This window comes from Scomber scombrus, chromosome 22 (genome assembly GCF_963691925.1).
Source record: "Scomber scombrus chromosome 22, fScoSco1.1, whole genome shotgun sequence".
NCBI lineage: Eukaryota > Metazoa > Chordata > Actinopteri > Scombriformes > Scombridae > Scomber > Scomber scombrus.
In genome coordinates, this window is record NC_084991.1 from 17,756,214 (window position 1) to 17,900,392 (window position 144,179).

The following is a 144,179-nucleotide window of genomic DNA, read 5'->3' on the forward strand; positions in this document are numbered from 1 at the left end:
CTGTAAATGATCAGATTAGTGACATATTGTGTTATTTTATATCATGATTCTCCTTAATACTGCTATAATTTGTAGTTTTTATGTCAAAAATGAATTGTAAAATGACATGAGTCACTCGTAGTGACAAAATCACAGACAATTATCACCAAACTCTGCAGTTCCCCTCAGGTCTATGGAGTGATTCAGGGTCTTTTACTTCATTGTCTGTTGTGATTTAATGGCCTGCAACTTCACTGTTTTGATTCCCTCTCACAGCTCTCATCAGTGTTGTTGCCAGATGCAGCAGTTTCTGGTATAATAGTGCTGAACTGTATGCTACCTACAGCAAACAAACACAGCAAGTAAAGAGCCAGATATTTAGCCTCAGGACACTCTAGAGTTGTTCTGTGTCAGTGGAGAGTAAAAAGAGCAGATTAAAATGAGACTGAATTTTAAACTAACAATCATCAGGTGGCCAGAAACACAATTTCAATAAATGCTAATGTTACTCTGTATCTGCCTGTTTCAGACAGCCTATTTAACAAGTCTAAACTGAATAACTAAACGACTTATCTGGTTATAAACTGGCTACAAATGGACAATGATACTGACAAAAAGACACTTTTTTTATTGGGCATTTTTGATCCAGTGTTGCCTAAAGGTTGTGTTTTAACCTGTTGACCACAAAAGTACAGCAAACCGAAAAAAAAAAAAAATTGAGGTCATGTTTCCAGAAAAGAGCAGTACAAGAGGTAAAACTGAGAGTGCAAGTGTGAGTGTAAAAGGCAGTGACAAGGGGGTTGATGTAAAGGTTGTGTATCTGAGTGAATTAGGAATCTGCGAGTGCAAGTGTGTGTGTGTGTGTGTGTGTGTGTGTGTGTGTGTGTGTGTGTGTGTGTGTGTGTGTGTGTGTGTGTGTGTGTGTGTTTGTGTGTGTGTGTTTGTGTGTGTGTGTGTGTGTGTGTGTGTGTGTTTGTGTGTCTGGCAGGCAGCAGGTGTGGCCTCTATCACCAGCTCCCAACCCCACCCACCTGTCCAGGGAATTGCCCAGCTGCCGTTGCCTAGCAACCCCTTCACTGTCTCCACGCTGACTCCTCACAGTCGAGGCACAAGGCTGTTGTTTTCCTAACCAATTAAAAATAAAAAACTTTATTACTTTTCATTGATTTCCCTTTGAGATATTAACTCCATCTTTTCCAACATTGATGTCATCCATTAAGTTATTAATAATGAGTTCCAACCAGCTCTCCCAAACTCTCATCTTTAGCCTGAGAGCAGAGATGAAGTAGTGCCTATAATAAGGTTGAATTTTCTAAAAATGAAACAGCTCATTAAAACACATATGCAGGGCAAAAGCCTTTGCATTTTATTCAAATTACATTTAAATGCACCCTTGGCTTTTTTCTCACATCATATTACACTTTAAAGTCAAGTAAAGACATACAGTGTTTTCTGAACCTGCATCTGTGATAATCTTTGTTCTGTTTTATGGCTATTTCTTAATGCTGACATCAATGAAAAAAAATGTGGATTGTAAGCATTCGGAGAGCAGTCCAAGTCACATGACATGATACAATATGATGAAGCATCTGTCAAGTCTGACTCCTGCCTGAAAAGCTCAAATGTCACTGCCATATCTGCTCATATTTATTATTTATTTTAGTATCTTGCAAGACAAACAAATTGATGTGTATGCTGCTGAGACTTCACTAAAGTGGAATAATTTTAAGAAAGTACATTAATGCAAAAATCTTGCATTATATTCCCCCCGCAGGCTGCCAAGCACAATTCATTTATTAATTCTTCTGGGCGAGTGCGTTACCCTGGCAACAAATGATTTCCAAGTTTAAAGTTTAATCAGCATCTCTCTCGCACAGTGTCTTCTTGGCAGCGATGATGGGACATGTGTTTTATCTCCACGTACGCGGACACCAGTACATTTTTCAGTGTCGAATCCAACTGTTATGAGGCAAGATGGAACATGATGGAAGATGGAAAAACCATCTTACAAGGGGTTTAATGTGACATGGATACAGTTCAGCTGGATTTCAGTATCTATCAGGAAAATTATATTGCTTTTAAAACAGATTTAAGTGACATCATTCATATCTTTTAAATTGTCAGTCACTGACATCAACATATTTGTCTTTGATAGATTACCATCAGACTTGACACAAAGCTTTTGTGGGTCACCACAAAACAAAAACACGTCTGTTCTCTTGCGCCACGGTCTCCGCCTCGGTGACTGTTGGCATGGTTGTGCCTTGTTGACTCAGTGAAAGAGAAGTGATGGCGAGTGTGTGTGATATAATGTCTCACTCAAGACAGGGGCAGCCTCAGTCCTCTCTGTGCACTGACTGATCACGTTACTATAAGTGAAAGCTATTCTGTCAGGAGGAGAAGTTATGACCCAGCAAAGGAGGGCCTTCAGGCATCCAGTGACAGGAATTTGGCTCTGGGGGGATCCATGGTGATTGGACATGAAGGGTCCGTAGCTGTCCTGTTAGATTTTTTTAACTTACAAAATCTTGTTTCCTTCTGACAAAATTAGGTTTTCACGTTTGTCCTTATGGAGTGAAGGGTGACAAAATGCACAACATTGCCTTTTTTTTTTAAAAACTGCATGTACACTTGTAATCAGTCACATACAGTAACAGGTAAGTCTGATTGATGTCTTATCTAGCCAATAATGTTTCTGTTACAAATATACTTTCAACCTCGATTGCCTCAGCTGCTCCCAAACTTCATGGACTTTACTAAATGTCAAATTTAGCCCAACAGAAAAAGGCTGTGGTTTCAGATGGTGTTAGGATGTCAAATGGTTTTGTCCATGTAATTTATCACATAGTAGATAAAGTAACCTTACCATGATGTTTTTACAAACCAAAAGTTAAAGGTAACATACTGCTAACATAATGCTAACATTACTCACAATGACAATCCTAACATGCCGATGTTAGCCAGAATAGTATTTACAATGTTCACCATCTGAGTTTAGCATACTAGTATTTGATTTTAAGCACCAAACCTTAATACTGAGGATAATGGGCATGTTATTAATTTGACAGGTATTAAGTCATTAGTGTAAGTTGATGGTGCCGTGTAGATAAAACGTTAAAGGATTGTTTTAAAAATTCATGCTGGGAGGGACATGAATGTTTCTACCACATTTCATGGCTCACCATTCCATAGCTGTCAAGACACATTCATTCAAAATCACAAATGTGTGTATATAAACCCAGGGGATCACCAAAATTACATTTTTGACAGCAATTTATCTACTAGTTGATGAGGCATTCATTTCAGACATTCAGGCCTCAATTAGATCACATTTCCAAAACCAAAACACAAAGAACAAGTGACCCTTCACGTGAATGTTGACGACTCCTCTTTGGAGACCAAGCCGCGTTCAATGGGTGTGCGACCCCGCTCCGACCTTGGATAAGCGGATGTATCTGGCAATGTCGCCTGATGCGGCCTCGCCAAATCTCTGTCGTTTTGATTAGCCTCACCGCTCAGTGAATCACAGACATGGGTCGACAGCAGCTCGCTTCCAAGCTCCTGTCTGACGCAGGCCACATCTTTGAAGGCAAAAGAGGGGAACAAACACATCTTTAGATGTGAAGGATCTGAGAGATCTATCAGAAAGAGAGAGGGAGAGAACAGAGGGGGAGTTATTGAGAAGAGGGATGGAGAGAGTGAATATGAAAGACAACAGAGGGAACATAAAAAGAGAGGGGGAGACAGGCAGGGTATAATGTAGACAACAGAGCAGGATCTGGCAGAGAGAACCTGGCATCCTTTGATCAAATTGTGAGTGTTTTCAGCAAGAAGCACATAAGAAGTCAACCAAACAGTGTCCTTCAACGCATTACATCCTTTTCATTCTCTAAGGGCATAATCCACAGAAACAATACATCAAACTGTACGTAAGTTAAATGTTTTATCTCAAAAGTGGACACAGAATATGAAAAAAGTGACATTTTTGGATGGATGACAGTAATAAATTGACACACTATCTTACCCTTGTTCAGTAGTTCAGAGATTCAAGTGTGAATAATTCAGGCTCTCCAAACCTAATGCAATGTGGCTGTGACAACTTTCTGAATATAGCTTGTGGCATGACCTCAGTGCTCTTCTATATTTAAAATGTTTTCTCTATTTTAAAGTGCATTTGAGACCCATAGCTGCCCCCTGAGCTCCATGCAGCTATCACAGTCATGTATGGTGTCTGCAACAGGTGTCCATACAAAGATTATAATAACACCGGAGTATCAACTACGATGAAAAGTCCCAACATCATCATCAGATCTCACATAAGAGATTTGTGTTGATCATCATATTAAAGTAAACAGAGGATGCTAACCCTGTTCCCAAAGCAAAGCACCCAGAGGAACAGAGTTACATGATGCTGTTAACTTAATCTTAAAAGCAGGTCATCCTATTGTGTGATTGAATTGTATCACTTGTATTACTACAGATATGTTACTATGCTTTTTACAGTACAAGTCAAAAGTCTTGATAGTCTTAGAATATTTGCAATTCCTTCTAGGTCAGAAATTTGAACATAATTGGTGGCAGGAGGACTTGTAGAGCATGTGGATGTATAATGTGTGAGTGAGATTACACACAGTCTGCAGCTTTTTTTGGAGTCAATGACAGTGTGACAGTGCTCTACATGTCAATTAAGGTACAGATCCTATGGGAAACATATTTACATTTTGAGAGAGGAGAGAGGAGGCTTGTAGCAACATTTTAAGGTATGTGCTTGGATAATTAAAACTCAGAGAACAAGATATATTCATATATTTTTTCTAGTTTAAAAATAATTGCTATTACGACACACTAGTGAGGTCTGAAAACTGCTTTAAAAGCCCTCACACTGAACCTGAATAGCTCCAGAAGTTATCACAACACAAAATACATCTTTGAAAACTCTGAGAAATGTTAAAGTTAGAGTGGGGTCTCTAGGGTAAGGGATGTCTGAGCAGTTGAGTTTCAAAGTTACAGAGGTTCGAACTGAGTTTGAGTTTGTAAATTTGGATGTTTAAAAATTAATATAAAGTCACTGCAATATGCGAGGAAACAGAAAAGTAATAACACACATCTGCTGTATGAGTGGCACAGTTTGACATTTGAATGTTTTTTTGATGTGCACAAAATGAAGTCATGTACTGCATATCAATTTACAGTCAGTGCCTCCTGTTCCAGTGCAGCAGAGGATGTTATCCCCTCTCTGTGTTGCCATGTTAGTCATCACTTTGCACTCCAACATTATGCAGTAAAAGCAAAATGTTGTACTTAGTCTGGACATACGAAAGTCTTTTTGTGGTGCCACTTCCTTTAAATTAAAAGTTGATCTGATGGTTGGCTGTATGTACAGAAACTTACTCATTTAATATGTAGCCTATATAGTAAACAGTATAACAAGTGTGTACAACCACTATGGTATGTTAAAGTACATAAATCAATCAATGTGCATCAGTCACATACTAACATTTAGTCCACTATTAGCACAAGTAGAGTGAACTGAACAAATAATAGTTACAGAGCAATATCCATCTAAAGTATACAAACATTAGCCATCATAACAGATACTGGTCATACCAGACCAAATAAGGCTGTAACACCATAATCCCTGAGTGTCTTGAACTGAGCAAATCTGTGTTTTACTGCTAATTGAATTGAGCTTTCATTTGAAAAAAAGGGGGAAAAAAAGCTGCACAGTCTAATTTGAGACTCATTAGCATTTGGTTACAATGGTAAAATGGATTAAATAAAAATCTTTTGGATATTTGATGAAAAAGTCTTCTTTCCTTATAAAGTCTCTCCTTCCAAAGCAATTTAGCTTGTGGCAGAGTCAGCAAGCAGAAGCAGGTGGTTTGCAGTTGCAGCTGCAGATTCACCGCCCAGCAGGTGCTGACACACATAATCCATCTGCACAGACTGTCTGTAAACACACACACACCTTTGTCAATTTTCTCTCTGTTTCTCTTGCGCTCCTTCTGTTTCTGAAAAGAGATTTTAATTCAATCATCATTCTCTTTTCAACCCTGACCTCATGAATTTGACAGGAGGGAATACATGGAGTCAAATTAAAGAAAGAAATGCACAGCAAGAGACCATTGCATTGGGAAACTCTGCAAAAAGGGATTCTCACTCCCCCTGCAGGCAGAATTGTATACATGCTGGCAATCAAATTTATACTCAAACTTCAAAAACAGGTGCAGAGAATCTTGAAAATTGTCAATGAGTGGGCAGTACATTTTATGAGTGTGAAATAAGTATCTATCACTTTTCTTCTTGTTTTTTAGTTTGTATGTGTTCTTCTGGGGCATAGCTATGTGTTTGAGCAATTTAGTAAATGTGCTGTGATCATTATAGTGGCAAACAACAGCACACGTCCAGTCTTCATGGCCACCACCTGCAACTAAACAATGGCATAATAATTAGCTTTGTTGGATTCATTATTTTACTTCAAGTATGTCATCAATCTCTGGTACACTGTGGTTTAATCATATGGCAAAAGTCCAACATTCTGTAAGTCTTCATTATTTGACACATCTATAAACTGTAAGCTGGTCATGGATGGATATTTGATACATACCTGATGGCACTGAAAGCTAACACTCTGTGCAGCTCCTTTGTTGGACTTTCAAAGCCTTCACTCTCCTGTATGGAAGCGGACTATCAAAATAAATGTTGACTTAGTTTTGAACAGAGGAGAGGACACACAGCCAGTACACACCAACTGGTAAGCACAATTTGTAAAAAAAAAAAAAAAAATCCTGACCGTACCACCTATGGTAAATAAAATATGTGATACCAAAATGTTCTGACTGCTGACATGATCCTACTATTGTCTTATGAATTAAGCCCTATATTTGCATGCATTTAAGTGAATGTGTTTGGCCTCTCAAATGGCTTGAAATACCCCTCTCCATCCACTCACAATACAGTTAGCATTATAACAATGTGTCTCCTTCAGTAACACCAGCTCACAAATCAGTGCTGCTGTGTTAGGACTGCCAGTGTAGAGGACCAGTACCACGCAGATTTATGAGACCACTTAAAAACTCTGCATGAGGTGAATGTAAACTATTGCTTATTTTTTTTATGACTTGCCAAAGTGACAAAGAGGACATCTTTAATTCGTATTGGCTGAGAGGGCGCTTAAGCTTTCAGAAACAAGCAGTGAAGAATAGTGTTACTGTTGTCTTAGACGGGGTGTGACCGCACACAATTTGTAACTTTTCTTACAAATACAGGTTTATTTTATACCTACTGAAAAAATGAAGTAAATGTAGAAATATATGAGGGCAGATGTATGCAACATGAGCAGTATTTATGATGCATGAATGTGCCTTTACTTGGGATGTTATATGGTGTAGCAATAGCAAACAAACCCAACCAAAAGGCTGGTGGAGAGAGAGAAGCTAGCAGCAGGCAGGTGAGCTGAATCTCCCTGATGACTCAACTCAACCCTCCAGGCTCCAGCAAGGAGAGACTATGCAGGGGAGCTTGTTCACATTTTCATTAGGCCTTTTTTTATGACAGATACCATTGTAGAATATGTCATAGTGAAAGAAGATGTAAATAACAACATTAATGATGGCTGGATTGCATTTAGCTGTTTCAGATGGAGGGTGCTGATGTTGTGCAATGTGCATGCTGGCTCACTGTCATGATTTCCTGGGCTACTTGAAAATAACTGAATCATTGTTGTGTTATAAATAACACCTGAGCTTTAAAGTAAATGCAGTAAAAAAAAAAAACTAATAGGAACTAGGAACATGACAGGAGCTAAAAATGCAGCTTTGTTTTTATCTTAGAGAAATCCTATGGTATCTTTTGTATGTATGCCCAACATACAGTACTGTACATGAGCCTAAAAGCCTCCACACATATTATCAACACTTTATGAGGATGTTCTCATGCTATTGTGCAAAATTGGAGCACATGGCGCCATCTTCTGACTATATTCTGTTACCTCACATTATGGTTATTACATAATCTGCACACTAGCTATGAAACCTATCAGGGAGGTTTAGAAGGTTATGAAAATGCCTAAAACCATTCTATTGTTATGATTAACAATGCAATATGCTGTATACCTAAAAGGCAATAAACAACACCACATCATTTGTACTGATATTTAATATTTAGACATGGGGCAACAGCCATTTTTACAGCACAATTTGCATAATTTATCAATACCTCCTGTATACAATCACAAAACCATGACAGTAGATTTTTTTTCTGTTTACTTACAAGTGAAAAACCAGACAGGTTTTACAAGCATAATCTTTGTACAGTCAGCATACATCATTGATAATTTTAAATTTTCTTCATAATTTCCCCCTCTATAACATTTTGTTCTATATCTTCCTCTACCTCATTTGTTTTTTTTTCTATAATAATATCTGGACACAAAAATAGTATGAACCACCAATGAAACATGCAACATCCAGTGTGAGCACATTTAAATTCTCCTGCAACTACTTGAGTTGTAGATAGACTTCTGTGTAGTTAGACTCTGGTAAACCTTTAGTGTTTGGTGTAAAGGGTCGGGTAAATCTGGGTCCATATAGACAGACATAAGGTCGTTTCTCAGTCTATTCACTGTACATCGATCAAGAGAAAAACAACTTCTTGTTACTTCTATGATCGCACGCCTTTTTTTTGTCTGCTAAAAGACCTATTGCTCCCAAACCCCAGTATAAAAAGCTATTTATTTACAATGTTGGAAATAGAGAGATGGCATCTCTGTGTGTGAAAGACCATGTGTTATTCTTTGTGTGTTAAAGTGTTCAAGAGATTTTAAAGTTGACATTTTTAGACAGACAACACTTAAAAGAAGAGATATGCATTTGAGCTAATGACATGCATGGACTTGGTATGAGGATGCTACACACACACAAGCACATGGATATAAAAATAATGAGAAAAAAAACACACTGACCTTAAAACTACTATTGTTTCAGGAATAATGTCCATTGATTACAATGTTGTTTTTTTGGTAGTTTCTCAAACACATAAAGGAAAATGAGACTATCCAAAGGGAGTGCATAAAAAGATGTGAATCATTTGAATAGGAATGTTTTTTTTTTCTCATCTTGATTCATAACCGCATGGAAATTTGAATCGGTGTGTGTACGTTTCCGTATGTGAGTGTGTGTTCCTGCACAAGGGCAATAAAGTTGGTTCTCTGAGTTTCAGGCCCTCTAAACATTGTAAACAAGCACTACATTGTGTATAAAAAGAAAATTTTATGTACACCTGATATGTACCATAAACAAATATAATACAACATATGAAATTGTCTCACAGGCAATAAATAAAGATTTATATCGCAATACAAAATTAAAAAAAAACAAACATATTAAAGCAATAACCATATTGTGGAGGACGTAAAAACAAAGTGCAAGAAAAAAAAAAAAAAACTTTATAAAAGTTTTACTGATGCAATGTTTCTCTCCCACAAAGTGTCACATTTCAGTACGTCATTTCTGGCAAGTCAAGATGCAGTTATCACCTTTTATACAGAAGATGTTGCATAGAAATCACTCAGATATTAAATGTAGTTTCACTGCTAAGTTTGACGTAAGTGAAAATGTTAATAAATAAACCAGCTGCCTCTTGACTCCCATACAAGCACACAGGATGACCTTTGTCAAGACAGTATGGGCATGATAGATTTCTTAAGACACAACATGTATGTTACGGGAAATATCAAGACAACACGGATATGACAAAAACAGCTGGAACGTAACATCAACATGCTGCTTTAATAGCATTGTCGTATCTTATAATAATAATAGTGCTTTATCATGGATAGTATCCGGGCTTTTGTTCGCTACAATTTCTCCAGATGTTGCTATAGCCTTTCTTTACCTCTCTAGTTCCTTACCTTGGAAAAAATAAAATAAAATCTCTGGCTATCTCATTGGAGGATAAAGACGTCAGTTTTACATTCTAAGCAAAAAAGTGCAAAATACCACAAAAGCGTGCGTTGTTGACTGCCCTTATGAACGAAAGCAGACTGGTAATGTGCTTGGATTTCACAATGTATTAAGAAAAACAAAAAGGTGAAAATCTCATATCTCACATTCTAAGGGGCATCGTGGATAAATAAAACTTCTATGTCACAATCATCAAGACTCGATTGTCTGTGATAAAGATATCTATATATCTATCTATATATGATATAATTAATTTCCAGCTATAACATTTTACTTCACTATATACAAATTGAACCTTAGAGGTTTTTTTTGTGCAGAACATGTGGCACTGCATACCAAATAGATAGACTCATGCGCACAATATATAGTGTCCAATTTGATATATATTAACTCTTTGACAACAATCAAACAATGATCATCATTTGATAGAACGCACTTAGGGAGAGAGAAGATGGGGTCCAAAGTGAACACATAGATGTTTTTGTTAATAAATTCAAAAACATGCCTGCGGAGATTTTTTTTTCTCTCTTGAACTGGAATGCTAGGTAGTGTGTTATAAAATATACTATGCTTCCCAGGATAGGTTAAGACTTAAATAATTGAGGAGAAGACAAATGATAGAACTCTACGCTAATATCATAATACAAAAATAAATAAGAGGTCTCCGTAGCGGAGTCTTCAATATTTCATTCCCAAAATGCTTTGTAAATCAATAAAACTCTGCGGATCATAATAAAGCGATGAGGAGAGTCCATTAAAGAATCTTTCATGGATAAAACATCTAAATAAATAAATCTACATGTGTGTCCATTCCCTGTATCTATTAAAATGTTCTCTTCTGTGTGAATGAGTGTGTGCAAAATTGTTGTAAATAATCGTGTGTGTGTGTTGTGTGTGTGTGTGTGTGTGTGTGTGTGTGTGTGTGTTTCGTTAATGAAAGTGTGTAATACCTGGTTGATTCCGCACTTGACCTCTGATCTCCGCACTTGCGTTCTCCTCAGCCCTGGCTACACTACACTGTACATCCTGTAAACATGTGTTCATTTCCTGTAAACACACAACTACTTCCTCCACATGTGCCGCATGACAGAAATCACTTCAGATAATCATTATTCTTCTGCCTCTCTACCAAAACTCAAGCTTTTCGAGCCCTGAAACAAAGACTGAAGAAAGAGATATTTCGCTACCCCCAGTACCCAAACCACCCTTTATCCCCATCCCACAAGAGTGGATCAGAATCTCTCCTGTGCCCCTAAGGTTTAGTGTCTTTTTATGAGTGGATCTGAGCGGTGCTGGCGAGCAGCTTGTGCCAGCTCACCACTCGCTTGCGTAGGTCGACTTTGTCCAGCCACACATAGGCCTCACCGATCAACGTCTTCTTTACAAACTTTCCCCCGTTGGACACCAGGAACAACTGATGTGGGAAGAATGAAACAGTGTGTCATATAACTGAATCCACCATGTTTACAAGAGACTGGAGCATGAATGATCAAATATAAAACTGGATGAAGAATATGATCAGTCACTTTGTGAGATAAGATCACCAGACACACCAACTATTTTAACAATCAAATAATCACTTTAGTAGTTTTTTAAACAAAAATGCAGAACATATGCTAGTTTCAGCTTCTCAAATGTGAAGATTTCCTTCATCACACATGATAGTAAATGGAATATCTTTGGATTTTGACTGTTGTTTGAACAAAACCAGACATATGAATACATCGCCAAGAACTTATACAGACCTTTTTTACAATTTTAGTCATTTTATACACAAAACAATTATTAAATTAATTTAGATATAAATCAGCAGATTAATCAATAATCTAAATGATTGTGAGTTGCAGCCCTAATTGATTTAATTAACTGTCTCTCCTGCCATACTCCTAGCAGCTGGCAAATTTCATTGGACACCACATCACTAAATGTACCAATAAGACAAATAAAAACGTTAAGGCAGGCCTTCACTTATTATGGACCAACATAATGAGTGAAGGCCTGCAAAGGAAGGATGTAAACTTCTGTAAATTCCTTTATGGAACATCTTAAATGTTTCATTTCATCATTTAGGTCTTTTAATGGAGGGGTGGAGGTGGGAGGGAGAGTACCTGTAAAGAGTGTCCAGTTGGGTTCATGCAGAAGCGGAAGGTTTCATTGAAAGATGGTTCACGGTCATGACGACATACTCTGGTCTTTTTCTTGATAATCCTTTTCTGGGTTGCGATGTTCACCACATAAAGCTTCACATAAAGATCTGTGGGCAAGAACACACATCCATGAAATTGTTTTCATCCTATATCCCTGTTTTTTTATGCATAACTGATTGCTTCTGTTCCATACAATTTTTTGACTTTGTATGTTGTTGGTGTACATTTGTAACTCTACCCTGTAAAATCTGCCATGTTTTGTGTACAGTATACTGTTATCATCATGTTATGTTTTTAATGAAAGAATACAACCACAGTAATAAAAACCAAAACCACTTTGTGTGATAAAAAAATAATATGAAAGTACACTCTGTAGCCATATTATATGCAGACCTTGTTGTTCAATATATCTTTTTATAAAAACACACCAGAGAGGGAAACTTGTGATCTAATTTTCAGTTGTGCCTTTGAAGTGAAAATAACTGCAATGAAACAGTTAATCAACTGTATATTTTCATAAACTGTTGAAGATGGGTTTTGGTGATTATTGAAGGTGGGTGGAGTTTCAAAACTTCCTCTAGCCTACCACTAGAGGGCAACAAGAACGTAAGTAATAACCACATACAAGGCAGGAAGAAACACCAATCACCCAATACAACTGTATTATTACTATGTCTATGTGCATCTGTGTGTCTATGCTATGAGTCACTGTCTTTAGAGCAGCCATATACTGTCAGTGGAAATAAACCTTTATGTGCAGATCCCATCTGGTGGAAAATGCAATTTCAAACAAGCAGCAGACAGCTTGGGTATTAGGATGTAAATAACACAAGAGGAGGCAAGATGGGCACCCACAATCTGTGTTTTATCAATCTGATTTCATTGTGCACATCAGAGACATTTTTGTCCAGTGTTCCAAACATCAGGTTAACATGTAACCAATATAAATGTATGGCTGTTTGTAGGTAACATTAAAATGCTATTTATGATGTAACATCATTTTTTATTTGATGTAACATCCTTTAAATACTTAGCATTTAAAGATGCAATACATGATATTCAGCCACTAGGAGTCACACTATAGCACCAGCATCTCAGACCAAAACAAGTGAGATAGCAGTTTATTCAATAAAATTCGAGAAAAAAAAGAAAGAAAAGAAAACTCAAATCAAACTGTCAAATTAAGCTGACAGAAAATACTTAGTTGTCAGTTTGTATTTTTGTGTGGAATTATAATATTAGGTTGTTTCTCAAAAACATTTTCGATCATACTATCAAATTTCAAGCCCTTATGTGGAAATGTGCTAAGAATTAACAGCTACACAGCAGTTACTTTTACAAAATTATTGGGAACCCCTCCCCCCCCCAATAATATATTTTACCATACCAAACTACACACTGAATTTTAGCAAATTCAAAGTGATGTATGAACCTGAGTGGGAATTTCCCAACTAAACCAAATTTCTTTTTTTAAGTAAGTTTCTTCTTACAATTTGCACCACCCCCTCTGTAAAATGTGCTGGAGATTAACCATTAAATACCTGAAGATTTCCATAAAATTGGTATAAAATTAAGGCACCTGTAAAATAAAGTGTTACCTGATTTTTCAAGCATTCATGGAACTGTGCATGTGTGCTGTTACAGAAAAGATAAGTTACTTTCCATTACCAGGCAGGTGGTCTGGACTCTTGAACTTGTAGGTGATATTGCGACATTGAAGAATCTCGAGGACCAGGTGCTCACCCTCCGTCTTCATCTCCTTCTTCAGAGCGATCTTTATCTCCCCCATTACCTGGGACTTACCTAAATATAGACGCACATTTAGTCAGTCAGATATAGTTAAATATCCACTTACTATGGGTTTGAGGTTGCTATTCAATCCTTATTCTATCAATTTTCTCTGTTCTTCTCAGCCCCTGTTAAAAATGAGGTTTCTTCTCTGTCTATATGACTGCCCTCTACTGGACATGAGTGTATTTTTAGCGTGAGTCTCTAAAACATGGCTTGCGAGCAATCACATTTGTTTGTTTAACAAGGATGGGGAGAAGTTATGAAAAGCTCTGCCTGGCCTCTAGTTGCCTTGGCAACTGAATGGAGATGACAGTTGTGAAAGCTGGGTCAACATGAGGCTGGCAAACTGAAAGGGTGTGTGTATGTTACCAGGAGAGAGAAGAACAGTGAGCAGATACCAAAAAGATTTTTTTTGTGTGAAAAAGTGTGTTCATTTGTTCACCTCTGTGTGTGTATTAACCCTCAGCCTTACAGCTTGTTGTGAATGTGATTGGGAAATGACGAATCTTGAGTATGTTCTTTACTGTCAAGGTCTTCTTTCCACCTTCACATGAGTCATGTTAACTTGACTCACAACTTCACAAGTGGAAATGTGGAAAATCAACAAAGATAGACTGATGAAAATAACCTGTAAATTGTTAGTCGGTATATGTGATTTGAATGACGCAATGAAATCAGGCAAATACACAATATTTTACATCAATGCATTAACACAGTTATGAATAGTACAAATACAAAGAGATGTACAGTATGTCTAACCTTCAGCGTCACCGTGTCCCATTGATGATTTCATCACGTCTGTGCCATTTGGGATCTTTCCACTAAAGAGAGGGGAATCAAATTATACATAATAAAACTACAGATATTTGATGTATATCTTCTTCATTGGAGGCAGATGTTTCAGAGATGAGAACAATTAAAGTAATCGTTAAGCATCCAAAATGTGAAACTTGACAGGCTCTTTCAGTGGTGTCTCCTGAATTAGCTGACTCACAATCGGGGCACCTGGAAGATGGCACTGTCCACCTCGTTTGTCTCTCCTTCCTCATCCAATAGGCTGTAGGCGCTGCCACTCAGGCCGCTGTCCAGTGAGGCTGCTGTGACGGGGGCATCACCTGATCTGTAGCTTGACCGAGCTGTGCAGAGATAGGACCACACCCATCACAACAAAGAGACAGGAAGAAAAATTGCACCTCTGCCGAGTCCAAGAAGGAAACTAGAGTCAAGAAGCATTAGTTGATACCTGCAGCAAGCAAAATCTATCATCAACTTTAATACTCAATATATTTTATGTTACAGGAAGAAGGGAAGCTTATTTAAAGCACACAAGACTGGATTGTAATGAATAGCACACAAACACTAGCAAGGAGCATATGGACAAACAGTTTACTAATCTTCCTTTCAGACAAAGACAGGACTCACATATAAAGCATTAACATGAAACAGACAAATAAATCCAGAGAAATATTACATATATATGTTTATGCAAACATAAGACCAAACAAGAGGCACGTAGACATTGTTAGTCATCTATATGTTATATTTATAGAAATCTTAAATCTCAATCTCAGCATATTTAGTTTAAAAACATTATTATTTCAACACTAAAAAATGTTAAGGATTTTTATGAATGTACCTTCTTTTGTAAATGTTTAAATAAAACCTGTTTATATGTGACACATTTTAGATGTAATTCTTTAAGGAATGCATGTTTATGCTTAAATGTTTTTAAACTGATCAGGCGGTGTGATAGAGTATGAATGACGTGACAAGAGTGAATGTGGTGCGAACAGGATCCATGCCGACACATTTTTCTCCCAAGCCACTCAACACAATGTCACTGAGGGATAGAAAAAGCTCACTAATACCAGTTCAGTGAACCAATGGAGGGACTCATGACACAGCAGATGTGGCAGTGGTATAGTATTTACTCTCAGTGGATCATATCACAGTTGAAAAACATTCCTGGTATTAGTGAACTGTGTTGATGGCTGTAAAGGAAATGTGTCTCGCTGCATGGATCTCTGGTGATGAGTGCAACTTTCTCTCTGTCTTCCTGTCTCTTTTATTAGCTTGTAAGACTCCCCTCTCTCTTTCTGCAGGTGTGCGTTAGTAGTATTGCATCCTCTCTTTCTTTCACTCTCTCTTTCTCTCTCCTTGCTCCATCTGTGCTTCAGTCACACGAGAGAGGGGACTCTTGGGAAAACTCTCACCTCCGATGCTCTGTGGCCTCTCTTCTGACACGGCTTTCCTGAGGGTCAGGTGTCTGCCGTCTGCTCTGCTCCCTTTGGCCGACACAACCGATGGCAGGGCAGGCAGCCAGTCAGACTGGGCTCTCTGAATGGTGAGCACACCTACTACGCTGTGTCTCTGGTGCCTCAGTGAGAGGCGGCCTGGATGTGTTTGTTTACGCAGGCGCAGGTACAGATGTCAAAGGGGGTCAACGCCAGGAAACAAAGGTCATGGGTCGAAGTTCAAGATGGAAGGAGGGAGGAGCAAGATGGAGATTCAGAGAGCGGTATATCTTCACCATGGCAACCAGCTTGACTGTGAATCACATGCAGCCACAGTGTGCAGTGCACATTCGGCCCTCCCGCATGTCACTAAGGGGCAGGGTGTGCAGCATCTACTGAGGTGCATTGTGGGTCCGGTAGTTGTTCAAACAAAAAAGGGGGGTGGGAGGGGGGGTTAGCGGACTGCATGCACAGCCATCTCAGAGGAGGAGCTTCAGAAAAGCTGGTCTTTGTTTGTTAACAAAATAGAAATAAAAAAGAACTCCAAAAAAAGAAAAATATCAAAAGAAGTTAATGATATCTTGGGGAGGGGTTGGGAGTGCAACTTTCTTCTGCTTTACTGCTTGGATTAAACAATCCAAAATGTTGTTTGTGTCTTTTCTGGGTGAAATCTACTCAAAGTTATAATTTGACAGTCTTGTCATTTGAATAAGCTGGCGACGTCATAGAGCTCTCACTTTAATTGACAGATTTTGCTGATTTGTTCCATCAAAATATGTCCTGCAGCTCTGCTATTCGTCTTTTGGATTTATTTATTTTCTTTTTTAATACTTGTATTCATCCTAAGTAAAGTTAATGTGTTTAAATTACTATTAAACGCAGCAAAACATACATACAAACTTCAACTTACGTACAAATAATTATTTCTGTTATTTATTATTTGATGTTATTATAGTTAGAAAATCATTTTAATGGTTAAATGTTTTTAAGTCATTAGAAGTGGCCTTTAATAAGCATTATGCCCTATGCCTCTTTGGGTTAAAAAGTGGTCAAACTTAAAAAGGTCGACGACTGCAGTACAGTACAGGTGAGGTGCTGGTTCACACACTTGTGAGTACATACAGAAGAGAAGCGGTGAGGATTGACACACTGTGATTACAGGGGGGGGGGACCAGGGAGTGGAAAGGGTGAGAGAAACTGAGAATAGAAAAAGAAACTAAAGGAACAAAAAGAAAAAAACTCAACAGAAGGTTGAACAGATGAGTGCGAGGAGGCCATGCTGCGTGGGCTTTATTTGCGTCTTGGTTTACTTGGTTGGAGGCGTTGCGGCGGCTGCTGCTGTGACTGCTGTGGGGCATCGCCCGTTGCTATGACAGCGCCTCCGCCGCTTCCAGTGCTGCTGTCCTGATGGTGTTGCCGTGCAGCGCTTTTGCTGGTGCGTGAAGCGCCGTGCGAGCGAGAGTGTTGGCTGTGTCCGTGGCTGTGGCTTTGGCTCTGGCCCTCGGACGGGGAAGGCTTCGATGTGCCAGGGCTACTGTGAGATTTCTCGATAGTGGGCACCTGCATGTCTAAAACAACCAGATTTACCAAATTAACAAAAAAGCTATCTTTTACTTTAGTGAACTTAACGGCTCTTACCGCAGTCTATACCTTTGTTAGTGGCTGGTTAGTGAGTTACTCCATAAAGTTAGCAGCATGGTAACTGCCTTATACATCTATGATATTGTAGCATCTTTATAAATTTTGACGGATGTTTTTCTCTAAATTAGGGGAGCATTCAAAGCCTTCCACGGCCATATTGCCCTCTGTGTTAGAAGAAAGATAGAGGGAAGCTAAGGCTAGGCCTCTGAGCTGGGTGACATCATGGCAACCAAGAAAACAGACCATGAGGATGCAAAAAGCATGAAGCTGAAGCTACAATGGGTGAGCAAAAATGGGAAGAAGGAGAAGCTGATGAGAGAGGAATGCAGAGAGAGAGAAAAATAGGTGGACAGAAGTCGAGACAAAGATAGAGGCAAAAAAAAGAAGAGAGAAGCTGTGACAGGAAGAGAGCAAAAAGCTAGAGAAGTCGGAATGAAAGAAAACAGAGGAGAGGAGAGGAAAACAGAAAAAGCAGAAAAGCAGTAGCGTACAGAAGGTTTGTCAGGGGGATGAAGGTGATAAAGTCGAGCAGGCGAGGGGAATTTATTGTGTCCTACCCTTTCCCGGATCTGGAAAGATCCCGTGGCTTCGGCTCTTTATCACAGATGATTTGGGGGAATCTTGGTTATCATGAGAGGAGCCAGTGGTTTTAGGGGAGGAGTGCTGTGAGGAAGGTTTAGAGGAACTGTGTCGGCTCTGGCGCCGATGGTGGTCCCCCTCACTCTGCTCCTTCAGTGGGAGCCACCGTGGGACATTGTCCAGTTGAGCGGTGTTAGACAGGTCAATAAGAACCTGGGAACAAACACAGTCAGTTTAATGAATGTATATATGCCTTAAATGTATCGATATACCCATGAGGTCAAATTATACTGTCAAATAAGTTTACCTCTCCTAAGAAATCATTTGAGGAGCACTTGTCATAGTCCCACACGCTCACCTCCAGGGTCTTCTTCCTCAGCTGAAACACACACACATACAAAGAAAGAGTTCATATATTGTTGTAGCACTTTATCTTGGCTAAGTTCACAACAAAATGGTAAAATAAACCTTAGGGGGAAGAAATATGATCTAGGCTTGAAGTTAGGGGAGACATTTAGAGGCTACATGTCTAGGCTACTAAAACCCCAAACAGAAAAGACAACAAAGTCCATAAATTTGCTGTGACTGATATAAGCCCAAAGCATATAAAATGGGATCTAAAATGATATAATTAAATCCCAATGGCCCATCTGTTCTACTGAAAATAATGGCTTCATAGCTAGTCAGCATGCCAAGCAGAGGAAAGGCAATATGTTGTGTTGTGTATTCATTCATTTTAACATGAACATGAACATTTGCCACAGTTGGGGTTTCTCTTGTTTTTGCCTCATATATTGAATATTTGCTGTAATGCTATAGAATGTATGTATCAGGTTTTTAAAAGGAGACTGTCAAACTTTTTAAATATGACACTGCTAAATGAAAAGTTAAGGGATCCCCAAGTAAAAATTCATCCAGAGGGGAACATTAATGTCTATACTAAAATGTTGTACCAATCCATTCATTTGATGTTCAGATATTTTACTTTATATACTTTATATTTATATTTTATTTTAGATGAATAAAGAGTTTGAACTCCTGGCAGCGCTAGAGGAAAGGTCAGAGTCTCACCAAAGTTGTTCAGAGATATCTGTACCCAATTTAATGGCAAACCATCCAAATAGTTGTGGAGATATTTAACAACAAAAAAAGTCAGTCAGAATTCATTCTCTTGAAACCATAATTGTCAATACAAAATGTCACAATAGTCCACCTCATAATTTCAGTCTGGATCGTAAGTGGTGAGCCAGACCGACAGACCAACACCGCTATCCCTAGAGCCATGCAATACCAGCATGTCTGTGAGTACGTTGGCTGAGTATTCAGACCACATACAATACCTGTTCCAAGTGGATATTCTTATAGATGACAGTCTGGTTCCACTCAGGGTTGAGACTCTTGCCCGCGTGTTTGGATCTCCTCTTGTTTTCAGCACTGGGGGAACACATTACAACAGGATATACTGTGTCACCTACAGCACATGTAAAAGCCTGACATTTCCGCATATCGCCACAATGCACTGAGCAAAATATATCGGAACAGGCCACAATGTGACAGTAGAGGGAAAAGAATGAATGTAATACACATTGTTTTGAAGCTAGCACAATGTGACGATATTGATGTATGGGCCTACGTGCATGGACGGTAGGGGACAATGTCAGGGTGCGCTGCAAAAAAGTCCATTTTGATGTCCATCATTTAGTCTGATAAAAATTCAATGTCCTAAAACATGTGAAAAGTTATGCCAGTGAGCAGAGAGTTTGACTTATTTGTGGCAATATCTTGATTGGGATACAGTCAGGTAAGTAATTCTGTCAATGAATGAATTAAAAAACAAACTTAATTTGAATTATCAATTTACAAAAGAAAAGATGTGAACTATTTCAACTCTACTTACTGACTGGTTTTCACCTGTCTTGAGGAAAAGAATATTTTACATCACAGCAGACTCAAAAGACTGAATGACTTGTTAAGATGGATGTTTTTTGCAGTGTGTAGGGTTTGAGTCAGTGTGTAGGAGTTAGTTTGCTAAAGACGAGGTGGATCTATATTAGAAAATAATGAAATGAATAAAGGGACTGCAGAGCAAAATAATAGAAGTGTGTATTGAATGCGGTAGGGTATCGGGGGTACAGCACGATGTCGGGGCACAATGTAAGCGATACTTAGGGATTTTAATCACAAAACAGGAACAAACTAAAGGGTATCAGGTGCAACGTTAAGGTTCAAATTACAATGGTTAGGAACAAAAAAGGGCCATCTACCAGAATAACACAACAGTTAGCTGGGAAAATATTAATTGTCAGCACAAGGGATTATAGGTATGTATTTGTTATGTTTAATAGATGGGCAGATTAGTATTAATATTTAGTGATTTTATTCCTAAAAATGCAATGCAATGACACTAAGCCTAAAGGAGAAGTGTATCAATATGATTCCGATCATTTAGAAAACAAGCTGGAATTTTTGTTACTATGACCAAACTGACAACCAAATTTCAACCAAAAATAGAACCAAAGGACCAAAGTGTCATAATCAGAGTGGGCAAGTCACATACCTGGCGTTCTGGACAACCATGACCTGACTGAGGGGGTCCAGCATGCATTAAATATAGAGAACAACATACAGAAACAATAGTCAGAGGGATGGTGGGGGGGGTCAAAGAGTGTGTGTGGACTGTGATTGTGCATGTAGGAAGGGGAGATTACTGTACAGTAGGTACCAATTCAGGTTTAGCGTGGAGTATTAAGTGTGTACTTAAGGAAGGGGCAGGAATTGGGGGTTGTGGTGTATTGCAGCGGTGGATTGAATTTGTGCTTAAGTGTGTCATGAACTGAATTTATGTGTGCAGAGAGAGCTTCAGGTGAAAGCATCATTTGGCAACCGTAGTGGAGATTTGCCACGCATGGGCAGGAGTGAACAGCTAATTGCATTTATAAATCATTTTCACCTCAATGTTGTTGTTAGTAAGACTGGAAACTCATCCTTGAGTCATTGATAAACTGAAAATATTTTGTTTTTATGTAGGTTGAAAATCATCAATACTTTACTGCTAGTAGATAGTTGTATTTTTGAAATGTGAAACTCATAAGGATTATAACTTCCCTCAGCTAATTGAGGTAAATATTCCAAAGCAAAGAAGAAGCAATGCTAGACATACAATTTTGCACTTTCTACTTCTACATATTTACATGTAAATATAAAATACCTGCACCATATTCAAACAATCTTGTCTCCTTTACTGGTTGCTGTGTATTATTCAAGTATTTGCAACAACTTGTTTCACTGCAGGATCTCCATGTGGTTGCCAGGAGATCATTGATGCAACTGAAAAGCCTCTGCATGGATTGCAGTTGGTGCTCTCATAGCTGTGAGAGTGCCCATGTATATGCACGTGTGGCATATACACGAATATGTGCACACATGCGCTTAAGTGTGCATGTTTCTGTAACCACCGTTGGCTGCAGGGTTTGTGGGTGCAACTCTCATTCTTCCTTTAGCATAAACCTAACCGTGTCTACAGTGGTGTTTGCATCTGCATGTGTCAAACTGTCTGTGAGAGTGACATCTGCAAGCCCAGAGCCATATTTTATTGCTTATATCTGCACACACACAAAAAAAAACTCTCTCAAGGGACCTCATCCAGTAGAGGAGGTGGGAGAGTCAATTACATTACAGCGCAGTCACAGTGAGAATGGAGCTCTGGACTTATGAGGGAGTGTGGATCGTATTGCAAGTAAACACGAGAGCTATTGATTTTGACTGCGCGCACACCTACAGTAGAACACCCATCAACAGGGGCAACATCAACACAAGTACGCTATCAACCTCATATCATTTACATTATATTTGTGTCGCTTGGCAGTGATAAGGGGCTGATGAGGCCTGTAACAGGGTGTTCATTTCACATGAAGCCACTGGAGCTACATTATAAAACAACATTTGATAGACTTGATGTGCAGTGTGTAGGTGCTATGGAACTGATACCAAAGAAAGGGCATGTGCTGCACATTGAAAGATGTCATGGTAAGCCAAAATCAATTGTAAATCGATTTTAAAATGAATGAAAATTAGGTTTGAGCTTGACAAAGTGGCTGCCTTTATAGCCTGGATGCCAATGGGAATATCTAAGCATGTTTATCACTCAAATCCCTTCTCCGAAACAAGCTGAAAGAGACAGTATATGATGAAAACAGTCTTATACACTTCTATCTTACAGTATTAAATCAACAAAATCAACGTTACATTTGACTAATTTTTATATAATTTCTCCTACACTGACCTTTTTCCTGTTCTGAACTACTTGGGGTGTGTGTGCAATTTCCACACCCTTAACTCACCCTCTCCCTGGTAGGAGATACACTTTAACAAATGGGTCAGAGTAGCCATTGTTGTCCCGCGGGGCAAGGTTTCTGGCCTGCAGGACATGAACGATCAAGTTGCCCAGCTGCTTGTCGTAGTGGATTTGAAGCTGCAAAAAGATGCACATTGAATGACAGTGGATTCAAATGCATTTGGGGAGAGAAACAATATAAGAAAATTGATTGTTGTGCGAAAATTGACAGTTTTAGGAACATATGCTAGATGATTCAATTTGTATTTTATTGCTTTTCAGTTGATTTAATGTCAAAATGCAAAAAGAAACAGTAATACTAGTGAAAACATTTCATACCCATGCAACTAACATAACCACATTTATGCTAAAAGATTGCAGAGTTCATGCCTTCTTTTAACAGACCTGTATCTCTCCAGAGATAGGATGGGAGAGGGTCTTTATTCCCTCTGCAGTCTGTAAGAGATGAAAACAATGTGTTTACTGCATGCTAGCCAATATATGCAGGCGGAAAATGTGTGTTTGCTGGTGGGTGTTCACACTGTACACAATGTACTGAACTGTACCGTACAGTACAAATGTGTACTTTATGCAAAAATACTGTACAAGAATATTTGGTAAATATTATGTTGATAGAAGAAAGAAATGCTATCTGGTGTGTTTTGATCATCTTTGTAATCACTACTGTAAATTAATATGATCTACAAATTCTGTTCAAGTTTTGTAAATAGAGTGTGATCTTCATTAGTCCTCCGGAGATATAGGATTTACCAGAGAGCACCTGTTGCATTTACAATCATGGATTCATTGTAATTTGCCCTGTACTCGCCTTGCTGCTGTGGCGTTTCCTGCCAACAGACGGTGACCCAGGCTGCCCAGGGCTGGAGGTCGCTGAGGTTGTGGCAGGCAGGGTGGAGGAAGAGGTGGATGAAGGAGCCTGCTGTTGTGACACCTTCTGCAGCTCAGCCGCCAGCTGCTTGGGGTCAACACCTGGAGACCTGGGAGGTCTGTCACCTACAGGGGTCACACCAGAGCATTGTTACGCAAAGGCACCCACACACGATTCATACATTAAGAGATAACACTAGTTAATCTCCTGTTATTGTCCAAAAGAACAATCTATCCAGGGATTCAAACCAACAACCTTCTGGTCACCAGTTTGCTTCTTTAACTTCTGAGCTACAATAAAGCAACAGAAATCATGAACAGAACATTTCTAGTTGGGTATCCACTCTCTTTGGTGTGGTAGCTCTTTTGAGAGCAAGGTAATGTTCATAGTGCAATGCATGGAGAGAAGACACAGGCCATAAATATTGAATGGCTGAACCTGAGAAAAGATAGAATTGTAGATGAGGGCAATTTGAAAAGAGAGTCTAAAAATTGCAAGAGACGAAAGATAATTAGAGAAATACTCAGATGGAGAAGAAGAATTAAGTAGTAGCGGAGGCATGTTAGAGTTATAGGAATATTGTAGCTCACCTTTGCTGTGCTCCTGGAAATCCAGATGCTGGGAACCTTCAGATTCAGCCAGCATGTTGAGATCACTGAGAGACAAGAAGAAGTAATGTAATATCATTCTAACAATTAAAACAGGAAAAAAGAGAGAAGCAGGAACTAGAAAACTAGAAAATTATAGATGATGATAGAATAGAATTGATTACTAAATTAAATTAAATTATTAAAGCATAAACCCAATCAGACTTTGGTGTGTATGTAAGCGTAGAACAGGAAAGCTAACAATCTTGACTGAATTTTTAAATATTTGAAATGTGAAATCAGGCTCTATATTTTGTTTTATAGTTTTATAGAAATTAATTTATGATTTAGGGGGAAATAATAGCTTTTGGAAGTCATGATAATTACTGAATAAAATGAGAGAAGTGTGAGTGGGGGCATTAACGACACAGAGAAGCAGGAAATATGAAAAGAGCAATGACTGCACTGACAAATGAAGTGATGGATGAGCAAGGAATGTAAAAAAAAGTGTAGGAGAGAAAGATTGAAAGTGACAAAGGCTGTACTCACAGTCTGACACACACTTCTGCCTCACTACATGAATGTCCGACGAGCCCTTGCACTTCCTCGTAGGTTTTCCCCGTCAGAAGAACACCATTCCACTCCAGAACTTGCATTCCTATAAAAAAAAGAGAGACAAGCACATCCAGGAAAACAGTAAAAAATGAAGGATGTCTGTGGATCCATGAATTCCCATGTAGAGTACAAACAATTTTATCTCTAACCAAACACAAACAAAGCCTTGAAGTATGAAATTCTCCAAATGATCAAAAGGATCAATGAATTAAAAACATAAAAGAATTGATGTTGACTGGCACCAGGTCAGAGTCTTAAATCCATACTTTGAATTCAGTGACTAATCTTTTGAGAGAAAACAAGCTCTGATTCTCTGACTGAAATAAAATGTCCATCAGACTTCAAGTCTATAAATGCTGGTGACAGCCCAAACAGCAGCTGTGTGAGAAAGCTGCTCATGTAGCACTCAGTCTCAAAAGGGATAAAAATTAACTTGAAAATGGCTTTGTGTTATTTTAGCTATAAAACTATAATTTGCAAGACAACATTTCAAAATGACGCATTATGGTCTGGCAAGAATATAAAATCCAATCAGCTTCTATTTTCTACAGCGTGATGAATGACCCATAGAAAGAAATGACCATTTATTTATATTCAATTCAGCAGTGAAAGTTATATGAATCCACACAGCACAGCACAGCAAACCCACTGCATCCTCCACAGCAAACCCTGCACACTAGCAGGACTTACACCGTTTGAAACAGCTCATCAGGAGGGTCTTCTGTTTGCGGCGATACTCTCGTGCTGCATGTATGAGTGACAGGGAAGCTGCTGTAGTTTCACCCTGATATTATTCAGTAAATTGGTCACAGTGTATGGCTTGTGAAACTTGAATTTCAGCGATCAGACAAACAAGGATGTACTCATAGACGCTCTGTCTCTGTCCCTCTGTGACACTACGCCTCTGTGCATGTTGAATCTGATAACATTTCACCGATTCACACCACTGAGAGTGAGACGCTGTGTTCCCGCCGGCAGAACCAACGTACTTTGCAGCCATTCTGCTCAGTGTTGATGATAGGGTTATGGGTGTTATCATGGTTGAGTTGTCCTCGCAGCTAACAACACCACAGATGCATCTTGACTCTTGAAGAGAAGCAATCATCAGCAACTTTAACCTATACTATACACTTATTTTTGAGGTTGGAGAAAAAACATGAGACTGGAGCAGAAGGACTGGAAAAAGATGGATGAGAGTGCAGTATGATGAGTACGATAAAGCTAATAAGAAGTGAAGAGTACAGCTTAAAGGGTAATTTACCAATTTACACATTGAAAACTTCTAGATATGTGGGGAAAAAAGCTGCTTCCAGAGGGAGCTGTGTGAAATCTCATAATTGCCTCAAGTGACTGTTGGAGATGAAGACTAAATGTTTGAAAATGAACCAAACCAACCAATGTTCTTTGAGAAATGTACAATGTGGTACAAAGCCAAGAGGTTGTGATATGTAGCAAAACAAAAAGCTCTGTAAATGAAACTGTGTTCCTGTATATGTGCAGTGGCCTCTAACTTACACAGAACTACTTTCCGGAGACTGAAAACATGGTCGCTGTTATTGGTTTTAGGAACTGTTATCATAATCTTCCTGGAAAAGGAACATGTCATCCCCGTGTAGTGTTGATAGGCCATGTCAGAGAAACACTACTGTGAATATTCAACCAGCTGCACAACTAGAGTATACTTTTTGGGCTAATGTGCCAGGCAAGCAATTTTACTCAAGTGAATAGGCACCATGTTTGAGTCCCATACCCAGTTTCTTTAATGCATTCATAATGCTGACTTAGCTCAATGCACTGCTATGCCTGCCTCACAGATCCTTGAACATGACTGTGTAACTTTTAGTTTTACATTTATATTCCCATAATATCGTTATTATGTTGTCATCAAATTGCATTGAAGGTTTATTAACTCTCACTATGTTGTGAAATAAATTAAATTCAATAATATCTACAAGCCACATTAAGTCCCATTCTCCCACTATTTTTTCCTACATCAGAACTTTCTATATTAGTATTTTATAAGCAGTTTTTACTGTAACCCTTTTAAAGTGTCCTGATATAGAAATGGAGAGAGAAATACAGACGAAAAACAGCAATGTGAAAGGATTAAAAAAAGAAACGGAAGGAGACACAAACAAGAACAGAAAGTGCGAAAATAATAGCCCACGCTCAAACACATACACATACACACACACACACTCACACACATCCACGGAGCACAGACAGATGGATTACGCACGACACAGGCCCAAACTAGGCTGTATTTCTCTCTCCCTATCTCACCATCCATAGATCAACAGTGTGGCAGCTTTAAAAAGGCCGAGGCCACAGCTTTACCAGTTTTCCGACACCCTCAATGTGGCTCAACACAGAGATGAAAGGGGACTATGAGTAGACGGATGGACTGGGAGGGTTACAGGGTTAACCGTTCCCAGACTCCCCCATGTGGAATCAATAACACCTCATGAAATGGTGTTCCTGTTAATATACCCCATAGCAATTTATCCAGAGGTGGTGTCAGTGAGAGGTGTGTAGGGTGAAATCACAGGTCATATACTGTATTCGTGAGGTACTGCACAATGGTTACTTGATGAAATAGCTAGCTGTAGCTGTTTGCATCTATATGAAATAGTAGGGGAGTGACCAACTGCATTTTAAAAGAATAATTATCAAACTGTAAATTTTAAATATAAAAGTCTTGAAGGTTTTTTTAAAATCCAGTATTACTAAAGTCCTGCCTATTAGACTCTCCACCTTTAAGCTTTCCTTGTTTGTTCTAATCTTTTATGGCCAAATGTGAGTCATGGCTCGGAGGTGATATAACTAAATATGAATCAAGACATATTTGTTTTGCTGTTTTTCCTACTCAAATTGCATGTTCAGTCCTGACAGCCTGTAAGCTTTGAGGGACCTTTGATGTAGTTACTGAATAAATGTGAATCACAAGTCCAAAAATCTTAAAATATAGAATAAGCATGGAATATATAATTTGTGAAATATAAATCTTCAGAATATATTTTCTAATTTATTTTTTTTAATACTTCCAATTAAATTTGGTAAAAGACCTTACCCTCAAGAATCTTTCCTGTTTGTTCTGCAGCTCCACCAGGTAGGACTTTGGCAACGTAGGCTCCAATGTCTCCATTACTGCCAGGGACCTCTTTCCCTCCAACTACACGGATACCCAGACCATTTCCTGCTTAGAACCAACAGAAAAGTCAGATAAATGGTATTTTTTGTATGGCAATTTACATATAAATGAATTGTTCTTTCCCTAACATTGACTCCCCCCCCCCTTTTTTCACCTACTTTGTGCCTGTCTCACAAAAAGAGACATACAATTGATACTGTTAACACATATACAGACACTAATATACATGCTAAGCAAAATAAAATTACCACACATTTATCTGTTATATTATATTGTCCCTCCACAGGTTCCACATAAAAGGACTTCACCTACACATAACCAAAACCTCCCTCCCTTTACAGTGCAAAACAACAAGCAAGAGCAAAATGACTAAGGCAAAATGACTCAGTTCATACACTCATAAACAAAACGCTTCCTTTGTGGGCCGTTGGTTAATTGTGCAAGATAATCCTGAGTGTGAGGGATACGCCATTTTGAGCATGGCAATGACTGATGAGCATGGAGAGGAGCCAAATCAAAAGGGAAGCCAGGAAATGAAATGTCTGCTTGCTTTGAGCCTGGAGGAATGGTGTGATGGAACGTAATAGCAAGTGACTTGTCAGTTTGTTGAGATTTGGCATGAATATCAAATAAATAAAATGCATGAAGCATACTAGTCATGCTCTGTAAACCTAATGAGACATTATGATCCAGATTAATGTGTACATTTTACTGAATGTTTAAAAAAAAAACATTTTTATTCTATTTTATGATTAAATGAAAACAATGCCTATGCTGTACACATGGCATATTTGATACAGTCAGTAAGCAAGGGGGTCAATACAATCTAATGCATGCATTACAGTCAATAACACATTAGCTTGTAATAAACCTCTTGCCTCTGCGCACATATTTTATTCCTATTATTAGCACGCTGCTGTTGTTGATGTTATTGAATGAAATTCAGTAAATTGTTATACTTTACCTGAGACACTGCGGTCTTTGGGATCCCTCTGCAGTTTGACCCTGAGGTGAGGGAAGGGGTAGTACGGGCCTTTACCCTGTGACCCATACACAATAGTGAGATGTTATGTATGTACACGGTAAATAGGAAAGAGAATGAAAGAATGAATACGTTGCAACATGGAAATTTGTGGTCTAAGTGCTTTTTGTTAACACCTCTCGTTAACTTACCACATAGATTGACTGATATACAGGTGTTTGAGTGTTGGTGCATGCATTTATTTACTGCTTGTTTTTGGTATATATGCAAGAACTCCAGGGTCTGCATGAATAGTACTGCTGTGTTTGTGTGTGTGTGTGTGTGCTCGTGTGAATGTATATTCTTTCCCGCTTCACCTGTCTTTTTTCTTGTCCGTTCTCTGATCGTCCATCTCTGGGTTTATCAAACCAGTCTGTCTCTTCTCGTCTCAGGTGGTAGGCTTCAGGAATAAGAAGCAGAACCAATTTGAGAACATGGACTTTTTCATACCATTACAGAGGATGGATTTCCTCAGGTAAATAAAAGGTCATTATATGCCATTAAGCAAAATTATATTAGTGAAAAGGCCATATTAATTCGTGATTGGTATAGCAAAATACAAGGGCCAGAAAAAAATTTCCCACATCAATCAGCAATTTGTTATTTAAAGTTCCTGTTGAAGGTTAAAAGTATGCCAAGCAACACAAAATGTTCACTGGCATTGCAAAATAATAAGAAACACATGTAGGTTTAATTGAGTGTGAATAAAAACAGTGTTAGTACAATATGTACAGTGTAGTGTAATCTAAACCTATAGCGTGGCAATTTTATATGAATGTAAATGTTGGGTATGCATGTTTTTTATTATTATTATCTAACACCATTTTCTTTTCAAAAACATGCATATATGTCTTACCATGTGACATTTTGCCATGTAAAATGATCAAAATACATTTAGAGAATTGCAAATGGGATGTATGTAAGTGTCTTAAACCTCCCCAACATTTAGTCATCATTTCATGAAGATGTGCATTTGAGTTGTGGTGCAGGTTAATATGTTAGCTAGATAACTAGATAACTGAACTAATACTCTACCATTTGTTGCATCGTCTCTGTTCAAAGCCATCAAGGAATCACTTAGGGCTGGAATCAAGGCAAATTAGTTTACATTGCAAAATGTTGGGATCCATATGAATCTATTAGCAAGTCGTTATGCTGTGCTCAAGATAACTCAGACCAGGGATTCTTAAACGAAACCAAGAACATCAACAATGCTATCTTAATTAAGAGTCTACACTTAGGCACTAAAACTGGCACATTTTGTGTCTTCTTACATAAAATATACTGTCCTCAGCTTGGAAAGTGGCCAGCCCCTTGCTGCTACTAAGTACTTAAAAAATCATGAATTGTTGTGTATGTACAACAGCATAAAGATACCATGGTTTTAGTAATTACTGGAATGATAGGAAATGTATTGTTTATATATATAGTTGATGGTTTTTGGCTTTCACCAAACAACATAACTGAGATTTACCAGACTTAATGTTCCTTCCAAACAATCATTTCCTTTCCTCTTGCAAGGGGACACTGTTCAGACACATTTTACAAAACTGGGTCCTCTGAGTGATGACAACAGAGAATATGCTTTTAATAATAGAAAGTGTAGAGAAAAATGAGGAGAGCTGCAGGAAATAATGCCAGATTTTCAGTAGTATTCTTGCATTATTGATTTTTTCCTCATATGATTTTCATTATTTTCATAATTTAAAAAATATATAGAAATAAAATGGGCCACACTAATTGAGTATGTACTTTTTGATTACTGGGAGGGAGAAATATCATAAGGAGATACGGTAGAGAAAGATAAACAGGCTTAAATGTATTCCATGCAACATTAAATGTGACATATAACAATACATACAAGCAAGTATTCACAACAAGACATGCAAGTTAAAGTTGTATATTTATTACACACAGTGTTGCAACCAAACATCATGCAATTCAAACAAAAACATTCAAGAACCCTCTACTGATACATGCATGCGCTGCATGGATGTACTGTAAATGTAAACTATTTTTGTATGAATGTCGCTATAATGTGGTAACATGTTCTGGCCTACAATTTGATTATCATAATGAACACATTTAACCTACAAATATATTTTTGAAACTTAAATATGATCATTAAATATACCATTAATAACCACTATCCACATCACAGATCAACTTTTGTGGATTCCAAACTATAATTAATGTACTACAGGCTATACACTGTCATTTTGAGGAATAATTGTAAAACTGGCTCATGTGACATAATTTTGTACCAATCATGGAAATTGTACAAGAGGGGGAGGCACTTTTTCAGTGTATCATTAGTGAGTAAAAAACGTTTTCTCAATCGGACCTGAGTTTTGAAGTATTATTCTGCTATTGTGGTTCAAGCCTTGTGTTGTTAATAAGTAGGATTTGAAGGACTTATATTCTTCATGGCTTAAAGTATATATCTTCTTTTCTGATGTGGAAGTGTTGTTGAAATAAAGTATTGACTGCCACAAATGAGCATTGCTATTTGAGGAGGAAAACCTCCCACACAATGTAGCTGTAAGTTATACCGTACGGTGTCATGCAGTGAACAAATATGGAAAATGTTACACAATATCTGAAATACTGACAGAAACACAGTGCATGCATAAAGATACATTCAAGCACACCCTATACAACATAGAGCAATATGTACTAAGGCATGCATGTACACAAAATAGAAAAGACTGACCAAATATACTGACACCAGAAAAGAAAAGATACATTCATCAAAGTTGAAATTAAACGTGAAGAAAATCACTATAGACACATGCAGATTTTCAATAAATACCCAAACAGCTAAATGCATGCAAGACCAATCATAACCAGACATTCTCAAGGATGAAACATTAAATAGGGAAAGAGCAACAATTTGACAAGTCTGTTTTTTACCTTCACTATCTGACATGGTGCCCTGAAGGTCATCCAGCAGCACATAACCCCTACCCCTGGTTGGCTCATCCCTGATATGCTGCTGCTGGGATTCCTGTAAGGATAGACAGGAACCAAACTGGTCCCTTGAATCAGCTGAGATGGGTGGCAGAGGTCCTGCTGATGCACGGGCCATGCCCATTGGCTGCCCAACAGGGCTCAACGGACTCTCTTCCTCTGAGTTCTGAGCTACTATTGGTATTCGGCCACGGCCACTTTGTACAATAGGGAGGCTGGTAGGTTTGGTGCGACCAGAAGGGGTTTGATAACTTGGTCCATCTCCAGACGTTTCACCGTCCCCTTTGAGCCTCAGGGAAGAGCTGGAAGGGTCTCTCTTGATAGACAGGTCCAGGCCATAGCAAGATGTAGGCCTGGATGAGGGTCTTGAGCGACTACCACTAGGATAGGCAGAGTCCAAACCCAAGCTCTGGCCCAAGTTTAGCGAACCAGCCAAGTTGGCACCCAAGGTGGATCCTAAGTATTTTTGCTGCTCTGCAATATTCTTTCGAAGACCAAATGTAATCTCATCCTGCATGAGTCGGCTGGATCTTGCGGATCCACTGGTAGACCCCAGATAATTGGTATAGTCTGTCTCCAAACCCCTGCTGTCGGTAACAGAGGAATACTTAGAGGAGATTTTAGGATCTATTAGTGGAGTCTTGTGTTTTTGGTACAACATGGATGCTGGGAGTTGTTTAGCTGCCTGCTTCTCTAGAGTAAGTCGACTGATGCTATACTTGTCTGACTTTGGATACTGTCTTTGGGAGTAACTAGAGATGCCAGAGCTTGGGGTATAATAGTGCTGGGAGAGACCTGTCAGTTGTTCTAGGTTTTCTGTCCCACCTGTACTTCTCCTAAACTCTTGCTTGAGTTGCTGCTTCAGGAGTTTCAGTTCATAGGGCTCCTCCATTGTATCCTCTTCATCAGGGGTCTTTCCAAAAGTATGGAGTCTGGAGGTAGATCCCAGATAGTCAGTAGAACCCAGATCTGCAGCACTCCTGCGCAGCAGCTTCTCTGCCTTGGCCAGTTCTCGCTCAGCCAGACTATAAGATGAAGACAGACCTGTGGAGCTCTTCGCCAATTCTGCTGCCTCTTCCAGCAGCATATAACTCCGAGGTGTATGGTGATCAACATCTGTGTAAAAGGAATCAGAGACAGCTGAAATAGGACTGCTTGCTATACTTCCTACCTCCAAAGCTCTGAGATCAAGGTGGTTGCCATATTTGTCATATTTGACTCCTAGGTAAGCTGATGATGTGGGATCAGGCTGGCGGCTAATGACTTCATATTTAGTTGCATCCAGCTCTGAAAGGAGGGCTGCTTGTCTGGCAGCTTTCTGCTGCAACAGGAGCATCTGGTGGTAACTCTGCTGCTGGGAGCTAGTGAGTGAGGGGACAGAGGAGTAGATAGAATGAGACTGGTAGGACTGGGGAGTCTGATAGAGAGACTGGTACTGGCTTTGAGGGTATTGGTACTGGGAGTATTTTCCATACTCATGCTTGGTCTGAGGTGGGACAAAGTCATCCAATTCAGTCTGAGGAGCTGTCCTGGGACGTTCAAGACCATGACTTTCAATCTCCTCATCTTCACCACCTCCACGCCCACCTCTAGTCTCTCTGATATTACTAACCTCACTGTCTGACATGTAGTCTCTGTCCTCAGCAACACTCTGTAAATAGGCCCTTTCTCTCTTCTCTCTCTCCTTCAGTAGGACATCTTTTCTACGATTAATGCCCATCTCCAAGTATCTAAGCTTGGCATCAATCTCTTTCTCCTCCTCATCAAGCTCTGCTTGTCTTTTGCGAAGTTTCGAGGACTCACGTTCCACCAGATCCAACTCACGATCAATGTCTTGGAGGATCTTAGCACGTGCCATGTTAGAATTGCGGCACATTCTGCGGCGGGCAGAACTGGTGCTATATGATGTCTGGCCACTAGTTGTTGACTCATCCTCTGAGGGTGGATTGGGGAGAGTCCTCTTCACCTTCTTTTGAGTGCCTGTTGGTGTGCCACCCGAGCCCTTCCCCTGTAGGAAAAAGTAAAAATGTTAAGGACTGTAGGAATTCAAATGGTCTTCTTAATCCCCCAAATAACTGTGTCAACTGGTCATGTAGTCCTCAGAATTTGGGAGACAAATTAACTTTAGATAATTGCACATTTTTTATTTCAATTATGATATCAAATTTAAAAATAGGGATGAGTCTCTCTATGACATGAATATAAAATCAGCACTATAGATTAGGACAGGAGCATGGTGAATGGGTGTATGAAAAATAATTGGAAAACACAGTTTATTGATCATTTGTGTATCCCAGTAAGATACATGCATTTCTGTCCATAAATGTTACCTACCACTCACTAAACCGTACACTCTTAAGTGTAGTCTCAAAAGAGGTAATTTATTCACATTAAGCCTCTATGGATATCTGACAGCTCAATATTTTCCTGCAAGCTCAGCTTATTTTCCAGCCTTTTATGTATGTATGAGATTCTCAACAGTGAATTGCCCAAGCAGAAATCTGACTTCCATACTGCATAAAGGCAAGGAGCAACATAGGATGCCTTAGTGGGTATGCATAACCTATTCAGTTGATTCTTTCATTTCCTTGTCCTTGTCCATGTCTTCAAACTGAAATGAACTTGGAGCTTTACACATTACTTAAAATGTTGTCCACAATAACTAATATGACATTATGGCACAAATGCTTAAATTCTTTAAGTGAAAAACTACAGAATTTAAACATTTATTTAAAGTCTGTATTTGTTTTTATAACTTTGCTAATGTTTCTACACTCAGAATTAAAGGTTTGGTACATCCCTTAGTCAGAGGTTACAGTTACACACATGTGTATTGGATTGCATAACAAAGTTCAGTGAACAGGTGCATCTGCTATCTTAAGCATAATATTGATTTAACTGTAACTACATTTTTTTGTGTACTTTGCTCAGGCAAACATTATATGACTTCACAAATTAATCTTTTTAAAAATTCATCCTCTGCATTTGAGCCATCAAAACTGTTTAGAAGCAGCAAACAGCTATAGTTCAGCGCTGTGGGTGAATCTCCACTCTTAAGGGCAACTCTGTGGTGATGAAAAAGGCAGTAGTACTCTAATACCTAACATGCATGTCATATTGTATGCAAGCTTCCTCATGCAAACATAAAGAGAACATACAAACTCTTGCTGTAGGGCAGCAGTGCCAACAACTGAGCCATCATGCCACTTGTGCTACATGAATACGACATGACAAATAATGGTTTTGTTGGTGCTACGAGATGCTTGACTTACAGTGGTTCATTTTACAGTTTAAATGGCAAGCTGACTTTAAATTGTGTAAAACCTAGTGCCCTAATAATCAAAGGCACAGAAAAACTGCCATCATTTAAGCTGTTAGTATTTTATCAAGAGATGAGCTCAACTTGGAAAAACATCCCCTGAAGGATTTAATTTAGTTTTGCAGAGTATTGATCAAAAATGGAGTCTAAGTAATGTATTGATATTCTTAAAGTTAGAATAAACCAACTTTTGTGTTTTTGTTAGCCAGTGCCTATGTTCTTTCTTATATTTATGTCAAAAGTTATAGTGATAGTACTCACAGTATAGCTATCACCATGCTGTGTGCCAGATGTTGCCTTTTCTTCTCCTGTTGGACTCATGGGCTTAGGGTCAGACATGGATCTCTGCATGGCTTTTGGTCCCCTGGGACTAGCTGGAGAGGCTTTCGATGAATCCGCACTTCCTCTTAGCTTTTGTGGGCTTGTATCACCCAGGGATTTCTCATAGGATACAAACTCAAGGGATTTGCTAGGGGATATACAGGGGGATATGGGGGAATAGAGCACATTGGGAGATTTAGGAGGGGCTTGAAGCGTAGAGGACTCAGCTTTAAGGTTAGGAGACTGGCCTATTTCTAAGGGGGTGGGTCGTTTCTTTGGTGAAGTCCTTTCAGAGTCAGACAGCTCCATTCTAGTGTCCATTCTAATGTTCCCATCTGTATCAGTTTGTATAGAAATTTCAGTGTGGGCTTGAAGAGACACTTCTGATTGCCCTCCCCTATCTCCCCTGGCAGTGCGTGGCCGGCTTTGCCTGCTTCTAGTTTGAGCCTCCCATTCATCTTGATCTTCATCATCAGTCTGCACACAACTGTCAACACTCTTTTTAGCACTTCTCTTTTTTCTCCCTGCTGTATAAGCTTTGCTGACTGTCTCATCCTCTTCATCTGTCTGGCACCCACTATCTGTGATCTTTCGAGACAGGACTGTGCCATCAGGTCCTAAAACAACTGCCTCCTGCAAGCCATGCCCTGGCATGTCTCCACCTGGGTACATCTGACGAAGCTTTTGCTCTTCCAGTTGCAGACGGAGTTGCTCTTGGAGTCTCTGAATCTGCTCAAGCTGTTGCTGTTGCTGAGCATATGTTTCTTTCTGCATCATAAGGTGAGCCTGTCTTTCTTCTTCTTGTTGGGTCAGGATATGCTGCTTCATGGCTTGCAGCTCCTCAAGTTCCTTCTGTACCAGGAGCTGTTCTTGCTCACGGAACCGCTGAATCTCATGACGCTCCCACTCTAATTCCTCAGCAAGTCGTTGTTGCTTGAGTTTTTCCATCTCTAGCCTTTCACGCTCTACCTGATACTGGCCATCCCCAGGAACCATGGGTGAGGAAAGAGCCTCCAGTGAAGCAGCTATGGCCTCCAGTGAGGCATCAGTGTAGCTGTCAAGAGATAAAGAGGGTGTTGCTGTGTTGACAGCTTCAGCAGAAGTAACTGCTCTAGATATCTCCAGATTGAGCGGGGCATCTCCTTGTTCTTCTACTGCAGTAATGGAGATGGTAGACAGGAAACTATGGGACCGTGTCAGTGGCAAGTTCTGGAGGTTGGACAGTGAAGGCATGGTGTCGCTGGTATGCATACCTGACAGTGTGTTGTATGTTGTACTAAAGATGGAACCAGGTTGGGTGGTAATGGCATATGTAGATGGAATTGGTGCTGCAACAGAGGAATAGACCACCCCATTTGATGACCTTAAGACACTGCTTGTACCAAAGAGTGTACCAACAGCACTTGTGACTCTGGCTTGGGAATAGGGTGGAATTGTCATTCCTGCGTATGTCCCTTTCTTGGAGTAGTCAACTGCTTCACCTGTCAAAAGTCAAAAACATCAGTTGAGTCCATATAATGCAGACTAATTCAATGTTGAAGCAAGTAATGCCTTATCCAAATCATGGAAAAAGGTGGAAAAGGGATTTAAAAAAACCCTCCAATGTCCACAAGCATTAACAAAATGCACAGTAACAGCATGCAGGCACATGCAAAAATCTCACGATGAAAGAACAAAAAAACAAAGAAAAATGAATTGTCCATGCAAAACAAAACAAAAAGTAAAAACAAACCAAAAAATACCATGTTAGCCATGAATGAGTGGAGGCAGTTCAAAATGACATTTAAGTGACAGGTCTGCAATGTCACTGCACTGACCTGCATCAGAAATCTTTGCTGAGGTAAGATCTACTGCACCCTCTGTGGTGCCACTGAAGTTATAGCTGTTCTTACTCTTGTAAAAGAACAGGCCAGCTTCTGCTAGATTAGTGTCAGACATTGACGGTTTAATTCCACCAAACCCTCTCATGCCATAAGGGGAGCGGTCATACTGGTAATGGTCATCACGATATCCAAAGCGATCTTCAGGCAGGGGCGTGGTGGGTTGCTGAGTAGTGCAGCTTCCTGCAAATGGTAGCTTGTACACAACATCACAGCATACAGCTCTTTTTCCTGCAGTCAGATCGACTGGTTTGCCATCATCATCTGTGATTACAGCTGTGACCACTTCCGCAGAAGCAGCATCCATAGACACTAGAGTGTTGAATGGTTTTGTTGTGCTTAGGTCAACAGCTCCTGCCACTAAGGTTGTTCCTGTAGTTAATCCATTGGCGACGCAACCTGCAACAGAAGTGGGTGCAATAGTGACAGGGACGGACTGGAAAACTCCACCACCCGTGCTTGACCCAACTGAGAGGTTAATGGGGATCTCTGTACCAGCATTAGTGGAGGGTTGAGAATCAATAGGGCGATATATAATTTGAGAAACAGGTTCAAATGCTTTGTTTTTTGTAAGCTGAAGGGGCACTGAAGATGCTTGGTAGGTGTCTACATTATCAGATTGCTGGATTGTGGCAGCACAGGTCACGATGGTGATGCTATCAGTTACAATAGAGACAGTGGATGATTCAGTACTAAGGTTGACCACAGATGACTGCACTGCACTGTTCTGACGACTGACATCAGTTGCAAAGGACTGATGTCTTGAGTCTGGACCAGATGACAGATCCACACCATTCATGCCTGATTCTGGGTCCACCTTCAAAGTCCTAAGATCTACCACCTCACAAGGTTGGACGGCCTGTCCATTCTGTACTGGCAATTGGGGTTTAGTTTTCTCCAATGAGATTGGGACACCATTTGCCCTTGGAGCTGGCACTGGTGGTGGTGTCCTTTCATGTACAACAGAGACAGTGGTTCTTTGGACTTCTGTAGTGACCACTTGAGAGATGAGGTTAGGCATAACCACAGATGGCTGTGCTGAGGCAGATATAGCCTCAATTATGTGACAAGAACTAGATACGTGTTTTTCTGGGCCACAAATCTCTTGACTCTCAATGGATTCTGTCACTCGCGTGAATGCCAGAGGCACCCTGGTTGTTTGAGGAGGAGTAGGTTGTGGATGCTGCTGTAGAAGTGATTGAGGCTGAGGCTGTGGTTGGTGATAACTTTTGGGCTGAGCTTGACGTGAGGGAGATGCCGGGCCAGGGCTAGTAGGAGCTTGAGTTGAGATACCATCTACTGGAGAGCTGGGCTGTGATGGGAGTGTAATGACCACATATGTATCACGAAGATTGCTGGCATATCTTGGAGAAGAGGGAGACTTTGGTGAGGGTTGAAATGGCTTGCTCTCAGAAGAGGGGCTCAGATTCAGGGCTATGTCAGTAGAACCAGTGGGAAGTGCAGTGGGTCTCGGTGGATGTGGGACATGGGCAGGTGAAGACGGCTGGGAACCAGGCTTAGGTGCAATTGGAGGTTTGACACCATGTCCTGGTCTGTGGCTATCCCCAATACCAGCAGGAATTGATGGCTTTGGGGGAACAGGAGGGGGGACATGAGGTTTGTATGTTGGTGTAACTGCTTGTCTTGTAGGTGATCCTTGGGATATAGTCATAGCCATTGTCTCTGGTCTGATTGGAGTTGCTGCAGCCTGAGACGGAAGTGGAACTGGAGCCTTCCTGGGGAAAACAGTAGGTTTTGGTGGGGTGGGAGGAGGCAGTGGTGGTGCAACAGGTACTTCTGCTGTTTCCTGAGAATTAGCCATACGCAGGACGCTTGGCTTAGGGGGCACGGGTGGGGCAGTTGACACAATGCTAGGTATACTGGGAGTGTACTGCGGAACTGTGGGTAAGGGCGACACACTGACAATCACAGGGGCTGATGTTTTTGGGAATGCACTTGATAAGTCAACAACATCAGCCTCGGATGCTGCAATGGTGGTGTGAGTTTGCTGATCTGAAAATGCTGTCACAGCTTTGCTTTCCATAGTTGACGTCGTGTCTGATACTGCGGATATCTCCTCTTCCTTTTTAAACATACTCTCGTCATCAGAGGACAACTCTCCTGAAGAGCATTGCGTCACCCTTAAATCTGGAATCGGGTGGAGCGCCCTTCTAGATGCAGTTGCCTCTATTTCTGGGTCCTGCTGAGTAGGACTTGTTCCAGGAGTCAGCACTCTTTTCATTAGCTCTTCATAGGCAGTTTCAGCATCCAACAATGGCTTCCCATCTTTGCCTAATGTTATTGTACAAACTTTGGAGAAGGTAATCTCAGCAGGTTGCAAGACAATTTCTGGGTTAGTGCTTTCTATCTTTGGCTGGATTTGTTGATATTCTTGCTCTAGCTGCATGAATTCCTTCCTCTTCTTTATCATGTCTTCATACACTTCATCTGGTGATCTCAGGATTTTGGGCTGACCAGGAACACCAATCTTCTCTGGCTCCCCTATATCAGCTGTTGAATTGTCAATAAGAGATGCATAGGCATAATCTTCAATAAGCATGCCTCCATAAAGGGACTCTTTTCCCAGTTGAATCTCGCCTTTGTCAGCTGTTGGAGACTTAGCCTTCAGCAATATTTCCTCATAAGCCTCATCAGCAGATTTGAGAGCTTTTGTGTGTGCTTTATCAGTATTTTGATTATCTGTTGGGGAGTGAAGAGATACTGATGTAGGCAGTTTATATGTTTTCTGGACTTCTGCAATCTTTGCGGCATAGATTTCAAAACCTTCAGGATCTGATTCAATACTGGGGGAGAAATCAGAGCAAGATGATCGTCTGATCTCCTCCATTTCAGCTTCCTGCCTCAGTTCTTCAGTTGGTGAGGCATCTTCAATAGGGGAAAGATTGCTTGGTGGTGTCTTTGGACGTTCTCGCCTTCTCTGGGCTCTAATCTCTTCTTTATCTTTCTTTGATTTTTTCCCTGAGCCCTTCTGCTTTTCTTGCTCCCTGAGCAGTTCCTCTTCTTCCCGTAACTCTTCTTCCTCAGATGAGTCTTCAATAGTTGGCAGCATTTGGCCAGGTTGTCTGTGTTTGGCTTTCCTGTGTTGTTTACCCTCACCAGAGCGAATGTGGCTGGGACTACTGTCACTGTCTTCATCCAGAGATGAGAGGGATGTTGGGGATGTCCCAGGTGTAAAGCTGGATGCATGTAGACTGGATGACCCCTCACCTCTAGACCGATCATCTGGCGAGTCTGTAAGGCTTTCCATCTCAGGCTCTCCATCATCATTGGGTACATGCATAGGGCTGCTGGTTGCATTCAGCTCCATAGTTTGGAATTTGCGAACTCCAGTACCACTCTGACGTTCCTCCTCTCTTGGTTCTGGTACCCCCTCTTTGTCTTTTGCAGATCTATCCAATGAACTGTAAAGTTGTTTATCTTCTTCATCATCTGGACTTATAGTGCTTTTCTTGGTAAGTCGTCTGGCTTTTCCTGATGTTGTCCTCTCTACAACCTCTGTTTTCTCCTGTTCCATTTTTTTCTTCTCATCCTCTCTGATCTTTCGCCGGATTAGGTTTTCCTCATCAGATGGAGAAGCATCCTCATTCTCACTCATTTCAATTATTTGTTTCCGGATAAATTCCTCATCATCCCCTGACATAGGGCTTTCTTTTCCAAAGCTTTCACTGCTATCATCCAGTGAATCTGCCCTTATATCCATGGGCACAAGGAGCTTTTTCTTTGTGATACCTTTGGCATTCTTCTCACAAAGTTCTCTGTCATCTTCTGAACTTGGTGAGTCAGGTGAAAGAGGAAGCACCTCTAATTTACGTCTGGTCTTTAATGTATCTGTTAGTTTCTCCTCATCATCCTTTGGTTGTGTGCTTGGCTGGGCCTCAAGAATGGGAAGTACTGTGCTTTCCAGCTTTGCCAGGTCTGAGGGGCTGGTGGGACTGCCCTCCCTAGCAGCCATTTCTTTCTCTCCAGGCTCTTTCAGAGTCTCAACCGTTTTGACCTGTTGAATGAAAATAAGATATAATTATGTTTTTTTCTCAATATATTGCAATGCATCAAAGAAAAATATTTAAACTGGATTGGTTATTCAAAATATAGCAGTAGTAGAGTAAATGATGAAAATAAGCTTTGTGGATTTGATTTATTTACAGCAGTAGAGGGCTCAGTAAATCATGTCACACCAAAAACTGGTTGGTGTAATCTGTGGTAAAGGCACAGTATTACTTTGTTTGTAGTACTGGGCTTTTAGAGCAGCATGGAAAATAAAAATTTTAGGCATTTTTCAAATTATTTTTAGATAATCAGTGAAGTTGACAAAGCGCATTGAATTACAATATACATTTTGGACAAGCTACTACAAAAGTTCTAATCTTTAAGCATGTGATACAGTCTGTAATTAAAACATTTTATATTGCATATATATATTTATATTGTTACATTAATTTTCAATACAATACCTAGTTAAGCCATTTCCCATATAACTGACCACATATACCATATTTGTTAATTACATCAGAGACTAAGCAATTGATGTACGAAGATAATCATGTAATCTACCACTACTTGTGTGAAATACTACGGTCACCTCAGTGACTGCATCTTCATCATTGGGCTTTTCCAGAGGCTGAGCTTTAGCCTCCTTTTTCTCCTCCATGTTAGTGTTATCCTCATTTGGACCTTTGTCCTGCTTACTAACTACAGAGACTGGGATTTCAGGTTCTACTACAGGGACTGAAACTACTGATACAGACACATCTCCATTTTCAAAAGCTTTCTCTGATATTTCATCCTTTTTTGATTTTGTGTTCTCTCCTACATCAAACTCTGGAGTGCCATCTTTGTCAAAGACTGCACTTTCCTCGGATACCAAAATAGATTCCTGGATGTTGCCAGCAACAGGTTTTGACTCAACCTCCTCTTCGTCAAGTTTTGCTTCTTTCTCAATGATTGACACTTTTCCCTCAGTGAATTTCTCAGGCTGTTTTTCATCATTGCCTGTTTGATCTAACTTTACTTCATGTTGATTTTCACCAGTGCTGTTTAATTTTTGTGAACCAGACTCTGCCTCATCCTGGCTGAGTTTGTCCTCACAGGATTTATCTCTGACTTTTGTTTCACTAATGACAGCTGAGGATGACACCATCTCTATGCTTTGCATTGGCTCTGTGGTATTGACCTTTCCTTCCTCTTTAACATCAGGTGGTGGGAGAACAGATGTAACTGCTTTCTTAGATTTGTCATCTTCTTTTAACAGCGTCTCTATAGGTGTCTGATTTTCCTCTTTCAGTGCTTCACTCTCTGCTTTGACTAAAGATTTTTCTATCTCCACTGATTTCTCTGGCAATGAGGCTGTCTCAACAATGCTTTTCTCAGCAGGTGATGGCTCACACTTTGTTTCTGAATCAACCTCTTTCCGTATCTGTATCTCTTCTTTTGGGATTTCTTCAGCAACAGTCAGGATTGTCTCACCTGCTCTTTCTGATTCCCTTTTCTCTACACAACACACATTCTCTGTTTCAGTAGATGAGTGTTCTGCTTCATTAACCTTCCCTTTAAGTGGTGTCTGGTCATTTTCCTTCTTAAGTGTAATCGGTTCATTTGCATCTTCTTCCAAAGTTTTCCTCTCATCAGGTTTATCCTCAATAATACTTTCCTTAGCTGCATTTTTCTGAACTCCCTTCTCTTCTAAGGCTTTGCTATCATCTGATTTTCCCTCAACTGTTGTCTTCTCAATATCCTTCTCCTCAATAGTTTCCTTGTCAACACATTTTTCCTCAACAACGCTCTCTTCAACAGTGTCCTTTACTGTTTTACTCTCAACTGATTTTTCCTCAACAGCTTTCTCAGCTGTTTCCTGCTTAGCAGTTTCCTGTTCAATGATAACATTCTCAACAGTGATCTCATTTTCTTTCTCCAGAGCTTTGGTTTCTCCTTCAACTGGAGCAATGGGAATTGACTTATTTGCAGGATCAAGTGTAGTAGGCCCCTTCTCTTTTTCTATGGGTTTGTTTTCCACTTCATTAGCCTGACATTTCTCCTCTGAAGCTGAGGCAGGGGGTTTGCTGTCTGAAATCACTAAAGCACTTTCAGATACTACACATTTTGCTTGCTCAGGTTCTAATTCTTCCACGGGCTTGTCAGGTTTATGTTCCTCAACTTTGTCAACAGGGGCTACTACATCTAAATGTTCTGCAGCCTCAACTGAAGCTTGAGGAGTGTCTTCTGTGAATGTTGGCTTCTCGACTACTGGTTCTGGTTCTGGTTCTGGTTTTATTTCTGCAGTAATTTCATTCTTGATGTCAGGTGCTACAGTCTCTGCCTCAGGTTTTGGGGGGATGATTGTATGGTCCACATTACAAGCTGTATCCACTGTATCAGATATAGTCTGACCTACTGTAGTGGCGTGGGTTTCATCTATATGAGGCTGACCAAGTTCAACCTCTATTACTTTCTCCTCTTTTTCATTTTTAGCTGTGGAATCTGGCTTTGGCTCAGACTGATCAGGAATTTCCTGTGTGACTGCTGCAATGACTGAGGCAGATTTTGGTTCAACTGAATTAGTTGTCACATCTAGAGGCTTTTCTGGAGTGGGCACCACTTTGTCATTATCTGTCAGGGGAGCTGCAGCCTCATCCTGAGAAACCTTGGAATTTGGCTCTGTTTCTACCTCAGGAGGGACTGTTGTTTTGTCTAAGTCTGTATTAGTCAATAGATTTTGCATCTCACTTTTCACAGAGAAAGAAAGGTTCTCTGTGGCTTCTTCAGAGCTACTCTGCTGTTGCGGAACTGCTGGGATTTCACTGACAGTTGCACTCTGGGCTTGCTGCTCAACCTTAGATGGCTCTGTTTCAAGGTGACTATGGTCCTCTGCCGCTTTCTCACAGCTACTCTGTTGTTGTTCAATTGCTGGGATTTCACTGACAGTTGCACTCTGTGCTTGTGGCACAGCATTAGATGGCTCTGTTTCAAGGTGACTATGGTCCTCTGCCACTTTCTCACAGCTACTCTGTTGTTGCTCAACTGCTGGGATTTCACCAACAGTTGCAGTCTGTCCTGGCTGCTCAACGTTAGATGGCTCTGTCTCAGGGTGAGTATGGTCTTCTGCTACTTTCTCAGAGCTTATCTGTTGTTGCTCAACTGCCGGGATTTCACTAACAGTTGCACTCTGTGTTTGTTGCTCAGCATTAGATGGTGATATGTCAGGATGAGGAGGGTCCTCTGCTATTTTCTCAGAGCTACTCTGCTCTTGTTCAACTGCTGGAATTGCAGGGTTACTCTCGGCTTCACTCTCTGAAACTGAAACTTTTTGTTCAGGATGAATTACAGGCTCAGGTACTGGTTCAGCTGCTAATGGTTGTTTTTGTTCTTCTGACTTTGGTGTTTCCTGAGGGGTGTTATCAGCAAGAGGGGCACTATCAGAGGGAGGGGCATCATGATCAGGTGAAATTGCAGCAGGTGTGGGAATGGTTGTGGGCTCTACCTTGGTCTCAGGAGCAGGTGAGGGTAGGTTTGCTGCTTCTACTACAGGTTTGCTATCTACAGCAGCAGGGGCAGGGGTGGAGGAGGGGGCAGGAGCAGGTCCAGGCGGTGGCTTCTTTGGGGAAGCCATGGCTGGAGGCGGCATGTCTCCGAGCTGACCCGACATGGCTCGTTGGGTCTGACAGTTGAGGCAAAGCCATTCTTTCTGTGAGACAAAGACAGTAAAATATTGTTAGTGATTAATATCAGTTCTTTAAAAAAATGTCCAGTGTTAAGTGTTTATACAACTAAATCAGTAAAAGTAAATGGCATAGATTTGTTAAAAAGACTATGTAATTAGATAGTCACTGTGACAATGCACCAATATAACTTCTTCTATTTCTAGGGGAGCTTTTACATCTGTGGGACTTCAGAGATGGGCCTATGCATAATGCATGGTAATGGGACAGGAGTTTACCAAGGCATGTCAGAAGTTGGGTGGCTTTTGCAGACATTTCATGTAGCAGACTAACCAGAGAGACTGTGTTTGAGTTTGTTTTTATGATTGTATCATTTGGTGTTCAAACACGACAGTACAACGTGCACATATCCTAAACATTACCTTGTTAAATAAACCATTTACAAACATTTAAAACAAAAAAAACATAAGTCTCCTGGCATCACAAATGTGTAAATTAGTGAACCACAACTGTTTCTCTTTTCAGAAATCCACTCCCTGTACATTTTATTTAGTTCCAGTTGCTCCCCCCAACTCAAGCCAAGTTAAGTAATGTCTATAGTGCTGTTTATTCTTCAAGTGCAATAATATTTCTCATTATTTCCTCCCTAAAGTCACCTGGGATGTAGTCTTTACACACAGCTAAACATTGTTACCACTTACGAAAAAGAAACACTGACACAGATGTTCTAATCCGTCTGCTTTGGCTGTATCTGCCCTGTCATGGCTAGCTTATTATTGTTGTTTATTCCCAGGGACCCACACGTGGCTCTAAATGTACATATTAAGGCTGAAGGCTGTGGTGTGTGGTAAAATAACTATGGTACTTATAATTCATTAGCGGTTATTATTGGAGGTTAATATCTAGTACTGATCCTCTTTGAATTGAAATTAAAGTGATTATAAACAATCAACAGTGGGATGTTGATGAGATTTTAGAAAATACAAATAAATAAACACTGAAGCTATAGACAGTACACACAGACACACACACACACACACACACACACACACACACACACACACACACACACACACACACACACTCTCTCTCTCTCTCTCTCTCTCTCTCTCTCTCATCTGCCTAACACACCAATTGCACACACACACATACACTGACTCCCAGAAGAGCTAACAGTCAGCATGTTTTCATTGCACCTTCACTCTGATGTAAACACCTCATTTCACATTTCGCCACAGCTTTCCGGTGCTGCAACATTCCTCTGTGACCCCCCTCTTACAAATGCTTTTGCATGGTTTACCAGCAGGGTTTATGCTAAATTCTGCCTGCATGTAAGCCATGCAGCAGAAAATCCATCTCTATCCAAGCACAAAGAGACAGAAAGAAAGACTGAGACAGAATGAGTGCAAAAAAGCAGGAGACTGAGATAATATAGCAGCAAAGTCAGGGTATGAGCCATTGTGTCATGCCACACCTACAGTATGAAGCTTACTCTACTGAGATAATTATATAGCTGCCCACAGATCTTTGCGGCAGGTCTTAAATCAAAAAAGGCAGCAAAAATATTTTGACAGTGATTTTAATATCTGGAGAAACAACAGCAATAACAGCCCTCCTTCCATCACTAAAGTTTGCTGACATTAGTTTGTTACATTCCTAATCAACTTAATCCTTAGACATGATGATGGACAAAGTACAGATGCAAGTTCCTTTGTGTGTGTGTGTGTATGTGCAAGTACGAGCACACGCTATCGGCATGACCCATCCATCCCTGCTGGGAGGACTTGAGATGGGAGTTTCTCCAGCTTGACGGCTCTATCAGTTAAACCAGAGAGAGCAGGCACTGAGAGCCGGAGAGATGGCTGCTGATAGGAAATGCTAAAAAAACCACTCAGTCAGAGAATTGGTCAGCCTCAGCCACTTCAGAACCTGTCATCACTGACGTTATCAACACATCACAGCAGGCACACTTACAGCCTTTACTGCCCCCTCACTCACTCAATACACTTATATCAATTTGTTTATTTTAGCTACTGTGCAGCTTCTGTGCTACTCTGCACTTAAAAAGAGGTGATTCCTATAAATTCCCTGTTGAAGCAGGAAAGTTAATTCAACTCACTGCTGATGAAAGGCCATCTCAAATGTGTTTTCTACTGATTTGCCTTACAGCAGTCACCCTAAAAGGCCAGTGTCCTCCTGGTTTCATTTAAAGCTACACAGAACAACTCCAGAGGTGGTAGCTCCAAACTTTAACACCCAGTAACCAACACATAAGACAAAATTTGCTAGTAGCTGGTTCACAGCAAGCACTGATGCATACAAAGGAATTCACAACATTTTCTGCCTCCAGCTCAAATGGGAGGAGTTGTTTTATGTATTTTATTTTTCAGTTTTCTCTAACTGAATAATCAAAACAAGACAAGTCTACAGCCACGCTAGCATCTCTGTGAGACTGTTATTAGGCAAAGCAGCGCTTTACAGTAAATGCTAACATTAGCATGCTAACATCCTGACAAAGACAATGCTATTATGCAGATGTTTAGCGGATACTATTTACCGGTTGTACCATTCTAGCTGGAATCAATCATTAGTTTACTGGGATGTCCGACAAGTTCAGAAACGGTTCCTCACCAGTAGTATCACAAATAGAATATATGGGGTGAATCCAAAATGTCTGATTTAATGGCATGGTACACTATGTAGTGTTGCCTTGTAATTAACACTAATGAGACAGCTGATGATTTTCCATAATGCAGTTTCCAAATAAAAGTGTCATGTCTGTGTATGCTTCTGTTTGTCTGCCTTGATGGCTTCTGCAAACAGCAGCATGGATGATTCATAAAAGGAAGGTAGTCACTCACATCACAATCTTACAAGGACGTTTCCTGGCATCAAGTGTTCATGGACGCCAAAGGGTTGACACACAACGCCCACAGAGATGAGCTTGTGACGGTGGTGATGACATACATACTGTGATAAAAGGTAATGAAGGTCTTGGAAGACAATGACAACTTGCTCTTTCTTCCCACATGACATGCCCTCAAATAAATAAAAAGCTCAAGACTAAGTGAGAGTTCCTCAAAAGACACAGGGTAAAGACAAGGGATCCAATGAAGGTTTTACCCATCTAATTTTAGACAGCCTGGCACAGAGAGGGTTGCCAGGTTGGTTGAGGATCTAGGAGAGGATGGGACAGATGAATAAAGACAGATGACAGGATGCAGAGGTAAAGGAAGCGGGAGGACAAACCAAGAAAAAAAAGTGATAGTGGTGTGTAGACATGAGTGAGAGCAAAGATAGGATGGTGAAACAATGGGCAGGAGGAGAAAGTGTGAATGATGTAGTCAGGGAAGGGGTGAAGCGGTAGAAGTGAAGAAGCTTAATGGTCATTGGAGGTGACTCAACGCCAGCTACTGCCAACAAGCTTAACATTATTACACTGTAAATCTGCAAATAAATTCCTGGGAAGTCAAGCTGTAGATCACAATGACCCAAAATGACCATAAATATTACAATACAGATTGAAATTTTGGTTGACATCACTTACACATGTAGCAAAACAAATTCCCGCCCTGCTTCCAGGTTAGCTTCTTATCTACTTGCTTTTATTGCTCTATGTTATTTCTCAATGAGGGTATCTGTCACTGTAATGGCATGACCTTTCCACTAGGTGGGGCTGTGGCCCTAAGTGACTCTGTATTTTGGCCCTGAGCATGTGCCGTACAATGTGTCTGAAAAGCCGAAAAAGAATGGTTCAAGGCAGGAAGTACACACTTCCCTGTTATGAATTATACAACATTCTAATATTTGTCTGTTAAATATAAGGCTTTGGCCAGCTGCTGGTTGTCTTTGCTTAGCTTAAAACACAGATTAGTAAATAGTTTAGCCATGCTCTGTCCATTAGTAACAATATCTGCCTACCAGCATCTAAAGTCCTGTGAGTTGCCTGGCAACCTTACAAGGATAATAACACTCCAGGAAGTCACTGAGCCTGGCCGTAAAACCACAAAATATAGGTTGTCTAAATGACAGTTCCCCAGTCATGAGAATCATGACTTTGCAATGCTGAAGTTCATTTGCATCAAGCACCATATATGTCGAGCAAAATACAGTATAATCTTTATTATATGAAAAATAATGACACTGAAAGACTTGTGTCCTTTCTGCAGTGCTCACCTTTCAGTGCTAAAGCTCTTGCTGGAATTAAAATCTGAAAGTCGCTGCCCTTTTCTCATTGATGAGTGTTGCTGAGTGGCCAACTTAATTATAATGCACTAGACTGCAAGCAGAACATCACAGCATCAGCTCCTTTGCAAGCCAAAAAAGATCTTTATCCTAATAACTTTCCCAAAGTTACAGATGTTCCCATCTCGTGTTCAATGTGCTGTATGCACCCTTTTCAAGGGATCCATGCTCATGTGTTGATGTAATTCGCATTTGAATCATGCCACTTAATGTTTTGTGAGTGGTGATAACCTTAAGGTTTGTGAACTGGGCTTGAGACCAGGAAATGGTTGGCTTTTATCCCAAACAAGTAACGAATTCTATGAAGCAAAAGGCTCTAAGAAAAGCACTTTGAACCCTCAACTGCTTAGTAACCATCACAAGAGGACTGTGGTCACACTAGATGGGAATGTGTGTAAACCAATAAATGAGAGTAAAACAAAGTCCTGCTAGAACACAGAAGAAGCCTTCTGAGCTTCCCTGGGTAAATGAAAGTTGAACATAAGTAAATGATGCAATTCTATATACAAATGTTTTACGCACCTTAAAAAGAGGACAGATGACAAACAAGAGACTGAATGCTTCTGTTAGCTCTTGACAAGAGTGTCAGGTTATGTTGCTGCCTTGTTGAGTGATATTTCCCTTCCAGGTGAGTGAAAAAGTGTCAGAAGAGAGAGAAAAAGACGTGTCCTTGTGTATAAGTCTATGTTTTTAAACTGGATCTGACACTAAGGAAAAGGTATGAGAGAGTGCCTACATTCACTGTAAACCTTGGGATTAAGGAGAGAGAGGCGTTTGTTTCAAGGTACTCTGTCTTCATCTGTGTTTGTTTATCCACAACCCATTTCAAAATCGGTCTGCATGTGTCTGAAATAAAGCAAGTTACTGAACTTTACTTGAGACAAATCAAATCTTCAATCCCTATTATCCTGACTGTTCCGATAAAATATGTTTTGTTTTTTACTATTAAAAAAGCTCAACTCATCAATATTTTTAAAGATTAAGGCCACACTAATTAACATTTTTACGTTAACTGCTATGTAGTCAAATGACTACATAGCAGTTAGTATGATCACACAAGCTCATTTTTTTGATTTTATGACCACAAATTTACAGTTTTAATTAATTTTCATTGCCCTCATCTACCTTGTTTCCAGCCGCAGCAGGCTGCCAAAACCAAATGGCACATAGTTAAAGATAGCTGGTGAACATAGTGGAGATTTAACAGCTGAAGATACCAGATATTTCCTTTAGTAGTTGGTAAAATACAGAAATGAAAGTAGTCATGTGAAAAAACCCCACAGTGCTAGTCAATTCTTCAGCTTTGGTTTTACAGCCTGTGAATTACCTGTATAGTTCAGTTTTACTGCTTATATAAAATTACTTTCCAACAGCAGGCAGCGGTTATCAGCCAAATATTCACAAATTAAACCGCTGTACACTGCCTGCCAAGCACCAAACAGCAAACACACAAAGTTAGCATCTACTTGGCGGGCACATACCAGAGTTGCATTTGTCAGGTGCCAGATATAAGATTCTAAAGATGTGGTCATTTTACTGCATGATTGCTGGATGTGTAAATAGGCAACTGTTTGCTATCTCTTAAGCCATATTGACAAGGTGAAAATATGCCAGCTGTAACTTGAATATCTATCTAATATCTCTTTGAGTGTAGTTACTACATACATGTCACTTTACGTCATCTGCAGGTGTTTGTCACTTGCCGATAAATGTGTTTACACCACTACTAAGCTTATCAGTACAGATGGACAGGGAAAAGTTTCCAGAGGAGAAGATACAGAACAAAAAAGAGTAAAGGAGAGGGTAATAAGAGTCCTGCACACTTTTCCAAAAGTGTAAAACTTGAACTGTTTGGTTTCTGGGCTACTGTAGAAAAATAGGGGTGAAACAATGGTGGGCTCCATGGAAGAGGATCTGCTCTTTATGCAGAAATAAAGGGCTCATTATAAGGCTATTAAAACACAATTCTTATTTTCAGGTAATTATACACCAATCAAAAGATACTGTACTTATGAATATTATATTCTTTTTCTACCAAGTCTGTTTTATTAGATGCCACTAAATTCTACACATTGCACCTTTAAATGAGATATGGTGTAATGTGGAGCTAAACATTCACAGAGTAGTAATTGTGTTTAGTTATCAAGCAAATAATAAGATAACAATGAAAAGAGAATGCTAATGGCAGTGGTAGCATATTGACCAGGTGTGTAGAAGTGAATTTGTGAAATAAAAATCTTCAATTCATACTTGTATGTTATATATGTTTTGTATAAATACTACATTTATTTTACAGAAAAATAATACAGTACATGTTTTAATAAACCATTGTGTTTAAATATAATCATGCACAAAATTTCAACACAATTCGCAATAAACGTTTTTCCAGTTACGTGATTGTGACTGTCTGACTGTTTGCACATGCATTACAATTAAGATATCACATAACACGAACAAAAAGGTTCTACCTTAAGAGAAGCATAACCTATAGCAGAGACATAACTCAGCCTCACAGAATCTGTTGAAAAGTTAATGTGATTTCACGTCTTCGCTGCCTCCTATACTCTCAAATCGTTTATGGCGTGACAATTCTTGCTTCATCACGTTTCCGCTTGACAGTAAATTATGCCTATAGCTGCTGTTAATATGACTCATAGGCTTGAGCCATGCATGCTAAAAGAAATCACAATAGTCAGGTTGTCATGGTATGCACTGCTTAGGGCAGCAAGGGCTGGCACACATATCCTTTGTGATACCCCACCCCCCTTCCTCTCAACTCCCCTGTTGAAGACGTCTCTCTGTCACATCTCTGTCTTCCCCTCTCTGATTTAAGCCTATCCTCCTCCACTCCACATTTATGTTATCTGTCTATGAGTTTGTTATTTCACAGCTCTCGCACATCTTTTTCTGTAATTACAGTAAGATAGATAGTATTAGTTTTTCTGGTATTTGCTGATCTAACATCTTACTATTCAGTTGTAAATACATAAATAAGGGAAGTTGTGACTATGATTGTGTCGGTTTCTTACAATTTCTCAATCCAACAAATGCCTTCCAGCTACAGCATTTCTACATTCTGCAATAATGATGAAAGGCACTACTTTAAATGTGTAAAAAGCTAATCCACTTCCCTCTCAGGTTATTTAATGCACCAAAAGGATTTTTGGAGGGGAAGCCATTTCCTAATGCAAGCTCTATGTTTAGCCTCAACTACTGAATATCAACTTTTTGGTGAGGTAGTCAGAATCATACATAAAACCAACTTGCTTTTTCAACTCTCAGAGAATTTCCTGTCACTGCAGTACAGTGTGTATCGAGGGAGAGAGTGTGGCAACAGTCCGGATGTAAATACAGTATAACACCTGTGCTAACTAAATGAGGTCGGTGCCAGAATGTGTGTCTGCCTGCTTGTCCCTGCCTCTCTGTCTCACCAGCGCTCGGTGCTGGCACACATGATGTCTTGGCTTTTTCCCCCCTTTCTTGGCACAAAAGGCTCAGTGACAAAAATGTGGCACTTGCTAAGCATACAAGCACCAGTAAATTAGAAAGGGGATAATTGGAAATCATTCTGGAGTGGAGCTGGGGGAAAATAGAGGCAGCTTGCAGTGCCTCAGGATAATACATTCAATCATAGTGAATTTTAAATAAATGGTATCACTTGTCATTGCTTGAACAAGAAATGTTGGACCTACTTAATACAGCACACAAGACAGTTTTTGTCTGGAAGTACAGTAGCATGTACAGCACATCCATCTTTACTGTGTGTACCAACAGTTATACTGCCAAATTAACTAAAATACCTCTTCAACAGATATATCCTTTTATGAAGCTTGCACACACACACACACACACACACACAAACAAACAATGTCTAAAAATAACATTGATTTCAAGCCTTCCAATGTGGCCATGTGGAGGACTCTGTGGGGAGCTTGGTATAGAAAAAAGACCCTTTTAAAGGAATATATGAAAAGAAGGGCTACAAAGAGACCGAAGAGAGTGTGTATGAGAGAGAGAGCTGCCCTGCAGTTGCTTGTGTTCTCCCCTTTGTGGCTCTTTTGTGTCTGTGACTATTTCTGTACACTTCTGCCTCCTGGGCAAATGATGGGAGAGCTGTGAGGTAGCTGGACTGTATAGGCCAGATGCAGACTAACCTGACTTAAACACAAACAGGGGTTTAACTACAGTAAACAATGGATTCAGAGGACTAACTAAATAATGCCGAGCCTTTACTGTGTATGACATTCAGATAACACCAAAGGGTGTTAGTGTACATTTACATATGTGTATGTATGACCATGGAGAAAGTCTTTATCTGCCAGTGCAGACTCAGGAGGGTTCAGTCTGTGGGAGGAGGCGTGGGCACAACCACAGAATAACAATGAGGAAGGAAGACACCACCAGTGAGTGTGTGTGAACGAGTATGTAAACAGCCACACTTGTGAGGAGTATTGAATTACATTATTCAATGGAAGCTTACTTTAATCATATATGTTTAAACCCAATCCTTAACCGAAACGTAAGAAACATGTCTTAAAATAGATTGCTGCCTTTGTGCAGATGAGCTTTTTGTTCCCAGATAGGAATAAAAATCTCCAGTACCCAGAAGTGCATGAACAATTGTTTTCTCCCAATAATATGATTAATACAATTACACCGATGCACAATTATCTATGTTAAATGATCTGACATTTTCAGAAATACATTTTTTTCTTCATCTAGAGTCAGGGGGAAATGCTACCTTAGTTCCATCAAATGTGAGCAATGTGCATTCAGCAAGTCAAAACCTGCCTTTATTTACACACTTTGAATTTTATCTGCACATTTTGTTTATTTATCATGTGTGAAAGGAAGGTAAACATAAGACAATATGTTTTTTAAGCTTTGCTTGTATTGAGTGTAGCCACTGCATCCAGAATCCCAAAAGTTCCCTCATCAGTTTTGTAAATTCTCACAATTGTACCATGAAGAAAATCCGCAATTTGGTGACTATATATTTAGCTCAAGCGCATTCAGCTGCACAACTGTATCTATGATTGGATATTAAGCTAGAGCCTAAACATAAACCATGGATTTTTATCAAGCTTCAAAATGGGAGGGAGTCAGTGGCTATGACTCAGTATTCCTTGCAGCTTGATGAGAAGGTTGAGATCTAGTTAGTGCTCTTGGTGTAGGTGATACAGGATGTAGCTCACAGCCTCCTTTCTTAGCTTGGATTCTTTGATTCGTGCTTGTTAGCAAAGTGATGCCTCTCCCATTTTACGTTAGACTTCTCCGACTAGCATGCTCATTACTGATAAGGGCAACATGACATGGAGCCTGAGCTACAGTAACATCGCTGAGCAGAACTAGGCACAGACACACATTTACAGACTTTCCCTACATCAAAGGAAGTGACAGTGAGAAAAGCAGAGGATAGCACCACTGAGGGAAAGTCTCACGCAGAGAAAACACTGTTTAAAAGGATAGGTACCAAAAAAAACCCACAGGCATTAAGTGAGTCTCCTCTAGGACTTATAAAGATAAGAAAAGATTAAAGGATACAGAGAAGGAAGATGCAAAATAGAGGGAGCTTATGCAAGATGTTGGGAAAAGGTGACAAAAAAGAAACGGAGGGAAAAAACAGAAAGGTGTAGGTCTGCGATGTAGAAAAAGAAAGAACAAAACCATTAAGGTTGAGTGCTTTTCCTTCTGAGGAGCCTTTTTTCACAACTCATATTGATGAGGATTAAGCACAGACACCTGAGTCTAGGATCACGCCTCAATAGAAATGAGATGTGTCCTGTTGCCCTTTAAATCCTTTTAGGATACAGAGATTAGTTCTACACACGCACACGTGTTGATTCTTACAGTATCCATGCACTACTGCTCTCACCCTTTACATTCTCAGTGATGGCCTTCCCAGTCTGCATCATGCACAGCTAACTCAACAATAATACTAATAACACACACACATACACACTCTGACCCACTCAAATGCGTCAGCAAAGAATCCTTGCTGATAGCCGACATTATGACAGCCAATGACACAGAAGTGAGGCACATTACATAGAGGGTGAATGACTCAACCAAGGTGTTGTGTATGTGTGTCTTCTACAGCCATATTCTACAAGGTAATTATGTTTAGAGATTTAACTTCAGGTTCAACTGAATGCAATTATATTCAGTGAATCATTAATCTTATTTGTCCTGGATGAATCAAAAATGATTCTTACTCCAATTAAACTTATTTTTAAAGAGTTCTTACTACATCCCTCTTAAAAACAAAACTGAGCTGACTACTCTGGCTTTGAGACAAGATGTTGTTGAAAGAATTAATCTATCCCCAATTACAGCATCAGTGGCTAGGATGCCCATCTCTCCCAGCATAATTACATTTTTCCCCATGCTTGGCCTCAATTAAGTGATTGTGCAGTTCAGCTCCTCATTATCCCAGCAAGCATGTGCAATTAAGAGCTGTAGAAAAGGAATCTGAAAACTTAAAAGAACATGAATCCTTAATAATGCCTTCACTATTGTAAACAGATGGTAGCCAGGCTACCAATGGATAAGAAATGTTATTCCCATTTCCTTAGACAACTCAACCAAGAATTAGAAATATTCTTCATCGTATTCCATAGAAAAAAGTAGGACTGGGAAATAAATTGATATTTTATCGATGTCGTGATATGAGACTAGATATTGTCTTAGATTTTAGATATCGTAATACTGTGACATAGCATCTGTATTGTCTTTTCCTGGTTTCTGAAACTAGCAGATTGTCCTAGCTGTTCTATTAGTTGCCACTACCCACTTGGTCATATGGCCATGATCTGAAGTATAACTCAAGTATACTGTAAGAGTGAATTCTATATTTGTGTGAGATCTACAATAATGGCATGGGACACCAAAAACTATTGATAACAGAGTCATTGTAGGTTTTCAAAGTCCAAAGACCTGGCAAAACTGGCAGAGCAATTTTGCAGTATAGGATCACACATTTTATTCTGCTAACCTAAACAATTGTGTACATCATTTTCATTTGTAGATTTCATCTTCATATTAAAGCAAAGCTAATGGAAATAAAGGGAAAAACTATATATTTTTAGAAAACAATATTTCTGCCATGTCCTTTTACAAAATAACAGTTCATTTCCCATGAGAATTGAAATTCCTGTACATCGATGTGACAGAGTTGTGAGGTTCATTCCCAGCTTAGTTCTCTCTGTTACAGAAGGCTCTTCAGAGAGCCAGAAAGACTTAGCTGATTACTAAAGACACACTTAAACCGCCAGCTAAAAAAGTAGCAATCACGTGAAGCTAAGATAGAGCGGCTGGTTGACAAACATGTGATCATGCCCTGAATCACATGACTATGTCAAGAGGATAGATCCCAAGTGACCTCCGGCTTTAGTTTATTTATCATGCATGGCTGATCATTTTCAATGAATGTGTAAATTATGAGCCGCACAGTACATAGGCAATAACTAGGATACTTTGCGTGGAATATTGAGTGGGTTTAGCATATGTGAATATGTTTTGCCTGCATGCTGAGAAACCAAGTCAACCGGAAGCACTTTTTGGCCTCTATTCCTATAATATACTGATCCTAAACCATAGAGTACCATCTGTTCTGTGAAAGTCAACACACAGTCTCATGATGGTGCTTCCAAATGAGACAACACACCATGTTAACACCATCAAACTGGTCCCCACACCTTAGGGAAGATAAGCAGGCCAAAGGTGTTTGGTTTCCACGTCATCATTAGGCAAGCGAAGGCAATGAATGAACACACTCATATAAGCAATCATACACAAGCAAACATTTACCTTTACATATTTTTACAGTGTAAGCATGCATCCAACATCCCACAACAAAGAAATACTAACCATAGCATGAAAGTCGGGCATTCCAACAAGCACACACACATACTGTACACTCACATGCACACAGTATTCAGTTTCAGTGTCAAGTGTCAATTGTTTAAAGTGCTCTTTGATGATGAGATGTCCATTTAAACAACCTAATTTATCCTAACATTTCTGGTTGCCCTCTCCACCAAAGAAAGCTGGATATTAATGAGACTGGCATTTTAAAATGCAGCGTAATTGGCCACATCAATTCATTCAGTTGTCAATTAGGTGTGGATGACATTATTGTTTATTTGGGCTCAACTAATCTTCTTGGTATAACGAATAACACGCTCTCCTCTTCTCAGAGCACCCTGCTAGATGAAAGTGAGGAAAAATGCACAGCTGAAAACTCTGCAGCTCCTGATGGTATCTTTACAGTGACCTATTTAGATGAAACATGTACAGGATGTTTGTGTGCTATTTATATACGACAGAATGCATACATTACTGTTAGGTGTTGAAAGCACATGAAGCTGTAAGTCTTGAAAACTACAATTCTGTTAAGTTTTCTTACCTCTCCTAAATGCGGAGTAGGATTAAATCCACACAGATTGCACACTTTTTTCTTGCACTCGGTGCAGAGGCTGTAGTTGGGTGTGTCTGCTGATCCCACGTTCAGCTCCACATTACAGAGAGGGCAGCTTCCCTTGGGTATGGGGACTGAAGCAGGAGCAGGTTCAGCTGCCGGGGCCTTTTCCTCCTTCTCTACAGAAAAGGTCCTAGGGGCTCTCTTGGTTTTAGCAGGTGGGGTGTCAGGAGCAGATTCTGAATCAGGTGGTGACCCAGGAGCAGAGAAGGGGGAGTCAGGGCAAGAATCCGCAGGGGAACCTGGTCCGGAGTCTGGCGGTGACCCAGGAGGAGATTCTGCTTCCTTCCCTTCCTCTCCAGTGACAAGATTGCTGGCTGAGTTCAAGAGGGATGATCCAAAGCTGAACATTTGAGAGGCAGCAGCGGGAGGTTTTGCTGATTCTGTCAACCCTCCAAAACCTCCAAATAACTTCCCAGTCACTGACTCCTGCTGCTTTGGTGCAGCCTGCGCTTGAGGCTTTGACGATTCCATCAATCCACCAAACCCGCCAAACAGTTTCCCCGTAACGGACTCTGAAGCTTGTGAAGAAGCCGCAGCAGGTTTGGCTGCATCTGTCAAGCCTCCCAGACTGATACCTCCTAACCCCCCAAAGAAACTGGACTCCTGTTTGGCTTTAGCTGGAGACTGCTGAGGACTGGCCTTCTGCTGAATGGGGCGACCTGTCTTAGGATCAATTTTGGGGGACCCTGCTGCTGAGGAGCTTGGAGAAAGTGGTCCTGGAGAGGTAGAACCCGGGGATTTCTGCCTCGGTGTTGTTGGTGGCGTTAACCCGTGATCGGTGGTACTTTGCTGCTTTATCAGTAGCTTACCAGGCTTGCCAGGGGTCTGTCTCTGAGGTGAGGGTGGGGCAGAGCCTTGTTTGGGCTTTGTCATGCCAGGAGGATCCATGCCTCCCATGGCTCGTTGCATCTGGCAGTTCAGACAGAGCCACTCTTTACCCTGTGCATGAAGCAGATGATGGGTTAGATTTGACTGGAACAAATAAACACACTGTCTTGAGCACAGACATCAATGGCATGTGTAATTACAGTATATACACAGGCAAGCATAACCAATTAAACCCCTAAAATATCCTTTTTTCTGTTTGTTTAGCACAAAAAAAGGACAAAATTCAGAGACATGTCCATCAATTAGTCTTCAAATGATGTAGAATCCCAGCCAAATTGCTTCTTATGGCATGAGAGAATTACAATCTGGCAACAGTTACATGAATATTAATCATGTTTAACTACAAAGGTTCATATTTGGGTAATACTGGATTTTTTCTTATTGTTTTGATTACATTAGGATAAAAACCATTGCAACACATGATTGTTTTAATTCAGCAATGACCCAAAAAATATCAATCAGAGGAACATTTTAGTATATTACACAGACTGTTAGCAACAAGTAATACTAATACTTGTTTCAATTGTTTCTGTTAAATGTTTGTTTTATGTAAAGCACATTGAGTTGCCACTGTTTATGAAATGCGCTATATAAATAAAACTGCCTTGCCTTGCCTTGCCTAATACTGGTTTATTACTCTGTTTATCATCTGTACTGTATCTGTTTACACCATGATAAACAGATGTCTTCCATTCTCTTGGTTTTTTTTAGAATATAGTATATCTCCACCCCCCACCCACACAAAAAAAAGCCCCAGGAAGCACTACATCACAGTGCTCCTTGTTCAGTTTACAGGATATCTTCTTGTGTAAACCAGTGTTTAAAAAGGCCAATGTTGACAGTTTGATCACTATCTACAATAGAACAATGTGCATATTCCCTGTGCAGAATAGTACTTATTGCAGATAATGTAAACAAGGATAACATCCATTCAACCGATATTCAATTGGTGAAGCCTTTATTCTACATTTTCTAGGCCTTGTTGTGAACGTCAAGTTATATCCCCTTCCTGGGTTGATCAATCTACCAAGAAATTGACCTCAATCTTGATCTGCCTAGTACCAAATTCCAAGAAGAAGCTAAAACAGAAGGAAACAATCATACTGCTGGGTACTAATAATGGCCCATCAGTGTTTACTGTCCATGTGTGACTGTGTTTCGTCACTGCCTGGCGCACTATCTTCCTGTGGCCATGACATGAGTCACCTTGATCAACACTGCCTGGGTCCATATGGTCTCTCAGCTCCTCAAATCATGTGCCACTCTAATGAGACACAATCCCTATACCAAGCTCAGAGAATAGCATTATGCTGCTAATAAACTAGTACTGGATTCAACCCTACTGCAAAAATATAAACTCATTTAATTTTCATGCTAAAACTAGATTGTTTTTTCTAACAAATGAAACATGCCTTGTTGACAATATACCAGCATAAGATGTCAAGTAATGCTATTTTTTTCATATCAGTTTGACCATTCAGCATTTCCTTCTTTTAACATATCAAAGGTATGTTTTTAATCTGAATGCTAGAGTAAATATGCTTTTAGGGTTATATTTTTGCAGTGTAACTTGTATTTAGCAAATTGACTAGATCATTCCATAGTCAACACAAAGCAGACATAATAATGTATGACCTATTTCACCATCTGCCATCAAAAATATAGGCTTTTTTGGATATCATTAGAGTGCAAACAATATTCCAGTATAGACAACAGTGTTAAACCATTTGATTTTCATCATTTGGAAAATGTACAGCTAAATATAAAATGTAAACATCAAAATAACTCACAGGACCTTACTGAAATCATGACTTGTAAACAGTTTTAAAACTTTGACGAAAGAAAAATAAGACAGAAGAAAATAAAATAAAGTAATTATCTCTTACCGCTGAGTCTGGGGGGCTGAACCCACAGAGGCTGCAGACCTGGTTCTTACACTCAGTGCAGTTACTGTAATTAGGCGGGTCCTTAGATCCCGTGTTCAGCTGGGTGGTCTTACACAATGGACAGAGTCCACCTCCAGGCTTTCCGGCCCCCTGCTGACCTGGAGGCTCTCCACTCTTAGCTGGGTCCCCAGGACGAGCCCCAGGACCTGGTGGCCCTTGCTGCTTGGGTCCAGGCTTCCCAGGTCCCTGTTGTGGGGGGGCACCTTTTTGCTGTGGAGGACCACCTTGTTTGGCACCTTGACCCGGTGGACCCGGAGGTCCTTGACCTGGTCTGGGTGCCTGTTGTCCTGGGGGTCCTTGGCCTGGTTGTCCCCCTTGAACTTGCCTGGGGGCCTGCCCAGGGGGTCCTTGGCCAGGAGGACCCTGAGCTGATTTGGGCCCCTGACCTGGTGGCCCCTGGCCTGGTGGTCCCTGACCGGGCCTGGGTCCCTGCCCAGGGGGCCCTTGCCCTGGCTTTGGCCCCTGTCCAGGGGACCCTTGCCCTGGCCTTGGCCCCTGACCAGGGGGCCCTTGCCCTGGCCTTGGCCCCTGTCCAGGGGGCCCTTGCCCTTGCCTTGGCCCCTGTCCAGGGGGGCCTTGCCCTGGCCTTGGCCCCTGTCCAGGGGAGCCCTGACCCTGTTTCTGGGGACCTCCCTGTTGTGGTCCCTTTGGACCTGGCCCTTGTTGAGGGCCCTTGCCTGGTGGTTTTCCTCCAGGTGTTGTAGATGCCTCTTCCTCCTCCTCATCCCCAAATAGTCCAAGCTTGGGCATGTTGACAGCATCGCCCATAGAGGATATGGAGGACGAAACAGAGGAAGTCATAGATGACACTGCACTAAGGGGGTTGGCCCCGCTGAGGAAGCTGGAGCCAAACATGCCGGATGACTTGCTGGCAGTGTCTTTTGGCTCCTGCCGGAATCTGGATTCAAAAAGGCTGAGGGAGGAGGGGCTGCGGCCCGGTGCGGGCTTGCCAGTTGGACCCTGGTTGAAGGCGTCTACAGTGCGGCTCTTACTGAGACCTGTTGGGCCTCTGGAGGCCCCTACCTGCTGGGGTCGCTGCTGGGCATCAGATTCTGAAGGTCTGAGAATAAGAAAAAGAAAAAAGAGACTTTTGTTAGCACTGTTTTTATATATATACATATATTGTTTGGGAGGGGACTGTCTGCCTTTATTGGATAGCGACAGTTGAAATATGACAGGAAACAATGGGACTGAGAGAGATGGGTCAACAGGCTACCACGGCATGCCAGCACTGCTGTTATTGCTACTGTTCATCTGTTTACTCTGGCAAAATGTGAAATGGTCTCATAAACCAAGTCCACACCAACTGACCCAGAGCCCAGGAAAACCAAATACAGACTTAACTGTGAACTAGACGTCATTATGTGGACGATTCTGAGATATTGAGATTCTGAGATTCTTTTGACAACCTTCTGTTAAAGGCATAATATCTTTATAGTTTAGTGGTAATCAGTTGAAATAAAAATCACAAAGACTATGGCCTGAGTAGTTTTTTCTGCTGAATTCATGATTCCAATCTGGTTTTGTAAAAACTCAAATAAGACACACTTGCTCACACTGTCTGAAATAAATGAAATTAAATACATTAAATAAACAGTTGACTGACATGGACAAAATAAACTAAATCTATTAGAAACTAAGCATCTTTATTACTGCCAAAAATATAAGATTTCAACAAGCCAACATCATGTTTCAGTTCATTTTAGATAACAAAAAAAAAACTATTAACAGTATTGCTTGGGATATTGTCTAACTCCATCATTGTGCTAATAATAAAAATGAAGACCATGGCACTGGCTCAATGATCTCAGATCTTTTCAACACATCAGTGAACATATTATGTGTAGGTAGCAGCTTCAGGGTAAAACCAACAGGAAAGTGAATACTGCTGAAAGACGTAGAGTGTAGGTCTTGAGACAGAGAGGGAAATGCTGGGCTCTATAGGTGTAAGCTGAGATGTCTGTGTTAGCTTGGGCTGAGAGGCAACATAGACAACCTGCATGCACATTGCCAAGCATAAACGTTAAAGTCGATGGGATCCTTAGACAAATGCATCAATTGACTAATGGACTGATTGGTTTTGTTATTCACTAGTGATATGCTGTTTGCAAGTCCCTGGTGCTTCTTTTATTGTGTCTGATATAAATTACCCTCCCAGGCAATAAAGTTTAATACAGTAATGAATACACCAATATGATTCAGCTGATTCTACTTCAAAGGAACACTGACTAATGCCTGATTTTACAGTGTAAGAACCCAACCAACATTTCAAGTACTGGCGTTGCAATGCCAGCTGTTGGCTAATCCACTGCAGCGTGGCTTTCAGCACCACGGACAGCGACCAAACTCATTCTAAGGCTGATGCCTCAACGACAGAAAAAAAGAAGAAAATCGTTCTTTTAAATGAAGAGAAAGCAGTAAGCAGCAGGAGGGAAGTCTATGAGTGATGACATTAACGCTGCTGTTCTATTTATAGTCATATTAATATTGATGCACCCCTCCCCCCATTTCCAGCTCAGATATAAATAACAATTCTTTCAATTGGAGCCAATTGACGACACCTCGCATCGTGCTATTCCGTCTGACATCGAGGAATCTTTCACAATTATATGTACAATGATGAAAATTTGAAGCACAATGGGGGTGGGAGTATATAGTTTTCATTTGCAGATGTGAGCCTCCTTCTCCACAAGAGACCACATTTCCGATTGAAATCCAATATTAGGCAAATACAAAATTAGTAAAGCGGACACAAGACACAGATTTGTTTTGCTGGCAGTTTAGGCGTCGTTCAGATGGGAAAAAAAATACACTGGGCACGACAGATTTTCTTACCCAGCAGGCATTTCGAAAATTTCGCACAAATACTGGAGGTGTGTCTCATACTCTCTGATCTCACAGAGAGAGAGAGAGAGAGAGAAAGAGAGAGAGAGAGAGAGAGAAACCACGGACGCTGACACATACAATTGACCAATTTAGACTCGTTTCAGATATCATGTCTTAGAAATTAACCGTTTGCTGAGTAGTAACAACGAGGCTTGTGCATCCTTGTAAAAACAGCAGATACACAATGATCAAAGGCGCAGCTTATCAATTTGGATGTGTCCATTACAAATAAGTGCCACCATGTATTATTGGGCGAGAGAGACAACGAGCCTTTCTCAATCATGCAGATCATCAGATGTTGATGATAATTCATTAAAGTGAGCTCTAAGAATGGATTTATGTCTTGGTGCCTTTGAGGGGGATTAATATGGGCGTGAACGGGCTCCCTGCCTCCTTAAATCAGCTTTCCAAATGATGCTGCACACAACCACAACACATCCATTCGTTCTCCTCTCACGTATCATTGTCTGGTTAGTGTGGATATTTTAAGTGCATCATAAATTGCTGATTAAAAAAAGAAAAGCCCTGCCTTCTTGCAGCTGCTGCGCCTCCAGGCTGCCTGCTTTGCGCCCTTGAAATCGCCGCTGCGAGCTGCTTCCTCTCCTCCTCGGTGAGTTCACTCGGGCTGACCGGAGTCCCATCGGGGACCCGGACGAAGCCACCCTTCCCGTCAGGTGCCAGCCCCTCCGGTAGCCCAGTCAGCGGCCCTTCGCCTCCTTCCAGGCTCGCCTCGTTCCCCATGATCGACCCCTCCCGTCTCCTGTATTCGGATCAATGCACGATCCGAGCTCTCTCCGCGTTTTTATCTCCAAAGTAAGCAGCGAAGACGGTGTTTCTCGGTGTCTCGGAACATCTCAGATGATTGATTTGAAGTGGTTACTTTCCTTCCCTGTCCTGTCTTTCCATTTCCCTGATTTATCCTTGTTTTTCTCTGTCGTGCATCTCTGCAGCTGCACACCAGTTACCACAGTTTTCCGTGAGGGGGTCTCTCCGTTTTACTACTGCTCATAGACACAAGAGGTGGTTTCCGGAAGACTTTACGAAATAAAACCCTAATTAACGGCATCCCTGTATGGATGATTTGCGTTTTTTGCAATTGCTTCATCCCTAACCAGTATAATGTGGAGCCAGTGGTTAAAATAAGCATTAAACACCGAAATTATACCTTATACATGACAAAATAACTCAACTAGATAAGTTGGAAATAAATCAGCTTGGCTCCAACAGTCTGGACGCAATTTCTAGTTTTTCTCGGGCATCCTAACACTTCATTTAACCTCTAATATGACAATCCTAATTCTTTTATATCGAAGCCAGAATTGTCTCACTTCCGTTCTTTTCTGTGTAACATTGGGTGTCTTGACGCAGATTCTCCATCAGCATCTCTGCTCTCATGCCCACCGCGCATGTTCCGCCTCTGACAGGTGATCAGAAGACATCAGCGGAGGAAAATGTGTTTTTAAAGGGGACTAACTCGGCTAAATACGTTTGGTATGACTGTTTAAAGATTCGATGTTGAGTGGAAAATGGGGGACAGCTGGGGTCAGCGATTCTTTTCTTTTCTTTTTTCCTTTTTTGGTCCTATATTCAGATTCTGTTTTGTTTTTTAAGAAGTAAAAACTAAATGAGATAGTTGTAAATATTATTTGTGAGTAAAGAGTCTGGGGCTCTACTGAAAGGCTTGTGGAAATGTGTATACTGTATGAACCCACACATGTATACATCACATGTTCACATAAAAGCTTCTCAGTACTGATGTGATATACCGGCATCAGAATTATTATTTTTGGGGCTTCAGATAGTAGTAACTTTATCTTTATCCATCCAATTTAATTCCAAAATACCATATATTCAATTTAAATGGAAAATATTCCAACATAAATTATTTGCAGATGCTGTAGGATTTATCATTGAAGGTCTTTGGATGACTCATAACATGAATAATATTTCATATGCTTTGTGTTTTTCAGTTGAAAGTCGCAGGATATATTATTTTATATCTAAATGCTTAATCTTGTCAAATATGTTAATGAACAGCAAAAGGCTTGAAGAAGCATGTGGGGAAATCAGGTTGACTGCAGCCAGAAGAATGACAATGACTTCTTCATCTCCTCTCCTCTTACAATAAATTGAACACTGGTGTCATCATGAACACCGCATGTGATGAAAAGAGTGTAATATATTTGCCCCATAATAAATCAAGAAAACACACAGAGGCTGCATGTTACATTTTTGAAACATGACACCATCACAAGCACCAATATTAACCTGTAAACAAAATGATACAGTAGAATTGCATTACGTCAGCCCACATGTAGAAAATGACTGCAAGACCAACAGTATATTTAGCTCCACTGTACTGAGAATACACACCACGTAGGGTATTAAAATATGTCAGCTCTGCTGTACATCAAGCAGATGTGTTGCAATATGACAGCGAGTGCTCATTTGCTGTGTGTGTCTGTGGAGCTCTGGGGCAGATGTGTCCTCGATGCACCCATGCAGCTCAGAGCCCTTAGTACCTGGGCAGGGGTGGGATGGCCAAAAACACTGAGTGACTAGGTTCTGTACCAAAGGAAACAAAGACAGAGAACATATGGTTCTGTGTTTCTTTTTGTTTGGTCTTACTACATGGAAAAGCTTCTAAATAACAGCATTAAGGGCCATGTGACACTGCACATTATCATTTAAACAATTTTTTAGATGTGATAGCAGCTGCAGTAAGTGGGATGTTAGATACAGTCTATCATATCCTCCCTGTTTGGCATTGTGAGCTGAGGTTTTTAAATGTTTTCCATAAGCTTACACAGAATGTAAATGAATGTAAATGCTTGTGTGTTTGTTGTGTTAAAGTAATTAATTTAAAGTGTTATTCAGATGGGGGAAGAAATGACAGATTTTTCTGACCCAGCAGGTAGCTCGAAAATGTCCTACTAATGGAAATTGTTTGACAATTTGCAAAGCATACTAATAAAGTTGACACCATTCTCATATCTGTCCATTAAATATAAAGCAGGAGCCGGTTAGCATAGCTTAGCTTTAAGTCTGAAAGGCTGGCTCTGTTCAAAGGTAACACAAATCCACTCTGAAATATGCCACACACAAACAACACATTTAAGGCTCACTAATTAACATCGTGTTTGTTTAATTTTTACAAAATCCAAAGTGTAAGAAGAACAAGGGATTTTGTGTCATGACAACCTCACATAACCCAACATAAAACTGCAACTTTTGTTTTTTACACTTTCGTTTTTTACAAATTAAACTAATGAGATTGAATGTGTTAATCAGTGACCCTTGGACAGAGCAAAGCTATTTTGCAGGCTTTACACCAAGCTAAGCTAACGTCTCTGTCTTGGTTCATATTTAATGGAAAGATCCAAGACTGGCTGATCTCAGCTAGAAAGTGAATAAGGATTTTTCCCAAAATGTCAATAATATAAAGGAGTTGGGAAATGGTCATATGGTGAATATGTTTTTGACCTTGGTGGCTGTTGTGGCCACAGGCTTCAAATCCCAGCCATTGCTTTAAGCCTGCCACACTGTCACCCTCACTGTTTTCTTTCATGCTTTGCCCCAGTCGACAAACCATCCTCATTCCTTTTTTAGCCACATATTTTCTTTATCCCAACTTCATCTCCTTCAACATGATTACATTGGCTTTTCTGTATATCTTAGGAACAAATATTCTTCTTTTTTATATAGGGTTTTCACTGTTCTGCCCTCCTTCCTCTCTCTCCTCCGCTTCACCTTAGTATATGTGTATGTGTAGGCAGAGGTGAGTTTTGGTTTCTGTCTTCAGTGATAAATGATGGTAGTGTAGAGATGGCTCCACTCCTCCCCTTCTTCCCACTGATCGCTGAAGCATAGCCTGATTGTCTCTACGCTGTGAGGTGGAAGCAGCTCCTACATGCTCTCTCTCTCTCTCTCTTTCTCTCTCTCTCACCCTCTCTGTCTCACCCACATATTCACATAAACACACTGACTGAAGCATTCAGTCATGCAAAGCAAACAACCAGACAGACCCACAGACAGTCACACAAACACACTCAGGTGTAAATATACAACATCAAACACAAGCCTGGGGACAAGCTCTCTCTGAGGCATATGCAAACCCAGCAATTTATACAGACACACACACACACACACACACACACACACACACACACACACACACACACACACACACACACACACACACACACACACACACACACACACACACACACACACACCTGCATACAGTGTTCACACAGAGTAGTCTCAATGTGAGCAATGTTAAGAGGATCAAAGCCCCGTAGGCGTACTTCTGTATTAAAGTGCAAACAAAATACAACATTTTAATCAATTATGCAAAAGTACTATATTTTGGTCAACTTCACTCTCAAACATTTACAGTGTGTGTGTGAGATATGTGTGTTTGTGCTGTGTACCCTGGCCCATGTAATTTGAGTCTGGTAACCAGATAACACACACTGCACAGTGTTCATTAAATTTGAATACTCGGTTGGGTTATGAGGCGAAGAAGCTAACAAAAGCTATTTCTTGTGGCAGTTTAATTGCAAAACCTGGTCTCAAATACCAACAACAGCTTCTCAAATACAACAGACACATGAAAGAAAACTCACTAAATACAGCCCTAAAGACCTAATGTACCTACGAGACTGTATGTGTAGCATGTTTAGAGTTCTCATCCAAAATAACTACTAAAACCTTCCCTGGAGAGCTTTCTCTCTCAAACAAACTAAAGTTACATACCTTAACTTTAGTGGACTGTAAATGTACAGGAGTGTGTATCAGGTGATATCCTTGAATTCAGTGTGATGAAGTGAGGCGTCTCCAGGGTGACGGTGTACCTGCAAGTGACGTTTAATTTCTGGTACATTAGGACTGAGCCTTTCTCATCCCTATTAGCATCCTGGCACGCGCCTAATTCCGCCTTCAACACCAATTTCTCCTGACCAGCGAGACACCGTGGACTAAAAATACCTTTAAAGTCACAGTGGCTCCCTTCCTTTCCTTGCTCAACCTTACTACCTACATGCCTGCGCTCAGGCACACGGGCACTGTATAGGCATGCTTGTGTGCACACACACACACATGCAAGCGCAAGCACTGTGAGAGACAAAGACACACTCATGCACAGACATAAGAGGTAGCTCTAATCCTCTTTTCTTCTGAGGATAGGCCAATCACACACCACTCTGCACAGTAAGCTATTTTCTTGTATACACTGTGTATGAAGTCCTGCTGTAACTGTCACAGTCATGCTGTAGCTGAGGGTCCAGTTAACTCACTGGCAATCAATTGAAATGACAAAACAAACAAGCAGAAAAAGGCACCAACATCAATTATTTATCCCTTTCCGAACTACATTTTACTCTCAGAATACTTCCGTCTCCTCACAGCAGCCACAAAAGCCTCTAAAGCTGCACTGAGAAGCCAAGACACCGCCATCTGTTGAATCCAGTAAACATAAACAAAGCACATGGATGACATAACTGTATTTACACATCACACAAAACATATATGATTGCTTTGCACTATATGAGAAGTAGTCAGTATATGTTTCTCACAGTATGTAGGGGCAGTTTCTTTCATGCCAAAATCTCTGTGAATAATATTCCTCGCTCCCTGAAGACGCACAAAGGCATCTAATTCAGAGACTCAACACAATGTCGGAGTTATATAAGTCTCTTTGTTTCATACAAACACACAGCAGCACAAACACAAAAGCCCGAGCATACAAAGCCATGAAGACGTAAGTGCGCAGCAAAGTGCTGCAAAGCTTAAGTCAATTTCTGTCTTGGAGATTTTATGGTATGATGTGTGTAAAATATCAGCCACTTGTGCCAAAAATGGAATAGCACATTCGGTTCTTCAGTTGTCTGGAGGATTAACAGCCTTTCTGTTCCACGTCACCTGTCTTCATCTGCATCTCGTCTTCATGACTGAGGTGGATTTAAGGGATCAGAGTGTTCACCTCCATTTCTCCTGGTCACAGCCAGGAAGTCCTAACATTTTGTCTTTCAGTGGTCAAGATGATTTTTGGACAAATCTGAAATCAGTGTGTGGGGGATTTATTACACGGAGGTTGTTATGGTGCTTAGGTGAAGGGCGTGGGAAGGGCACTTTAACTGGACTGTTAATAGGATTTACTAGTCATTGTCTGGAAGCCAATTGCCAAAGCCACCAGTGCAATGGCTGATTGATGTAACAGCAGCATGACCTCCTTGCCAGGCAAAGGCAAGAACATGGAAAATCATATGGTTATTTATCTAAGTTGTCCCGTAACCACACTGACATTCTTGATTTGAACAATTTCCACTTTGTGCTCAGCTGACGCAAGGCACTCAGTTTCTTTATTTCTTTCTTTTTTCCTTTCTGCACTTCGCAGATATCACTCGGATAGTGTGGCAGTTCTCTGATGTCTTGTTCCTTGGAAGTTTGAATACATGTGAGAATACTAGTTGTTTCTTTGTCTGTTCAGTGGAGAGTACTCATGCTAATTAACAAGGTTCTCGATAATATATTCCACACAAACTGCAGTCAGAAATAAAACCACATCACCAAGAGATTCTTCTGGAGACAGACCAAACAGAAACTGGGGCTTAAAAGCAGCAGAAAGCCCTCAAGGATGGATATTAACTTAAATGTAAATTTGTGGATTGTTACCTCACAGGGATAGGTTGACATTCGTGGGAGATATGCTTATTTGCTTTCTTGCTGAGAAATAGATGATTCAACATCGGGGAAATATGCTCACAATCCCAGAGTTAGATAGGAAGATCGATACCATGCATTCTCTTTTCTATGTAAGTCTAGGGAAAGGAGTGTGTTTCTTAAAATGATTAACTCTTCCTTTACTTTTAAATAAATGAAAAATAGTGGAATATCAGGTTTTGGTTATAAAAATCAGAATATAGTCAGTCTAGTGATTCTGCATTCAATTCTAAACTAACGTGTGTTTGGTCTCAGATAATATTTTATCAAATGTCTCTCATCAGAAAGTTAGAAGTGGATGTGATTCTTTTTGTGCTTCAGATATATCACAATTTACAAGTCTGATTGAGGCAAATGGCCTTTTCTTCTAATGAATGTGGAATTTCAGGAAAACCCTCAAGAGCATGGCTCACCACTAGATCTGTGTTGCCCTCCCCACTATCTCCTCCTCTCCTCATCTCCCACTTTCACTCCACATTCCATTTCCATTCTTCTTAGTGAACTGACAGCAGCTGACATCTTAACTGATGGTGCTCAAGGATCTAATGGGCTGATTCATCAGTAGTGAGAGGGCTGAGAGGATTTTTTTTTTTTTTCAGAAAGAAAACACCTCATTTCATAGAGAAAGGGATAAAAGATAATGTCAAAGTAATGCGGCTTTAAATGCCAGTCAAGCCACACACACACCCCCGCAGTTCATGAATCATTAACAACACACACCTGTTGCCAAGGTAGTGCGTCACAGCTGGCAACGTCATCATTGCAACAAGGGGTAAGTCCCTTGTGTTTAGCTAGACTCAACACAGATGAGTCACACTGAATTACAAATACACAAACACATCACAAGAGGGTTACATAAAATGCTCAACTCTTTCTGTAGGACTTGGGCAATTTTCCAAATACTGCCTCAGCTTTAATACAATCTTTTTCCTTGGCTTGTAACTTTACCGAATGGAGTGATGATTGGACCTGAAAGCTTTGGCAGTCCTTGATGATTTACCAAGTCCTTGAATGTAACCCTGCAGCCCAGTGTGAATCAGTATTCTCTCCAGAGACAGACAGGAATAGGTCATTGATCACCTCATCAATCCCAAGCAATCAGTGAATGGAGAGGTCAAACTAGTGCGTGTGAGAGTGCATCTGCAATCTCTTGTGTGTGAGTCAGTTTGTATCTGTCCCCACACATATGCCTAACTGTGCAGCTGTATGAGGTGTCTCTGTTTATGACTCCCAACCATGTAGCTTTGTGTTGAGGAGGCGGGATCATAGCTATAAATCAAGGCTTGACAGGGAAACAGCATTCCCAGAGGGCACTGTACTACCAGACCCATCAGGAATATCTGTGCATAGAGACAGACACTTGGTTGTGTGGTAAGTATTTGAAATGAACACAACAGACAAACGTTTTTGTGCAAATAATCTTGTGTTGAAATGTAATGGATTTTAATTAGTGTCCTAATTTTATATTTTGCATTTCATAAAACCTATGTTAGACTTTTTTTTTTTTCTTCAGACAAGTGAAGTCTAATGAAAGGTGCTTTTGGGTAGCATTATGAGAGATGTAGGATCAAGCATTTTTGAAGCATGACTCATATTAGGGACTAAAAGTCAGGATATTGGATATTTTATACTATGCTACATAAATTTAACCATTCACTGTGTCTCTTGCAAATCTCCTAATTTATGGAAGAGCAATACAAAATGTTTAAATCTTTAAAGTAGTGAAAAACCTAAATACAAGGCTAAATAATATAATATAAAACAGCTATATACCTACATAGGCTGAATCACAAAGTCGTGATTTGACATTGAATAGCGAAGCTGAAAAAAGAAAATGACGTTTCTCCCACAAAATCATGATAAAATGGACAGTAATGCCCAAATTATTATAATACTGTATATCTTAACGTATGTATACTGTTATAGACAGTCAAGTAAATGCAATCAGTGAGGAGGTAAGGAAAAAAAGGCAGCACCTGGAGGATACAGTGGGAGTCAGCAGGGTTCAATCTTGATGTAAAATGTCATCTAGCATCAAGGATAGCTGCTCTGGATTATATCCCTCCCCAGTTGCCATGGTTTCTGCGGCAGCTGCCACTCACCTGCAGGGTTCCTAATTATGGGAACACTTGAGGAGTAGTGCAATGCACATTTATGTTCCTTGCGGAACAGAGTAGCACACCTATGAAGCCTACAGCTGTAAGCTTCTGTGTATGTTCATGTTTGGACAAGTGAACGTGCATGAACTTTGTATGTGTCACTGCTTTTCACAGCAGTTTACACTGCAAAACTGCAGGGGAGAAAAGGATGGATGTGTTCAGGGCTTTACAAGGGAAACAAGGAAGTGAGGAGAGATGGAGAGTGACAGGAAGCAGCAAAAGGAGACACAGAAGAGAGAAATACACAGAAGAAGAAAGAGAGTGAGGAGAGTGAGGACAGTATATTTAATATACAGTAAACTGTACAGTGGTAGAGAGGGGGGACTAACTGTGAGTTCATTAGCCTGCTGATGCGTTGTCCTGCAGTTGACCTAAATCTTCTGTCCTTGCCCACAGACTTGATTTCCCACAATCCCTCAGGCTAGCTCTTGGGCAAGAAGGAATGAGTCAGAGTTTCAGTATAGAGCCCACTTTCAAGAGTCGTGAGGAGTTTTATATATGCACAGAAATGTGCGCGTGCACACACACACACACACACACACACACACACACACACACACACACACACACACACACACACACACACACACACAACATTTGTCTTTATATACTTGGGAGGACACTCACTGACATTATATTTTTCCCAACCCCTTACCCTAACCTTAACCACACCTTAACCTTATCTAAATGCCTAAACCCAACCCTTATCCCAAACTGAACCTAAACCCAATCCTAACCTTAAAACCAAGTCTTAACCCTCAAATTACCTTTTGAAGCTGTCACAGCCACAATGTCCTCACAACACTGGTTTTTAACTGATATTGGATCTCTCAAAGATAGGAACACCAACACACACACACACGCATGCACACACACACACACACACACACACACACACACACACACACACACACACACCCACACACATTCAAATAATGTGTGTTTAGCCTTGGCAACATGAAATATATATTAGATATCAGTTTCTCTCTTTTCCTCTTCTAACCACTGTCTTGTGGCTTCCCCGACACATACAAACAAGTGCATGCATACACAGACTGTGACATAAACAGCAGTGGATTGATGTCCCCTAATTAGGGTGTTGTGATAAAGATTCAACCAGTCAGATGTTGTATGTTGCCCACTGGTTTTGAGAAATGGCTCAGACAAATTTCAGAAAACAAGTCTGTGAGAATCTTGCCTTTTGTAAAGCTCAACTGTGAAGTGGTATTACTTATTCATTTTAATTTAACATATGCTAAAAGAACATATGCTTTTGAATGTCAATATCATTGACATTCAAAAGACCAGTTCACATTTTAATCTCTAAGTTTAGCTCCTCTGCCAAATAGAAAATGGAAAGTCCACTTTCAGTCCTTATAGGGAGGACTGAAAACTCTTCTCTGCAGTCCATCTATGAAGAGTCTGTCCTCGGACTGGCACAGAGAGCTTCTTCCGATTCTACCCACATCCTCAGTCCAGAATACCAACTGTTACCATCTGGCAAACGTTACAGAATCCCCATATGCAAGTTTAACAGATTTAAATATTCATTTATCCCTACCTCCATTAGAATAATAAATAAGACTCTGTAAACAGTGTGAGGTATGCATTATTGTCTCCTATGATTGGGGTAATCCCCTTACTGTTACGTTGTACGGACATTTGTGGGAATGTGCAATATGTGTACTTATTATATTTATATATATGTATGTGGGAATGTGTAATATGTGTACTTATTATATTTATATATATGTATGTGGGAATGTGCAATATGTGTACTTATGTATTTATTGATGCCACACATAGCATTGTATCTTTTATTACTGTGCAAATGTGCAATTCTGTCATTTATATTGTATTATTTTTGTGCAAATGTGCAACTGTACTTTTACTTTCTTTGTTCTTTTTAACTATGGCGGCAGCTGTCTCAGCACTCGGAGTCCAAGACAAATTTCCCTTCGGGGACAATAAAGTATATATCTATCTATCTAACCTCCTCTGGTCAAGAGTTCTGTAGTGCATAAGGGTCCCTATGGGGAAAGAAAAGAAAAAAAAGAGATTTTGTAAATACAGTGTTAATATTTTCAGAAAAAGCTGTGATTTTACGAGAGTAAGTCATACTTGAAGTAAAAACTCATAATACTTAGGTTAGGTTAGACTATGATTATGAAATAATCAAACATTTTAAGAATTAAGTCCTAAGATTATAAGAGAAATGTAATATTTTAGGGGCAACAGTCAGAATACTTTGAGATTCTCTAACATCATTGTACTGTTCTTGGCTATCTTATCAAAATATTATGACTATTCTCAAAATATTCTCAAATAATGCATTGTATTTCACATTGGGGAGAAAAAGGAGAAAATCACAGTTTTACTAACAGTTGTTAATATATATCCTGTAACAGCTAATAAAGAAAATGACTGTTGTTAAGGAAACAAGATATTGAACTGCTGAGAAGCAGATGTGAGTGGGTACGTGAGGAAGAAAGTACTTCAGACAGCAGCGAAGCTCCCCTACAGCAAAAGACAGTAATAAAACCCTCCAACCTAATGGTCAAGACATCCTTTTTCTGCTGCTGAAAATGTGTATTTTTTAAGACAGACCGATACACACACACACACACACACACACACACACACACACACACACACACACACACACACACAGGACATTCAAGGACAGTTGCCATGGTAACAGAAACAGCAAATTCATAACACGTGTGAAACTTGAGGGCAGGGGAAATGATTGCAGCACTTTAATCACTTCAGCTGACTTGCACATGGACACACAAACACACCAGCGCAAACACACAAACACACCATTTCTGAGCAAAAGAGCATTACTGTCACAGATGATTGTGTCTGACAGAGGAAAGAAGGCATTTTCTGTGAAAATATTACAGCAAGCTAAGACTTTAAAGCACCCACCTGGAGCTCACCGCGGGTCCTTAGATTGGCGTCGACAAGGCAGACACAACAGTGACCTCTTGTGGTTTGTAATAAGCATTGCCATATTGTTTGTTGGCCACATTGTCGTTTATTTTTTGAGTTTTTAGTTGGGTTTATGTGTTGTTTTTATCCACTGAACACATTTTGACATGTCACAGTAGAAAAAGTAAGGAAAATAAATGTCACAGTAGAAAAACAGAGTAAATAAATGATGGCTGAATTACATTGAGCTGCTTCACTTTCAGGGTCCTGTTATTGTGCATGCTGACTCACTGTCATGGTTTACTGGGACACTTGAATAGAACTGAGTCATTGTCAGTGTCAGACGTTTTCAAAGTGGGAGGCGGGCCTACTTAGGGGGCCTCCAAACAGTTTGAGGGGATGCTCAATGAATGGAAATAAAAATATATTACATGAATTATCAAAAGGAGATCATATAAAATAGCCTAAATGTTTGCGATATGTTTAGTTCAGAGATAGTGTATTTTGGGGAATTTTAATGTTTTTTTCCACTTTTCCAGAGCCTAAAACTAATAGATGCTTTCAGACAGGCCTTTTTATGTATTCGGTATAGTCTGAAGTTACAGTATGTCAAATAGCAATAATAAGCAATCTCGGCTCAATTGTTGAGTGTCTATGGGATCAAATAACGTAATCATGATCCCAAAGGCATTCATGAATTGAGTGAAATAAAGCAAGTAAACTGAAAGAGGATGGGAGGGCCTTTTTCCAAGATTCATTTGAGGGGAAGCCCACCGTCTCAGACAATCTGTGTTTTTTCCTACTATGACATGCCTGCTATACAAAAAGACCTATTGTAATTATTCTTAAATGTTCTTAAATGTAAATGCAATAAAAGTTTAACTGTTTTGCGAGTTTGTTCCTAGTTTCATTTGTGGTCAACACACCAGAAATGTGGTAATAATCAATCAAAAATGTCAACAACAAAAATTCTTTGCAGAATGTGTGTCACAATAATTCTCAATAAACCAAAGATGTTGCTGCAATCAATTTTCATTGGAACTACTTTTCAAAAAAAATTGTCCCTTAAAAGTGTTGACAGTGTGTTCTGTGGAGAGTAACACAGAGTAACCAGAGGAGTGTCTCTGGGAAGATATATTGCTGTTGAGTTTTAATGGAATTGTTGAAAGCTGTGAGCAAACAAAACTAGTTTTACTGCCATTGTTTTAGGGTGACAGCAGACGTAAGAGATGGATAGCCTATTTAAACAACAAAAAAACCACAAAAACTATCTATATTGCTAAAACCACAAAGGGTAGTGAGAAAATATGTTTCTAGTCATGCTCAAGGGCTGGCAATTTCCACTTTGGCTAAGATATCAGTAAATATGTATATATGTAATTTGGAACAAACATTCATGTCCACTTAAGGATGAACTATAATGACTTTGACTGTTAATTTTTATACCTAGCATCATCATGAGGTCAAAATTTGTATTGTCGAATCCCTTAATTAAAAGCGTAAAATAGTTAAAAGCAGAACCACATTAGTCAAAGTAAGTCTGAGTAAACTGTGTGTCTGGAGACTTTGTCTGAAATGAGAACAAAGGGACACTTTTGTAACGGAGATGTTTATTTAGACAACTGAATGCATGCCAGAAAGAACTGTGTTACAGCAGCAGTAACTTTCAGCTCTCTCACTTTACTAACTCTGAGGGAGAGACCAGAATTAGAGACACACCAAACTTTTGAATTTTGGTACAGAACACTATCTGCTGTAGTTTATTGCATTGACACATTACTCTTGTCATGTATTAAAGGGAGAGGGGAGACAGGGGGTTACCATTGTTGAATCAAAGATCCAGGAGCTTGGAGCTGAACAGTTTTGGACAGAGTATCGTGAGTTCTTATTATCACCGTTTTGGTAAAAGGACAAAAGTAATTCACACCTTGCTTTAAGGGAACTTTACCTCTCACACAAAACACTTAAAGAGACAATAAAAAAGATGCACTTACTGTAGGTAGCATTCACATGCAGTATAACATGTCTTCTCCTCAGACTAGATTTAACATTTTTCTCCACTATTTCTTACAGAGATTCACAGCTAATGTTTTTCAGTTTGGGGGATTATTTTACACATAATGGCTACTGGACGAATAAAAGACATGTTGAATGGATGTGGGAGAAAGGAAAAATCACTGAAATGATCTGTTACGAAAGGCAAAAGAGACAAAATTGTGCTTATCGTTGGTGGGATCTCTGTCAAAACAATTTGGTTAATGACACAAACCCCTGTCGTGCTCCTAAACTACATCATCAATCCTTATATCCCCAAAAAGGGATTCCTTGACGCATTTTCAGCCAGTTGGTCCATCAAAATTTTCTTAGTTGCTGTTGCCATTGTTTCTCCAATATATTGATGAGCCAAAAATACCATAATATCAAAAATAAATGCAACCCTTTCACAAAACAATGAGCAATAAATAATAATCAAGTGGTGTTCTTGTACTGTATATGTACTGTATATACACAGAGAGTTAAGTTTGTTGTATATATGTACACAAAACAAGTGGCAGTCTATTTCAGACTGAGTTTATCATAGCCTACAACTGGAATTCGTGCCCAGACTCTATAAATCCCAGAAAAAGCAACAACATAATAACTTACACAGAATCGGGAGGAGAAGGGATAATGAACAATGAGACTAGTATGTTGCTTGTACTTTTTGCCTCAAAATAGAAGCACTGTTTTGGAAAAGAAAGTAAATATAAAAGAAAAATGTAACATTGTTTAGGTAGGGTGTAAAAAAAGCCTCTAGGGTTCCATAAAATAACTAGCTTATTAAAACATTGATTGACAACAACATGCACAATGCTTTCCCAGCCTCAGGTGGAGAGGGTTATGATGTTGCACTTTCTCTGCACCATGGCGTGAATTTGCAGTTTTGCATGTAACAATGGTTCTATGTGGTTTTTTAAACAACACCGGTGCAAGTATTCTTGGTGAATTGCAACCCTTCCCTTTCCTCCTTTAAGGGTGCTGTTGTTGCTAGATGGAAGGTTATTTTCTCCTCAAACAGTTCATCAAAGTTTTTAATCCATTCCATATACACTATGTCGGAGTTCACATGCTCAGGTCAAAGAGGGCAGGTTGCAGCAAATTCATATTTCTCCTTCCTTAAATGTCCATGTATCTATTAATGTCTCCATTAACTGTCCTCTTAGCATTTAAGTCTGTCTGCTTACAAACGAACACCTTGTTGAACACTTTTGTCCCAGTCTTATTTTAGTAGCTTATGTACAGGAGGTTGAAGTGTCTGCCAGGCAGTATCCCAGGCAACCAACCTAATCCTCACACATTTACAGTTTGCATTCCAGTTTTTCAGTCCTCCTCTCATCTTTGTCCTCTTCACAGGTTATGTGCATTTGTGTATATGTCTTTGAATGCAAGATTTATTGTTATTACATGTGTGCACTTGTATTTCTACCTACGAGTGGTTTGCTTATTTTTTTCATGGGTATTTTTTTTGGCTGCTGTTATGGAGAGGTCACTGAATCAATACATAGGATACACAATCTATAGAATGTGCTTGCTTGTATGTGTGTGGATGCATGGGTTGGTGCTTGTGTGTGTAGATCTGGTTGCATGTGTGCATCTCTGTGCTTAGTTAAATGTTTTCTTTCTCTCAAACGCTACGCGGGGGTCTTTGAAGCTCATGGGTCCTCCTGTTGCGTCCCTTCTTATTTTCCTGCATTCGTCTCCACTTTGCCGCATGCTGGCTTCCCGCCCGAGACCCCCCCGCAGCCTGAGAACCAGCCAGACTGCCCTGCCCTTTTTGGCCATTTTGCGTCTTCTGGTTGTTCCTAGGTGCCTGGCCACTTATCATACCCACGTTTGGTTGACCTCTCTGGTTATTCTGGCTCCGTGCTGGCCCTTCCACTGTTGGAGCTCCAGCCTGGAGCCATGGCCTGCTCTGTGGTGGGCTGGCTTGCTGCTTTTGAGCAGTGGGAGCCAAAGATTTTGGCTGTATTGCAGAGTGGGGAACACCAGTGGTGTCAGGTTTACCCTGACCATTATTGTTGGGTGTCTTCACCCTCTTCTGTTTGCGCTCTTTCTTCCAAACTCGATCACAAAACTCCTCAACGCTGTTCAGGTCCGGGTGGTCCAAGAGAGACAGGAAGTCTCGGTACCACAGCCTGTGCTTGGCCGAGTGACCTGCCCCACCTCCTACACCGGGAAATCCAGGAAGGATGTCTCCCAGTTTCTGTGCAGGGATGACCTGGAGGTTGAGGCGCAGCAGGGGCTGGATGAAGCCATGTTCCACAGCCTGGCAGTGGTAAATTCCTGTGTCAGCCTGGTTTAGACTGCGTATCAGCAGGCCCTGCTCTGTACGAAGCACCCTGTCATCTAGCTTGATCTGAAAAAGACACAGGGAGAAAGACAAATGAACAAATCAACAGTATGAAATTTGAAAGAGAGTAGTGGACTGGCAGAGCTGTCCAGTGCCACAATTCATGTCTCGCATGATTTACATCACAAATCTGAATGACTGATATTTAGAAAAAGGTTCAGTAGAAACTATGTTCATGTTTAAACTGATAACAGCACTCCATGAAAAAAAACAGCAACTTCGTTCATGTGAAAGAAAGAAATCCCTGCACTGACGCAAAAGGTGTGTCAACAAAAATAAAGTTCAATGTGCAAAGCGCATCTTCCTGGTAAATAACTATAACCAGAACACTGTATTTCTACTGGTTACCTTAGGGTTACTGTGACAAAAGACCAAATAACAGCCTCTGCAATAACTTGCAACAGTAGTAGAATCTTTCTTCATAATGTGCAGTGTTTTTGTGTCTGATAAGCCCTTAAACTTCTGGATCAATTAATAAAACTGCACTTCCTGGATTGAATTTCATCATCACACCAGGTTTCTGAAACATTATATCCTGAACACCCAGTTAGACAAGTATAGCCACAGTAGAAACTCTATTATGTCATGGGTCAAAAGTCATCTAAACATCCACAACCCACGATTTCAACCCTCTCTAGGTCACAAAGGTTAAAAAGGGCACAGGTCATTGCAAGATAACTCAGAGGAAAAAAGATGTGGCCTTTGTCAGAAAATAATGTTTTGTCTGGAGTAATCTCATTAGTTTTAAACTGATGCAAAAGTATAAATGTGTGATTTAATATAATCCAGCTGTTTCTCATTAACTTTCTGAAAAGTTAGGAAGCAGTTGTACTCTTCTATTCACTGAACTTACATTATGCATTTTAAACATCTTTACCTCACAAAATAATAATAGGTAAACAATACATGCATATGTAAGAAATACACACCTCATGCTTGCGATCATCATTGATCTTCTGAAGCTGCCAGTAGATGAGTGCTCTCTGAGACTTGGGGCTGCACTCCAGAAACATACTGCTGTTCTCCACACCATACACACTCCTGTCTTCCACACTGCCTCCCAAGCCGTCCACGTCATCTACTCAAATCCAAACACACACAGACACAGGAATGAGAAGTGTGTGGCAAAGAAGAGGAGACAGAGACAGAAAGAATGTGTGTTGGAGGGAAGTCAATAAGGTACCATGATGCTGAAGGTCCGAGCACTGGGAGAGAGGGTCTCCGTTTCTGATGTCCTGTCGTCTGGTTCGCCTGGGAAGAAACCAGAGTGTTGTAATGACATTTAATGGCACTCGTGAACACATACATGGTATGTACTGGACATTTAAGCAACACACATTCTGTAAAATACACCAGAGTGGCACTTGAAACATGTTCTTTTCATGCTACCGCTTAATTTTAACCACTGGGGGGCACTGTTACCCAATGCTATTCCACATTCAGCTCAGAAAAGGTGTATTTATTCAACCTTCACTCCACTGTTAAATCACATGGATGAAGAAAAAACAACCAAACCCTGGCAGAATGTAAGAATCATAAACCTCCACAGCAATGAAAACGTGCGTGCTTCATTGCCTTCTGATGAGCCGTCATTATGAAACACATACAATATTGTTTCGCCCTTGAAAAAGCCTTGTAAAAGCAGCCCTACTCTTTGTCCTCTGCATATGAAAGTCCGCTATGTCACTCAGCTTCTTTACTATGACGGCGAGACATTTTACTGACTGAGGCTGGTTTTACTGACTAACTGCAAATGTGACTCCCTTGTTCCTAGTTGTCATGGTCACATTTAAAATCTTTGACAGGCACTGTAAAAATCAAAGCGGAGAGAGGTGGGGTAAGCCAAAGGTGAGGTGAGGGCTGGAAAGAAAGAAAATATGAGGGAAAAAGTTAGAGGTACAAAAAGAAACAGATGGAATGAAATTGTCAGTATGTCTGTATGTGAGTGTGAATCCTGCTCATCCATCATCCCTCCGTTACTTCTGTGTGTCATATATATTTAGACACTTTTCTGTCTCTTTCTCTCACACAGGTCCCTTTTCTAAGCATTTCCTGGCTAACATTCCTGTCTATTTGGCTGTCTGAGCACGTGCGGGCCGGGTGTCTGGTTCTCATTCTGGGAGAGAGTGCGGGAGGGAAAATATTTGGAGTGTAGAGGAGAGCTGAGAGGAGCCGGTCCTGGCCTTAACCACGGGGTGTGCCACCTCCTCTGTAACCCTGCCAAGCTGGAGTATGCCCACTGGCCTACTTCTGCTGGTGTGAGAAGTTCTGGATGAATGAGATGAAGGAGTGTGTGTTTGTGTGTGTGTGTGTGGGTGTGTGTGTGTGTGTGTGTGTGTGTGTGTGTGTGTGTGTGTGTGTGTGTGTGTGTGTGTGTGTGTGTGTGTGTGTGTGTGTGTGTGTGTGTGTGTGTACGTGTGTGAGGGCCATAGTGGTCAGCCTAATCCCGCTGGATACAGCAGAGGGTAATTTGAGGGTGTGTATGTTCATACCTCCTGGCTGCGGGGTGAAGTGGTCAGACAGCTCCTGTTGGCTATAATTTAGTGTGTGTGTGTGCATGTGCAGATGTATATTCACATGTGTCTCTTTATGTCTGTGTACATCTTAGCTGTAGGGCGACAACTCAGAAGAACCGTTACTGGCAGCCTAGGTTTCTGGATTGTACTTCTTGGAGTACTTTCTTAGCTTGTGTGTATGATAATTTAATTACTGTATTTTGTGCTTGTGTAATATCCCTACTTCAGATCCAGATCACTTCCATGTTTAGAAATTTGGCATGTACTGTGTATCCGTGAACAATTCTTGGATTTGTAGCTCATGCTAATAGGCCAGTGTAGCTCTGAGGTTGGAGAAATAAGGCTGAATATCAGAATGCCCTTAAGCAAAGCATTTAAAGCCAATTGCTATGAAGCCAACTGCAACAGCAGAATGCAGGTGTACTGATAACTCCCAGGTGTGATGACATTAATACAATAGCAGGAAGTTGCTAAAAAGGAGAACACAGGCTCAGCAAACCCTTTGAGGATAAATGAATAGGAGCTTTAGTTTGGTGTGCGTGTGTTCCTACCTCTTGGCGGTAGGAAAGTATCTCGAGCACTCGCTGCCGTCCCAGGCGCAATAAGGGTCTCTGGCCAGACAGCACTCAGCACAAGCTTTCCCATACACCTCACAACGGTGTAAAGACATCTGCGCTACACCCAGGGCTGAGCCAAGGTACAGCTGTTGCTGTGGGAGCCAAAGAAACAACAAGGATGTAAATTGAATGTTCCTGTGGTTGACTTGGAGAGGCACTTGTAAAAAGAAGGTGGTTGTGGGTTTGGTTCTCAGTAGACACATTAAATGTCTTTGCTTTTGAATATCAGTGTTTTTTTAAAGGCCCAGAAATCTTCACTATTTTGTTTTTCTTGGGCTTTCGGATAAATTACAATGTGTGAAAACAAGTTTCTACCTGCTTGGTCGACAGCTCCATCGCAGTAATGGGAGTAGGCTCCTGCAAAAAACAAATACAACCTGTTTAACACCACATGTATGGACATCATGTCTATTTTCAGACTGCATACATCAGTTTAATACAAGGAGAATGTCAGCTTCATAATACGTTTTTAACACTCAATTCTCATGCCATACCCTAAAGACAGTCATTTCTTCCAGCACCACCTCTTCCAAGTCATGCCAGCTTTCTCTGGGGATGGTGACCACCTTCAGCACTGTGCCCATGTCTGTAAGACAATAGACATTCAGATACAGTACGTGTATATTCCCATATGTACATGTTCTGTGTTGACAATGTATGAACATATTTGTTGATTAGTGATACAGTTCACAGTTTGAAGGCCCTCTGTTTAAATATGTATACTTGCTTTATCCATACAATGAAGAAATTAAGATATTTCTCTACGTTTTATTATGTTAGCTTTTCAATAAGTACAGCTTGGTTGCTACACCATTTTCTTTTTTTTATTCTTTTCTTTTTACCATTATAATGTTAACAACAATTTCCATCAAATATCTTATTATCATTCTTCAGGACTTATAATAAATCTGCCAAAGAAAAAAAAAGAGAAAAGAAGCATATTCTGTTTTTGTTTAAAATATAAAAAATGTATTTGTTTATTTTGAATTAAACACAGAACCTGTGCCTGTTGGCAAAGCAAATTCCTGTCAGGCTGATAATTAAGTTAAAGTTGGATTCTAATATTTTATCGGAGCTCATTTTCTCTCCATTTTTCTTTTCACTTCTGTGAACTGTGATCATAGCAAAAGGGCTTTAAACACAGTAACTTTTGAGAGCTTTAGGACATACAGTGCAATCCAAGTTTAAATCAGTTTAAAACCAAATATATTTTGATATTTTTCAGCTCAACTTTTTGAGATTATGACAGCTCTTAATAATTTTTTTATCTTACTTTAAGTTTAATGTTACTTAAGAAAGACATGACAAAGCACAAACAAACAGTGTGTACCTGTGCCAATAAACATGACATCGTACTGTCCATCCTCTGCCTCCACTTTGTCCACCACAAGCTGGGAAAACTGGTAGTCCACATCTGTCCGCACCATGATGGGACGCCCCCCTATTGGGTGCACTGGGTTGTACATTGCTGGGTGACCCCTGGCAAAAGTGATGACATCATCTGGAAGATCTTTGGTGGAGTCAAAGCCTCCAAATGTCTTACTGGGGCACTGAGGAGGACACAGAAGGAGGTTGACAGGGTTTATTTATCAATTTATGAAAAAACTGTATTTTTCTCTAACAGGAAACTCATATAAGAATGTGAAGCAGTGTTATTATTATTCATATTGATTATTGCTGCATTTATGGAGAACTTCTTATGTTTAGACTCACAGTTCCAGGGCGGGGGTAGGGTACCCTCCCTTGGAAGGGGACCCACTGATAGTTGGGTCCATCTCTGTGGGCGTAGGGACCCAGGAATACCCTCCTGATGTCTGCCATGTTGTACATACACACTGCTGAGCCTTTAAAGATGTTACTGTGGGGGGGAAAAGAAGGGGAAGAATATAGCAGAGAGAAATTGAGAAGGGCCGGCAGAAGAAAAAAGAGAGAGAGAGGGAGGGAGTGTTGAGGGTGGAGAAATGAAGGAAATGAAGAAAATGACAGAGACAAACAAAAGGGATTAATAAAAGATTGTTCACGAGACAGGGATTAGGTGCTTGTGAAAAACTGCAGAAAGACAACAAAATGACCTTTCATCGTACAAAGACAGCGGGGAGCAAGGTTGTCATTACCTAGGTATGGGATAGACAGATTGAAACTTCTCTCTGATTGCTTTCAGCCTCTTGAGAACAGACAGGAATTTGGGCACATCACCAACAAAACAGGAGACCTGGTTTGAAATCCCTTCCAATGTTTTGTGAGCGCTTACTCGAGCCAGATGGGTGGATTTTGCTTTTACTTGCCAGACAAGGTCCAAACCAGTAAAGGTCGATCAATCATACAAAAAAAAGGGAATAGTGTGTGTTTTTATTTCAATATATGCTCTGTAATAGGTCATCCAGAAGACAACATTTTGAGCTGTGACTCATTGAAGTGGAGAATCTGGGAGTTCCGTAGGAATGTTCCAGGATATTTATATTCTACAAGAGTTAATAAAATATTCATGTGGAGATTCTGACAGCGTAAGCCGTTTAAATCTCTGAGCACCATCAAGTCCATTATCGCCCGACCTCATGTAGCGAGATCTTTTTCAAAAATTTTACACATAATTATCTGCTTGAATGTAAGATGTTCAAAAGTTCATCCATCAACTTTGAGTCACTTTTAACAGATGGCACAGTTTCGTTTGGACGGCATTTCACTTGCATTTGCAGGAACCTAATGCCTCAGCGAGATTCAGGATGTCCTTTGTCTTGCTGACTGCAATGGGAAGTTGTATCAGACTAATTAGGGATGTGGGTGGCATACACACAGCCGACTCACCAAAGCATGGAAGATGAATGGATTAGCATTTGAAAATGTTAATTACAGAGAAATTCAATTAACTCCAGGGGCATAAAAAAAAGACTCTCCAATATCTATGCTTAAGAAGAAGGACGAACATGTGTTTGTGCAGATACACACAGTTTGAGAGAGAGGCACACAAATCCAGTCAACCTCACAAAAATGTGCACACTCCCAAACAGGGGCACAATCAAACATTGATCTGTCAGTGGCAGCTTCTTTGTGCCTCATTAAGCAGTGATATTAAAAGCCGGTCCCTCTGAATCTCTGCTCTATTCATCTCTGAAAACCGGCCACTTAGAAAACCAATTAAACCACTCTAATTCCTCAATGCCCCATAATTGAATTTGTGTGCATGTGTGTGCGTGCAGGCACACATGTTGGTACGTAGGTGTGCGCCCATAGAAGCGCACCGACCTTTTGGTTTGAATACATTCCAGAGAGTTGCAAAAAGCCATACGGGCCCTGTGATGCGAGGCACCTGTCAGTATGCGTTAGCTTGCGCCACCGTTCTATTCAGCCTGTCTTATCATTAGCAGTGATTGATGGTGAAGTGTTTGTCCTCCTTTCAAAGCAGTTCACAGACACTACTGGACACAGAATCACCCCCTCCTCATGCCCAAATGCAAATTCATCATCATCATGATAAGTGCCACCATCTGTGCCATTTCAACTCACTTATCTGGCTTCCCCCTTGCCTTTACCTCTCCGCATGCTTCAATAGAACCACACCCGGCCTCTGAAAACCCTTTTCAAGGCTGGGGCGGTGGCCAGGGGAGAGACGTACGTTCCTGCTGAGTGAATATCGTGTTTCTCTCGCTCCCTCCTGTTCCATAATCTGATTTCCCTACAAGCTTCTGCCAAGGTTTCAATGAAAAAAGGGACAGGTAGCGGGTGAGGGGGAAACGGCTAAAAGCAATCTCCAATCTGAGAAGCCAGACACGGGGAGGGGTATTGTATGAGGGGAAAGCAACCATAAGACACCTGTAAGTGGATTATGGGACGGGGAGCGCTGTCTGGGAATTTAACGGACGCATGCTTGGGCGCTTGCATCCTGCCATGTCATTTAAAATGGTTAGGAAATTACAGATAAAGGGATGGAATGAAGGATGTGAAAAGAAAGAATCCTTGAAAGGAAATATGGAGCATGTGTGTTTTTCAAATACAGAGGAAATAACTTGTCCAGGACGGTTGCCCGTGGAATAAATATCAGCTCCTTCTGATCTCCTAGCAACAAATCAACAAAATAAATATGATACCAAAAGCGTCTGTCAGAGTCAAAATTCTGAATGCTATTTGAGAATCTGAGGCCTTGCAAGCACCTTTGAGGGGTCATGATGAAAATATCTAGTTTGGAGTGTACCTGGATGTGGTGAATACAGCGTAGATAACTGGATTCTTTGGGTCCTTGGAGTTCATGAGAAACACATCCTCTGAAAATACAAAACAAGACTGGGTGAAGGTGAGAGTTTTTACCAACGTTTTAAAGAGGATCTGAATGTGTGAGGTCTTTTCTCCAATGTGAATAAAGAATGAACACTTACGTAGCTCATCAAAGTGTGTATCAATGCCGTTGATCCCGGGGACAGAGCACATTAGCCGGGCCTTGAGGAAAGTGGTCCACTTGTTCACCAAACTCCTGTGACCTCCCATGTCATTCTGTGTGACAAACACACTCAACATCAACCCATTTCTGTAAACACCAACTCACAGTTAAAGTACTTCTGTAAGAAAAAAATAGGTATCTCATTTGATTCAGACTACACATTTAGTCTTTCCATTGCTTAGAAAACTGTGATGGGATTTTTATTTGTGTGTGTTGTTACCTTACACAGTTGTCCTATCCTGGCGATTGTAGCCTTTCCCGTGTGCTCTCCGTCCATGGCGTTCTCTTTGAAAAACAGGAAGATTTTATCGTCTTCAGGATTGTCGCTCTCTGGGATCAAATTTACGCCAATGAACCTGGGATCTAGAGGGAAAAAGAGAGAAATATGGTAAGTACAGTGCATTATAGAACTATTCAAGACGTTAAAAGGAGCATAAACTTTTTCATACACACTTGCACAACATAAACTGAATCACACACGCCTCTGCACAGATTTTACAATCCAACCTCTGTCCTAATGACAAGCCTTTCACCCCTATTTTACACCTCTGAAACCAATCCCCTATGATAGTCTCCAGTCACGGTTGAGTAATAACAGCCATTCACTTTACACCCTAGTGTTACAGTATCTGACTTTAACCCAACTGAGCGCTCCAAGTCCAAATCCCACATAACCCCTGTCTCTAGACCACATCCTCGCAAAAACACATGGCTCTGATTGTGCTGGGTAGCACTTGAATAAATTCATCTCAACTTTAAGCGCAAGAGGAAATCAAAGCTAAACGGGCACACGAAGGGGCACAAGGACTGAGCAGAAGTGACCGCAGTTGCTGAGGTGTCGCCACGCGTAAAATGAGCTTGTGTCTAAAAGCTAAGGGGTTAGCTGGAGGGAAACAAGCAGTGCCATGTTACGCCTCCATGGCCTTTTAGGATATAGAGTAGCTGTGAAAAAGGAGAGTGTGGCCAAAGTGGGAAACAGATTTATAAGCACCGTGCGGGTGTGAGACCTCTGGTATGAATCATGTGTGTACCCCACACATGCTTTTATACCTCTATTGTGGATATGTGCCATTAAATCTACACATTCATAAATTCAACTGTGTATAAACTCGCTTCCAAAAACAGTCTGCCGCCAGTGAGGTCATGCATTTCATTACATTTAATTCTCAACTAAAAGGTCCCTTTATTCAGAGGAGTTTAATCCAACCTCCATGTGAGTGAGAGGGCATTAAACGGTGAAAAGATGTGTAAATAAAATGCATGAATCAAGACTAAAGTCAAAGCTACCGTTTAACCCTAAATCTGCTATTAAGAATTCATTCCCAAGTCCCTCTCTTGTTACATTTGAGTACCATGTAACCTTGTTGATAAAGGCTCAATAGAATATCCCCCATCCCAGTAATCCATGCAATTACAATCCCCCCTTTGTGGTGGAGGAGTTGGATTTTGCCGAGCCGAATGGATACAATCCCTGGCGTATTTGTTTGAACAAGGTGAAAGATCGATGGGGATTAACGTGCCAACAACGACTTCTCCCTTTTAAATCACTCTTTATTAATATGTCACAGTTATCAGCACTGCAGAGACCAGTGTTTGTGTGTGTGATTTTTGATGGTGCTGGGGAGGGGGGTGGGGGTGAACTAAGAGGAATTTGACTCCACTACAGGAAAACAGCTGAGACCGGATTAGTTCTGTGGGAAAGAAGGGAAAAAAGGATGGCACAGCTTGAGGGAAAGGTTCAAACTGAACTTTTGTGGCTTCCTAAGTCCTCTGCGGTGCCGAAAGATAGCCAGACAGACGGAACAGTCAATAACCCTCCCTCACTGGCGCGCTAATCTTACTAGCACAGGCAAATCCAGTGATTTTGTGAATGGGCCCTGATATCAGATGTCTACACATGAATGGAAGTGATTGGAGACTTGAGGCCTGTGAGAGATTTAATGTTTTCTAAGTCCATTGAAAAGCTCAGTGGTGCTCTTTTTCCAAAAATGTCTGATGGAAGTTAAAGTTCATGTAGACCACAAGTGTCAAATTCTACTTTAAAAGCAGTATTTGTTTTGAAGTTTGTTAAACCATATGTGATTAGTCTACCAAACCAGCCATATCAATCATCAATAGTAAATTAAACTGACATTTATAGAAAAACCCATTTTTATTTTTTATATTTTACCATTCAGCCATCTTGAATCATGCTGCTCTGTTCTGATTGGATGATGATCTCCCAGGGTACGGAAAATAGCGAAGTCCCTTCCCATAAAATCAGCAGATGTGCCAGAGTAGAGCTCTCCATCTGCCAGTGAGAAAGTATGGTTAGGAACAAATGACCAGCTCTGAAGTGAATGCTTACTTCCTGGAACTAATCACAGCGGCAGAGATCAAACTCACCGATCAGGAGTGAGGCTGAGAGCATTTTGGGGTCATAGGGGCTTTTCCCGCGGCCATTTTCGAAATGTGAGGACAGCCGAAAGATGTTGTCCTGTGGTACAAAGGGTCAAAGTTCAAAAAGAGGCCAGGGAAAGCCACATTAAGCCTTGCTAAAGGTACATTTATAGCCTGTGTTTCAAATTACAACATATTCTTCTTATAGCAGTTCAGTCAGACAGGAGCAGTACAATTTTTTTTTTTTCAACACTGCTCTCTCTGACCCAGCTGACTTGTTCTACTTTGGGCACAGATCAACAATAGTGACTGCAAATGTTCATGTAACAGATATACTGGGAAAATAAAATAGCAAATCCACAGATCACCTCTAGAGTATGTTATATATAAAAGAAAAGTCATAAAAGAGACTTACTCAGTTTTCTTTAAATCAATTACTGACAGCACCACGTTAAACTCAAATGAACACATGCAGGGTCTTCTATACTGAAAGTCTGCATGGTGCAAACACTCATTTCCCTCTTTATTGTGGGACTGCAGGACCCATGCTGGTACATTGATTGACCTGTAGGCCTTTATCAAGATGAGTGACTCAACTTTTATGTAGGGGAGAGGTTGTTTAATTTCAGATGGCTGCAATTGAAACATGTAGTGACTGCTTTTTCCACTTAGCACAAAAGAAAACATTGATGAGAAGATAATCAATGAAAGGAATGAATACTGCTGTGCTAGACAGAAAAATGTGTGAGCATATACTCGGTGCAGCCAGTGCATGTGTAGTGCACACATTTTAAAAGGGAAACAATATTGGATTTAGTCTCTCATTAGTTGACTATAGCACTGGTGTCACATTTCATGACTCATTAATGAACGCTCTATTGAGATTTAAATTACCTTTTGCATATATATAACTGATTTAAAGTGTGGAAAAGGGCAACAACATTTGCTAGACATTAATGCACCTCTGTGTGTGATGATGTATTACCTCTGCCCTTTTGCCCATTTCCAGGAAAGCACAGATAGGGTGGAAGGCTCCTGTGCCACAGATGTACATGTGGGTCTGGTTGTATGGTTGTAGGACCCGGATGAAGTTAGAGCACTCTTTCTGGAAAAGAAATGAGACACGGGACATCAAAACCCCCCGCCTCTGAGTAATTCTATACAATGAGACATACAGCTGGCAGAGGGATTTGAATACATTTTATGTATGAAATATCAGTATATGTTTATGTAGTAATCCTACCAGTGAAGTATATTATAATGCAAATCATGTAAGACCTTTGGGATTTTGTTTTTTATTAAAGAGCTTGCAAATGTTAACATTAGTCTCCAAACTGCCAATTCCCTCCTCCAAATCATACAGTTTAAATTAAGTTTTATCCTTTATGAAAATAATGTTGACACCTCTAATGGAGGAAAGTTCTGACGTGATTGAAATAGACACTAATAGAAAGCAAAGAATAAACGAATAGACAAAAGCTCTGGTGGAATTCCATTTAAAGCAGGGACTTTCCAGTTTGGAACAGAGTTACGAAACTGAGTCTCCTTCAAGGAAATCCCACCTGTAAGTCAAATCAGGCAAATCTGCCTCAGGTCTTTAATGATCCATGTGTTTGAATTTACTGAGGGTATTTGGGTTGGCGCTCCAGCACATGTTGATAGTCCCAGTGGTGTGAGACTGTTTATTAGAGTGCTAATCAACGGGATTGGTTAATGTAGGAGGGTTATTAGCGGCCTTGAGGAGTTGATTTAGACACATGTGTTTAAGAGATTAGGCTGAGGTTTTCCTAATTATAAATACATGCTGAATATCCACCTAACAAATAAGTTCACATTTGCTTGGGGATTTGGAAACCCAGAACACTCATCACATCACATGCAGACAGCCAAATTACCGTTCTTTCTTCCTCCATTCAACACATGTATCTCTTCAGGCTTCTAAACATTTCAGTTTGATGTCTTGATGATGACCCTCATATGAGACATAAATAGATATGAGGCTCCACTGAGTTCAAGTTGGAGTGATGACATTTTCCAGTGCACCACTATATTACAGTAACCCTGACTTCGCACATTGAAAACCTTTTCCAAAAAAGCAGAATTTCCTGCTATTATTCAAAATGGCAGAAAATGTTTCCTCTCCTCAGATATCTGCTTAAAGGAATAGTTGGACAATTTGGGAAATATGCAAATTGCCAACAGTTAGATGAGAAGATTACTACCACTCTCACATCTTAAATATGAAGCTGGATTCAGCAGCCAGTTAGCTTAGCATAAAGGCTGGAAATGGCTAGCCTTGTGTTTAATCTGTGCAAGAAACCAAAGTGTAAAAGAGACACCTTTTGGCTTTATGGGGAGGTTATTTCCAGGAGCAGTGACAAATCAAACAATGGAGATACAACATGGTAAATAGTGAGAGGTAGATGTAATGGTGGACAGATTGTGTTACCTGAATCAGGTCAGCTATTTCTTCATGCTAAAATAAGCTAACTGGCTGCTGGCACCAACTTCATTTTGAGTATACAGTTCTGAGAGTGATATTAAATCTTCTCATCTAACATGAGCACATTTCAATTAAGCTTTATTGTAATCCAGTTGTTTCTAACTGACTGGGCTTATTCATCACCTTTTAACTGCAAATATTATCATTACTCCACAATCCTAACAAAGTTCACACACTTCAGCCACAGGACTATTGCTGAGTTAACAGAGGAAGACTAAACTTGCATGATGTCTTGTGGCTGACCTCAACCCTGCACGTCTGTGTGTCTATGTAACTGTACAACTTAATGACTTTACCCTCTGTGTTTCCTACTGCTGAACAGCAGGAGCACATGTCCCCACATCATTCTCACACCCTTATTATATGCATCTCACCAACTCCTATAATCCCCCCAGTGTCAGCTCTGTTTTGGATTTTACATGGCTGTCGTCAAGTTGGACTCATTAGCTATGTGGTAGGTAAGTTGCACATAAACACTGACAAACGTTAATTATGCAAGTCACTCAAATATGTGGCTTAAACATGACATGTCTTGACCCCAGGTGAATAATGGGTTCCCTGATCACAAACCATGTGATTATGTGAAAACCACAAAACCCGCAGAGGATAAATGAGTCATTAATGGAAAAAAATGAATGACTCTCTTTGGGCAGGGTATTAATGATGACTTTCCATGGGGGAAATGGGTGGAGAGATCTGTATGTGGGTTCGTATATGAGTTGAGTGAATTTTGAAATTATGCTGAGGTCTCTAATTGAATATGGAAAATGCACTGGAAATGTAGGATAACGCTGGATTATTATTTTTCCTTTAATAACTGTAATAGGTGGACAAATACTCAGAAATGACATCAGGCAGTTATGCGAAAATGTTAATCCACATTACAGCATCTGAACCTCTTGTTTGCTGAATCAAATGCAACAACCTGGGCCATGTTACACACTCAGCCTGCCAAGGAGTATGATCCAGCCATTAGGCATTTTGGAGGGGGGCAGCTGTTAGATTTGTTCTGCGGCTGTAAATTGTGGTTTGGAGAAATGCATCACTTTGGGAGCTCTGAATATTTTAGTAATGTCCTAATCAAGGCCTGTCCATGCTGCACTCTGTCTCTGTTCTCACCGCCTCATTTTCAAGGGTAAACATTTTCACAGCACGCAAATACTTCATCATTGTATTTTCTGTGATTTCGTGCTGCCAAAGCTCACTCTTTCCACTGTGTGAGGGAACGAAGGTGTAGTTTTTGCCTGTGTGATAGTAATTTTATGTTTGTGTGTGAAACCCAAAAAGCTGGCATTGAGTTAGACCCCTTTGGAACCTCTGTGATTTAAAAGGACTATGTAATTCTGGATAATCCTTAAACCCTGCACCCGCTGCACTCCAGACTCATCCAGCCATGAAATTAAGATCAGATACAACACTGAGAGGGCCTATCCAAACAGCAACACAAAGATAATACACTAACACCATCGTACACACAAACAAAAACCGATGGCATATAGGATGTGTTCAGCAAACTTACGCTGGATTGCACATGTGAGCTAACACTATGCGCCAGATAACGAGTACTCAGACAACAAACTCCCACAAAAATATGCACACATGCGGGCACTCTGAGGCACATCTATAAATATACTCTCAACATAAAACTGTACACCGCAGGGACAAATAACCTCTAAGGTAATGCGTCATTATGCTCCTGCCACTGAGACACTGTGTACACCTTACTGTGACCAAACATCTGTTGTACAATGTATTCCTGCTTATTAGGTTGTGGGTGTCGGTGGGGGCTAGCCTATAGAGATTTGAGTGTGCCGGAGCTGAGAGATGTAACATGGCTGCTATTAGCTAATTTCCCTTTTCTACAGATCTTAAGTGGTCGTAAGACGACTGGTCCCAGATAGCTATTTCAATCTTGTTTGGATTTTTAAATGTGGTTAGGCCAACAAAAAACCCATCCCAGAAAATGTTTAAGAATGACATGGAGCTACACAAAACAGACATATAATTTGGCTAACAATAGAAGCAAAAAATTGTAGGGAAGAGATCAAATGATGACGCTATCATGAGGTTGGACTTACCCCAAGGTCTTTCCCTGCCCACTTGCATTCATCTCTCTTGGAGGGGGTGGCAGGCCACGCAATCTGCGCAAATGAGAAATAGACAGAGTCACATTATGCCGAAGGTGGATACGAGACATTTACATGATGTTTCATAAAAAGGAAGGCTCTGAGTCAATGTGATGAATCAGAGGAAAGGAAGGTTTTTGTAATTCCTGGAGAATGACTTCGGATTTGTCATGTTTTGACAATCCCTTGTTTACTCTTTTATTTCCCTCTGCAGCCCTAGTGATCATTAGTTGTGCAACCACATATGATGAATAAGAGCTTGTCTTTTATACACTATAAAGACGGACTGAATCAAAGTGGGGTAGAGGAAGTTTAGGTAAAACGTAAATGACAAAGATGAAAAACAATCTGAAATATACTGTGTTTAGGTGAAGCTGGACAACATATGCTGTTACCCTCTACATCAAACTTGCACTTATAGACTTTCATGTATTCCGAATATAGTTTCTGGCTAAACTTCATTCAAACATTCAAACATTTTCTACAATAGAGTTACAGTTCAAATCCTGACCATATGGTTGCACTTTTAACTTAACATGTGAATGGAAAGCATGCTTTTGCAACTTTGTTCTCAAAAAGATAAGACTCATTGACAAATAAATAATGGCGTACTGTCCGTAAGGCGAATCCATCTGTGGCCTCTGGTGTCACATGAATTATAAACACACATGGCGTGTATGAGTGTGCATGTGTGAGCTGTAATGAGTAAGGGGATGATTATTCAAAGCCTGGGTGCCATTGAGCTCCCTTTTTCAGTGGTGGCCTCACAGATGTGAATGGACAATAGAAATGTATGCACATGCATGTGTTGTAGATGTATTATTATGTCGATGAAATACGTTTGCGTGTGTCCTTGGAACATATACAGACACATTCCTTATTCTATTCCTAGACTTTATCTCCTCTCTAGATCAGCTGAGTTTTCCTCTCTCGGGAATCTGCATTGCACATTTCAGGGTAATTACATTAGATTTGCTTAATCACTGCTTTTTGGCCTTTATCTTGTAATGATGCAAAGAGCAGAACAAAAGAGCCAAAAAAAAAAAAAAAAAACACATCCGAGCCAAGGGCAAAAATAATTCAGACACACACTCTCCTTCCTTGCACTGACTGTGTATGTTTGAGCACTTTCATTCCCCATGTTCAAGTATCTGCAGCCTGCAGGCAAGTCTGTGTCAGTCTTGTGTGTCTATGATAGCAGGCCGAATCAGATAAAAAGACTGTTAACCTAGTCCAGGTGGAGTAATGGAATTATGGACAGCCCCATCTGGACCAAGACAGACAGTAGATGGGATTAGGGGAGGGAGGAAAAGGTGGAGTATTGGCCTCCAGAGAGAGTAGCAGGGAGAGCGGAGGAGAGTAGAGAACAGAAAAAATGAGAAGCTCAAATAACGCCTTGCATTCTGCAACAAGGAAAGACTTCATACAACTCTCACACAGACCTGTAAACTTTAACCAAACTACTGCCAAAATAAAGCTAAATACATCTGAATCTTACCTGTTTGTGGTCTCTGTTGATGTTGACAAGGTCGAATGAGAAGATGTGGTCCTCTGCACCCACCAGTAGTCTCCCTCGCTCCTCGTCCAATAGGAAAGCATCATAGCTCGAGCTGTTAGCCAAGCCATTAAAGGTGACGAGGTTGCTGGACTCTAACATCTCTGCAAAGGAAGAACAAAAAGAAAAAAAATTACGATTTTTGGATCTATAAAAATGGCTGACAAAATACTGAAGAATGAACAGATGGAAAATAGGGACACAAACTGTGCCTCAGTAAAACCTAAATGTGGACATAATAAAGTCTCAAATATTGTTGAGTTATTTATGTAGTTCTTTAATTAAATAACATTTAATATTCTAGTAAAACACTAATATTCACAACTAATATGTTGTCAAATATATTATATACAGTATATAAATACATATGTATATAGTGGTATTGAGTCAAATTTCAGATTTAATGTCACGATTCGTTTAAATCTTTGGTTTAACACTTATGCAACAACAATCAACAACAATCAACAATCAATATTGGATAGTAACAGAATAGTACAATTTTTGTTTTCTTAGCCTCAAAGAAAAATACTGAAGTGTCAGAATGTTCTGTTGTATGAAATTACAACTGTTTTTCATGTTTTCTTAGTTGCTGTTCCACACACACATTTGCGCAGACACACGTCAGTCAGGTATAGCGTGAGACATTTGAAGTGAACACAGCATGTCCCAATCAGGGACACAGTTCAGACTGTTCAGCCGTGTGATTGGTTGAATAATTCATTTGGAGTCAGGGCCGGGGGGGGGGGGGACTTTGTGTGTGTAAGTATGTGTGGGTGTGTGTGGCATGTAGCTGTAAATGGGTTATTATGTAAATTAACATTTAAGAGTGTGTGACACAGTACATATGTGCTTCTAAATAATGTTCCATTCAGTTGTACCGAAAGTACAAAGTGCAATGAATTATACTAAAACTACACTGTCAATCTAAATGAAATCCTCCACAAATCTTTATGTGTAATCCACTCTGGTCAGACCTCTGACCATCAGTTAACATTTAATCAACAAAGATGAGGTCCACCAACTCTGAAGAGTGTGCACAACAAGAGTAAAAGTATTACATTAACAAAGAACCACATTCCCTTCCTGACACTGAGTTAACCTAGAATTAAATGCCAAGTAAACACTTTTTGTTTTAGTGAAGCTCAGCATATGCAAGAGAAAAAAATAATAATTTTACATAGTTATAGTTTTTTAGTGTAAACAGTAAAAGTTGTGTCCAAGATAACCAACTATGTATAGTAAATTAAAATTCTTCCTTAATCTGTATTAAAAGCAGCACCATACAATACAGATACAATACAATACAGAAAAACTTTATTAGGTCCTTTTTTCCCTTTACATAATCTTATTACTAGACTTTCTATAATGAAGAACCAAAGTCGACCAAACACATAAAATGATCTATCTTTAATTTTAATTAAGCATAAAACAATGCAACATCTTTGGCTAATTGGGAAGCATGCAAATTAGCTCCCACAAAAATTAATATTATGTCAATCAACAGTGGCCCATTTTTGCTCATACAGTGTTAGCTGCTCGGAAATTTAATGAAAGTAACATTTGGTTCAGAAATAAATAGAATTGAATTAACCTGTTAACCATATGCCTCTTCACGGTCTACTGGGTACAGAACATGTGCTTTTTATTTGCACCGCAGGTACACACTTCTGATACATCATCCTCACTATCATACAACATCATCCATCATCATCAGTGTCACCACACAGAATGGACACACGCAGGCACACAATGTAGAAAAGCAGACCAGCACAAGCACACATGTGCACACAAATACGTATGTATAGAATACATTTATACACACACATGCGTACAGTCCGGTGGATTGTGATCTCCCTGCTCTCCCCGCAAAGCTCTGATTGACGGACTGCTATAGGAGCCATCTGCGCCCACTCACAGTGTGTAAGATCTTGGACATCTGTGTCTACATAAAAGAAGGGATTGAAAAGGGAGATGCAGGAAGTGGTGTGTCAACCGTTTCTGTGTATCGAGTGCCGGCGGCATGGATGAGGACTGCGAGAGGGAGTTGTCGTCACCTAATAAAGATGGTTGCAGCTCATCTGCGTCAGTCCGATTTCAGTTCGGGCTAAGTTTGAAACTAAGGAAATGGAGTGGGTGGTGTGGGCATGAATGGAGATCTGTGGATGTGTGTTTCTGTGAGAATTTGTACTGTACCACAGATGGGTTGAGCGTATGTGTGTGTAGGTAGCTTTTTCTTTTCTTTTACAATGACCATTCCATGCACACCAACCTCCTAGCACACATAGTAGCACATTTATCACCACACAAGAGCTATACTGCAGTACTCTAAGGTACACATTACAATGACAAGGAATTTAATATTGAAGTTAAAAGATATTATCAGAGCCATTTTATAGCCATTCAGATAAACCCTTATTCTCAATATCACATATGACATTGCCGGGTCAGGAAGTGAGTTAGAGAAAGGAAGTAAGGAAATGTGATTTCCAGTCAACAGAACGCGAGAGGAGGTCTTCTTATATTTCAATGATGAAGTAAGGGAAAAAGAAGTGGATGTGGCAGAAAGCCAAAACAGGCATAAAAATGGGAATGAAATGGAAAAGTAAATTGTTTTAGGCTGGTAAAAGGGGAAGAAAAAAAGACAGTGACAAATAAATGAACAAACCAGAAGACAAATAACAATATCTTCTATCCTCTCTCTATTTCCTCTGGGAGAGATTGTTCTCAACTCCTCTTCACTGATATCTTGGCTGTATATGTGACGACCTGAATAATGTGAAAGTGAGAGGCTGGAGCTGAACCCCGGAGCCAGGAATGTGGTCCAAAATGGCAGCCTCTGAGGTCTGTCACGAAAGGTTTCCCCCAGATGGGCCAAAGAAGGAAAAAACACACGCGCATATTTCAACACGTGGCGATCTCTGACAAAGACGAGGTAGCCTGAGCGCACGCAAATACACAAAGAGAAGCGTTATCTGAGCTGGGATCTACTGTGGTTTAGAGAATTGGGGGAACTGGGGCGTGATCACCTAAGGACCTCCAACCTAAACACAGACACGCTCGTTTGGAAAGGGAAACACAGGCACATAGAGAGCACACAGCGCAGCTCATACAAAATATAGTAACCAGGCAAAGGACAAGTATACACACATTCAGTGAGCATATACATACAATAACACACACACCTACACACACACCAAACAGGTTCAGCAGGAATTCACTATGCTTTGCCTTTAAAATGCACACCTACCACACCCATAAACTGACATGCATATATTAATATTGACCTAAATGTTTACACCGCATCAGTTCTAACTGAACAAACACACGCACACACACACACACACACACAGATACTTCTTCCCAGACTAAGTTGTAATCCAATCAGTATTTCTGCTTATGCAGCATGAACTAGTAGAACAGTGAGCGCACTCAGCAGCTTCTACCTCTTGCACACTCCCTGGCCCCGTACCCCCCGACACGGCTCACACACACCCTGAACACACACGCACACATGTTCAAACACACATCCTCTCATGTATCTGTGTGTGTGCATACACACGTCACACGCTCCCTCGCCACACACAGTCTGCTTACACTAGCCACTGGACACACAGAGACATTTAAACGTATATGCTCGCGTGTGCATGGGCATTCCATTTGCTGCTTCCCACAAACACACACAGACACACACACACACTGTTCAGTCCCTCCTTCCCATTTTCATCCCACTTTCTCTTGTTACACACATCCTCTGTCGGCTCTCTGTCATTCACACGTCTTTCAAGTACACACGTTCAGGCACTGTGGGCAAATAGCCATATATATATATATATATATATATATATATATATATATATATATATATAGATGTATATTTAATCACATGCGCACATGCACACACAGATGCAAATATGAAGACACACCTGAATTGTTGCCATGGCTCAGTTTGTTCTTGAGTGATGGACATTTTATATATGCTTCTCTATATATTTAAATACATACTAGATTGAGGTTATAAGTCCTAATTTTCATATTCCCTCCATGCATACACACTGTAGTATATTCAAGAACACCTCTTGAAACTGGTAAAAACAAGCAATTCATTCAAATAAATTATAATGTATCCCTCTGTCATACTCCATTATGGAAAATAACCTCTCTCTTATCTTAAAAAGCCTCAGAAAAAAAAAAAAAACTATATTCAAAATTCAAGTGCAATTGTCTGTGGAGTACTCTTCACTCCCCCATTCTCCAAACAGGCAGGCATTTTAGACGCCTACACGTCACGCAATAGCAGAATAATGAAACCCCGTGAAAGAAAGGCGACAGGGCATTAAATTATGTTTATCTGAATGTGTGTGCGCATGGCTGTGTGAGTGTGTGTTTGAGTAACATGAAACATAAAAGCCTGACAGAGGAAAACACTTGACTGAGATTCAACAGATGGGTAATATTCCATTAAACTAATGCAACACCTTTTAAGTGTTTCTCTTGTTCGTGTATACAGTGAAGGCTCAAACAAGAGGAGGAGAGTGTTCAGTATGCAAAATAATGTTTGAATGACACATTTTACTTGCTCATTTCCTGTTGGTTTTCTTTGGCAGTTGGGAGAATGTGCGTGACTTAGACCCAATAGTTGTCTTTCTGTGGTCTTTTGAGTGTGAGTAAATATGTGTCTGTGTATTATAAAGTACTACTCCATTGACAGGCAGGGGGAAAGACAGTTTGAAGAGAAAATGGCAGCTCAAAAGGAATTGGCGCGGAGAATTATACATATTTATCTTCCAAATACAAGGCTAGCTTCAGAAAAGCAAAGACATACAGTACTGTAATATCTCCAGTGGTTTGGCATGTCAGACTCACCGTCTTTTCTAACCCTGCCTTCGAATGCTTTCTTTTTTCTCTGTGTGTGGTGCGGTGTACGTTTTTGCTGCTCCCCTGTTGGCCTCAGCCACAAAACACAGGTGTTAGAAAAAAGACGAGGCAGCCGCCCCATGGAAATTTGCTGAGAGCTTTGCTTAACAAAGTGTTCAAATATTATCGTAAGCTCAAGGATATCCACACATGCCTCAAAAGTTCACCTCCTCTCTCTCTGTTTCTCCCTCCCTTTTCACTCCCTTCCTAAGCACAGTAGCAGGTGTGGGTTGGTTTCCATGGTGACCGTTTGTACAACACAACCTGGGCCATTGGATTTCTCATTCAGGTGCGGCTGAGTGACAGCTCTGACAGGAAATGTGCTACCTTACATATTGTGTCATGAACTTTACAAATAAGAATAGCTTCCATGTGTGCTTTAATCTAAAAGAATGGAAACCGTGTGTTTGAACAAAGTGTGTATTGATTGATTCTTCACTAAAACCATACTAAATATGTTAGAAAGTTTGTTATTGAAGCCATAGTAATATTATTTTGCACAAAGAATGAGTACGCTTTTTCTGACTCCAGTTCTACAAAACAGTGTTTCAGTTTAAATAGAAACTTAATTTTCAATTTTTATGACCAAAGTGACTCATAGCATTGATTCATATTTAAGCACTGTGTCATATGGGAAATTTTAATGTTATATTCTCTCTGAAAAATATGAGTCAGAGTATGTTCAACCATAGGATATGTATCAGAGGCACTAACAAGACAAACACAACCACATCCCAAACCACACGGATTCTATATGAGTGGTCATAGTATGTGATGATTTTCACCATATAGCACCATTCATCTCTCTCAACCCAAATCCTAGACTTCCTCATCACCACATGGCATTCCTGTTTTCCCTTGAGAATGAAAGAAGGAGAGTGAGGAGGGATTCAGAATTCGAGAGCAGAGCACACTGAAAGAGCTGACAGGAGAGGAAAAGCAGAGTGAGCAGCAGCCTAAAAAATAGAGACCAAAAAAAAAAAGAAGAGAAATTAAGGATAGTGACAGAAAACTAAGGCAGAAACATGAGAAAAAGCACACATACAACCAAAACGGTTGGATATGGAACCATTTCATTAGTGTGTGTCTCCTCCTGTCATTGGATGGCTGGACCACAGAGAGTGGTTTTCCACCAGTGCTGTGACCACAGACGGCTAGAGGCCTGGCCATGCCTACCACAGAAAGCCCACTCACACACCACTAAATGTTCATGTATAACCAGGCTGCTTTGACTCTGGTTCTTATTACTTTTAAGGAAAACACACACAGACACACACGTGCAAATACACAAATACAGTCACAAACTTGTTTGAATACAACTAAAACGAGCAAAATAGGCCGTGTGTATCCATGCACACATTCACAAAAGACTATCACTCCTCTGCAAAGCTGTGCAGAGAGAGATAGATAGTGCTATCGTGAGGCAGTTTGATGGATCGACTTTGAGAGGAACCAGGCTGTGGTTAGCATGGTCATGTCTGGAGCCACTGCCTGTTAGTGCAGCCTGTCAGCTGTACGGTGTAGCTGAATGTCAGCTCTGCCATTTTATTAGAAATTAATGAGGCAAGGCTACAGATCTGAATGTGTCCCAGGCAAACTGTGACAGCAAATGCCTCGATGCAACAGAGACACTCAAATCCACGGGCACAGATGCACACTTCAGCTCTGTGAAACATCATTTGTGGACCTGTCATGCATTTCATGAAATGCATTTGTACACGAAAATTAGCATAAATAACATCACAAGTTCATAAGTAGGAAAAAAATATATAAAGTGAAGATTTTGTCATTCCCCAATGTGCCGATGTAAAACTTGATATTTTGAGCCATAACAATATCCTTACACACATCATGCTGCTTTTTGCATTGTATTTTTTATGACAGTAGGAAAAGACAAATAATTAGTCTAAAGTACAGTCTGAAAGTACTCAAAGTGAGTGTGAGGGATTGATATTTGAAGCTGACCTTAAAATGTGACATTAAAAACAACAGAAAAGGTCCATTTGGATTAAAACAGCTAACAGTGGCCATAATTATATAAATCATCGAACACCCTCAGTAATATTTCTCCTGTGCAAAACTCATTATATACCTGACTTTTTCTACTTGTTAAATATATTTCTCTGCTTGCCACTCCCTTTCCTTTGTCTGTGTCCGTCTGTTGTCTCTCAGTCCTTCAGTCTGTCTTTCTGCAGAGATGTCCCCCTCATTTGTAACACGACTCTCTTCAGATTGAACGGTGCGCCCTCTCTCCATCTGACTGACAAGACTTAGCAGGTGGCAGGACCCATTCATACCCATAGTTCAGCAATCTGCACCATGCTGTAACCCAAGCCTTCATCCCAAACACAGATGCAAAGACACAGGATATTTTTCATGTGTGCATGCCCGCACAGTCCTTATGTACACATACTGACTCTGAACATACACAATTTCTGTGCGCACACACATAATAATCTTTTAGCAAACACACACAGCGCTCACAATACTTCCTTTTGCGACTTACGAGCGCGCTTCCAGACTGTTGTTGATAATTATTTTCTTTTAAATTTTCTAAAGCAAATACCACTGTAATTAGGGAACATTTTACGAAGACTGGGGAAAGACATGACATTCCAAAACACACACTAACTTGGAAAGCAAAAGTATGGACTCAAGCAACCGAAAGGTCATAAAACTCACAAATGATTCCAGCCTATTTTGCAACACATGGGATAATAATAACACAACATAATGGCTCGTTCTGCATCCCTGTATTAGTTTAAACCACATACGGTCAAATAAGACACAAATCAAGCAATCTATGAATAAGCAGAAAATCCACAGTGGTATTAAAATCACTGTATTAGTATGCAAGTGTAAAACTGCAACCGCAGATCTTGATGAATGGCTTTTTTGTTTCTAAGTGCGGTTGTGTTGTTGCACATTTATCTGTGTGGCAATGGGTGTCGGCACAAATATGCACTTACACACTTCATTATGCCATCTATCAACTTGTGGAATAGTTTGGTGGGACCTTACCAAACACTTTGGTCAGGTATATGACTAAAATGTGAAATATTCAGTTTTAACATATGGGCAAAGTTGAAAAACAAGTAACTGAAAAACATTGGTTTACACTATTGGAATGTGGCTGTGTTGGAGCTGGAGGGTAGTCCAGAGTGTGTGTGCGTGTGTCCAAATAGAGTTGAAAAGAAGGATAGCCAGGAGACATGTATCAACTGAACTGCAATCAAAGAGACAGGAAAAGGAGACAACACACACAGCCTACTTGAAGATTGTACTTAGGGTCTGCGGTGTTGTGGTTCCTTGAGAAGCGACTGAGCCGCAGGAGGGGGAGAAAGGGGTAGTAAGAAAAGAACGATGAGAGAGAGAGAGAAAGATGGAGGCAGACATCTCCAAAGTTGCCGCGTTGGGAGAACACCTTATAATTATCTACATCCGCTCTGTCAGCCCCAGCCCACAGAGCGGACAGATACAACAGAGCGAAACAAAGAGCAAAAAGAGAAGGAGTCAGATGTTCATTCACATATAAGGGAGTGAACAGATAACACACACACTAATAAACCAACACATGCAAACACCCACAAAAATACATGCAATGCATATTTTCATAGGCAGGCACGCCCACACACTAACACACATGGACACACTCACACAGACGGGCTTATTATGGGGCTGAGTCCAGACTGCGTTGAGTGTGGTTCCACACCAAGTGTCTATTTTGAAGGGTTGTAAGCCAATTCCAGATTCCCTGTCTCTTTCTCAGTCTCGCTCTGTCTTTTCCTCCTCAGTTCCACCCATCCAGCCAGCATGGGGCAGCCGTGATGGCATTAAGAGGTCATACAGTAGGCTCCGTAATTACAAAGGCCGAGGGTAATTATCAGGTTGTTTAACGAGGCCTTTAAAGTCCTAAAGTGTAGCTTGCTGGCTCATTTTCAGGGATCACAATAGGGTCACATTTTGCAGTTCTACAGCTCTGCCCCCCGCTATCTGTGCATTCACTGTGATGCATGCACATTGATCGACCTTTAGGGGTCAGTGTTCCCCTTGATGGTTATTTACAGTGCTGTACGTGCAGTGTGTTCAGGAATGTGATTGTGTGCAGGTATTGATCAGTGGGAATGTATACTTGTTTAATCATTGCAGTTTGTATGGAGGATGTATATCTGTAATCCAGCCGAAGCATTGAGCAGACTTAGTTGTGTAACATTAAAATATCTGACGTAATAATTTTATAATATTATCAACTGCTAGGTTTTTCCAGATTCTAGTATTTAGTAAGAAATCAGGTTGTCATCTGTTATCTTAAACTATTGCTAGCCAAAATTAATTTCTATCAGTTGTTCATACACATCAGCCTTTGATGAACTGTTATCAACATGCCTAATATCTTTGCTAAGCAAGATTATTTTAACTTGGACTTGAGTTTCACTTTATGCCTCCCTCTCCTTATATTACTAGTCGAGGCAAGGAAAGTTAGAGCTATTTCCGTCTCAAGGAGAAGAGAAAATCATTAACTCTTGTGATCATCGTTCTGTCCCCATGAAGACAGATCCTTTTTGCTGAATGTCTAACTGACCCCACTGGGAAATCATTTACTCTGCACTTTCTGCGCCAGCCGTCCCATGAGAGGTCATTTTATCTTACCTGCCTCCATTCCTCTGTCGTTCTACCTCACAAACTGCTCACTCTGCAGTCATTTGGCTGTCCTCTCTAGAAGAAGAAAATGACTCACTTTACTGACTATCTATCCCTAGAGGCATGTCATCAGCACTCATTTGATAATCAGGGGCGTGTGGTCCAGTAAGGGCCCCTCCTGAAATTCCAATTGTGAAATACATATTTTAATGAAAAATCATTTTAGTTATTGTTGTGTGTGTGTACATTTCAGTTGTCACCCTCACATAAATTATACATAATTACAGTAACGTGTGATAACTAATGAAAACGTTCTGCTTCCAATCTTTGTCTGTGTGCAAAAGTACACACTTTTCTCCACTCAACGGTGGTTTGTTTGTAATATGTTCAGCTTTTCCTGGAGGCCCTGATTGGTTGACACTGCACGCCAAAAATACTGTAACTGGATCTTCAGCAGAAAATTTTACGCCCAAGAAATGTTGCCTCAGTTTCCAACCAATTGCTGCTTCCTTATTAGCTAACATTCACCCCCAAAAAGTAAGCAAAACATACAGGGATTGTTGTGGTACTATTGTGACAATTGTAAAGTGAAAGCAGCTGTTAGGCGACCACCAAAAGATACTCTTAAAAAATATTTTAGAAACTGTTAGCCTAGCCCCTAGCCACTGGCAGCTGGCTCTCTGCTACATTATACAGTGCATGCTCATGGCTAAAATACACAGGGAGGGGAGAAACTCTCACAAGTACAGTTAGGGTTAAGGTTAGCATATAAATCTCATGAGATTTTCGCTAATTGTCCTTTCAATCCAGCATCAATCAATACGCAGAGCTACCTTGGGCCATAGCTACACCTATTGGTAGAGTCACACCACGCTACTGTTGAAAATGACTTAATGGGACTCTGCTCACTCACATGCTCTGAGTGTATTTGACTGTCCGAAATCACAGGCCCTGCTTGATTCTTGCAACTGTCCGACGTCAGGGCTTCGATCTGTCTTTCACTCTCTGATCATGTGGTCGCCCCACTCGAAGGACTAGCCGACTATTTTGCTCAGCGTTTGTTTGACTGCCCTTCCCAAGAGGATTCCTCCTTGTCGTTTATTTGACTTAATTACAATGCTGGCTTCGCAGAGGGAGAGGGGATGAGTGACACTTCACTTAACGACCAGCCTCCCTTCCTTCTGCGTCGTCTACTGTAAGTCTGCCAGCTTTTCCTTCATTAAAGCAAATCTCCTCCCCTCCACCATCGCTCCCACCGTGCTGACATCCCTCCCTTCATCCACCACAGTGAGGGTGTTAACTGAGAATCGTCCCCTGACAGGCATCAAGAGAACTATCAAACACCTGTGGGCCCGTGACACTGGCAAGCAGTGACAGACAAAAGCAGTGGCACATGATACACTTCCATGCCTTTACAACCCGTCTCCACTCACATAAGACATGCGTACATATACACACACAACAGCAAGAAGCCAACAGCAGTTAGCAAACACATAAAGCTGCACATACATACACACAGAATAATAAAAGACACACATTTGTGATCTGATGCATACATACACAGACACACACACAAAACCAGGTGTCTAATTATATGAGTGCATGCCAGACCTGACACATTTTTGCCTTGCTAAAACACACACACACACACAAACACACACACACACACACACACACAAAAACAAACAGACAAACACACACACACACACTCCGCTTAGAGTCTAAGGTGGGGAAATCACAAGAGAGGGTGTTGAGTCCTCACACCAAGACGTGGCAAGAACATTCACACACACACACACACACACACACACACACACACACACACACACACACACACACACACACACACACACACACACACACACACACACACACACACACACACACACACACACACACACACACACACACAAGGTTTTGATGTACTTATAGCAAAATTATTGCACATCCACTAAAGTGCATCTATCATGACAGGCTACTCTTTTCCTGCAGATCCACTCTCTTGGTTTGAAGACACACATCCATCACTCATACAGCCAATACAGGCTTTGATGCTTGATGACATATCTCTTGTCGGGTATTGTTGTCAGCAACATGTTCACTTGTCAGACTGAACAGTGAAGAGGATCACAAAAGGGGGCAGGAGGGAACTATATTTGCATTCTTTAAACAGATGGCTGTGTAAAGAAGGGATGACATTTTCCCATCAGGCGTAGAGGTTTGGCTCTGTGTGAACTGACATGATGGAGCCCAGGGGATGTATGACTTGCAGCAGGTAAGTTCAACTATGATTCTTTCCAGATTGATTTTGTTCACATGGTAAATGCATGTCATCACCCCTTAAAATCTTACATCCTGATATGGCAACCACACCAAAACATCCTGCACAAGCTCATTAATGTTAAAATACAAGAGCTGTATATTTTTATTTTAGATTTAGAATCTAACAGAGACAAACATCATAGACATTTGGAAGTTGAAAGGGTGATAAAGAAAAATATACCGTACCAAAATTACAACTTGCACTTGATCTGAAGAATAAAACATGTCATATAGCAGGCCTCTAAACATAAGTTATACCAAACGTCTCAGCTAAAGATAGAAAAGGAATTAGAGTGACAAACATCATATTCACCCCCTTCGACACTGAAATTGGATTTCACCTCAGGATAGATTGAAATTATCTGAGGAACCAAAGCTTTGGGTGACAGTCAAACACACAAGCGGATATTCAACCGCACATTCATGTTGTCAGCTGCAAAACGACGGCAAATCAGCCTCTTCATAAATTTTCAGAGGGCATGTGTTACGAGGGAGGCAGGACTAAAATAAAGAATTGAGAGACCACACTCCCAGCTATATACTTTAGGTCATGTTTTAGGGCAAAGAACCAAAACAGCCTCCCTCACTGGCATTAAAAACCTTCCCAAAATATGCCAAAAATGTTGCCAGTTATTTCTAGCGAAGATGAAAAGTCTGCTATTACAAAGAGCCTGATTTAGTGTAGGGTGTGAGAGAGGAGACGAGACAGAGAAAGAGAGAAAGACAGGGAAGGAGGGAGGAGGAGAGGAAGAACCGGCGCTCCGCAGTCTCCCCTCAAAATAACACAGAAGGAGAGAGAATAACATGTTTGCTGTATACGTCAAAAACTTACACGTGCACAATATAAAAAGACGCACGAAACTCCCTCTCATCCTCAACCAGTACAATCCATGACAAATAAATGATCGGAAGCACGAACATTACATCAACGTACATATGAACAAAACTCTCCAACTGTTGGATCAATTTCGGATATAGTAATGAAAGGTCAGGAAACCTTCTTAAAGAAAGGCTCTGTGTCGGGCCCAAAGCAGATTTTTGGGACAGAAGCCATTAAAACAGAGGCTCTACTGCCTGTTCAGAGCACTTAACAGGGCTGTACAGTACTAAGAGAAGGGGACAGCACAAGGGGAAAATTGGTACAGGGGCCAATATATACATTGAACTTCAGGCAACAGCCCTTCCTCAGCATATGGAACCAATCTGACTATTTGTAAGGAGAATAGTGAATTCTGAGAGACAGGCAGGGCAAGTATGAAGGAAGGAGTGAGTTAATGGGTGAGAGGAATCCAGAGGTTAAGTTAGATGCTGCGTGCTGACCAAGAGTGACTGAGAGAGCAGAAATAGATATATAGAAATGTAGTAGGAAAAAAATACTCAACATATGAAATAATGGATGAAAAGATGAGCATTAAAGAGCACCCATGACCAAGAAAAATAGACTATATCAGCTAGTCTACACTAAAAATCCTAGCAACCACTGTGGTCCCATATATCTTGAACTCAGGGGAGAACGGAGAATGGGCTTACCCTTGTATGACAGCTTTAGCCTGGGTACGTTGTGCTTGGGCTCAACTCCTCTTCCCAGCTGCACCGCCCCGCACAGCAGCACTATAATGCCAAACAGGTAATCCATGGTGCTGGAGTGCTGCTGGCTGGCCTCCAGACCAGGGGGCACTCACACCCCAACCAGTGCCCCGAGATGAGTGGCTCCCGCTGGGGTATGCCGAACCTGGAGAGTCCCTCAACGCAAGCCCTGAAAGTGGAGGTTCCAGGGAGGAGGGAGGAAAAAAATCCTGGATGTGCTCCCCAGCTCAGAGTGCAGACTGTGGGGGGAATTCTGTAGTGTGAAGTGGGTGGAGGGGTTCCGCTCACATGGCTCCCGGTGTGGAGGTCCAGGCTAGATAGTCCCTTGGTTTATCTGTCCTCTCCCAGGTGAAGACTCAGCAATAGGTTGGCTTAATAGGCAGGACTGAGAAAAAAGAGGTAAAGCCTGTATAAAAGGTAAATCAAGAACTCTTATCCAGAATAATAAGGCTATCCTTTTCTAGAGAATTTGGATCTCTTTCTGTCTTCTGGCTTCTTCTCTTTGAGCAGACACTAACAGCAACCCTCTAATCCTTGTGTGCGGCTCCACCAGACTGCGAGAGAGAGAGAGAAAGAGAGAGAGAGCTAAACCATCCACGGGAAGAGAGGGGAGGGGAGGAAGAGCAGCTGAGAGAGAGAGGGGGAGTGCTGGAGAGAGAGAGCGAGAGAGGGGGGCGGGATGACTTGAGACCTACGATGAAACCATTATAGTGGGTAGGAAGTATTCTATGGTTGGGTTTTTATAGTGTTGACTCTTCCGCACCTATTTCCTATTTCATCATTTGTTCTATATTTCCTTTGTTGTAATTTTCCAACATCCAAACTCTCTCTCTACCTCTTTTTTTTCTCTGTTCATGGTCATTTAATTTAGAGTTGTATCTCTTAATGTCAGTTTTTACACCAAAAGGCAGGTAAAGCCAGGTCTTGGCTGGGCAATTTTGATACAAATTGACATTTTAATCAGTTCCTATCAAATTTAAAAGGATTATGAAATCTTATACAAGTTTGAATCAACAAACATGGAATATCCACAGTCATGGTAGATAACATACAGTACTTTGAAATCTGAAGATTTGCAGGTTGAATCCTAAAACAGAAATCAGACAACAGATTGAAACTGTGTACAGAGAGCTCACCATAAATTTAAATTAACTGGGCAACACTTTTATCTCACAGAGATCTAGGAGGATCTAATGTCTAACTTCTGCCAACAGTTTTTGTTATGTTGGACCTCTAAAACCTACCATCTGTTCATCTTCAGGTCTACAGTATGTCCTAACCTAAAATCCAGAGAGTTAAAACTAACTAAACTCCACTCTCCTTTTTTTTTCACAAGTTAATAATCTCCATTACTTTAGAAATTCCAATCAAATCTTTATTTTGCATGCAACTTAGCTTGATACAGTGATAATATGCCTTGTTCTTGAAGTTACATGTACCTCATTTTCAGAATGGGGCTGCAAATTATTATTTTTATTATTGATTAATCTGTCAATTATTTTCTATTAAGGTGCAATCTAAAATGTCTATGTTTGTCCCAGCCAACATTCAAAAACTAAAAGATATTCAGTTTGCTATCATAGAGGACTGAAGAAATGTTTTCTTTAAAAAAATATTCGATTATCAAAATGGTCGGCAATCAATTTTCAGTTGAAGGACTTGACGATTAATTCGCTAAGTGCTGCAGCTCTGTTTCAGATGAGCAGGTTTAAGAAACTGGTACAGATGCTGAATTTACCAGTGGTTTGCCTTTTGTTAGAACAGTCAGAAAAGTGTGAAGTTGGGTTTGAAAAACTATCATGACAGCATGGGATTGATTTTACAAGTGTTGGGATTGAGAACGGAGGAAAAAGTCTGTCCAAGAAATTAATCTGTTTGCCAAGAAATTTTATGTTACAGCTCGATCATCATCTGACAGTTGTTCTATACGCTGCAGCTGTTGTTTGCTCAATTTATAAAATATACAAAAAAAAAATTTCACAATGAGGAGCTTCATCATTACAAGTGAAAAAAAGTCAGATGAAGGATCCTCCACATTATCTATATTATCTGGATGCACTGCAGATAATATTTGAGACTTTTTATGATCTTTGGATTGAATGTTGGGACTGAGGTATGAAGGACTTGAGATTTAATACGGTAATATCTACAGTATATGGATGCCAAGAAAAACATTCATGGTCCTGGTAATATACCATGACTGACAAAACGTCTAACCTCTATATTAACAGCAATATCATGTATACTCCCTTCAACAAAACACATTACCTATAGGATTATTGGTCAATTTGGCCTGTTGTTAAAACTGCCATATTAACTTTTGTGGTCAGATAATATATTTTTAGGAGGAATATTGTACATAAATTACAGGTCACAATTTTTCCCACAGCGAGTATAGCTTTTGAGTGTGTTTTTGACTTATCCAGATGAAACCTGCCACTTAAAACCTACACATGCTGGTAGTTAACCTGTATAGTCTGGGACGGATCCTGTCTCTGGTAAAGTCATTCACATAAGCCAGGCAGGTCAACAACAGCCCCCACCAAACCCCTCTCAACCCCTGCTAGCCCCTGCAGGTGTGTGTGTGTGTGTGTGAGTGGGCACCTCCTGCTTCCTCTCAGAGGGGTGACATAGCAGTGGTGAGGCGATAAAAGCTTTGATAAACAGGAGTGGTGATGTGTCAACTCACACACCTCAAGACACTAAAGGAAAACAACCTGAGGATTGGGCTGGTATAGAGAGTGTGGCCTGTATGTGCTTGTAATATAAGGGTACCCTTATATTGCAGCTCTGCCACTGGTGCTTTTTGATTTGGAACTACTGTTTCTGCATTGTATCACATATCTCATCTAGCATTTTCTGTGTGAGAGTTGTAGATAACTGCAACATTACTTTTCCAGTCAGTGATTTTGGAGTTCTAAATAATTTGTGGAAAAAGTACAAGAAAAATCGTTGTGCCGAATCCATTGGGATAGTTATCTCCTTCCTAAAGGAAAAACAGCCTCATTTGGGTTTATTACAACCTATTCTTTTAGTTCAGGTAATCATTCCAAGTTTTAAATAATTTAAAATTAAGATTATCACCTAAAGTGTCGCTTGAACCCTCCATTTACAGACAGACTCCGTGTCTCAGCTTTGCCTTACCATACATACCACAGTTGTGGGCACACCGTTTTCCTGTCTAATAGGGGATTATTATCAACATTTCAGGTATACTATGTTTCAGTTTTACTTCCAAATTTAGATCATGTGGCTAAAAAGTTGACTTGTTTACAGCTTATCTGACAATGACGGCCAAATCTTCATACCTAAGCTGTAGTGAGCCAGACATTTTCCTAATGTCATGCTTTGTGATGGTGATAGGATAAAGAATTGAAAACTTTTTGGGTGTTAAAGCCATTGAACCTCTTTTCTTCTTGAATGTGTTTGGTCTGGGGGAATCTTAATGTGTGTGCCTGCATGCATCCATGTCTTCCATTGTGTGTATTCACTTCCACAACCATGGCGTCCATGTTCTCGTATCTCATCACCCCTTTAGTCTAAACAGCCTTTTTAGCTGTTTACCCAAAACAAAACGATGTGCAGACAGACACATGAAAGTGCCCCATACTCACAGTCAGCCTCTCTCCATCGACCTCTGCCTCTCGTCTCTGCCCTGATCAGCTACCTTCCCCCCATTAATCTACATTAGCCAAACTAATGGTAGCCTGGCTACCTGCATCGATCTTCAGTGGTGGAGTGAGATGTGCTGGAACACGCCTTTATGGGTTGCCCTTTAGGGAGTGTAGCAACAGTCCGACCTATCCTTGCCGATCTATTTGCGACACCCTCCGGCGCCCCGGCAGCCGAAGCACCCCTGAGTAATGACGACTTAATAAATGGTGACACGCCGTTGGCGGTGGAATGAGATGCCCATTGACAAGGAGCTTCCAGAGGCTTTCAGCGCCTGCCGGTAAAAATAGGAGAGGACACGAGACACCCTGCTTATGAGGACACAGAGGATAGGGATAGGCGTCAGACAGGTCTGTGTGTGTGTGGCAAGTGTCAGTGCGCTGTTATTGATATGACAGTGTGTCTTCATCCGCCGCTATGGAAAGCGCCTGGCGTTAGAGAAAATGATTATGGTAACATGACCTCAGATGTCTTTTTTACTGGGAACATCGGAAATACCCCACCCTTTACTCCACACCCACTGCCCTTTGGCCTTTCCACTTCTCTAGCATATGACTACAAACCATCACACTCATATCAGAACTAACCTTGTGTTCCTGAGGCCACTGCCACTGCTAAGAAAGAATAACTAATTGCTGTGCCGATAAATGACACATGAAGTTCAAGGTACGGACAGCCATCACATCCTTTATACAACAGGAGTTCCTCTTCCTAGTCACTTACTGTTGCCAAACACCACTTCCCATTCTATGTTAGAAGAGGTCACACATTAACCTCTTACTCAGCAGATGACATGCCCAGGAAACAGGGATGGGGAAAAGGTGGAGGACAGACAGCAAAACTGAGAAGAGGGACAGAGGAAGAACAGTAGCAGGTAGTGGGTGTTATGACAGAACAGCATTTCCTTTTGTGTGATGGTAAATTGCTAACCAAGGCCCTAAAGCTGCTTATTTGACAGGCTAAGGCAAAGAGACTAGAGTGAGTTTGTCTTCGTGTGCACATTGGGGGGGGGAGCATCTGGGATCATATGACGCCATAAAAGATGCAGTAACAGATGACAAGTGAGGAAAGTGAAACTCTAAAACATCAGCACATGGGTGAGTTATACTGACAACGTTTACTGCAAAAGGGAGGATAAGAGGAGCATATGTTAAGGAGATAACTGTGCAACTGGACTTTTTCATCCTGCACTTTTAGGCTGTAAAAAAGGAGCATCACCTAATATATCACCAGTTCTGCAAGCAGTATGACACAATTAAACATTTACCTGAACATGTGGGCATAGTAAAGGAGCAAAAAAAAAAAAACTAAAGAAAGAAAACCCCCCATCTGTTTGGGCAATCATTATTGTAACTATGTAAACCTGCCCGTCTCTGCGAGAGCTATACAATGAACAATATATCATATTATATGAAGCCTGAAATATGTCTCTGTTAGGATGTGAAAGTGTCAACCCAGGCTTTTTAATATTTCTAAAACCCTGACAAAGAGATAACTTTAACAGAAAAGACATGTGGAGTGTGATAGAAAGAGGGTCTGGCATTTAGTTGAACAAAGACACATAAACGTTCATCTCTTTCTAGCTCAAAACCACAGACAGTCACGATAATAAAAATCACAAAAAATATAAACCACTATTTCATTCTCTGTCTGTTCAAGTTCTGACACCTGTTTCTGCTCTCGCATGCTCTTTTTGTCCTAATCTCGCTCTTCAAACAAAGTGGCACTTTCATTAAAAATCCATTCTTGAGCTCATTAACAATGCTTCCTCTGCACTGCAAGTGGCTCCAAACCCCGGCGAAGGGAAATGGGAGGTTTCACTCCATTTCAGCGCTTCTCAAAAGGTCAGAGGTCAGCCTCCAGGTTTACAATGGGGTCACGAAACCTCATCGTGTGCATGACGGAGCTTGGGTAATCTCTTTTAGTGAGGCTTTCCACCGACCCATACACACATAGGGGTTCTGTGCGTGCACATCCAGTTTCCGTATCCACTCAAAACAAGTACGGGAATGAGTGGATAAATAAACAAAAGTGGAACCATATTGCACTATTGGAGAGGAAAACACCACCGAGCTTTAACATCTGTTGCAATGAGGGAGGGATGAAGGGAAGTTGTTGGGCGTATTTATTCATTGCTGATACATTTCCATCCATCTTCTGGTGACGGAAGTCTCCTGTGGAGCTTTGGCTCACACAGATGTGTCCGCTCTAACTCATATGATGACGGTGGTACAGGGCAGATCAAGAACTCATGACAGGAAGCAAGGAAATTTGACTGAAACGTAACACTGATTCATTAAATTTGATCATTTCCTGCTGAGCCACGTTGCTGACGTTTGTGTGTGGGAGGACGCAGGACTTGTTTTGTCTGTCATCAGCTGGTGTGCACTTGTTAAGCAACATTTCCAGAGAAGAGATGTAATCTCTGCTTGTTAATTATATTATACACTACATGCAAACCAACAAGCTATATGAATCAGAGCAGCTGAACAGCAAGTACGATGTTACAAATGAATGACTGAATGAGCGACTTTCAACTCTGGGATGAAAGACTCCAAAGTCATTTAAGTCCAAAGGAGGCTCATCATGAAGCACCACTGATGCGGAAAGGACCAATTGAAATCTTGAAGCAAGGGGGGCGTGGACTAATCCAAGTCTTGAAGGATTCCTTTAAACCGTATGTATATGTAAATGAAAAACATACCATTTGTGAATGGGGTTTTGGGGGAGGACTTAAGTACGGGGCTGGACTGAGACAACAGTGGAAAAGCTCATTATTCCTTCTATATGGCCAAATCAAGGAGTTTGTGAGCCTGGGAAAAATCACCCCTTCCTCTCCTCTATACCTACAGTCAAAGTGAATAGGAATCTCTCAGAGAGCATTAGCTTCTGAGTCAGTCGCTGAAATTAAAGTGTAACCTAATTAAGAGGTAAGGATTTAATAAGGTGGTGGAGTAATGATGAGACTAAAAGCATTACATAGAGACCTTGTTTATGCCACACTAATTTAAATTGAGTTGGAAAATGCCAATTAAGTTTCACTTTTTCAGAAAGTTTTCTTAAAGTCACCTGCACTGGCATAGCAACAAATAGATTTCTTCAATTTGTTGGTTTAATGGCAATTTATATGCAATGAAATCCCACATTACTATCTCTATACCAGTTAATGAGTGTGGATAAAACAAGACTCTTGGCAAATGATGACATACTAGTTCTGTCAGCCACCAACATTAACTGTGACCGGTTATTTTTTTATTTCAGAATACAGGTACTGACTTTATCATACCTTTGCATTTTTGTAGCAGACCCCAAAGTTCTTCCCCTCTTTTGCTGTTTTGATAATGGATTAGTTGTTTTAAATCATCTTTAAAAAAAAAAAAGCCAAATTCTCTTCCAGTTTCTTAAACTTTTTAAATATGTTCTGGTTACTTTTGTCCTCTATAATAGTGAGCTGATTATCTTTGGGTTATTGAATGTTGGTCAGGACAAAACAAGACATTTGAGGTTGCATCTTGGGCTTTGGGAAATGGTGATCAATATTTTCACAGTTTTCTGAAACTGCAAAGACCAAACTAATTGATTAATTAATTAATTAAAATAATAATTAGTTGCAGTTAATAATGGTTAACAGGTGGCATTTATAAGCCTCAAACAACACGATGGTTCCGGCTTTAATCCGCTCAGAAGATGATTATCAACATGTTTGGTCACTCTATCTAAAAATGAATAATGGGCATACGTACCACTAGCTGTATCTTAATCCAGCTTTAAGGATTTTCATTAAGTACTGCACAAATACAAAGCAAATTTACTGATTAGGATTTCAAGTAAGTCTGAAAGACATGTGGCTTTCAAAAGTATGAACTGGAAATGCTATAAGAACAAAAAAATCCATCTGAACTCCCTCGAGCCTTTGTGAGCATACAGTATGCAGAAACAAAATACCAAACAGACCCCCCCAAATACACACCCCAAGTCTGGAATGTTGTTCAGCGCAATCATATTTCATACATATCAAGTTGGGCATCAACATCTATACCAACTAACATCTTCACGAACCGTAAACAGCTTGTATATCCATGTCTGTGTCACACGATCCAAGAATCCGACTGTTACACTAAACTAATGTGACTGCGAAATACGGTTAAGAATAAGTCTAGTAGATGAATCTCCTGTCAGAGAGAAATGCTCAGTATTTCTCCCTCTATGTCTGTATGGCTGACAGGGCAGGAACAGTGACACAGCACTCTATCCCGCTCTTCTATTAAATATTTACACGCTTGTGAAACATATAAAACTAACCGCCGGCGCTCGCATTACTGCTCGGCAGAGGAGTCAGATTTAATATGGCTCACATTTGCTTCCAAGAATATGCGTGTTAAATAAGGAGATGTACAGAGAGACAGACAGCCAGACAGACAAATAGGTCCGACGGCATCAATACTGCTGAGCAAATGTGGAATGGTCAATTGGGAGGTTTTATATTTAAGAGTTCGACCAAAAAACTAAAGTACGAAACCCACATTTATTGTATTTCTCTGTTAAATGTCTCAACACACTTCATTTAATACACATCTGACTTGTAGATTATGTGCATAACATTAAACTGAGAGATTATGGCTGCCACAGTCTCTCCGCTACCATCATGACTACATTTTCATTTTTAAAAACAGAATCATAATTCAAAATGCAATAACTATGACTCAGTGGATCTCAAATAAATCAGTTGGAAGATAATCTATTACTCAATAATCAAATTGTTACTCACAGGCATGAGCAGCATGACGAATTATTGTTTTACTTCCAGTTGAAATAATACAGTCACAAAGTTAATAATGTAATGTTTCATCCTTTAAGATATATGGATGAATAGAAATTATGCAAACACATCCACCACATTTTCATTAGCTGCACATAACATATTGCACATAGATGAGTAAGAAAAGAACAACTTTACTCCCCTTTATTCTCCTTCCCCCTGCGCTATTCCTCCTCTCAGGGAATAATAAGTAAGGTGATAATATTGTTTTGAAATGATGGATGAGAAAAATGTACTTTCTGGGAAATGAGCACAACATCAATCCCTACCATATGACTTCAGTGAAAGCTATCTGAAAATTAATTATGTATTTTAGCTTGGTTGTTGAATGTCTCCTTTTAATATGGTGGATGTGTTGTGGCATGTGGGTGACTCAACCACCACAACTTCTCTGCAGTGATTTGCCCCAGCTGTGTGAACAGGCTAACACTTCCACGGCAGGGAAAACATTTCTGTGTTTTATCAAGAGAAGAAAACTCATCGCAAATATGCTGCAGTCTAGCACCGAATTTCATCACCTCTCATTACTTAACCTTGTTTTTCCCCAGATAAAAGACTTTACTCCTAAATGGAGCTGTGGAGTGTGGACCCCATTTTTTAACAGCTTAATTACCTTCTTTTATTTATTGTCACAACTTTCTCCCAAAGCCATTAGCACAATATTATCAGTTCAAATTTATCAGGGCTCATAATGCAACCTCGGAGAACTTCAGACGACCTTTATGCCCCAGTCTGTCTGGGGAAGTGGTTCATGTCTGTCGCCTTTAACTTTTTATGAGACCCCATGTCATGTAACCCTGAGAACAAAACTGTCATGTACTTTCTATTCATTACTCAGCGTAGACAAAGTCCTCGTATTCTGCTTGCTTTACAGCATTCATATAAGGCCCTGGGTGAATACAAACCATCTGTGTAAACACAGACTTCTGACAGGCTGCTATGGTGAACGATGAGTCCCACCTGTACTAAAGCACAATACCATGGAAAAAGTCTCCCGGGCTTCTGAAGTGGTTATGTACCTTTTTATACCAGTCACATAAGCTTATGCACAGTCATGCAGACTCTCACTGTATACCTGGGAGAGGTCATTCCTGATAAGAGTAATGACTAAAGTGATTCACTTCAATTTGACAAGGGATAATTGAAGGACATCCTGCCATGTTAATAAATGATATATCCTGCCATCTCCTCTCTCTCTGGTGCAATCACCCACTCACAAATTGATGCTTCACATTTGCTGTCCCTTAGACTCCTTGTAAATCAAGTATAATTGACAGACAGAAGTGATGAAATGCAAAGCGGTGCAACTAAATGACTTCATCAAAGCAGCTCCATTACAACCTCCTAGGTGACCAATTATCTTTCACACTTGCTTGGCAAATAACACAGGCAGCAAGATACTAAACAGAAGACTCTTGCCTGTAAACTATAGACAACCTATACTGTATAGGAAAGAACAGATACAGTTAATTAAATATTTTCTTCTCTCTGTATTTAACAAACAATTATAAAGGTCTGGTCACACCTGAAAGTCCAAAGTGAAATTCATATATCTGACTCTAGGAGCTTTGTGATGTAGCCACTACTCGACGGGCTGACTGAAAAACTACTCTGAATGGTGAGCTAACTGCTGTCACATAAGCCAGCTGGGAACATACTAGCACAAGTATGGCAATAAAATAATTTAATTCAAAAGATGCATTTGTAACATCAAATCCTGTCTTATATATGTCTACTAACTATTCCTCTTTTGTGGAGTTTATATAAATAAAAGTTGATGGTGCAACACAGCTAAAAGCTACGATAGCTTTCTTGATTTTGGACTCACTGACTGTCCATAACTTCAAAGTTTGGCACTGTCACCATGGCTTGCTCCTGGTTAATAATGCAAATTCGCAGGCCCACCAAAAATGTAATCAAAATTAAATATGTATGTGAATTCACTAATTGTAGTGCTTCCATTGGAATTAACTGATTTATCTTTAAAAATGTGCCCTTTAAAATCCAGGCCTGAAATGAGACATTATGATTTTCTTTCATTTGTATACTGTTATAATGTCATATGCCTACAACATAAATTTCAAAACTTGGGTGAGCACATGTAAAATTGCTCCCTTGCAAGTCAAAAGCCCGGGCTTCGGCCTGCTCTGAAAGCCCAGTTTGCAAAGTCACCAAATCAGATTATATGCCCACAGATGGCCCACTGTTCTATAGTCCTGGTTGGTGCTAAGGTTGTTCACATTGCCCACTCACATAGTTTAGAGATTCTGACATTTCGGACAAAGAGAGAAGTGAAGAAAAAGTGAGATCCTACTACTTGTATTTCTTAGCATTGCCAGGACTACTATCCAATGAGGGACAGCTAGCAAAAGCTTCCAGAATCTGGCCAACAACAACAGAGTGGTCTCGTCGGGAGGGGGGTCTTAAAGAGACAGGAGCTATAACAGCCATTTTCAAACAGAGGCTGAACTGGGGGTCTGCATAAGGATTTTTTTTTCAACTGTAAATCATGCAAAGATATTCCAATAAAGCCCAGAACAATATACCTGGAAATGTGCATGATACATCCTCTTTAAAACTGTATACTACACTGCAGTTGTGCATTACAGTGCAATGGTTAGTTTAATTTCCATTTAACAAATCCCATTGAGAGTTCTCTTAAAGGATCCACTGGCATCTATCAAAATTGATCTTTTCCCAAGTGGAAAGAAGTTTAACATCCAACTACTCATTTCATCGTTATCTACACACTTTCTTTAGGTTGTGAAAGAATCCCTTCCTTCAGCTGCTTTCCCTGAAAGCATGTACAGTGGGAGCTAGTCTGTTCCATGCCTTAACTTATACTAGTAAAACCACTGGACAGATGGGTTCAAAGCACTGTCCACAGGGTGATTAGATTTCATTATGGCAAATGAAACACCCCATTAGTCTTTACTGTCCTATAATAAATGTCTTTAAAGAATGTCTCTCTGAGTATGGAAAAAAAGTGCCCAGAGATCAGGATGATGACAATGATGCTGACTTTTGAGGAATCTTTTGGCCGTGGAAAATGGCTGAAAGAGAAGGAAAGAATGGATTTGATTTAATAGAAATGTCAGCAATTTGTGTCTGTACAACAGCCCTTGTTAAAATAAATAAGTCAATGTGTCATTTGTATGCTCTGTTTGACCAGCACAACACAGTCCATCTGGGGCCTGAAAAAATATCTCAAGCTCAAGCAAAAGTTCCAGATTGAACCATATTTTTTAAAATTAGGAGAGAAGACAACATCAATTTACAAGACAAATACCGAGCTGTGATTTGTTTCACTACTCGACATCTCAAATGGGGACTTTCTTCTCGGTTAAAATGCTGACAAAGCAGCAGAAGCCGATACCTATCTAATGGAGTAATCCCAATTTTGCACAATGTCCAATACACAACACACAGCACACACTGCAACACAGGGCAGTCTGTTTGGACAGTTCCCCGGAAATTCTGTTATCAGTGCACGTCCAGAAATGAATGCAGGGAGGGTGGACAGTGGGTGGATGGCGGAAGGTTTGTGGGGGCGGGGACTTGTTGGAAAAATCAAGTGGATGGTGGCCCCCAGCTGAGGCTGTCTGGCAGAGGATCAGTCTCATTCCTGTTCAGTTGGAGGCTCCTTTTCTCTGACCCGTCAGTCCTGACGTCTCGGAGAACTGATGCAAGAAATGCAGCTTTAAAACAGCCTCTGGTCCTGCTGGTGAGAACTGGGCAAAGCTTGCTATACACATTCTCAATCACATCATGCAATGGCATACAGACTCACTGTACTCTGACCAGTTTGCATTTCAATAGGGTGAGCCAACAAGATACTGTACATATGTAGAGGGGCTGTGTGTGTGTGGCAGGGTGTTGGTGATGAAAAAAAAAAGAAAATATTAAGATGATAACAATGTATTAAGTGTCTGAAACAGCTGTATGGCATTTGTTCTGGCACTGTATGACACCTTTGATGTAAAGCCTTTGTGATTTCTGTAAAATAAAATGTAGACTACTGACATGTAGTGTAAGAGACCACATAAGTCACTTGAGCCATGAATGGTGAATAATGGTGCACTGTTCAAATTAGCACAGCTTTTCTCCAGCTACAGTCAACTTTTAAAAAATGCCCTGAAGCCAGAAGTCTATTCAGAGCTTCATGTCAGTGCCCATCTCATTGATAAGACTACATTTGGGCCAACTATTTTACACACTTGTCTGCATCCAAATGGACAAAAAGAAAGAGGAAAACTTTTCTGTGAACATGAATAAATACAACCATTGTTTGCTCCAATAGGATCACAAGTTGCAAAGCTGGTGGCATTATGCTTCACCAGTCACCTCAGGCATAGAAACTCATCACATCCTGTTTTTCCTGTGCCAGTGAGGGTGGACAATAGCGACGACGCATCTCGTCCCTCTGTTTTTCTTCGGGAGGGATTCTTGTTGGATGATAGATGAAGCAGTGTCCTCCCCTTTCCCTCTGATGTTTGGGCTCTGATTATCCCTCAGCTCAGTGTGGTTGTTTTTGGTGGATTCTGCTCTAATCTCATGTGCTTCTGTCACACTGCGATGAAAGACAGCCTGTTGGTATTGGCTCAACGCTGAGGCTGACTCACAGGCACAGGTGCACCATGAGAGAGGAGAGGTCACACTACAAGCTGAGCCTCACGGTGCATTTGCATCTTCAATAACATTTGTCCGGAATGCAAACAATGAAAAAATAATATAATGTTCATCCTAGTAATATTCACAACACAAGTTAAACTAATTAGCTGACTAACAGGGATTTTTACTGAAGATTATCTCATTCTCACTTGGCATGTGTTCAGATAGTGTTTTCCTCTGGCAGAAAAGTGCTGGGGTGGCGCTGGAAATTGCTTCATCCCAGCGCTCCCATCACTTTTCTGATGAAGCGCTGTGCATGTGTTTTGTTTCTATGACAACAATATGTTGACAACATATTAACGCCATTGTATGATAGACTAGGATTGCCCCTTTGCCTTTCATTATCTTGTTTTTCTTAGGCTACTATTTATTTGTTTGACATTGTTTTTTCACCATGAGTGGCAACCAAAAAATGCCCCATTTTGCCTGAAAAGGTGTGACAGTGACGACACCAGCACCATTCTGAAAAGTTCTGAGATTTACAACTAAAGAAGATTGGTGCAGCTGCACAAAAAAAGGCAGAGAATTCTAATTTAAAAAAACTGAGGATTTTTTCTTAATTGGGAACAACTGAAAGAAGATGTTGACAATCAGAAAAAAACAATATAGGGACACTCAGACTAAGGCTGCATTAAGAATTAACAATCCAGCCCTACACCACAGGCAGCCTCAGTGGTGGCGTGTGTCGTTCGAGGTATCGGCGAGACAATGAAATTCAATCCAAAAAGTCGACTTGGAGTTACAGATTAATGCATTCAAGGACTTATCAAAAGTCAAAACAGTGCAGCAGTTGGTAAAACACAGGATTTTACAACTCTGGAAAGTTTAAAACAACTGTTTTATCTTCGGTTGTGATGATCTCAAAGTCAACAGTCAAATACGATGTTCACGTTACAAAGTAATCCACCAGGAATGTGTACTAGCATGTATGTTATTGGTTACCACAGCGTGACGTTGGGTTGCATTTCGGCAAAAGTTGAGTCCTGTTCAACTTCTTGCTGGACAGCCGCTATGGTTTTTTGCTGAGCCCTATGCGGTCCCCACTCCCACAGTGTAAACACACTGCCCCCATTCTAATGAGATGGAGGGCTGCCATTTTTCACGCATTACCGGATTTGGTGGAAATGCAGCCTAAAGTAGTAAATACACACCAGTTTCAGCTTGTAAAACTTGATCAGTGATTTTGCAGTGACTAACTTCACAATTTACAGGATTCTGTTTCTTTGGCCCCTAATCCTTTAAAAAGGGTGGAGGTTTTTAAAACAAACCACTCACTGTGTTCTTTGTTGCAGGATTTTGCAAACTTGACAAGTTTAGCCTCGACAGTTAAGCTATTTGTGATTAACATGTCTTCATCTTATATACACAGGATTACCTTAAAATAACAGTAGTCAGGGGAAAATATGTAGGCAAAACCTACATCACAAAACAAGGCATGTCCTTTGACAACATGCCTACCTTTTGAATCATCTATTATTATCTGCACCAGCACTGTATAATCATACTGTGTACACTCTACAGTAAGAACATGTCTGCTAACACCTGCATGCCACAGGTGTGATTATTTGCTCTCAGGAGTCAGCATCCTTTATTCTTTTCATATACTCAATCATTTACTAATGAGAATCTTTCAATTTTGGAGGTAAAGGCCGGCATGCTTGTGTAAATGAAGTCTGGAATGCAAAAAACTGTATGCAGCTCTACTATGCTTTCAGTTATTTATTTATTTATAAATCAGTGCTGAGGGACTACTTTCCAGCATTCAAGTTTTCATTTGGGCACGCTAATTTATGTTGTCCTGTTTTGTTACCTAAAAATGATTAAGATTGACAGGTGGTTAACTATATAATCTGGTTGTGTTGGGTGCAAGTAACAACATCCCAGTGGACTAGGTGGGTTTCATAACCTGCTGTTCTACAGCATAAAGCCAGGGGACAACATGTTTTGATTACAGCCATTATTATCCTTCAGAGCATACATTAATTTATGTTAGGGTGGGGGAGTCTTTTTCTTTAGCCTTCTACCTGCTGGGGGGTGATGGGTAAACAGTGGTTCTTATGGTGGTTGGTGGTCTACAGCATTCAGTGGTTTACTGGGGATTCACTCCTCTAGGGAGCAGTCTTGAAGAGTAAGGGATTACCTCAATCCTCTCTCCCTGCTTCACCCCTTCCAACTCCACACTTCAGACTCAAACAAAGGCTCAGGGACTGTGGGCCTCAGGCCCCTGGCGCGCTGCTAATCCCATTCCAGCTGGACAACAATCCGTCTGGCCAGTGGCCCCCACGGGGCTGTAAGCTCCCAGTAAGAGGCTTGGAGGAGAAGTCAGACAGCTCGTCAAGGATGAGGACTTAATTAGCCATGCAAAGTCAACCTGGCTAATTGAAAAGATTCGACCTGAGTGCTGCCAGAGGAGCACAAGAGTGGAAGAAAGCGTTTTTTTCTAAATTTTTCAAGGTGTTCTGTTGCCAGGCAAAGAAAATTGCCAGGGATGAGGTGCCCCTGCTGCTTCAGAGTTGGCAACATGAAAACGGGAACTGCTTGTAAGGTTAATTGGGCTGGACACAGTGCCAAGATAAAGTATAGGGGAACACGTCTTGAAGTGTTTTGCTGGATCTGAACTTAATCTTTCATGGCGGGCTTTATCGGCAGGGTTAGCAGTGTAGTTCTAGGAGTAATTCTACACGCTGCTTTTATTGGATGAGTCAAGTTTTGAAAAACACAAGATAAACTGGTTATGCTTGTCAATTTGTGACTTTATTCACATGTCCATGTGTATGTGCATGTATTTGTCAGTCTATGAGTATATGTGTGCCAATAAACCCTCGTGTATGCATTAGGTGAGACAAATATCTTGGTAAGTTTGTGTACCCAGGTTGGGCTGATGTCAAAACTCAGTCAGCACTCAATGAGCAGACAAAGCACACACACCTTGCTGAAATAAAACAGAAACTCTCTTGACCTCCTCTCTCTCTCGGCTCTCCATCAACACTCTGTTTAAGCATGCCATCGTCACTCCAGCATAATGTTTAGAAATGTTGCACTCCCTCAACCTCTCTGACTCTTTAATGCATTTTGCTACACGACCCCCATCTCTCTTATCCATAATGTGTTTGAATACGCCACCTCTCCCCAAACACGGTGTGTTTAAAGAATGCCACACTCTACCACTCAAGCTCAATCACTGTAATGTGCTTGAAAGTGCAAGCTACCTCTCTCTTTGTGTAATTTGTTTGACAAAGCTAGCCTCTCCGATGCCACTTACACTTAATGTGTTTCAGCATTCACAGCGTACATACATACCCCATACACACATTTACACACACAGACACACACACATGCACATACATAGTGAAACATTTTATTTAAGCATACAACTGATTAAGATAAATGAAAATAAAACTCTAAATCATGAGGCAAGGTAGCAGCCAACTGGGTCAGCATTTGCAATCTTGTCTTCTATTAAAACTACAATTTAAATACAAAAGGATGAATTTTTAAAGGAACATATGTCTGTGTACATACTATGTACATACTATTTAATAAAGACTCTGTAGAATAAATAAAAAACTAGTCAAATCAGTCAGAATTGGAATGGAGCAAAGGTGATGTGACTGACTTGATCACCATAAATCAGATAGAGGAAACTAATTAACTAAAGTAAGTTGTTTTGTGGGATGGATTTTTCTTTCAAAACATCTTTCTGCTTTTTCAAGTTAAATGTTTCTTTCAATTAATGCCCCCTGACTCTGTCTGTCCTCTTTCTTCTCCTACAAAACTCTGACTTTGATCCACATCTTTCTTTCTTACGGGCTCCTGCTACCTAAAAGTAAACCCAGCGCTGACCCAGAGCTGTAGAGACCGATCACCCACAGCTATGAAGCTAATGGTCTTCATGGGGTGACGATACTGTGCGCACTGTGGTCATAAGGGATTAGTGCAGCTTTCTGCACATGGACCCATCACTCATGGGTGAGGACAGCTGAGAGTAAAGGCAGTTTCAACTGAAAATGATTTAACAACTTTAGAGCTGCTTTAAATTCTCTGTCTTTCACTCTGTGGATGTATGGCATTGTGCCGCACAGCAGAGGATAAGCTTTAATATTTGTGTTCTGCCAGTTTAACTTATCCCCATAATGTATCCCAAGAATTAGAACATTTCCTGTTCACATGTACAAATAATCCGTTGGCACACACAGTTTGTTATCATCACAGTAATCTCTTGTCTGTTTAATATCAAATGCAATGCTTCTGGAATCAGCTGAAATAACACCGCTGGTGTTTCAAGCAATTAACCTTTTCCACTGTGTAAATGGCTCAGGGGGAGAAAGAGGAACTCAAGTGGGAATGAATGTCTGCCAGTGAGCTTCATCCACTCTGGGAGAATACATGGCACGTTTCAGGGAGGCCCCAGCTGAGAAAGGAGTAGGGCAAGAGCCCTGCACAGTGTGCGTCTGTGTGTGTGTGTGTGCGCGCGTGTGTGTGTGTGTGTGTGTGTGTGTGTGTGTGTGTGTGTGTGTGTGTGTGTGTGTGTGTGTGTGTGTGTGTGTGTGTGTGTGTGTGTGTGTGTGTGTGTGTGCTGAAGGGTGGGAGACAAATGCATAAGAAATCAGTGTGGTTTCCAAAGCACCGCTTGGAGTTCATATAATGGGGGAAGGGGAGTGATGTGTGAGAGCTGATGGTAGTGGGGGAGAAAGGGAGGTAAGACATTAATAAAAACCAAATCAGTCAGGCTTGACATAAACACCCCTTTGTTCTTTGATGTGATGGCAGCAGCCACACAGTCGGCAATGTTATATATCATGCACAGGACCGCTGCAGACCTCCCCGCCATTCCCTCTCTATTGCTTCATAAAGAACACATATACTCATGTTCTCTCTGGCTCAGTCTCCAACTCTCTCTCTCTCACACTCACACTCACACTCACACACACACACACACACACACACACACACACACACACACACACACACACACACACTCACACACAAACACACACACACACTTTGAGGCTTAATATCCTTTCCACCTCCATCTCCTACCTAGGAGCCTAATACCCAGGGCTTGATAATAGAGCGCTGTGTCTGATACGTGTCTGCAGGAAGGGGCCATGAAATTACCTTCCTATGCATCGAGGGCTATAGCATAAAGCCTCACCTCAATCACCAAGAGAATAAGGCCTTTTGTTACAAGCCAAGCTTTTACGAAAGTAGGTGATACTACTTAGAAAAAAAAAAAGAAGAGAGAATATGATAAGACTTGATATCCCTGAATAGTATGACTATCGCCCAGAGTTAGAGCTTTACAAAAATCCAGGTCAAGCCCCTTCTGTGTCTATGAGATCTTGGAAGAAACTCCTCCATGTGTGATTATACATTAACCCCCAAGTGCAGGAGAAGCTCTGTCTTTCTGTTTGTGGATGTTTAAAGGAAGGTAAGTTTTCAGCTGGTTTCAGTTAGTGTTATCTTGCTTTTGTCTTTTTGGAAGGCATAGTTGGAGTTGGGTTGAGGCTACGAAACTTGGCAAACTGCCATTATACTCTTTCCCAATTGATACAATGGCATGTTGCATTGAAACAGTGGCGTTCGATGACCCTAAGCGCTACAGGTAAAAAGGGTCACAGTTGTTTTTTTGGTGTTTTTTTTGGCTTGAAAGGTCTCTAATGGCTAGAGGTCAGCAAGTCATGTTTGTCCTGCCTGGAGTGAATGACAATAGAGCGGGGTGGCGATGGACAGAGGCAGGCAGGTAGACAGATAATTAGATGGATGAGCAGACACAGAGCTGAATCTTATCACCAAGGAACAACAGGGAAGCACACAATACTAGATAGTCATGTCCTAGTCTCTTTGTTGGGTCCACAGAGGCACAGAGCTTTGTCCTACATTCACAGTTTGACTAGACAGTACGCTAAAACCGGTGCTATAAAGCTTGCAAACAAATATGTTCAATGTGTCCAAAATTAGTTTTGTATTATTGGTCTCATTAGTATCAAACTTTGACTTTACCAAATCCAAAACTGCATGATTTCCCACATATATTAGACACACATGACTGAAGGATTTTTTTATTTTTTTATTATGCGTATAATATAGTCTTTCATCAGGACTTGCTCTGATTCTAGGAGAACATGATAATTACATCCAAAAAGGTTGGAGATGTTTTTTTGATAAGATGAAATTCATTAAGATGGACATGCCATTATATATTTAATTTAAAAGAAAAGGATGAATGAGGTCCTAGGAGCAGAAGCAATTGTTGTCTTTTGGTGCTGTGGTGTCTAAAAAAACTGTAAGAGAGCAGTTAATTTTCAAAAATACCAACTAGGCCAAAACTCAACTATTCTAATTAAAGAATAAACATGTGTCTCATTAGATTAAATACATAATAATATTTAAATCTCAGTCTTATTAAAATGGCAACAGTTAACAGATTTTGAGTGGTGACACTAAAACAAATGATTAAACTGTTAGAAACCAAAACCATGCAATATGTAATCACTGATGAAAAATACTGCCTACTTCACTGTTTTGACCAAAATTATAGCTATAATCCTGATACTAGCAAGAACATACACTGCATTGTTAGTTGCTGGTCTGTCAGCAGTTTTAGTGGCTTATATTTGTGCGACTATTAGGTCATGTTTTTGTTTCAGATGTTTTTCCATCACTGTGCTGACAAAAGTACTGCCAAAAATGAGTTTTTTACCATGGAAAAAGCTGGTGAGCAAGATTTATGATGAGCATTAGGACAAATATTTTTGTCCTTGAATCAAACCCTTGCAGAGAGAGAAGCTCAGATAAATGTTTACTTAAGTAACGGAACAAGAACAATAATTCCATCAATGGCCGTTGTCGGTCAATGACAACAGCCATTGATGATGGCATCTGTTGTAGTGACACGATCCTGCCCAGGGATCGATCACACACTTTCATTAACACTGAGTGACGGGCACCCGAGACGAGTCGATCCCGAACCAGGACTGACATTGACCCAGTTCCATCCCCACATGAGCCCTGTGTTTGCCCAAGTCCATCATCACTCTCATCAATAGCCAAAGCCCTTGGGGTCAGAATGTGTGTGAATTGATTGAAGTGTGCACATGCAGAGTAGTACTTTTGGAGGCACTGGACCTCATCCAAAAACCCACATCCATCACTATGCTGCCTATGTTATCAATTCGCCATTATAGTTTAATTAAAGCTCAGCATATTCCGCCTCATTAGTTATGTGGTTGTTCTATGATTTGAGCAAAAAAATGCTTGACTTTTGTCTTGCATAAAAGTGGAAACTGATTGAAAGGAGAGTGGAAGAGTTTGTTGTTTTGTCAGTAAAAGTAAATGCAGATTCTCAGTGGCTCTGATCGTACCTAGAGAGCTAATTTCCTGCACTCTTTTCCTTCTCACACACTCCCTTCTTTTGCCTATTCTTTGCCAAGCCAGTCTCTGATTCAAGTTTGTAGTAACATTTCAAAATGTTACTACTGAATGAATCTGTAAAATGTTCACTGACAACGTACGGTATGTCTTTTGTTTTCCTGCACCATCCGCTCTTGTAGTAATATTTGCTCGTAGCAACAGCGTGATTAGCATTTTTTATGGTGGTTATATTTATGTACTCAGATTAGGTTAAGGTTAGGGAAAGATTATGGTTTTGGTTGAAAACTGAAAAAGAGTGACTTGAAGCATGAGATACAATGGGTTTATTGTATTAACATGTAACTGAACTGAAAAAATTCTCTATGCTTAACCAAAGTACTTTTGCTGCCGAAACCTAACCACGCAAAAGGCTCTGGATACAGACAAGATTTATGGTGTCCTGCTCTTTATTCATCCACAATACACCCTACAATTTCTATATGGTAGAAGAACTTAGTTCTGCTTTCACTCAAAAAAAGTAGTTTTAAGGGTACCAACAGAATTACCTCAGAACTACCAAGTGTTGATTCACGTTATTTTAGTTGGCACAGATTAAAAGTCATCTGACTGTTATCCTAGCATGCTTATCCTACATAAACCCATGGATGAGACCATATGTTCATGTTTTGTCTCTCTGTAATAAAGTATGTATTACTTACAGAGAGAGTAAAGTACTGAAAAAAGGTACCGCAGGGTATTGGTATTGGTTCAAGTGTGAATGTTACCCTACCTACCCTATGTGTCATTGCAGCTGTGCAGGAAAAACTATTCACCTTGGTTTAAAGGTAGGATTCATGAGCCTGAAATATGTCACTGTTTTAAATTATCTGACAATGGGAACAGAAAAATATGTCAATGAGAAAGACTAAAGCTAAGTTTGACTATACTGAAACACAGAGTAAGTGACAATGAAAAGCTGACAGATGTCTAACCAGCTTTTGATCTTTCTTTGCCGACTAAAAGCAGGGAAACATGATTTTCAGCTGTTAATGTTCAGACAATTCAGAGTTCTTTATGAAAATAACCAGAAAATCCACATAAACAGCATTTTTAGATTTAGGCCACAATTTCCACCACACATATTTTCCATGTTTATGTGTGTTTAATCTTGCTCATTCTATCACTGCTGCAATCTATTTTTGACTTTCAATTTAACATGGTTTCCCATTTACACTATTTCTCGTTCACACACTGTAATGTGACAATCTGTGTAGAGTTTACCCTATTTCTCTCTCTCTCTGTCTCTTTCTCTGAGTAACAGCCCCCACCTCTCCCTCCTCCCAAGGGAGTCACTCCAACAGACAGGACCAATTTTCTGCTAATTGGGCCTCAGGAAATTGCTCCTCGTTTTAATTTACTGTTGGACAGCCATGAAGACATGTGATCCACTGTTGCTTTTCTCTCTCCCTCCCTCCCTTTCTTCTCTACAGCGGGGGCAGGTGTGAGGATGAGAGAGTTGCAATGTATAGCACCTTCTCCCTCTCTCTGTTTGGAAAATGAGACGGTAAAATCAGCAAAAAGACAGAAACTGGAGCCAAGTTGAAAGGTGAACTCACCATGGCACCCAGATGTATTAAAAATGACATGGTACAGGTTTGTAGGTCAGAAATGCACATAGAGGAGATGCACCTCAAAAGTACTTTAAATGTTCTAAAACAAAGGTGCGTTTGAACAAAAATTGAATCAATGTAATCAATGGCAGAGCAGGATCGAGTAGTCTGTGTTACCCAGATCGGCTATTTTAACAAACACAGCCTGTCACAATATTATTCAAACCACCAGAGCATGTTGTATATACTATCCAAATAGGAAATGTATGCATTGGAAAGTGTATTAACCTCTGTTATCTGGCGATGACAGACCGGACTGTGAGATCACCAGGATCAAATGACGATAGCTAACAGAGCTGCATCACCTAGAGGATTGTCTAGATAAGATTAATTGCCATATAGTGACAAAACTAACACAATAACTGTAACATTAGTGACAAAGATTACTCTGTTAGCAATTACTGAACAACTATCGGGAGAAATCTACACCACACTTAAGATTTTTAAATACTGATAGTGAGGAACGGATGAAACAGGTGTTGCCTTCTTCATGGACATTACAGAATTACAGAGCTGCATTAAAAACGTTTCAACTAAGGTAAGAAAAAACTGGAAGAGACTGGAAACTGGAAAATACACTTAGGCTATTCTCTGCATTTATCTGCATGCCCTGTGGCAACAAAAGACCTCAGCTGAACATTTGGCTATTTATTTTACAAAATTGAAGTGTCAACCTCACTACTGACAGAAGGCATGCTCATTTCAGCTTGAAGTGCTCATGAATCAGGGAACAATCAGGTGTCTACAGAAGTCAAGGAGAAATGCCTGCACTCTAAATGACGCTAAATGGAAAATTCCCCTCTGGTCTTATTTTACCCTCTTTTATTTACCTCATGTTTCTCTAACCGTCTCTATAAGTCATCTTCAGTCTATCAATTGTTTTTGTGTTTTTTGCCAAGGTAAGCAAAGTCAGAAACATTACTGACAGTTTATAAACTATGAGAATAATACAACTTTAGATGTATTTAGACGTCCAATTTATATCGCATTTGAAATACAACCATTTGAAACAATTCTCTCTGCATAATGACTGTGGTATGGCTACATGCCATAGCACTGATAGCCATACAATTACAGTATTGCATATGTTTACTGCACAATTTTGGCGTTGACCACAGAAGCTCATAGAGTAGAAACATTTTAGGAAATTAGTCAATTTTGTTTTCATGCCAGAAACACTCAAATCTGAAGAATGAATGTGCATGCAGCTATGTTCACAAGACACACATCTATGAGGCAATACCGTGCGCCCTTTCCAGCCCTTTCCAAACACACATGTTGCAAAACAACTGGATCCAACCTTGGTTGACATTCACACCAACACATCCACGCCCTCCGAGGGCCCCCTCTGACCCTCACATTTGGTTCATCTGCATCAACCAATCAATACACACGCATGTTTTAGCACAGAATCCCTCAATCCCTACTCATCAATACCGACATGTTACCCAAGCTGAACATCCATCAGGCAGACTGACATGTTTTTGAGCCAAGCACCACCATCCATCAATGCTGGACTTTTATAAACCTAACGACCTAATATGAATCAATAAGTCATGTTTTCAAACATCGTGCAGTGTCGATATGCAAAGCTTTGCTCCAACACCAGCAGTGACCTCCATTCAAGGACCTCAAAAACAATTACAACAAAGACCAACCTCTATAGAGAGATAGCCTTTCTGATATTGATGTACTATGCAGTTGGCCACTGTGAACAGGCAGGAAATGAAGTTTAGCGTGGCTTTTAATAGTGTTCATTGATCCTGTATTTGCAGGAATTAGTGCGCTAACAAAGCTCCAGAAAAGTAGTCAGTCTTGACAACTCTGCAGTGTTTGTTCTCTTTGGATTATAATGGGTGTCAGAGTGACCTGTGAGAGCATATGTATTTGTGTGTGTGTGTGTAAACAGTATAGGGGAAAAGGAAAAGGAATGTAACACACAACCAAGCATACAAACACACAATCAAAAACATCCCATTCTTTCTCGGTCTGTCTGAAAAGCACTCACACACACACACACACACACACACACACACACACACACACACACACACACACACACACACACACACACACACACACACACACACACACACACACACACACACACACACAGTGAGCTCATTACATCCAACCTGCTGCCTGATGGCTGGTTGACAACTTAGCACCTTCAACTTACTTTCACACTTTTCAAACTTTCTAACTGCTCGGCCTCTGTGCACAGTGGAGCTCATTCACTTGAATCCTCGGCGGACAGAGAGGAAACAAATCACTGCTGCAAAACCTGTCTTTCCCCAAATCCAAAATATCTTATAAGCTTGTACTCCTGACTTTCCTCTCACACTTTAATTGTTCACATACTGGCCAAATAGTGCCGTTGAAAATACTCCTTCAATAAATTGTGAAAAACTTTTTCTTCCCCCAAAACGAACAGGGGTTATGTTGTGAAAATCTCCACCCATCATGCAGATAGCTATGTGTCCCTCGAGGGGACTCTCTTGCTGTTGTAATAAAGTGGACCTATCAGTCAGGGTGGAACAGACTTATTACTGTCTGTGTGGCCTCCTAATGCTTTACACTCTATGTAAACCTCCTGCTGGTCCTGCTTACTGTGCAATAACACCACTGCTAAAAACATGGATTCAGAAACAGTCGAAGGCAAACCCCCAGGGTTACAGTACAGAGCAGAGGTAAAATATCTTTATGGCTTACATGGTCAGCAGTGACAAATGTAATATTGCAAACAGCAACAAACCTTATCAAGAAAAGAGTTCTTAGCATTAACATTTAATATTCATATAGTCATAAATAATGTAAGTATTAATGAATTACATGTAGAGCTCAGACCGACTGCTTTTAGCTGCTATTTTTCACTTTCTCGTTTTATTTTTTTATGTCAGAGGATTAATTAACTGGTAGGACAATGGCCAAACACATTCTGCAACCAAAGGAAAACAAAACAATGCACTGCACTGCGGTCACAACAGAAAGAGTAGAGCTGTGGCTGCAGCAACAATACAAGGACACTTATCAAGGATGCAGCAGCACTGCAATGGCAAATAGGACTTTTTTTCCCTCTATTCCTCCCAACCGAACCCCCACCAAACACACCACCATCACCACCAAAACTGTGGTCTCAGCACACCATGAATCACATTCAAGCTAAAGTACAGTAAAGTACAGTGAGACAGTTTTTTTAAAATCAGCCTGTGTTTGTGCATTACAGAGATGCATCTATCTTACAAATATTTCACAAGTGAGTCAAAGGTTAAATTTTGGAAAAAAAACTGAATTATTTGAGTGAATCATAGCATGCATTTTCACAAACCGTACCTGAACGTGGCGGTGGTAAGTTTAATGGTGTGGCAGGTCATCTGCACTATGTTCAAACACCCCTAGGGCAAAGAGAGCGTGAGCACTCGTTCAAAGCCCGAATACGTACAGCTATATATTCCACCTGGGTGGCGACTAGTAAAGATACAGTGGGAGATCAGTGGGAAGGAATGTTATGGATTTATGCATGTCAGGTATCACCTGTCAAAAAATGGGGAAGATATACAGGCTGAGATCTATAATGAAGAGGCCAGGGCTTGTAAATGAGGTTTCCATGTTTGTGGGTTATGGCTCTTTTTTTTCCCATTGTCACACCTGTTTTCTATCTTACTCTGTCACTGTCTCTGTTTGCTCAGGTCCTTGGAGGTGAGATGCTTCTATGAACCCTATGACTTCCCCAGTTCACCAGCAGATCTTTTTACAATGTTCCGTTCCTCACACCTTTGCCTGAAACAGTTAAATCCACTATATTTAATATTGTTTGACAGCATAATGTTATTTACTTAATGTTATCATTCTTTTTCTATTATTGTCTACTCTATGCATATGGCTTCTTTTACTTGTCTGACGGTCCTGGAAGAGGAATCCCACTGCTCTTGGCGAGGTTTCTCCTTTTCTTCACCTTGAAGGTTTTTGTGTCTTCTAAATATAGCTTCTATGAACAGAGGAAATTTGTGAATTTGTGCTATGCAAATAAAACTGACTGGACTCAGCTTGATTTGTTCATAATTTTTACATAATTACATCAGATTTAGATGTTTCTGCACCTCATGATTAATGTCCAGTGCCAATGTAGGAAGTAGTGTGGTGTGCCCTACTGTGTATGTAGTGAGATAGAGAATAAAGGTTTAGAGTTCAAGGTGGTGCATGGGGGTGTGGTGAATCTGACTTTTCATACAGCAGCACAGTTTATATTCCACCACAAACTTGCATAAAACATTCACGTTTTTATGAATTGTTTCCATAATCTTTCTCATGTTTTAGTTAGCTGACCTTAACGATATTTTAATGATATAACCATGACCTTTCCTTAACCATGTTTAGTTTTCATGTGCAGATATTGCAGAAAGAGAGAATTTGAAAATGTTGGAAACTGAGTGTAAAAAAAGGTTGGGATTGGGTACTCCAGGGTTTTTTGGAGAAATTAGCATTGTTGTCTGGCAACAATGTTTTATTTTAATACGTTGAAATAAACTCTGAACTCTCTCTAAGTCCATTAAATAAAGGGGAGAGGTTGTGATTATACTGTAAGTGCTGTGGTAAGCTATTATCTATTTTGTCCCCTGAGCCTCTCCAGTAGAAGCAGGGAACATGCTATAATTCTCAACCATAGCCTGAAGCGACTATTTCAGGTCATCTTTTGAAGGACTGCCCCTTTCCCCTTGCATCATCAACTACAAGCTATTTTCCTTACCTGAGAGCTTTGGGGGAACAGAGCATAAGGGGTCAAAAAAAAATTGGAATAGCTCCATCTTGATACCCATCACCTGTCACTATATGACCCAGGTAATGGACTTAAGATGGTCTGCAAGGCCTTGAGGGTATTTCTTTGTTTTAAGTATCCACATTCAAAACTCCTTAAAATATCACTGGGTTCCCCTGAGGGTGTGTGCACCAGCAACCTTTGACCTGAAAGGTCAGGTGACTAATTAGCCAACACCTCTGCAGAGCTCTGGAATGCTCTGTGCTGAGGGCGGGAAAAAAAAAGAAGTGTGATTTGTCCATTCCCTTTACTAGGACTATAAACACTTGCAGAAAGATACTTGGAAACAGGTGATTATTACGTGTGCACATTCACTCCTCATGTATACATTACAGCAGTTACACTAAATGTCAAGTTGAAAATGAGAAAGAGGAGATGTGTTGGAAAGGAGAGCCTATTGTGGTTTTCTTGACAGGAAATTTGGTGCTAACATCACCAGCAAAGGTAAAAGCGTATTTGTGTTTGTCTACCAGCCTTCCGGTATGTAATGTAATTTGCTAACTTCAACCTTATTTTACTGAAAAACACAATTTTGTTCCCACAAAGTCTAGTTGCTAAAGGGCTACAATATCATTTAATGTGTTTAGACGGAGGGTATGAGCTGGGTTCTAATGACATATAATGGTCTATGTCCTACAGCAGTTTATTGGCTTTTCAAGGACATAATGATAGTCAATGGCCATGCATTACATTCCAGAACATGGCCCCCATTAGGTCCAATAGGATCTTTCATCTTCAATGTTCCTGCTTGTGGCCAATAGAGGATCTTATGTCATTGTCAAAACGTTCTCCCTATGGTACAGGAATCAACTCCAGGCCACCTTGACACAGAATTCAGCATGATTGATGGTAATTGCCTTTTGTGAAATGCCACGGCCACTGAAGACTCTTTATTTTCCTCCCTGCCTTTTATAAAAAGCAGCTAAAATACTTTACCTTGATCTATATGTGGAAGTGGAAGGCACCATATGAAATTCATGACACATTCAGCTCTCTGTACTAAATGGCTTAATTATGCTGATGACATGTTACAATTCATTGGCCTATTTGGACGCGGTGGCTGTGGTCGAGCATTGCCAGATTTAGAAAGGGATAAAAAGACTATTGTGTGTGTGAGGATGAACGGGAAAAATATATAAGGAAAGGCATTTGAAACTGAAACCAGATGTGTGTCAGAGTGAATTTTTGTGTGAGTGTGTGCAAACGCAGTGCTTGTTTCAAGACTGCCGGCGATGCCATTGCTTGGCCAGTGATTTTTTTTTAAGAGTGTGTGGTTTTCAAAGAAGTATGTTTGGTACAATTAAAGGAAAGAAAAAAATGAGTAACACAGTAGGGAAAGACACTTAGAAGAAACAACTTGAGGTTTTGATGTGATATGGGAACAGAGAAAAGGGCAAGGATTTGAAGAAAAAAAATCCAAAAATGCTCAGTTGACTCTGCAATACAGGCCACATTGAAGAAAGAGAATATGTCAGAAACTAACATTGTGAAATACACCAGATCTTGCATGATTACTATGAGGAACTCTACCACTCTGACAATGCCACACCTGAAGTATCAACTTATTTCTTGACAACATTGAACTTCATGAACTATCCACATAAATCACCAACACATTAGACCAACACATAACTCCCCAAAACTCAATAAGCTCTGTTCACCATGCCTAACAATAAATCATCCGTTTCAGATGGATATCTCATAGAATTCACAGTTTTCCCACATCACATCTCCTCTGTTTTTCAGAATTGTTAGTGAAATCAAATCATCGGGAACAACACACACGATTACCTCTCTCATTTCAGTCCTACTCAAACCCAGTGAAGACCTAATATTCATCTCCAGCTACAGACCAATAAGCGCGTGATCCCAAAATAATAAGTGAAGCATTGACCATCAGGCGATGAATCAGTCATATCCTACATAATGCACCCAGACTAAACAGGTTCTACAAAGGGCAGGTATTCATCCTCCAACATGCACCATCTATTACTTTTAATTCACATATCCCAAAGAAACCACCAAGACACAATATCACATTCTTGGATGCCGAAAAAGCTTCAGATGAAGTAAATTGGACATACCTCTTCCTCATTCTTGAGAGATCTGACAATAATCACACCTTCCAACATTTATACTTCAGTGAGGCACACAATTAGGATGTCCAATTTCTCTGTTACTTTTTGCAATTTTCATTGACTTCTCACAGCATCCATTCGTTAAAACATTACAGGCATACAAACCAACACCTCCACTACAAAATTAGCGTATATGCGGATGACATACTTTTATATCTAACAAAAGCAACATCCCTTACAGAAGTCTCAAATCTTATCTCTAAGGCTGCAATAAAAACACTACCTTTCACAATAACAAATGGTAATGTCAGATATCTTGGTATCAATATCTCCACAAAGCTGTCAGAGCTATTTATCCTAAAGATCATATCTGCTGGAGAAACAAAATAGCAGTAAAAAATGAATATACTACCAAAAGTACACTTTTTTTTTTTTATCCCAGTAAACCCTACATCACACTTGTTTAACACCCTAAACTCTGTCATTGCCAAATTTGACTAGAAACATAAAAAAACAAGAACCAGATTATCAACATTACAGAAACCCAAGAACATTAGAACATTAATTTCAGATCCTACCACCTCACAAACCATCTTTAATACATAACAAATGGCATCAAATTAATCAACAATCACAACACCTACAGTATGGACTGATATTTAACTATATGAATTCCAGGAATTACCAATGCCAGATCTACCAAAAACCCATTATTAGCAGTGACTCTTAACCAGAACATCCTGACCCCAAATAAATTCACTCCAATATGGCACAAATTAAATATCAACCAATAATATTTAACACAAGGAAAACAAATAGGTATTACACATCTGGAACATTTATTTGATGACTCACTGAAGTGAAAATACCTATCTGTTATCACTGACTTCAACTACTGGAAATGAATCTGCAGTAACCCTTTTTCAGTGTCCCCAAACATTAAAACTCATTCAGTATAACATCCTACACAGAGGACACTACACTCAACAGAAAATGTTCAAAATGGAATTCACAGACAACAACATTTGCATGCACTGCACACTAAACACCATGGACGACTACTATCATGCCACCTGGCTTTGCCCACCCATTCAAACATTCTGGACAACTGTTACCCATAAATTATCCTACATGCTGGGTTGCAGCATTCCAGTCTCCCTACCCGTATGTCTCTTGAGAGAACTCTCCTCAGTTGAACCACCACTCAGCAATGAACAGCCAACTCTGATTGTCTTAGCAATTGTCAAGAAAACTATTTAAACACAAAGTTGACCAGTTTAATTGCCACTGGGACCCATTCACTCCACTCATCAGTTCACTGACTCAAAGTATAAACATACCTCAAAGAACAACCTACCCCCTTTGCCGGAAAAGCCATTAACTCCACCCACACCAATTTAGCATCAAATCTGCTGAACTACCAGACAGACTTAATTCAGATTTTTTATTTTTTTTTAAAGAAAGAAACAAAGAAAAAGAAATAATCACATCCTTGCAAGATGAAACTCCACTAAATATGGTTCCTTTACATACAATTACTGCTGCTGTGTAAACCTTCACTCATTACATGTTTACTGTTTCCGGGTTGCCGGGCAGGGTGAGGGCAAGGATTTGGACCTCCAGCTGGAGGAAGGAAGAAAAAAAAAGAAGCAAACAAACCGCAAAACACTTACCATATTTTCATTCCTGACAGCTGGCTCACAGCAAAAGGGACCATATCAGGCCTGGAATTAAGTACATGTTAGGGCAAGGCTACTTTGGCCTTTGATTTGATTAATTACGAATTTATTTGGGCATTGCAGCCAAAATGTAGAGCAACAAGGCCAAAACCAATGGTGCAATAACAGTAGGTGATAAAATATATTGTATGAAGACAAAACATTATACAATCAACTATTAGGAGAGTGCATTGAAAAACAGCACTAAGGTATTAAAACAGTACATTGAATGATGATTGACTTTTCCACAAATGCTGTCTGATTGAGTTTTTAACAGACAGATTGCTGAAAAAGATATAACAGCAAGTTATAAACTCTATGTATGTTTGTACCTAGCTAACACAATATCCTGGTAAAGTTTAAAACACATGTATTATAATTACACTGTACATTGTTTATCTGCTTGTGCTTATCACATAATGTTAATAGTCAACTAATGTTAGCTATCAGGTTAACTGTTAATTATGTTAATGCTAACAATTTATTTGTAGGAGTGGGAGAAACCTTGTGTTACTGTTGATGTCCAGTGTGATGACAGACGAGGAAATGTGATTAATTTCTCCGCCGCCTGTCGTTTTAAATCAGGAAATTCACAACTATCTTTTAACGGCATAACGGCCAGTTCAAAACAGAGCATGCAAAACTGGCTGTGGGTTGTTCATTTTAGATGGGACATTACAGCCACACTCCATGACATCCAAGGCACTGGTCGTTTGGCCATTGTATAATTTATGCCCTGCCATATGATCTGCATACAAACCAGCACCCTCCCAAGAGTCAGGGTGCAGCCCTAAGCGCACCAGCTAAGTGTGCGGTATGTGTGCAACAGGTCCAGTCTACATGACATGTACATGAACCGCAGCAGCCCCTCTGACTCCAATGAATATTACAATCCTGATTTGTTTTTGTTTTTTTATCTCTCCTATTTCATTTATAACTTTTTTTTTACTTTGTTCTATTTCCCTTTCCTTAACTGATTTTTTATTTAGTAACTTCATTCCCTAATCTTCCTCCCTCCATTTCTTTTCTTTTTTTTTGTGTAGATGTACAGATCTATACACACACACACACACACACACACACACACACACACACACACACACACACACACACACACACACACACACACATACAGTACACACGTTCCCCGAACAACTGACACTAGCAGTGGTAATGGTGATTTTTGTACTTTTATTGTTTGGTTTTTTTTGTTTGTTTAGTTTTCTATTTTAGGGTTTCACTTTATGTCCCTGCATCTGTCCTGTGTTGTGCTCTGCACCACCAAAAAAAGGGGGGAAAAAAAGAAGGAAAAAAAAGAAGCTGACATCATGGATTCACGTCACTGTAACAAAAGATGAGCCTTAAATCTCACCGAGGGATGACCTGCATGAAAGTCATGTTACATAAATGAAATGTCAAAAGAAGACCCTCCAATAGCCGTAGAAAATGTGCAAGCTCTTCAGAACTACTCAGCCTGACTGTGTAACAATCATGCTGAGCAACACAAAATAATTTTTTGTTGGAGGAAGTAATGAAAAGGTGATCTGGCATTGCTCAGGACAATGTAAGCCAAGAGACTCATTCCACCACGACTCCACCAATGTCCCCTCTCCCTGCACCTTGAATATTTCCAGCAGCGCCAAATAAAATTGTTCCAGGTGCACCAATGAAAAGGACAGGCCTGTTTTCCTAAAAGTGGGGCCAAGGGCTGTTAAACAGAGAAGCGTGAATTCAGCCAGGCATTCTAATAACTAGAAGTACTGGCCAGTGGCCCCTTTGAAGGTTGAGTGCCCTCTCTTACAATACCTAGTGGTGTTTTACTGACAGGTGTCTGCTAACCATTATAACACATGGCAGATTAGTTCTGTCTCAGATCATACAACATAAATATGGAGATATGGCCCAAGGTGGATTATAATAAAGATACTGTTCTGAAGACATAAATGATGTTGTATCTGATGGGAAAATAACTATTATAATCCTTTTGTAATCCTACGGGGAACAATAATAATACAGGATACAATACCATATCTCAACTATAACAAGAGAAATCAGCTACTACAGGGAAAACAAGCCCTTAGAGAAAGCTACATTATATATTATGATTAGTTCACACATACATTTATAAAATATTAAGAAAGGTATACAGCAGTTTTTTCTTGAATGAGAATAGTGTGCAGAGCTAGAGGTTCAATTAATTTTTTTCTGTTTTTTTTTTGGCTACAGGTACAGTTTTTTTTTTAGTTATACAACCAATTCAAAATCTAGGTTGGGCAAGATTGTAATAATAAGCAGTTTGCTTTATCCAAATAAACTAAGTACAGGGAAGAAACAATCTGATATGACAGATCAGCATATTGAGCAGATCATGCCACAATGTTACCAATCCACATTAAATAGTGTCTTTGTCAGTTTTATAATAATATTGTAACCCACCATAGTTTCTGCCTTTAGCTACGTTTATTCAGCCACAGTGGAACATCATTACTAACTAACTAGTCATGACAACTCTCAATAGCGCCTTCTTCTATCTTGGATTTCAGTCTAACGTCCTAATAGACTCCAGGTCTAAAGGAGTGGAGCTTTCTGTCCGAGGTTCATCAGTGCCAGTAAGCTGAAACCTGAGCAGAGGAAAAAGGGCACCTCTTCGTATGGAAAGGTTTAGGTGAGTAGTAAACTCCTTCTTACGGAACTGATGAGAAACACCTGGATGTCTGAGCAACAACGTCAGCCAGACGAATCAAAGCCAGAATAGATGGCTGAGAACGAGGCGGCACAAATCAAGACCTCTGATCACACAGGCCCAAGCTAAGAAAACGCACAAGAGTGGATGACCCAATGACGTTGGAATGAAACCTGAATCACGCCAAAGGCACAACACAATGTGAATAACAAAAATCTGAACACATTAGTTACTTAGCAGTAAACATTCAATAAACAACTTCAACTCTGCATAAATAACCAAAATCCAAGTTCTAATCCACAAAGAACTTCCCATTAACAAATGCAACTGTGCGCAACATACTCTGAGGCAATAATAGAGGCCTGAGCACAAACAAAATCAAGCCACTTTGAAAAGAAATCTACAAACTGCTTCCATCATTTAATCTATGAGAGAGGTCCCAGTGAAACTCTCTTCGCCACTTTCTGTCTCTGATTGTGCCATAAATGATTAAAACAGGGCATTGGGTTCTTTCTGTGCTTCAACAGCACAATGTTTGATTGAAGTAATTAAAGAGACGCCTATTGAAAACAATCAAATGAGGACAGAGGAAATGCAAAAGGGCTGGAAAGTGTCTAATCCTTCGCCAGTTCTGCCAAACACTTCTCCCTCCTTATGAAAAGAAGTGTGTTGGCTAAAACTAAGATTTCAATGTGCCAAAGGCAATTTTAGCTAACTGCCCTAAGTTGTGCAGTATTTTGGATAGTGTAACCAGATATTTCTTAATTTATGCTGTCTTCTTGAAACCCGATTAGACCTCAACTGCGACCATTCTCAATGTTGTACATCAATTGAAAATAATTATATTTTGGATAATCGCAGGGGCTTGATGTTTCAATTTCCTCTTTGTGGGGAAGAAGCGGCTATTGGCAAATACTAAGTGAGCGGAAATGAAATACAAATGTCTTGCACCCTGTGGTCTGAGGTTTGTGATGTGTTTAAGGAGGCACCATATGAAATATGCCCTTCGCTGCCTACTAGTGATGTGTATACTTGCATGCCTACTGTGTGTATGCTAAGAGTTATGAGGAGAGGACAGATGTCCAAGTTTTTTCTGTCTACTTTGTACATGACTTCCCCCTACTGTACTCTATGTTTATACTCTTACGTGTGTGTCCGCCGTTTCTGCGCTTGTGTGTTGGCGTCAGTACTAATAGGTCTGTCAGATGAGATGCTGCTGAGAGCAGTTGTCATAGCCCGATGTCCAAACTGGCAGCATTCACTTTCCACTTTCAGTCCCAAGAGAGAGTTTGACCTGAGTGGAGTTACCACAATGTGCTCACTCGCTGCCCAGTCGGTCATCTAACCCTGCATGCACACACT

The 144,179-nt window shown here is 40.4% G+C and overlaps 2 protein-coding genes across 2 annotated transcripts; both read right to left on the reverse strand.

Annotated features, from left to right (window-relative positions):
* Positions 1-11,211: 11,211 nt before the first annotated feature.
* Positions 11,212-64,280, reverse strand: pcloa (piccolo presynaptic cytomatrix protein a). Its single transcript, XM_062443813.1, has 26 exons — positions 64,069-64,280; positions 60,594-61,713; positions 57,745-58,758; positions 44,915-45,118; positions 37,357-41,434; positions 35,480-37,020; positions 31,843-33,907; positions 29,965-30,012; positions 29,247-29,329; positions 28,873-28,948; positions 27,828-27,953; positions 24,692-24,800; positions 24,146-24,210; positions 23,496-23,680; positions 23,072-23,122; positions 22,674-22,804; positions 20,891-20,917; positions 19,674-19,767; positions 18,641-18,712; positions 18,312-18,546; positions 16,093-16,272; positions 14,874-15,015; positions 14,639-14,700; positions 13,757-13,891; positions 12,050-12,195; positions 11,212-11,355 (listed from the first exon to the last, which is right to left on the reverse strand). Exons 1-26 carry the CDS (start codon positions 64,278-64,280, stop codon positions 11,212-11,214), a joined length of 12,345 nt encoding a protein of 4,114 aa, XP_062299797.1.
* A 12,674-nt stretch (positions 64,281-76,954) lies between these two features.
* sema3aa (sema domain, immunoglobulin domain (Ig), short basic domain, secreted, (semaphorin) 3Aa) lies at positions 76,955-109,995 on the reverse strand. The gene is made up of 17 exons (XM_062443422.1): positions 109,281-109,995; positions 95,817-95,977; positions 94,271-94,333; positions 90,675-90,794; positions 89,696-89,786; positions 89,481-89,600; positions 87,531-87,673; positions 87,249-87,363; positions 87,068-87,137; positions 84,592-84,736; positions 84,209-84,428; positions 83,373-83,464; positions 83,194-83,235; positions 82,813-82,970; positions 80,929-80,996; positions 80,675-80,823; positions 76,955-79,751 (listed from the first exon to the last, which is right to left on the reverse strand). The coding sequence occupies exons 1-17, from the start codon at positions 109,384-109,386 to the stop codon at positions 79,020-79,022; spliced, it is 2,595 nt and encodes an 864-aa protein (XP_062299406.1). The 5' UTR covers positions 109,387-109,995; the 3' UTR covers positions 76,955-79,019.
* Positions 109,996-144,179: the final 34,184 nt, after the last annotated feature.

Excerpts from the sequence above, each read along its gene's own strand:
- pcloa (XM_062443813.1), bottom strand. The coding sequence starts at position 64,280 with ATGGGGAACGAGGCGAGCCTGGAAGGAGGCGAAGGGCCGCTGACTGGG. Across the intron at positions 22,805-23,071 it reads CTATCTCTGGAGAGATACAG|CTTCAAATCCACTACGACAA; the intron begins GTCTGTTAAAAG and ends ATCTTTTTGCAG. Across the intron at positions 14,701-14,873 it reads ATCTTCCAGGTGCCCCGATT|TGGAAAGATCCCAAATGGCA; the intron begins GTGAGTCAGCTA and ends CCCTCTCTTTAG.
- sema3aa (XM_062443422.1), bottom strand. The coding sequence starts at position 109,386 with ATGGATTACCTGTTTGGCATTATAGTGCTGCTGTGCGGGGCGGTGCAG. Across the intron at positions 90,795-94,270 it reads GGGCAGGGAAAGACCTTGGG|AAAGAGTGCTCTAACTTCAT; the intron begins GTAAGTCCAACC and ends TTTCTTTTCCAG. Across the intron at positions 87,138-87,248 it reads TACACACTTTGATGAGCTAC|AGGATGTGTTTCTCATGAAC; the intron begins GTAAGTGTTCAT and ends TTGTATTTTCAG.